Source organism: Nyctibius grandis, chromosome 6 (assembly GCF_013368605.1).
Source record: "Nyctibius grandis isolate bNycGra1 chromosome 6, bNycGra1.pri, whole genome shotgun sequence".
Classification (NCBI taxonomy): Eukaryota; Metazoa; Chordata; class Aves; order Nyctibiiformes; family Nyctibiidae; genus Nyctibius; species Nyctibius grandis.
The window spans coordinates 10806976-10951154 of record NC_090663.1 but is presented as its reverse complement, the minus strand read 5'-3'; the positions used below and the strand labels follow the sequence as shown (position 1 = coordinate 10951154).

General features: G+C 40.6%; 3 protein-coding genes across 6 annotated transcripts; 2 read left to right on the top strand and 1 right to left on the bottom strand.

Moving 5' to 3' along the window:
* Positions 1–37777: 37777 nt before the first annotated feature.
* LOC137664711 (G2/M phase-specific E3 ubiquitin-protein ligase-like) lies at positions 37778–39450 on the top strand. The gene is given in 12 exon segments (XM_068403092.1): positions 37778–37843; positions 37845–37874; positions 37876–37915; positions 38085–38142; positions 38144–38156; positions 38244–38350; positions 38642–38679; positions 38682–38751; positions 38834–38902; positions 38904–38994; positions 39104–39210; positions 39336–39450. Coding segments are annotated over 12 exon segments (804 nt in total).
* A 4485-nt stretch (positions 39451–43935) lies between these two features.
* On the top strand, positions 43936–57244 carry LRPAP1 (LDL receptor related protein associated protein 1). The gene is made up of 8 exons (XM_068404252.1): positions 43936–44123; positions 49693–49837; positions 50185–50309; positions 51894–52014; positions 52960–53118; positions 53648–53730; positions 56019–56195; positions 56509–57244. The coding sequence occupies exons 1-8, from the start codon at positions 43944–43946 to the stop codon at positions 56572–56574; spliced, it is 1056 nt and encodes a 351-aa protein (XP_068260353.1). The 5' UTR covers positions 43936–43943; the 3' UTR covers positions 56575–57244.
* A 2671-nt stretch (positions 57245–59915) lies between these two features.
* Positions 59916–140859, bottom strand: DOK7 (docking protein 7). 4 transcript variants are annotated; one of them, XM_068404249.1, is made up of 12 exons: positions 140583–140859; positions 137914–138144; positions 133872–134072; positions 120688–120807; positions 113012–113119; positions 109416–110290; positions 86710–86752; positions 75792–75857; positions 74675–74746; positions 71499–71651; positions 69850–70023; positions 59916–61513 (listed from the first exon to the last, which is right to left on the bottom strand). In XM_068404249.1, exons 1-11 carry the CDS (start codon positions 140803–140805, stop codon positions 69887–69889), a joined length of 2229 nt encoding a protein of 742 aa, XP_068260350.1. In that variant the 5' UTR covers positions 140806–140859; the 3' UTR covers positions 59916–61513; positions 69850–69886. The 4 variants fall into 4 exon arrangements, with proteins under 4 accessions (XP_068260350.1, XP_068260351.1, XP_068260349.1 ...); XM_068404250.1 differs by lacking the exon at positions 59916–61513 and having other exon boundaries at positions 68003–70023; positions 137914–138159; positions 140583–140628; positions 140752–140859; XM_068404251.1 differs by lacking the exon at positions 59916–61513 and having other exon boundaries at positions 68004–70023; positions 140583–140628; positions 140752–140859.
* Positions 140860–144179: the final 3320 nt, after the last annotated feature.

The window sequence follows — 144179 nt, the reverse complement described above, 5'->3', positions numbered from 1 at the left end:
AAGGGCTGTTAGAGCAAAATAAAGTTAAGCTTCTAATTAAGTTTCCCCATATGTAGCACCATATCTATCTCCTACAATAAAACCATTAACAGGGCAGCAATGTCAACTCTCTGAAAATCATTTCCAGAATCAACGCCATTCTCTGCCCTAAACCTTTCACTTTTGACTAGTGTCTTGTGAGTCTCTTTCAACAGGTCTAATTCAAAACATCAATGAGACAGTATCAGCATGGTATGGTCACAGCAATTTCATTTTCTGAAAACTGTTATTCCTAGAATAATGTTTCTGGGCTTTTGGGAGAAAGCGTAAAACCTCAAAGTTCAAATATGATAAATCAAAATATTACTCTAGTTAAGTCTTTCTCTGTGACAGTTATTATTCTGTATGTTTGTTCTGTGCATTTGGGATAATCTGACTGACATTGTGCTGTACCTTTAGTTTGCATTATCTTCTCAGAAATTTTAACATCCTGGAAGGCTTCTCTGTTCCATTGTTTGCTTCCAGGAAATTTTATTGTGGCTGAAGCTCCTGGAATGATGTTCCCATTTATCGACGTCAATGAGAAAGTTGCCATTGTCTTCAACAAGCCCAGAATTTCATATTCATCTCCTCTGAAGAAGAAATACTGGTTGCACCTGGCAAAAATGCAGTGCACTGGTCTGACTACAGGAAGAAAGGTAGTATTGGGTGACATCAAAGGTCCATGTGGCCTAATATTCTGTCTCCACAAACCGCTAGCACCAAATTCAGTACAAGGATGTTTTACCCTGACTTCTCACCTTCTAGCTATCTCCTTTTCATGGGATTCCTGGGTTATATGTGCTTTTCTGTGTATTTAGTTACCCTCAGTTAAGCTCTCTTCCATGAAATTGTCTAATCTCCCTCTGAGCCCATGGCAAATTCCTTTGAATCCAGCAGCCACAACATCCTGGATAAGGGCGTTCACAAGTCTACAACCAACCATAACATGAACTGCTTCCTCCTGTCTGATTAGAACATGATTCCCATTATTTTTCATAGAATCATAGAATGGTTTGGATTGGAAGGGACCTTAAAGATCATCTAGTTCCAATCCCCCTGCCACAGGCAGGGACACCTTTCCACTAGACCAGGTTGCTCAAAGCCCCATCCAACCTGGCCTTAAACACTGCCGAGGCAGGGTGAGGGGGGGGCATTTTCATTCAATACTCCTTTTATATAAAAAGACAGAGAACAGTCCCCATCTATTTCTCCAAGCCTGCTGTAATTTTGTGGCTCACACCCCAGCTGTCTTTTTTCCAGTCAGAAGATTCCCAATTTATACAACTGTTCCTTGTCCATGACTTTGATCCTTAATTGCCTTCCCTGAACTTGATCATGCCAAATCCTCACCTTCCCACCAAGTGGTAATGCCAATTTGGAGCCCATTAAGTGAAGTTCGCATAACTTTTGCCTATGTTCATCAATTTATCTACGTTGAATCCTACCTGACATTCTGTTGACTGGTCATTCAGACCTGTTTTTTCCACCATTTCTCACAGTCACCTGTCGCTTTTACTACCATGAATAACTTACTACCTCTGCATACTTTGTGACCATATTGTTCATGTCCTTTTCCAGGTGACAAGAATAAGAAACCTCACTAGCAATGTGATGGGAACTCATAAAGGATAAAGTTTGGTTTGGCCATGGGTTTTAATATACCATGAACCTCAAAAGGCAACTGGTAAGATTTCTCCTAGTAATTCCATGCACCTAACTTTGTTTGCCTACTGCCACCATATAAGCAAACACGACGTTGTGAAAATGTCATATCATATAAAGAAAAGTGTTGTACATAAGGTGTAAAAAAGAAAACCTGAAAGGATTGGGCTGGTTGTGCATAGAGAAGACAAGAGTAAGGAAACTTAATGATCTTCTAGGTTGTTAAAGACTGCAACAAAAACGAAGACAGCAAACCGTTATTCATGCCCACTGAGGATAGGACAGAGAGTAATGAACTTAAATTGCTGCAAAGGAGAAAATGCTGTATCATTCAGGATAATTAAAAACTGGAAAACACTGCCTGGTAAACTGGACTTGACATCACTGGAGGCTCTTAAAAAAAGCTTAAACACGTATCTGCTAGGAAACGGTGTAGCTGCATTTTTCATCTCAACTTGGGGCTGTGGATGGAATGGGGTTAAACAAGCAGGCTTATCTGAACTCACTGTCTTCCCAGTGAGGAAACACGGCAGAAGTGTTCCAGTTTCCTTGGTTAACAGAAGGACTTAGGCCCTCTGTAAACACGATCTGGTTTTCAGAGGAGCTGAACTCATTCAGCTTTCACTAGCTTACAAACAACATGTAGCTATTCAGTCTTTCACATTCTGGACTTGTTCTCCTGCTTCGAGGGCTACCTAAACCTGATTCTACCTTCAGCTACACAGGAATTAATTATTTCTTCTCTAATAATGATGGTAAAGCTGTGGATGTGGTCTATCTCGATTTCAGTAAAGCGTTTGACACGGTCTCCCACAGCATCCTCGCAGCTAAACTGGGGAAGTGTGGTCTGGATGATCGGGTAGTGAGGTGGATTGTAAACTGGCTGAAGGAAAGAAGCCAGAGAGTGGTGGTCAATGGGACAGAGTCCAGTTGGAGGTCTGTGTCTAGCGGAGTTCCGCAAGGGTCGGTTCTGGGACCAGTTCTATTCAATATATTCATTAATGACTTGGATGAGGGATTAGAGTGCACTGTCAGCAAGTTCGCTGATGACACAAAACTGGGAGGAGTGGCTGAGATGCCGGAAGGCTGCGCAGCCATTCAGAGAGACCTGGACAGGCTGGAGAGTTGGGCGGGGAGAAATTTAATGAAATATAACAAGGGCAAGTGTAGAGTCCTGCATCTGGGCAAGAACAACCCCATGTACCAGTACAAGTTGGGGACAGACCTGTTGGAGACCAGCGTAGGGGAAAGGGACCTGGGGGTCCTAGTGGACAGCAGGATGACCATGAGCCAGCAGTGTGCCCTTGTGGCCAAGAAGGCCAATGGCATCCTGGGCTGTATTAGAAGGGGTGTGGTCAGCAGGTCGAGAGAGGTTCTCCTCCCCCTCTACTCTGCCCTGGTGAGGCCGCATCTGGAGTATTGTGTCCAGTTCTGGGCCCCTCAGTTCAAGAAGGATAGGGAACTGCTAGAGAGAGTCCAGCGCAGAGCCACGAAGATGATTAAGGGAGTGGAACATCTCCCTTATGAGGAGAGGCTGAGGGAGCTGGGTCTCTTTAGCTTAGAGAAGAGGAGACTGAGGGGTGACCTCATTAATGTTTATAAATATGTAAAGGGCAAGTGTCAAGAGGATGGAGCCAGGCTCTTCTCAGTGACATCCATTGACAGGACAAGGGGCAATGGGTGCAAGCTGGAGCACAGGAGGTTCCACTTAAATTTGAGGAAAAACTTCTTTACGGTGAGGGTGACTGAACACTGGAACAGGCTGCCCAGAGAGGTTGTGGAGTCTCCTTCTCTGGAGACATTCAAAACCCGCCTGGACGCGTTCCTGTGTGATATGGTCTAGGCAATCCTGCCCCGGCAGGGGGATTGGACTAGATGATCTTTCGAGGTCCCTTCCAATCCCTAACATTCTGTGATTCTGTGATTCTGTGATTCTGTAATAATGTTCAAATAGGCAACTCATTTTACCTGTGAGATGAGGACACAGAAACATTTCAACCTTTGGCTGATGTGGTGTTTGGGGTTAGGCAGGAAAGGGTGTTTTCCATGGTTTAGCTCCTGAGACAGAAGGGGGTTTGATGAGTCTTCTCTCTCTCTCTTTGTTTTGTAGAGATGTTTTTGTTACTTTTTTCATCCTGTTTGAAATCTAGAGCACAAAGTCTCCTACAAAGAGAAGGTAGCCTTCTTTTTTTTTAATCAGTAGTTTCCATGGTGTGGGGCAGCAGACAGAAAGGATATATCTGCTTTTGTGGGTGTATTACATAAATAACGCTAAATGGAAAACATGTAGATTGTGCTGAATGCTAACTGAACAAGGACTGAAAATCTCTGTACCTCCCAAGCACTTGTCAGTACAAAGGCAGGAAAATACAATTACTTCTGTTCTGAATATCCCAGATAAATGCAGACACTCAACCTGGATATTTGTATGTTTATATGATAACGATGAGTAAAAAAATACCTGTAAATCTTACACATTGCCATAAACAAAATGCAGCAGAGTATCTCTGCATTACACCTAGGATACCACAAGATGCAGTAAATTCCTCTCAGAGATTAGGATTCAGAGCAAGGAAGCAAATAGCTGAATGTTTGTAATAGCTACATTTGAACATCTGCAGTTTCAAGGGTGGGGGGGAAATCTTTTAGATGAGGGGTTTAGAAGAGGGGGAAATAAAAAAAAAGTGCAATCAGAAGCAGAGTCAAATATCCCGACAGTGCAAACTGGAACAATGCTACTGAAGTCAATCAAGCTCTGACAACTTGCAAAAAGCCAAAGTGCTGCTCTAGAATATTGTCTGAACACAAATCTTTTGTATTGTGCTGCCTCCCTTTATCAAAGCAGAAATTGCTCAGAGTCAGAAAATTTATTAGCTCTGAAACAGAAGCACTTCCATCAGCTTTGGGAAGATTTTGGACAAGTGCATGCCCTACCACTCTGAGAATCCAGCAGGCTGTTTCTGAATCAGGACTTTTTCTGGTAAATTAAAACTTCTGACAGGTATTAATGACAGTCTGCAACATTCCTCTGCCTCAGCTAGCAAGCTGGATGGTCCTATAGCTGTGATACAATTAAAGTATGTGAAATGAAACCTAACTTCCAGTTCATCCATCAGTTACTGAAGCAGCGTAAAAAAAGGTCTAAGCTCCTGAAATGAACATGCCATGGATATAGCTATGCAAATGAAAGTCTACCTTTGTGGAAGGACAGGTTAATCCTTCAGTTGACTTCACGCATTAAACTGAAATGCTATCTTGAATTTTTTTTCTCTTCACTGAAGCTAGAAGCTGTGAATCTCATAGAAGGCAGGGTCTCTGACAAGATTTCAATATCTCTGATAAAAGTAATTGTGTTGACATAAAATGTTCAGATCCCTGCAAAGCATTTCACTTAATGCCATATCACAGTTTGATTTGAAAAATTTGGCACTACCTAAAAATTAATGTTGTCTTTATTGAACTGATTGAAAACATTCAAATTATGGTTAATGGAGTCACCAGCACATAAGGATGTTTGCAGGAGAAAGACAAAAAAAAAGAATCCTGGATGGTGTTATTACTCATTGTCACAAACTGTTACAAAAGGAAAATTAGTTATAAGTTTGAAAGTGGCAGAGTTTATTGGACACTAAGCCAAAGCAATTAACACTGTGAACAATCACTTCATTACTGATGCAGAAATGGTTTTGCTTTTAATGATAACAAAAAGGTGCTCCTACTCTGGGAGACCAGAAAGGACCTTTGTGAAATCAACTTTAACTTTCTGCATAAGGCAGACTAACAAACTTCCCTGATTTTAATCATGCCTGAAGCAGAGCACACACTCTAGAAAATCTGCATTCTCGACTTACAATTGCCAGTGATGGAGACTCCACCAAACACTTCATAAATTGCTCTGTTGACTAGTTGTCCTCATTTGTTTTAGTAAAAACAAGCATGTACTCACTCAAAATACAGCAATGATCCTCATATCTAGCCTAAATGGAATTATGTTCAAACCTCCAGGCTTCCAGTCTGTCAGCATTATTTGCCTGCTCAACAGAAGAATCCTGGCTAGAGTCGATGGTGTTTGAGCAGAAGTGATAGAGTAAGTGCGAGGTAAGTGATAGAATAAGTACAAGGTAAGTGATAGAGTAAGTATGAGGTAATGCACAGCAGCCTCTGTGACTTTCAGAACAGGAGTCCCTTGGACTCTTGCTGCCTTCTGCAAGACAAAATAAAATAGGAATGGATGAGTCCTATGCTGTGGAGCTAGAGCACATTGCTTCTTGAGAGGCCAGAGTCACACCATAGAAAAAAACCTTCACTTTGCCTTCCCTTGGTGCCAGAACCCAGCACACATTGCCAGGAGCACAGAAATCTCATGCGATAAGAATTGGTTCTGGCACCTGCATAGACTTGCTCTTTTCTTTGCTTGCTATATAGGCAGATGTCCTGGTTTGGCCTAAACCAGGACAATTTTCCTTTCAGTGATTCTTACTTTCAGCTAAGTCTCTTCTAAGTAACTGCATTTTCTGAAACTAACTGCATGTTTTGCAGACAGTGGCTGCTTCTAGGACTGATAACGCTCAAAGTTTGTAGTTATCGCTGAGGCACCGGTAGGGATGTTATGCAGAAAGGCTCTTGCTGTACTTATTCTTAGAGAAACCAAGGTCACTGCTGAATTCCTCACTGCTTATGAGTGAAGAGCCGAAGGGGGGTCGCACCTGCAGGGAGGAGCAGACAGGGCAGGTGACCCAAAATTGACCAACGAAGGTATTCCATCCCATACACGTCATTCTCAGTATAAAGCGGGGGAATCACGAGGGTCTCAGCCCTCCTGTCGTTTTTTGGGGGCCTCTGACTGCTTGGGCTGCTTTTGCTGCTTCGGGCTGCTTCTGCAGCTTGAACCTTTGGCCAGTGTCCAAAGAGGACTCTGTCTGTTTTCCTGCTGCCCCCGATCCCGATCCGTGCATCCCTGAATCCAGTTCTCGACCGTCACTGGGCCCAGCCTGGGCCTTCCTGGAGCCTGCCTTGCAGTGCCGGTGGTGACGTGGCCGACATCGGGGGAGCTCGATCTTGGTTTTGTATATATTTGTATATATTTGATTAATCCAATGTTATTATTATACTCTTTTTCATTATTATAGTTTATTAAAATTGTTTTAACTTTCCAACCCGTAAGTCTCTCTCCCTTTTCCCTTTCCCTTCCCTTTCGAGGGGGGGGGGAGGGTTAACAGAGAGCGTCTGCCACAGGTTTAATAGCCAGCCCAGCTTTAAACCGTGACAGCAGAAGAACTAAAGGATTGAGTATATAAGAGTCAAAATATATGCCGCCTCTTAATAGAGAAACATGTGCCAAAATAGTGTAAACTTTTTAACTGCTCTAAATTATATGAATACTTCTTCTAAAAGCATTGTGTAATCCACTAAAATCCAAAATCTATACACGCAGACAAGAAATGTACTGTTGTAAGCTATCGTTTTTAGATAAGGAAATAACAAATATCTGATAATTAAATACATTAACAGCATAGCAATGCTCACTGGGAACTTATTGACTGAGTCTCAAGATGGCAAAAACAGCATACCAAAGCGAGAGGCTCAAAAGCCTAGGAGAAAGAGTAAACAGAATTACGTTAATAAGTATTGACAGGGGTGAAGAGTTTTATATTGCACAGAGATTTTCTAATTTGTTAACTTGGCCTGGCAAAACTGACAAAAATTATGTTACTAGACAGCATTATCTCATGAAATGTCTGTCTGTGTCACTTTGAACCTTCCACATTTGACTTTTCCATTCTACCTAATGACAAAGAAGATATATATTTAAAGCTCCAAATAAAATTTTGATCTTTGGATCTTTAAATAAAAAGAAGAAATAAATTACTTTTTTGTAAACTATCATATTTGCATAGTTATTAATGGACATACGTAAGCACTCTGCATTTTTTTAATTGGTTAAAAGCAACTATAAAACAATGTACGTATTTTAAGCATTAAAGCATATTCCTGCAAATTACATTTAACACTTCAATCATAAAAAGACCTTTCACTCGATGCAGAATAGCTAGTGTGATCTAATGTGCTATCATTGTGACTTTTCTCTTTTGAAATCTGTAAACATTCCCAGAGGTCAAAATCTTTGGTGTAAATAATGAGTACATTTGCTTTTACACTGATCTTCAGTAAAGCCTGTTACCTACAAGAGAGTAGAGTCCAAAGCCTTATGAAGAGTTCAGATATACCAGAGACCTCATTTATTGGCTGGTTAAATAGAAATAAAATAAATTGTAATGACTGTTGCCTTTCTCAAATTGTGGTGTACTTAGACTTGTATAGGTTGCTTTCCAAAGCTCTTTTGAATTTAATAGGCCCCATTTCTGTGAGTTATAAACTTCTGTCTGAGATGATTTTTGGTGTATTGTTCTGAAATAGTAATAATTTAGCTGGGACAAAATACAAACAATGGTAAAATGGATGACTTACCAGGAGGGCAATTTCTCATAACAGATTAATGGACACGCTTAATATTTCTGTAATGTTAATATCTCTTAATGCACACAAAGTGTCAGTAACCTATTTTTGCCACACACTTTTGCTCTGAAACCCACTATGGAAGTGGATTCAGCCTTGCTGCTGAAAATTCTCTTGTAAGAGTAGGGGATATTAACACATACACCTGAATCTTTCCTCAAGGGTCTAGGTTTAGACATAGAAAGGCAGAGCTGATACAAGAGAAGACAGCATAATGTGCCATGAAATGGTTGCAATTGCCCATTTGATCAGTAGCTTATAAAGCCATCTGGCACTATCCTGAAACCTTTAAGATTTTTTATATGTGTTGTTTCATACATCTGCCAAATAGCCTTTTTAAAGATCATCTGACAGAGACATAGACCTGACAAGAAGCAAAATGATTGCAGGTTTGTTCCAGTCAAGAGGTTGAAAATTGTATTTTTGAAGCATCAGAGGAAAAGCAAGACATTCACATATCTCATTTTCAACACAGTTGAATCCTTTTTAAAAAGTCAATATAGTGTTCTAAAGGCTGTCTTTATGGCATTTCTCCCTTCTTGAAGGAAGCCTCCCTACACAGTTTCATGATATCAGTATGTCTTCTGGTCCTCCCCACCAAATTCAGGAAGGTCACTTACCTAGACAGAAAGGAGCTTTTGATTGGATTTGCTGTGTTTGATTAAGGAACCACCTTCTTCTCTCAAAACTGCCACTGTGGCCGCCCTTCAAATCTTCGAAAGGTATTCTCAAAATTCTGTGGCACAGAGAACAATCACTTTTGTGTGCTGACCACTCTGATGTAATGCCTCTTACTAATAAATAGCCTGCTCTGATGTAAATTGAAGTGAACACATAGTCTGCAAGGAAATAAAAAAAATAATTTCTCAAAAATCAGAATTGTTGATGGGTTTCAGTCAAACTCTTTATTCCAGCATTTCCTATAACAATCTGAGTATTCACACTGGTGTATTTTCTCTGACGGCATTCACTTTGAAGTAAGGGCATTTGTAGTACGGGGAAAACCGGGGGAGGCGCGCTCGCGGGTGCTGGGGAACGGTCTGGAGTAAACTTCACGATCTCAATGTGAGTATGGAAGCTTCTCGTTTATTAACAAAGAAAGCAGTAGTTATATAGACTATGCATATGTTAATCGCGCGCCCCGATCGCACTTGTGATTGGTCCATAGGTTTACATATTCAGAGCCGTGACCGCCCCCTCCCCTCCCGGATGTAGTTTTGCTTCCCGCGAAGCAGGCACCATGAGGTTCTTTGTTCTGCTCTGTGCAAGGGGAGTGCAAGGTCGCTAGCTCTGGGCTTAACCCTTGCTCAAAGCCTGGGTTGCTCAGACTGCTCAGTGACTGACACAGGATCGTGCCCCTTCTCACTCAACCAAACCTCTACAATTCCCCCTTCTTGTTTGTGAGCAAGCCAGGCCTGATTCACAAGTTTCATTAACGCTTTCTGCAAACAAGAAAATAAACATGGTAACATTAACAATATAACTGCAATCACAAGAACTCCTGTAAGAACCATTTTTACCAGTTCCATCACCCATCCGATTTCTCGGGGAGGTGTGGTTTTACTGATCGGCTCGGCACCCAAAGTGGTCCCTAGTCGGTGGCCACGCACATATATCCCCGGCCACTAAGGATCACTGGCACCGGTCCTATCCACTCCCCTGTAGCAGGTTCCCGATAAATCACCTGTAACTGAGGTATAATGGTGTTGTTATTAAATTTCAACTGCTGGTGATGTACAACAACCGGTGGTTCTTCTCGGTCCCCTGTTAAACACAGAAAATTCAAAGTAAACAACACTTTATGCAACTGCGATGTTGGATCAGTATCTACCTCCTCTGTCTCCTTAAATATTCCTTTATGGTTCTATGGGTGCGTTCGATGATCCCTTGACCTGTCGGGGAGTGTGGTATACTAGTAACATGTTTCACTCCCCAGCGTGTTAAAAATACACGAAACTTTTGGCTGGTGTATGCTGGCCCATTATCTGTTTTGATCTGTTCTGGCACCCCCATAACGGCAAAACACGCCAACAAATGTTTACAAACCTGTTGCGCCTTTTCTCCGGACATTGCAGATGCCCAGATTAACCTCGAGAAGGTATCTACTGTGACATGTACATATTTTTGTCTCCCAAACTCTGGAATATGTGTTACATCCATTTGCCATAGCTCAAGTGCTGCCAAGCCCTTCGGGTTTACACCAATACCAATGCCTGGTCCCTGAGCCCCACACCTTGGACATGCCTGAACAACAGATTTTACCTCATTTTCTGCTATTCCAACACCCAAAAAGCTTCATCTTTATCGTGGCATTTGTAGTGGCATTGGTTGTAGCCCTGGGGGAGTTCCCCCTTTTTGTTTTGCCACTGACAAATGACACCACAAACCATATTTTCACTGTTAATTACAAGCAGAGACACAGGTAGTTCACGAATGCGTCGTGATGACCATGCAGTTTGTAATTTGGCGATGACTGACCGCAACGCGTTTTGTTGAGTCTCAGACAGCTGTATGGTGTCAGCAGGGTGTGATCGTCGCAGCAGTTCGGTGAGGGGGGCAATCTCGGTGTTCGAGATACCGACACAGTTACGGACCCACTGAATATCTCCGAGAAGTGTTTGTACATCCTTCAGGTTCTTCAAATCTGTATGTAGCTCCACCTTTTGAGGTCGGATTTGAGCATCCGAAATTGTCCATCCTAAGTATTTCCAGGGATCAGTTCGTTGAATCTTTTCTGGTGCAATCATGAGACCTTTCTCCGCCAACGTTGTTGTTAGTTTGTGGAGACTTTCTCCTGAAAAAGGATCAGCCTGACATAACAAAATATCATCCATATAATGATAGATGATAGTCTGTGGCCATAGCTGGCGCAATGGTTTCAGTGCCCATGCCACATAAAGCTGACATAACGTAGGTGAATTTTTCATGCCCTGCGGCAGAACTACTCATTCATACCTTTGAGCTGGTTCCGCTTTGTTGATAACAGGAACAGAAAAGGCAAACCTCATGGTGTCCTGAGGATGTAAAGATATGGTGAAAAAACAGTCCTTCAGGTCTACAATCAATATATGCCATCCTGCTGGTAACATGTTAGGTGACGGAATACCTGGTTGCAATGCTCCCATTGCTTGCATTTGCTTATTAATTTTCCGTAAATCATGTAATAATCTCCACTTTCCACTTTTCTTAGGGATGACAAAAATGGGTGTATTCCAAGGACTAACTGAGGGTTTGATATGTCCTGCTTTTAACTGTTCCTCCACCAGTCCCTTAGTAATCTGCAGTCGCTCTTCAGTCATAGGCCACCTCAAAGCAGTTGTAACATTAGGTTGGTCAATTTAAATACTGTGTCTCCCTGTTGGATATACACACTCTTTACACCCAAACATTAATGCATACAAAGCAACAAGGCATTGTTGCATAAATCAGCAACAAGTTAATTACTGCAACTTAGGCCCTATAACCAATTACACATGACTAAAATTACTTCCCACATTCACATCCACAGTACTCCTCCACCATTTAACATCTCAACCAAAACCTTACACACGTAAAACATTCACTAACAGGCAAAAAAAGTACTAAACCTGTATATTTGGTATTGCTACAGCGTCTGATTTTACTCCATACTGTGTAGCTGCAGCTTTTGTTTGTTAAAGAATTTTCCAATCACGTGATTCCCATGCCGGGAATCGAACCCGGGCCGCCGGGGTGAAAACCGAAAAAGCTAGCGGCTAAACCACTTTCGCAACGGTGCTCGGCGATCTTGATTGACAGGGTGAAGGCGGGAGGGGCGGGTACTCCGGCGGCGCGGAGGGGAGGGGCCGGCCCCCCCTCTCCGGACGCAGGCTGAGCAGGGTGAGCGGCTGACCACCCCTCCCCCTCCTGTTTCCGCTCCCTTTGCCATGCGGTCCCAGGAGCGCCGCGTGGTTCTTTGTTCGCAACCTCCTCCTCTAAATTCTTGCTGCGCCATTTCTCCCGGGAGTTCGCCGCTTCTACCGCCGTACGAACCTCAGCCATGGATGGCTTTATGTTTGCCGACATGCCCTTAACCGCCGGTAACCCGAAGAAACGAGCCAGAACCCCAGGTTTTTCTGTTTTAGCGGGGGGGTTGGGCTCCGGCGGCGCCGGCCGCATCTCAGCAGCCGCGCGGGCGACCTCTCCTTCTGCCCTCATATTTTTTAAAGTCTCTATCACGTTTTGCCAGAGTTCACGCACCTCCTTAATTTCTTCTTCCTCGGGGTCCCTCTCAACAGTCTTTTCCCACATAATGTCTCCCACTTCTTTCCATTCCTCCACAGAAAATACAAGCGCTGTGTCTTTAAAATGTCCCCAGCGCTGGCCCAACTTTATCAGCTTAATTAGCTGTTTCTCCGCTGTCTTGCTCCTTCTCTTAGAGAAGATATATGCAATCAGCACGACTGCAGCCTCTATTTCCATGGCTGCCCTTTTTCCAGTGTCTGCTCTGCCCTTTTGACCTGAACAGCACCTGAACTCTGGGAGCTGGGTGGCCAACCCTTCCAGTGTCTGTTCTGCCCTATTTGACCCGAACATCACCGCTCCCAGCCGTCTTTTTCCCAACACCTCCTTTTCGCTGCTTACCGCAGTCTCGGAGAGAGCACGCCGAAGGGAACCATCCTCTGCTACCAGTTGTAGTACGGGGAAAACCGGGGGAGGCGCGCTCGCAGGTGCTGGGGAACGGTCTGGAGTAAACTTCACGATCTCAATGTGAGTATGGAAGCTTCTCGTTTATTAACAAAGAAAGCAGTAGTTATATAGACTATGCATATGTTAATCGCGCGCCCCGATCGCACTTGTGATTGGTCCATAGGTTTACATATTCAGAGCCGTGACCGCCCCCTCCCCTCCCGGATGTAGTTTTGCTTCCCGCGAAGCAGGCACCATGAGGTTCTTTGTTCTGCTCTGTGCAAGGGGAGTGCAAGGTCGCTAGCTCTGGGCTTAACCCTTGCTCAAAGCCTGGGTTGCTCAGACTGCTCAGTGACTGACACAGGATCGTGCCCCTTCTCACTCAACCAAACCTCTACAGGCATTGAAATGTGTTGCTTTTGTATAAAGGATGATTGCTGTAAAGAGGCATTCACATAAACAGGTGGGAGAAGAAATAGGACAGCACTTAGATTTGTTGTGTACTAGTATACAAGAAGTAGTGAAGTATTGCTATTAAAGCAATCTTAAAATTGGAGCCTCCAAATCATGCTACGTTTGTGTTTATCAGCTTGTACTCATTTAGGGTGATCTTGACAATACTAATCCTTTTGGAGATGTTTATTGAAAGAAGAGACCAAGCAAATGTATTCATTTCAACTTCAAGACTGACCAGGTGGACCACAAAGCACACCTGCTACAAAGACATGTGAAGCAAGCACTATGTGATGGGCAGCACAGGGTTAGGATTTGGGGTATCTAAGTATCTTCCCAGCTTGGACAGAAGGAGACAAGACACTGGGCACATGAGCTCTCCCTTGGGATAGTCTTCAGACAAACAGGCTACAATCCCTCATATTGTGAGCATTCAACTGGTAATATTTATAAAAAGCTTTGAGATTGTTAAACAACAGAGGAAATTGAAATGCAGCTCAGGGGCTAACCTTCTTCTATGCTTTCTTTGTGAGGATCCGGAAGTGTTACTTAAGTACCCACGAGTTATTACTCATCAACATTTATGAAAAGAATTAAGTATTAGGCCATTTTTGAAGATGAGGAAAAGACAAAGGTTAGGCTTGGTTTATATTTCACTAATACCAGTGTATAATGAGTTTAATAGGAATACAATGCCCTTCATATAACCAGGATAGCTCTCTATCAATGTTGTTATGCAAGTACATTTTCAGATTAAATCAAGAGCACAGTGGAAACAACAAAACATTTAGTTAAAATTCATTTTGTAATACATGCAAGCAAAAATTTGCTTTTTCTTTGTATCTGAGGCTGAAAAATCTGGATTCATCTATATTTTAATTGTGACATGTGACCAACCCGCTACAGTCACTATTCTTGTTTTTTATTTTTAATTCTATCTCAACATGCTTATGCTTTCTCCCTTGTTCTGTTGCCTTCTCTGGCTTAGATTCTTTTCTTTATTACACAGAAAGAAGCTTGGTTTTTAGAAAAGAGGAGACATTTCTAGCTGTACCCATCATCTCACATAGTAAAGACCCTAAATCCACTGCTGGAACAGTTCCAGCTGGCCAAGCAGTTGAAACTAAGTGACGTATCCTAACCAACTCTCTCATCACAAAAACGTAAAACTATATGATACTGATATAGGACAAGACTGATATCAATGTAAAACAATTATTGGTACACTCCACTATCACTTTGTCCAAAGAATAATCACACAGGTTTCTTATGGACAGAATATGCATATTTTGTGACCTGCTCAACTAGATAAACTGCACCATTTGCTATGAGAATTCATTAAAGCTACAGTTTCAGATTTTTCCAACTGGGGTTGACTGAGAAAAGTAAAAAGCAGACTTTTGCTATCAGGCTTGCACAGCTGTGGGACAATATCTGAAAACTAGAGGAGAAACAAATTCAGAACTAGTGAAGCCCTGGGGATTTCAAAAACATTGCCCATCATCTCAGCTGGAGCCTTTTCTTAGAGAAGTATTATTACCAAACTGGGTATAAACTGATGCGAATCATTCTATGAAACTACTTGCAAGACACGAACTATCAGATGTGGCTGTAAAATCTGCAATTGCAATTTAGGTTGAAGGGTTCTTTGATTGTAATCTAATTCCAAGACAGGAAAGGCGAATTGTCATGTTCTCCACGTGGTATTTAATTTTCAGATGCTGTTCCTTCACCTTTTTCCTCTGGAGGCAAGACTCTGGAGTACAAACTATTAGAAAAGAGCTATAATTTTGGATCTGACACAAAAAAAAAACATGGGTGACTCATAGACACTAGGCATCTGTTATCATAACCCTAAACACATGATTATCTGGTAAATTGAACTTACAGCTTCTAGAAGAGAAAGCTGCAGTTTCTCCTTTGGAAAACATTTTAACTTTAATAAATAATCACAGGCAGACTTTTTCAGCTTATGACTACAATCAAGGTAAAGCATAATGCACTTGGTAAGTGGCAGGTGTCTTCTAAAGTATAAAGATGATCTGGGGTTGACAGCTAAGACCTAGGAATTTCACAATAAGATATAAAATAGATCTAGTCTTTCAGTTAAGCACTGAATATGGTGTAAAGCCCATAGTACTGTCTTTAAAATTGAGACTTAGAAATTGAGGCAAAAATTCTAAGATAAGTAAGGATTTGGAGAAAGTCTAAGCATTGACAGGGATGGCAGGACTCTACTTTTTGGAGTTTTGAAAGAATCAGTCTTGGAACTCATGTTAGCTAATGTTTTCACAAGTGACATCAGTAAAAAGAAATGTATGCCAATGAAGTTTCCTGGTGACACAAAATTTAGATGCAATACATGAGCACATCATATGCAAAGAATAGTGAGCGCTTGAGGAACTAAGCAAAATACAAATTTCAGACAAAATACAAATTTAATTCCACAGAGTAAGATTTTATGGACAATGACAAAAATTTCCAAAATTTTCTGAACTGCACACAGTATAAAAGGAAATTGACAGTTTGAAACCAGTTAAGATATGTATCTGATATGTACTTGTGGAAGTAAAACCAGTTTTTAGTACTCTAGTAATTATTATTGATATAATTTAATAGTTTTATGCTGTGAACCAGTAACAGAGCTTCAGACATATGCATTGATTAGTGTTTTTATCTAGTTTTGTAACAGCAAATTGTAACTTCAACATTCTTAATCACACTTCATGTCTATTTTTTGACTGATTTCCTTTGGAAATAATACCTATGCGATATCATCTTAGTGGCTGCCCTAATGAACTGCAGCACTATTGGTCATTTTTCTATTCAAGATGAAAGAGCTGACATTTCAAAGATTATGCTCTTACAGTCATCACGAAAAATAGGTGGTCAGAAGGAGAACAGAGTTTCTTGAAGGATGAACCCATGATCTCACACAGAAAATCTGCAAGACAGAAAGACCTCATAAATTCTCCAGCTGTAGGAAAAGTTTCATGCAGCACTTGCTACCAAAGGACCTAAGACTCCAGCCCTGGAGAAATATCATTCATGTTGCAAAAGATATGGTAGGTATGTTAAAACACAAGAAGATCTTCTATGGATTCAGTGTATCAGCCATGAAAATTTGCCACCAACAGGTGAGTGCTGGTGCTCATTGCTGATTAAAAGGACAGCTTGTGAAGCTCATGGCTGTGAGATACGTTTAGGAAATTATGATTTGATCCTCACTTGGAAGAGGGCATTTCAATGTTTGAGTGTCTTCCAGGTAAACAGTAACAGCAGAATGAACTATGTGTATCGTATATCATCATGTCCACTGCTGCATCTATTTGTATTTTGTGTGTTTACCTGCTTTGCACGCTTCTTTCTCCTAACCATAGAAATTTAGAGACCTGCCTGGGACTCTTCTTTTTGTCCCACTGTTTTTCCAGGGCACTGGAAACAAAACATGGAAGGGAAGAGAAGAGGCTGCTTAAACTTCTTGTTATCTAATCTAATATTTACATTGTTGTCTTACAGTGTTTTTATAAGAAAAACCAGTACTGTAAATTACACAATGCTGTGGAATTGATTTTTTAATTATGTTTAATTTGTTAATGGTGCAAAGCTAAGAAAGGAGGTTTTGTAAAGTATGTTCTGATATCTGAATAGGGAGGACAGTTAAAGACACAGTTTAATATACATCTTAATTTCAAAGTGAAAAGGGTGGACAGGGAGGGTTAGTACTGGCTTCTACAGCCCAGAAAATACCAAAAATATCCAGCCAAGTTAATACCTGAATACTTTCTAAGCATCCAAACAGCCTTCAAAGTTACAGTACAAGTGACTACTCAAATCAGAGACTAGCAGTCTCTGCGGAACACTTAAAAAGAGTGGTGAAGGTCCCATCGCTAGCACTACTACAGCTAGGTGAGACAAAATACTGTGATTTGCATTTAAATGCTATGAAAGGAAGGTGGCACAATGGTTATGGTACAAGGCTGAAGTTAGGGACCCGTGCAGCAAATCATAGATTTGTGACAGATTCCCGATGTTTGCTTTGGGACTGCATCTATAAAAAGGCTGAGATGCCTTCTTCCAAAATTTGGCCCCTCAGAACTCCTGCTCAGCTTCCATCTAATCCTGAGGGTGCTTAAAATGGCTGGGACTGCCTACGTCTTGATGAAGACATGAAGGAAAGTACCTATCCCAGCTCTTAGCCCCATTCAACCCACAATACAGTGCAGGCCCTTTGCCATCTCACTTGCAGTATGGCTGATACTCTCAAATAAAACCAGTTAAATAACAAAACTAAGCCAGAGGAGGATGCAGTCTCTGTTAACTCACTGGTCTGACTGTCAGAGTATTCACCTAAGCTATAGGTAATCTGTCTTCCTTCCCCACTCCTGTATGAAGACACTTAACACACAGCTCATTTACAATTTCTTTAGAAAATACGGGCTTCTTCAGACCTTCTTACTAAACCTTACTCTTTCAAAGGAATTATTTAGAATTCTGTTGGGAAAAGACACCCTTACCCAGCACATATTCCCAGTATTTTCTATTAGGTGCTCAGAGATTGGAGCCCAGCACTGACCTCTCTCAGGGAAACACCATAGCTACTAGGCTATAAAATCATTCTCACACTTATTTGCCACGGTCTAGTAAGCACTTCATTATTTTAAATATGGTGGAAGTGTGACAGAAGGAATCAAGAGCTATGCCCTGTGCTTGGGTCAGGGCAGCTCTGCAAGGCGAGGGCTTCTGCTCTTCTCACGAACTGCCTTTTCTCAGGTACTACAGCTTAAAGTAGACTGCCCAGCACAGAGCAGCTAGCTGCAGTAAAGGCACACAATCCTCTGCGCAGATGGCCAATGACTCCAGCTGACTTTGCTGGGACAGGACTGAGACATAGGTGAACGTTCCTATATTTGCTGCCTCTACTAGCAATACAAACACACGATAGGTGTTGTCAGACTCCACTGTGTGGCTGCATTCATTATAAGAATCACACTTTCCACCAAAAATTTTTGGCTGGCGAAAGAAGTAAACTCCTTAGTTCAGACTTGATACATTCCCTGAAGGATTCATGGTCGTTATTTTTTTGTTCCAGTTGCTTCCTTGTCCAGCACAAATGCAATGAATAGGCACCAGGCTGCCAAAAAACCTTCATTGCCTTCAGTAATTGAGCGCTATCTCTGAGGCACCTCAGCACCCATCACCTTGGGATTAACATTTAGCACACAATAAAAGTAGCTGAACTTTAATTCCCTTGCTCATATGAATAAAACCCATGAGTCCATGATTAAGTCAACCTGCTTGACAAACACTAAGGAGCTGTGAAGCACGTTTTGTAACACCAGCTAAGCAAACTACGTGAGGGTTTAATTTTCGGTTAAAGCCTCTGCAGTGTGGTGGTTTTTTTCATGGGGAAGACTGAATTGGTAGCTATCCCATCTTTACTTGCCAGTGTCAAACAATACTTTCTTTGGTTTAGAAATAACTGCACCTCTATACAAATTTGGCAAATCTGAACATCCCATGTGTGTCTCCCAGACTAGAGCTAATTAAACATTTCCTTTTTCTCTAATAAAATACATCTATTAAAAAATATAATCCTGATGTTTCAAACCTACTGAGAGATTTTTCTGTACTTTGGGTGGATTCATGATCAGGCATTTTCTTGCAAAATAATACTGCTTCACTAGATGTGTCTTTGTACTTCATAAGGATCTGTACAAGCTGTAATTTCTGACAAACCAGAAATACAAAATTGTAACTTGACATATACGGAGTTATTTGTGTCTGTAAACATCTTCCACAGTGAATGTTTTCAGTTTAAGATGATCCAAAAGTCCATTTATCAAGAAAACTACATCTGTACTTCTTTAAATAAGTAATTCTTTTAACTAGAGAATTTGGTGAAACTGCTACTTTCACAATACAAAATTAGAGGATTTTTTCAGATATTAAACTATACCCTTGGTTTCTGGTCTTTGCATCAATACCTCAACGCAATAATTCTGGTGTCAATAAAGCCAAACATGATAATTGGAGACAATGTAGACCCCTTCCTAAACTGTTTGTGCTGGGAGGACTTTGTGTTTTCCCCACATACTCAACCCTCACACTTCTAAACCTTCTGCTTGTTTCCATGTTCTCGGAGATCCTGCGGCATGTTTAATTGGTGAAATACATATTTATATTATATTCCACTGAAGACCTAACTTTGTCCCTTTTTGCTTATTTTCAGTAAGGTAAAATGAGTAACTTCTACTCTTTGTGCACAGATACACCATATGCAACACAGGCAGAAAGCAAACAACAGAGAGCAAGAATAGGAATTTCTTGTCTATACCATAGCACAGATATAATAAGTAAGTGAATTTTACCGGTAATCTCGTACAAGGAACTTCACTAATGTCTTTGGCTTTTCATTATTCGTTCATGTTCTGAAACTGTTCTTTGCAAAATGCTAATGTCAGCTGAATAGTTATTTCACTTCATGGAAAAAATACTCTGTGTTTCTCTACTGTTTTAACTACACTGTAAATTTCTACTACAGACAAATCTTTCTAGGGGACCAATAAAGTGCAAGCCAATTAATTGGCTTCATTAGCCTGGACATCATTCCCGCACCTTGTTGTTTCTTTTTTTGTTCACAGGGAACACACAAAGTATCTTTCTGTGTACCTGCATCTCCACCGTCCCAAACTAATTGGGCAATGCCTCACAAATTGCCTAATTGGCTGAACATTCCTAGCCTTCTGATTTTAATCAGGGACACATGGTGCTTATCAATAGCGTTCTTCATTACATCTGAAGAAGATGCAGGCTACTGTCCATTTTCAACTAAATTGTATTTAAAAAGAACAGCAACTTGACCTTTTGGAATAATGCATAATAGGTTTAAAAGCTTGACCAGCTTTTTTTTTTTTTTCCCAGAATAACTAACAAATAGATATAAGCACCCCTTATGGCAGTATATTGCCAAGGAGCAGCCTTTGACACGGCATTGGATCCATTAGCTACATCTTGTGATGATAGTAACACCTGAAAAGAAATCAATTGCAAAAGAGTAACGAGTTGTGTGTCTCTACAGCCTTGGAGCTTACTGTTAGCGTTTACTTTACAGAAGGATCTAGAAGCCACAAGAAAAGAGTGGGCCTGACCAAACTGCGTAACACAAGAGGGCTCCAATCCCAAAAGGCTCACCCTTTAAACTGACAACTGTAGGCAAGAGAAAAAATGATGAAAGGCCTTGCTACATGTAAAGAGCAGGTCAGGGACAGAGCTGGCAACAGAACACGCATCTTTTAATTTCTACAATGCCAATTCAAATGGTCAGTTCCAATTATTTCTCCTTAATTCTGACTCTGACTGAAGAATCTATTATTCTAAGACTCTTATGACATCCCTGAAAGGCCATGAAACAGCCAAGAAGATTTCACTAACAGCACAATTTTCCTCCACCTCAGATTACAAGGTTTCTTTTTGTCTACCCATGGCAACAGCAGTTGTCAGCCAGTGTAGTTCTGTGCATGAACCAAAAGGAGAACTGAACTAGGAGCAATACATTAGCTAACCAAAGACATCACTGCTCAGAAACTTTTAGATGCTACATGAGATTCAATAAGCATCCTGTTAACAACTGAACAGAAGACATGAGAAGTTTTTACTGTAAAATATCAGCAGTTCTGAGAAGGCTGAGAGAAAAAGAAAAATCATGCCCCTTCAGTATGTGCTGGCCATGTTGTTGGAAACCTCTCTGGTCTCTTAAGTTGATGTGTTGTGTTGAACAGCTGACTAAAGTACACTCTTCTTTGTAACAATAAAACTCTGTAATTCATGTCCCCCGATGTTTAGGAATAATATTTTTCTCTAGACTGAATGTCACTGTGGCTTGTGTAAGTGCAAAGTGACAAAGCGCTATCATATTTCTAGAGCTCAGGAACAGTCCCACACACAGTGTGCTTTTTCATCACCGAATGAGATGAAAGCATAAAACAAAAACAAACATGTCAACAAAACTCTGAAAAAAAGATAAAACTACTCACTGAGAACAATAGCCTTAACAAAGGGTACACAGCATCTCCCCAGACTGAGGTCAGAGGTGATTTCAGTTTATGTAATTGAATATTAGAGGCTTTAAATGTCCTTGACCTATATCAATACAATTATTCTCTCACCAACAAGAGTGAACAACCACCTACCACTCTCCAGCTAGGAATGCATCTGGCAGAGGCAAGAAAACTACTCTTAATTCAGGTTTAAATAATTTTTTAATTGACAGATTCTTCAATGAAAGTCAATTCATTCTTTCTGGAAGTACATTTCCTTCAAACAGTGCCCCATATATAGCCAAAGGGCTACTAAAGAAAGAGGGAACAAAATTAAAACTCTCAGAAAAGAAATGTACAATGGGGACCCTACGGCATATTTATAGAGAGTCCTCTGGGGTCCTGAGTAATCAGAAGTCTAACTTTAAATATTCTAACTTGAGTGCCTGGAAGCACCACTCTATTTTCACTGCTGACAGAGGGACACTTGGACTCTTTTGGTTAAAGTTAGCCTTTGTGAATGCTAATTCTTCTGTCCCGCCTACCTTCAAAACACAGACCTTCAAAATGCTGGTGTAGATAGTTAGGTGTGTTTTTTCTGAGCTTAGACCAAAAATATTTGTGGATTGTTCAGCTAGACTGCTAAAGGCATCAGGGTCCAGTAGCAACAAGACAAGTTATCCTTTGTTGTTCTTCTCAGGTACTCTCTCCTGAGCAACTAACCAGACGCATTCAGATCCCATCGCAGCCAGTTGATGCTAAGTACATCCAGGCTAGATAGAAGATGCAACTTTTAAGTGAAGTCTGTTGTCACTGAAAGTCTTGATACAAAATGCAGTGTCTTTCTAAAAGCCATGTTTTCCATCTCAAGAAGAATTTACGCTGAGATTATGGAGTTCAGTTCTCTGGTCTGGCTTGTACAAGAGGTCAAATGAGCCAATCCTAACAGTCTCTTCTACCCTCTAAATCAGTGAATTTAGAAAGTGAATAAAGAAAGAGCAAATATTTCCATGCTTAGCCAGAAAAATAGGTTGATTATATTAAAGAAAAAGAACAAAAAGAATGAAAAAAGTTGGGTTTGCCTACTAATATTCAGAAGTGGGACAGAAATAAGCATTTGAAGTAATAATCATTGTGAATTATTTAAAAAGCAGAAGAAAACTATAAACATCAATAAAGCAGAAAAGTTCTACCAATGCTTGGCCATCTTCTTCATCGCCATGCAGGGCATTACTTTCTGTGGATTTTATTGTTTTGTCTGATTTGTTCTAAAGGTCACAAAGTAAGTTTATCTTGTGTTCTGCATGAGGATATTGGACACCTTAATAGATTTTATTATCAGGGCCATTTCTCTGACATTCAGTTGACATTTGACTGCTCATGACTTCTGCTGAGCAACTTCTTTTGACAGAAAATATGTGCGGATCTATCTAGGAATACACTACATGTGTGGCAGAGAGTAGAAAAAAATCTCAGGAAGAAGTAACACCAGAATCATCTTTAATATGACCATTTTCACACATTTTCAGTGTTAGAAAACTGACACTCAAAGACTCAAAGAAGCACTAATCTAATTCTTCAATATTTAACGATAAGATTTCAAAGTCAAGTATGGGATTTTTAAGGTACTGGTTCAAGTGAAAAGTGACTATGGAATAAAGTGAGAAAGGGATATATCTAAGTACATACAAAAGTGCACAACAGACTTGGGTGACTGGCTCCACTTGTTTTATCTTCACTATACATACAAATTAAGTGATGTGTAAAATTAAACAAAAGGAGTCTTACCTAAGTCTCTAATTGCAAAATGTAGATCTCCCCCACAAAAAAACTCACTCAGCAGGGAAAACTTCATCACATCATGATTTGTATCATCACTGCCCGCCCTTTGCCAAAGAGACATTGATTGTCACTCACCAGAAGGAATTCCTCTCCTTTTCTGAGCACTTGAGGATACCAGCTCCCAAAATGTCTCCAGTGGTTTGGAAGGTGATAATTGCCAGCTTGGGTTACACGCACCGAAAAGGACTTGACATTTTCCTTGGGTTCCTCACCTCCTTGCCAATGCAAGTGCCTCGAAACTGTCAGATTCGTTTCAGTTCCCCTTAGACAAGTTTAAAAATAAAAGCAATAAAACTTATTCTTGCAAAACAAAAGACTACGTTCTGGATTTTGAAACTGAAAACAGACTGTAAAAAGTAAAGCATAAAATAAATAAACTGACATTTAAGAAATACCTGACACGAACGCTCTTTTTTCCCTTACATACATTCAGTGGAAATATAGCAACTTCTAAAGAGAAGCTAAAGACAAAGATCTCAGCTTTTGCAGGCCTACCAGATGTTGTGTGCAAACTAGAGACTGAAAAACACCACTCAGAAGAATTGTCTTTCAGAAGGGGACCTCTTTGAGCTTTTATTCAGAAATAGAAGCTAAAAGGGCATCAGCTCAGGAGCATTAATTCTCTGAAACGTCTTCATTTCCAGTTGATCTAAAAGGTTAGCTTGGAAGCTAGCAATCTATCCTTCATAAATATGCCTTTCTAACTTTTCTTGAAGACCATTCCTGGCATCTAATAACACAGATGAGAGAGTTGCCCCTTAGAAAGGTTCCTGTTCTTTTCTACTAGTTTGCAGAGTTCAGCTGTCTCCAAACTCAAGAGATACCCACACTCCACAAATTACTTTCATATTAATGTCTAAGTACTTGAAGTATGTTAAGTGATGTATTAAGTACTCAAATGAACTCACATTTCCAACTATGCCATTCTCACACTAAATTCTCAGTCTGTGTAAACCAAGTATTCCCCTCCCTTTAAAGGTTAAATCCACTAGTCTCAAAGCACTCCTAGCAGATTAATCGTCATAGACAACACAGTGAAGTTTCCATTTTCTTTCATAAGACCCAACAGCAGTATCTCCTATTCATCTAAGAGCCACAGAAGGCATGCTCAACTCTCTCATCTGCTTTGGGGATTTAAAACCCACAACACTTGCTTCTCTGAAGAATCTTCTAACTAATAAGCCTAGAGGGCTTTACAGGAAAGATTTATCTGACCAGCTAAGAGCGAGGGCATGAATCAATAACCTAATAAGTTAAGAGTCCTGCTCCTATGCCTGGTTCCTAGTAAAGAACATGCCCTCAGCCACTGGGAAAAACACAGAAACTTTCTTAAGGAAGAAAAGAAAAATAAGATCCACCCTTCCCAGCTAAATACTTCTACCAGTATTAGTGAGAGTCACACACTCTCAGACTCTCACCATTTTCAGTTAACTCTCCTTACTTCAGTTTGAAACAGCTGCAGGACAAGGGACAAAGAACCTTCCACCAGCACCATGAGGGGCTGCCATACTCACTATTGCATTGCTTGTGACACCTCCTGGTTCTGGCCTCCAGAGCGTGGAAGGAAGGAGGGCAGAAACCAGTATCAATCTGCACCAAGGATGGAGAAGCAGTAGTTCCTTAGATCTCATCACAGCTCTCAGTTTCTGTGCTGCAATTCGCTCTTCTGAAAAGGGGGATGATATTCACAGCAGTGTTGGGAGGACTAGCTGGTCAACACCTGAAAACATGGCTAAAGGCATAAATGCACTGTCTGATCAATATGACTTTGATGACTGTTAAACATGATCAATCCCGTTACCCCCTCGGGTACCTGTTTGCAAACTAGATTTTCAGTGAATAAAGCGTGTCAAATTTATTGTAGAACAGTATTGCCCTCGTGTGGCCAAAGAATATTCTGAAGAAACGAATCTTAGGAGGGTTCTTCTTTATTTATTTATTTGCTTGTTTCTCATGCACAACCTCAGATACACTGGGCAACCTTCCTGAAAGGAACTCAGAACTGGGAGACTCCCCTCCAAATCCCTCCAAAACGTATAACCAAAGGTGGTTTTGGCATATTATGGCATAGTAGCTGAACAGAAAGAGTAAGCAGTAGCCATGACGCCAGTTCTTCTGGCTCCTTACATTTCTCCTGATGATGTTATTCACAGCAGAAATTATGATTACCTGCATTCATCTTTAGTGGTCATGTTTAATAGTGACAGCACTTCTTTCTGTGCATCATCAATTAATCAGTCCTCTTCTATCTTGGATCTACTGCTTTTTTATTAATCTAAAAGTAGAACCATATCCTTCCTACTTTCAGAGTAAGAGACAATCCTCTATCCCTTCACTTGCAGCACGCCTTCCAGACCTTACCCAAAACCCATGTAAGTGAACAGATTCTCTCTGACTTAAATGTCTTTTGAATCAGGTCCTTAGTGACTTAGGCAGACATAATGTAAGAGTTCGCAGACACACACAGCAATAACAGAGACTGCAATGCAAGTCAGGGACTGACACAAAGTTCCCCATGGGAAAACCAAGGTCCCCCAGGCTGATGTACAAAGCAGAAGAGAATATCCCACCCCTGAATACGTAAAGTACTCTTCAATCCCCATAACTTAGCCAAACAGTATAGCTCAACCAACACAATTACAACTTTTTCATGGGCAAAAAACTTGGAGATAATAAAAACTTCTTAAATATTGGTTCAGCCACACACCTGAGAGAAAATCATTGCAATAAAGGATTTATCTATATAAATGACAGGATGAATGTAGCTTAAAGCAGTCTAAATTCTTCACCGTTATGTCAAAGTGCTGTTGAAAATCAAGTTACAGTTCCTGTGAAGATTAATTGCACTTGACATATTCCATGGAATGTGCTTGACCTGATCGATTTTACCTGCCAATAGTCAGTTAATATGACTCAGCTTTTCTGTCCGGCTGTCCAAGCTGGAGAAATAAGGATAAGCATCTCTTTCTTTCTTTTATGATTGCCAGCTATGCAGTGTGAGAATGACTTACCTTTTCCATCTCACAGATGGTGTTTTTCTGACAGACATTGTCAGTGGTGCAACAAATTTAAACAGAGTATTAAAAGTAATTATGGTGATGGAATTTTAAACTTTTGACCAGGACTACGCATGTCCAACCCTCATGGCTCTTCTGAGGCATGGAACAGAAATAAACCCGTGTGATTAATATCCCTGATAAAGCAAAAGAAAAAGAGTCAAATCTTATCACTAACTCTAATTTTAAAAAATGTGGCAAAGACCCATTTTCTAGAACTGATTTACGTCATCTTTAGGGTGTGGTGATAGGGAGGAAGACCCCTATGAACTTTAATAGGTCAGAATCAACTCCAAGACAACATGTGTGGCTTTAAACAAGTCTGACTTCAATTTATACGTATGTTTCAGATTTCCTACACTGGGATTTTTGTGTTCTCCATTCAAGCTGGAGAACCCACTTAGAAATAAACCATACAGCCAGAGAAAGTTATTGAATACATACGTATTCATTAACTCAAAATACTCAAAAGTATTTTAAGTTGTTTCTGGAAAACATACAGCCCAGAACAGAGGATGAATAGGAATCCTGGGCCACAACTAACTTACTCGGCCATAGTCGTAGTTTTTCAGTGCACTGGAATGCACTTAACAATGCACACTCCATAACAAAATTTTGTTCTGATTAAAATAAAATCAACTTTTCTTTCAGGTAGGTATTGACAGCAAATTTTCCTTGCCGCTCAATATTTATTTCTGATCAATGAATTTTAGTGATCATCTCAAGAGAAACAGTATCTGCTTAGCATTAGGTTCCAGAAGGGTCTATAGAATGAGGACGACATACCCAGCTGGGTACATATAGAGGGAGGGCAGGATAAGGAATAACTCTTATTCTCTTGGAAATATCTGAAAAGGATTTTTACCTATGCTTCCCTTCCAAGAACGTTTTGTGCAGACCAAGCATACAGAACTGCAGCCTGGAAGGAAGCAGAAAGTTTGAAAAGGTTTTATCAACAAGGTCACAGTGAACACTGCTCACTTGTTTATTAATTCTGTGTAATAAATGCTTATAGATACGTGCCAGGTAAGATGACACTAGCAAAATCAGGCTTGCTAGCATTTGATTTAAGTGGGCAGATCACCAGTGTCTTTTGAATGGAGGTATAGAAACAACAGCATTTTTCCAGCTCAAGATCCATTGCTGTGTTACAGCAAGTATGTTCACCAGCCACATCTTTCAGCAACATGTCTTTTAGCACAGGTGAAGACAGACAGACATTCAGATTTCCTCTGGGAACCCTGAAGACATCCTCCATTTCCTTTTGTGTACCTTCTTGCTAACCCTGTGGCAGCGAACAGCCACATTTGGATCTTCCTACTCGCTCCCAAGTGCAACAGATTTTTGATTGTTCACTTTATTTTTCCATCTTTCCTGATGGAATTACGAATCAATCCTGATTGTTCACTTTATTTTTCCATCTTTCCAGTTTTCATTTTGGATGCTATCTAGGAAAAACAAATAGAAACGATTAAGTGGCTTGCATTTAGATTTCCATTTATATTTTTGGCTGGTAGATTTGTCATCTGCAGTGCTCGATATTAGTTATGCTACATTTAACACTATCCAGAACCATTCTTTTCATTTAACCACTTTTCCCCAGAAAATAATTTTCTTGACAACTACACTGATTTCTCTTTTGTTGGTAGTCCATCTTGCAGAAGCAACAGAATCCAGCTGAAACCACTGGGTACAACAGCAGGATGCCATCAGCTAGTGCAGTTTTGTCTGCCTCTCTTCTTGCTTGACCCAGACTATGGCAAAGAAAGTCACTTCATCATCCCTCCCGTAGCTCACACTCACCATTTATGTTATATTTGTAAGCTCAGTACATCTTACTCTGTTGTATAACCCTACCTGCACTCCTTCTTCACGGCATATCTCTCCTTCGATAGTGTGTATTTCAGGCAAGGAGCAAGTCTTTTCTTCTGGCTCATAAGTTATGTTTCAGGCTGTCGGAATGCTGCAAGCTAACAAAACAATAAGAATTGCTCTCATTCCCGAGACTGGTGTGACCTCATCTCCCTGTTATTGTCCTTTTGGGTTCATTCCTCCTGAGCAGATGTTCAGCCACTGCTACTTAGACTTTTTACATTTGAATGCCTCATAGCCAATAAGGATAACAAAATACCCTGAAATCAGTGTTTGGCTGGTGAAGTCCCTCTATCTCAACTGCAGTCTCTCCCTCGTTCAGGAATTTCTCTGTGACACCCACTGGGAAGCACTAAGATCTCAGACATAGCAGGTGAGGTAGATTTTTTTCTAGCTCTGAAATCCTCTCTTTGACCCTTCCACAGGAAGAGTAGTTCTTTCAGCTGGACTAGAAGATCCCATCTGTTTATTTGGGTCAGTTCTCTACAGCTCCCATGACCCTTCTTCTGCCTAAACAGCTGAAACTTCAGGAACAGTGATTAGAAAGAAAACTACTCCTTTTATACTCGAGTGTCCATGCCAGAGCTTGTAACACTCTAAAACACCAAGCCACCTTTGAAGGCTGATCACCAAAAATTCAATCCCCTATGTAACTTGAAAAATATTGCTGCTTCTCTTCAAGAGTTCTGATAACAAATACACCAGAAAATAAAATGTTGCCTGTATGTCTCAACAGGTATAAAAAAGATACTGAGCCACATCTGAATAATGCAGAACTGTGACATACAACTCTTCCTTGCACATCTAGGAAAAGAGTGTGGGTAGTTCAAACCAGTTTGAAAGGCATAGGTATTGCTTGGTAAAGTTTGAAAGCTGTATATGCAATGAAGGAGGAATGGGAGGAAAACAAAGGGGTGCAAGCATGTATTATGCATGTATACTTAGAAAGCTGTGATGTGAACACTACAGGAGGAAAGGAAGGAAATTCCTGAAGGTATGTAAACAAGGAATGACATAGCCAAAGTTAGATGGGAAGAGGAAGAAGAGTCAGAAATGATTCAAGGGGGCAGCACAGCCAAACATGAACACACACGTACACTTGCTCAAAGGCCTCCTATTGTCACATCTCACAGTGACAATCAGCAGTCTAGAAGCCATCAGGATGGCTGGCCCACATTCTTGTGGGAAAAACAGGGATCAAGTTAAACTGCAACAATACTTTTAAGGAGTACTTAACTAAAGTCCTGACAAATAAAAAAAAAAGACACAGATACTCTGACAGAAAACTGATGTAAAGGAGCACATCTGTCAGGTTTGTTTCTGCCCTGCACTGCTGAATTCCAGAAAGGATCATTCAAGAGGAACAGAGTTGCAACTAACTATTTGTAATAGTTTTATGAGAGAAAAATACAGCACTTAAATATACGGTGTTCAAAGACATGGTACTTGGCATTTCTCAGAATCCTTTTTGTTATTTCATGCTCTGTTCCATTAAACTACTCTTGCATTTTTTATTGAACTAGACCCAACCATGATTTGCACTGATGGGCTTAATCTCAGAGAGGAGCTACATTTAACTGACAGGTGAGATACCTGTTAGCAATTCATTTGTTTATTTTATACTAATAATTTACAGCCCAAATTCTATTAAAAAAATACCTACATACTTAATATTAAAAACACAAGTAGTCTCACAACAGTAAAGTCCATACTGGTACCAGAATTATAAAACAAAGGTGGTTTCTGGGATTCTGAGTGCTTGAGAAACCACCTCTCATTTCAAATCTTGAGCTTATTCAGTACCTAAACTCTGTTTCATTGAAACAAGTCAAGATTCCACCTACAAAATCCTTATTATTCCCTCCACACTTACGAAGAAAGAAAGAGCTGATAAAAACATGTGTTGGGATTTGGATAAACAGGAAAGCTAGATTCACCACAGCAGGCAGAAGTCATCTAGAGCTTTAGTCAGGAGCACTAAAAGTCAAGAATGACAGCGAGTACTTTGTTTCTTCTCAAAACAAGTCAAGGTTCACTTTAATCAGCCGCAAAGATCATTTCTAGAGGGGCAGAATTCATAAGCTGGTTTTCATATACTTATCTTTAGCATCAGCCCTAAACAGTTTAGCTAAGGAAGTGATTTCAATAAGATAATGGCAATAGAAAGCTGTTATCACTCATGAGAATTAACTACTCTAGAGAGATGTTTTGCAATAATATTATACCAACACTTGCTTTTTTCTTTCAATAAAATTAAGTGCATAGAAGAAAAGATCCACTTTATGAGAATACAGATTTAAAAATAAATTCCAAGCTGGTTAGTTCTCTCTGATGTTCCAGTAATTCACACTAAGGTCATAGCTAAAAAGTTAATGTAATAACAAACGTTTCCCCAGTTCATCTTTTCAGCATGTTATGCAATTCATTCTCTTCAGTTTGACATTGTTTAACTTTCTGCTTGAATGCACAGAATTAAATCCATGGAAAATGTGAAGCTATTACAGAAAAAGAAAACAGTTACATAGCTTAACTTAATTTAAATGGACAAAATGATAAAAAAAAAAAACCAACAGTGCCAGCCACACTACAACAGAGTAGTTTTTCTATGATTCAGACTTGGAACAAAGCAGATCTAAAACTTGAAGTGTTGGAAAAAGACACATTATCTGGGTTTGCTCGGACAGGGAACTGAGAATCACCCATGCAGAGAATCACAGAGACAGATGTTGTGATGAGGACTGCTTCTCCGAGCTGAAAATGGAGTTTGCACAGAGGAGGAAGGTTTACGACAATGTAAGTCTCTGGGCCGTCTGAGGAATGAGTGCACAAAGTGCTTTTAAGACAACTGTGACTTCCATCACAGTGAGCTATCACAGACTCCTTAAGGGAATATCAGAGGAATCTGGCTCCTGTTAGCCCTGCTGAAGTAGTCAAAATTGATGTCTAAAAGCTGACTCTGACCTTAGTCTGAGATTTACAGAACAGCACACAGTGAAGGAAGAGGCTTAATGCCTTGACAAACAAGACACTGTCTTTTATGAGAGATTTCAGCTCAGTTAGTCCAGATACGTATCTCTGACTGTTCTGTCCTGGAAAACCTAAAGCACCTGAATAAATGCTCTTAAATTTAAAGTGAATTAGAATATAAGGAACTATATAACTCTGTAAAAATGAATGTATAAGATCTAGAACGATGCTTCCTCTTCTGTTATTAAAAGAAAGTAGAAGAAGAGATAGGATCCCTCCATGTTTACAAAACCATACTGTGAGGCAGACACCAGAACCGGAGAATATTTTGTCACCAACAGAGCAAAGACAACCAGCATCTCCAAAGCCATCTTGATTTGGAAGGTTCCTCTGCTATCAACTCCTGACATTAAGCCAAGAGTGTTTTACCAGCATGGACCTGGATCTTTAGAGGGCCAAAAAGATTTTAAACTATTAAGACGTAAGCCAAAATATAAATAAAATCCTGCACAGACAAGCAGAGCAGTAGGATTATACATAAAGTACATTTGTGGCTCTCTTCGCAAGATCAGGCTGTAGCTAACTGCTGTAATATGTACCACAGGGAGCTTTGGTTTTCTGCCACCATTAAAATGGGATAGATAAATGCTTTCCAGCCAGTTTTGCCTTCCCATCACATTTCTTACACTTCCTTGGGACCGAATCTTGTCATTTAGGGAGCCTGTATACTCTCTTGGAGAACAAGACAGCTGATTTTAATCCATGGATGGAGGATCTCCAGTTATCTTAGATAAACCTTGACTACACTCTATTATTTAACATATAAAACCAAGGGAAAAAGTCGAGATGCTCAGGAGGGTGAAATCTAGTGTGGTTACCACCAAAATGATACTATTTACCCACTATCAAAAACTGGCAACATACCACGACTCACCTCGGTATGCAAAGGTACTGCAATATCTCAGATGAAGCTAAAGGCAAACCTTGACTATTTGGACACCCATTTATATATTCCTATATTTCTATTCTGTAATATTGAATAATCACAATGTTGTGAGGTTTTTATAGATATAAGGCAGGCTGCTTAAAAACAAAACCCAAACCAACCAAACAAAAAAAACAAACCAGAAAGTAGAAAATGCTAGGCTTCATAGATGAGAGGAACTCTACACAAATCTCTAACTGGGGGGACTTTTGAGTTAGACAGCACTTGAGCTTTTTTTTCGTGTTTGCTGCTACATTCTTTAGAAAGGTGTTATACTATTGTATCTCTTCCAAATGGATAAGGAAGGAAAAGTTAGTCTTTGACTGAGCACTTACTTGTCCAAGATATCTGCTATGATGTGGCTAATTTACTAAAGCACTAAATAGTGTTGGGATCTAGATTAATCTTCTTCTTGTAAATGAGGAAAAGCATGGTTATAGCACAGATATAATATTGCTTTTATAGTTTGGACACACTTGTCCAATTTAGATAAGACAAAGGATCTATTTATTATATTATCTCAATGAAGATAAAAGGTCAGTTAGAGGATAGTTCCTATCTTAACTAAAAGGGAGCATGACCTCAAAAGAAGCCTACAAACAAACAAACAAAAAAAATCCAGATAATGTAGTTTCAAAAATATTTGCCTTCCCTACATAAAAATGTCCTAAATTTATTTAAATTAGAACCAAAAGACAAGTGTACACACCCTTCTTTTTACCAGGACAGACAAGAAAGGGAGTGTTTAAGGAGATGGTTAGTGGTGCTTTACAATTAGTGTTAGGTTAAAGAGGAGTAGTAGGGCATAATTTGTTGCTGTTGGATATTTTCAGCAGAGACAAAGGTGTATTATATTAAAGTAATTAAATCAATTTTAGAACAGTTGTGGGTCACCTAGCTCAGGCTTCAGCTTGTGCTGTTGTCTAGTTAAACATGTAGGAAAATATGAATTTATTATTTGGATATGTTGTTGGGATACTGCAGGCAAATCCAAGGATAAAATCAAGGTCTGCAGATACTAATAGCTATATTCATATTTTGGTCTTTATAACATTACCAAGATTATGTTTAAAGTTCTATTAAATATGTGTAAGACCTTTCCATGCTTTTAAATATAGAGAAGTAGGTAGAAAGTTAGCAGAATTCAAGTTACTCGGACCACAACACAGAGTGGAGCGTCGATGTAAAAATATACTAATGGAATATCTTTTCAAATAGGTACGTTTGCCATAGTACAAGTTAGGACTTTCTTATAGAATATATTCTACTTTGGGAAGCTAAACATTGGTAATTTAATTTCACTGGTGGATTATGCGTATCTGCAAAACTAAAGATCAGTGAGGAGGGAAAAAGGATATGTTGAGTTTGTATTTAATGCTACAGCTGGGGTTAGCTTTAAGAACAGGAGCAGCAACAAAGGGATCTGGGAAAGCAGAATTCACATTATTTGTGTATCTTCTAACCCTCAGAAACAGAGAGGAGTGACGAAAAGAGCTGATAGTTATATTAAAATTTGATAAAAGTATAAATCATGTAATTCAGGCTTGGGCTAGGAGCAAAGGGGGAAATTAAAACTCTATGACCTTAAACTGATGGAAGTTGCACACCTCAAAAACCTAAGAGAGTGATGGAATTGTGCATTTACAACTGTTTTTCAGAGTTTTCAGCTACAAACTGAATTGCAACTGGTGTTGCAATCGTATCCTGGGCTACCACAAGAGAAGCACGGCCACCAGGTCGAGGGGGGTGATTCTCCCCTCTACTCCACTCTCATGAGACCCTACCTGCAGTACTGCGTCCAGCTCTGGGGCCCCCAACATCAGAAAGACATGGTCCTGCTCAAGCAGGGACAGAGGAGGGCCATGAAGATGATCAGAGGGCTGCAACAGCTGCCTTGTGAAGACAGGCTGAGAGAGTTGGGGTTATTAAGCCTGGAGAAGAGAAGGCTCTGGGGAGACCTTCTAGAAGCCTTCCAGTACCTGAAGGGGGCCTACAGAAAAGCAGGAGAGGGACTTTTTACAAGGGCATGTAGTGATAGGACAAGGTGGAACTGTTTCTAACTGAAAGAGGGGAGATTTAGATTAGATATTAGGAAGAAATTCTTTACTGTGAGGGTGGTGAGACACTGGAACAGGTTGCCCAGAGAAGTTGTGGGTGCCCCCTCCCTGGCAGCGTTTAAGGCCAGGTTGGATGGGGCTTTGAGCAACCTGGTCTAGTGGAAGGTGTCCCTGCCTGTGGCAGGGGGGTTGGGACTAGATGATCTTTAAGGTCCAATCCGAACCATTCTAGGATTCTGTGATTCTATGATTGGGCTCTGTTGCCCTGCTCCAGGGCTGGAGCAGTGGTTTCAGGCTGCAGCCTGGCCTCCCTGTCCCCAGGGTGAACAGAGGATTTACATCTCTCTGTATAAGGATTTTAGCTTTGGCTGTGGTCTGCAGCCTCTTGACAGTCAAGTTGTTGCAATTACTGCTTGCCCACTTCTTCCCAAGCAGGATAACTTCATCCAATTTAGGCTCTCTCTACTGGCTTAGCCCAAAAAGAGCAAATATACCAGTGTCAGGGAAGAGACAGGGCATTACGAGTAGGAGCTGGAGAGAGGAGAGGATTCTGCTGGCACCCACTGAGATCAGCTCATTGCAGCCTTGCAGATGAAACCTCAAGGAGATCATAGCGTGACTGAAAAGGGCAGTATTTGCAATCCCAGAGGGTAATTCCCAGACAACCCTGCCAGTGCACACTCAGAAAGAAAGCTGCAAAACTTGCTACTTCCTCCTTTTTTTTTTTCCTCTTTCTGGTTTTGCTACGATTTTCCTCAGGGCTCTGGTTAGAGCTTCATGCCCCAGCCTGGCTGTTGGCCGGTGGGGTCATTGCAGCAGTGGCAGGGTTGATGTCGCAGGTATTTGGGCTCTGGCCAGTCCCTGCTGAGCACCCAAATGGAATCTGAAAGTCGCAGCCCTGTGGCTGGCGCTTCCCCTTCTATGGTTTCCTGCCTCAGCTCAGCAAAACTGGGTGATCCTGGCATAATTCCCTTGGTATGATGCACTGTCTCCACTTAGCCCCCACCCAGGACTAAACAATAAGCAGTTGTTCTATCACCCAATGTCCCCTCCCTGACCAAGAAAGGGGATTGGGAAAAATAGGGAGACTCGTGGGTTGAAATTTAAACAGACTTAATAAAATAAGGAAATCAATATCAATACTAATACAAAAGACACAAAGTTATACTTAGCCCATAGAGTGGTGGCAAGTCCCTCCAGGGATCACAACCATTACAAAGAGAGGAGAAGGAGGGAGAGAAGAGCAGAGCAAAGAAACACCCCCTTCCCAGCAGCTTTCCCATTTATAGTGAACGTGACGTTAATGTTACAGAATACACCTGTGGGACAGCCTGGGGCAGCGGCCCTGGCTTTGACTGCTGATGGCCTTGATCTCCATACCATGGCTGGCCAGAAACTGAAACAAAACGTAACAGAAAATTGATTCTATAAATTTTATCCCTGACAAACCAAGACATGCACTCGTTTTCTTTCCTTGAAACTCTAGGGGAATAAAAGGAGGGCAGCGGCAGCAGGGGCCAAGCATCTTGCAAAGGAGAGCCCTGCAGCCATCCCAGCTCCAGCCCCGCTCATGGTTCCCTTGGCCCCTGCAGCACCGTGAATGTCATAGCATACAATCATAGAATCGTGTAGGTTGGTAAAGATCGTTAAGACCATCCAGTCCAACCGTTAACCCAGCACTGCCAAGTCCACCACTAAACCATGTCCCTAAGCACCACATCTTTTAAATACCTCCAGGGATGGCGACTCCACCACTTCCCTGGGCAGCCTGTTCCAATGCTTGATAACCCTTTCGGTGAAGAAATTTTTCCTGATATCCAATCTAAACCTCCCCTGGCATAACTTGAGGCTGTTTCCTCTCATCCTATCACTTGTTACTTGGGAGAAGAGACTGACCCCCACCTTGCTACAACCTCCTTTCAGGTAGTTGTAGACAGCAATGTCTCCCCTCAGCCTCCTTTTCTCCAGACTAAACAACTCCAGTTCCCTCAGCCGCTCCTCAGAACACTTGTTCTCTCTTGCATCTGAAATTCAGAGCCCCATGGCTGGTGCTTCCCCTTCTGTGGTTTCCTTGCCTTCCACGGCTCAGCAAAACTGTGCGATCCTGACATAATTTCCCCAGTATGATGCACGCATTTTCTTTCCTTGAAACCCTGTGCCCACCCAGCGGACAGGGGATAAAAGGAGGGCAGCAGCAGCAGGGGCCAAGCATCGTGCAGAGGAGAGCCCCACAGCCACTCCATCTCCAGCCCCGCTCGTGGTTCCCTCGGCCTCTGCAGCACCATGAAGGTTCCTGCAGCCGCTCTGGCCACTCTGCTCCTCGTGGCCATCTGCTCCCTGGCCAAGGCCCATCTCGATGACTCCAGCGTTACTGCATCCTCCCAGATGCCAGGTTTGCAGTCCCTCCCTGGGAGAGAGCCCCATCCCCATTGATGAGACCCTCATGTCCATGGGGAGGGCTGGGAGCAAGTGGTCACCATCAGTGCTGGGACTCAGCCCTGGGGATGGAGGTTTCCAGGGAGGGTCCCCGGGGGATACAGCACAGGTGATGGTGAATCCCCTGGGAGCCCCAGGCAGAGCCTCTGCCACAGCATGGGTTCTCACTGGGGCTGTCTCTCTGTTCCCACAGACAACGTCCCCATCCTCTGCTGCTTCAGAACATGCACGTCCCCATCCCACGCCGCCTCATCACCTCTGCCTACCTCACCAGCAGCAGATGCAGCCTGCCAGCAGTGATGTGAGTACCCAAGGCTGCCAGGGGTCTGGGTGTGACAGCCAGGGCACCGCCTCAAGCATGTCTGAGGGTGGCCGGGAGAGGGAAGGCGGCATGGCCAGGGACACCCAGGGTGCTGTCAGAGGGACCTGGCACCGGCACCCCGCTACCCCGGCTGAATGATCCAACGTTGGTTTTCTCCTGGCAGCCTGGTCACTCGTAAGGGGACGAAGGTGTGCGCGGACCCCCAGGCGCCCTGGGTGCAGAGGCACCTGAAGCACTTCCAGATGCTGCAGCACTGACCCTTCCCCGCTGCCGCCCCAGTTCAGCAGGCTCGGCCCCTGGCATCAGACATGCAACAGAGTGCTTGAGCTGCATCCTTCTTCAGTGGGAAAATTTACTCTAATTGACATATATTTGTTAAACTAAATTTTTTTTGCTAAGAAAGTGAAAATATAAAAGCAATTTAAAAGGTATTGACATACCTGTTAATGAGGAGTCAGGAATTTTGATGCCTAAATAAAGTGTTTGGATTATTAAACCTTTTGGGTGTCTCTGAAGTCCCTACTGGAGCCTTGACACGAGAGAAGGGACCCATGGGGACCCCCTTGCCCTCCCACACCCTGGTTTCCTTGCCCACCCTGGGCAGGGCAGCCTCGGCCCCATGACAGCTCCCGCAGAGCTTTCCCCTCCCCAGCCTGGGCTCAGCTCCTGCCCCCCAGCATGACCCAGACATCCCCATGGGGTGACACCAGCATCTCACCCAGGGGTTGCCATTTCTCGGGGCCCTCCCCGCACAGCATGTGTGGAGCTGAGTCACAAACCTCTGGGCCAGGCAGCCCCCCTGGGCATCTGCCGCCAGCTCAGTGATGTGTTTGCCCCAAACACTGGAGGATCAGAACGGTCCCATGCCAAGCCATCACCTTCACTTACAGCCCCTTGCGGTGATGGAGTGGAGGTCCCAGCGCTGCAGGGTGCTGCAGCTCCCCCCGCCACTGTCCCCCAGCGCTGCTGGAGGAGCAGGCAGGACCCTCCTCTGCGCCTCTCTCCCACCAAAATGAAGGGTCAGGTTCCCAAGGAAGAAGGTGAGTGCAGAGCATCCCCCCGGGCACCCGCCAGAGGGGATTTTGGCCGGTGCCCAGCTGTGCAAGCAGAGGCCCCCACACTGTGTGAAGGTGCTCTGGCCCCTCCCCCATTCTGCTCCCGGCATTACCCCCACTGGCACCCCAGCACGGTGCTGCTGTCCCCTGGCAGTGTGCAGGCTTTGCCAGCGGGCTGACTGCAACCCAGAGCAGCTGGGCTCTCTCTCACGATGAGAACTGCTCGGCAAGTCCCCAGGGCTCAACACCTGCCGCTCCCTGGCCCCGCACCGGGGACAGCCCCCAGCACACATCCTTTTTTCCGCTCTTGCAGTACCACGTCAGCGGGCTGAGCCAGAGAGGGGCTGATGAAGAGGGCTTCTACGGCCTCCTCTTCCCTGACATCCAGCAGGAGCTGAAGTGGGTAGCACGGAAGGTGAGGCCAGGGGGAAAGTATCCCCACCATAGTCCCCATGCCCCATGTCTGGCGCTGCACAGGTCAGCAACCCCTCAGGGATGCTCTGGCAGCCAGCTGCAAGCAACACACCAGATCCTCATTTATCCAAAAAGGCCCATTTCTGCAGAAACTGAGGATTTTGAGAGGGTACGTGGCTTTATCAGTGGTCCACTGTCTCTGGCCAGGCAGTCCACCAGGTGTGCTGGGCAAGGGCTAACCAAGCTCCCCGAGGGCACATAGGGCTGACACCGGCTGCCCCTGAGCCATCCCCTGAGGTGCTGCATCTGCTGGCTGCGAGGTGACTCAGTCACCTGCTGGGACAAAGATTCCACCTCCCCTGGGGCAGCGAGCAATGCTGCATCTCCCAGTTTTTCAGGGAGCTCAAGTGAGTGCAGCAGCCCCACAGGGCCAGAGTCGGGGCCGGGGCAGATGAGGCCTGGGGCTGAGCCGTCACCTCCATCCCCCAGGGCCTTCTGCTGGAAGCACCGGCCAGTGCAGTGGATGCGGGCAGTGCAGCAGGACCAGACCCCCTGCCTCATGCCAGGAGGCGGTAGCGGGGCATCCCTGCTATGACACCTTGGTCTGTCCCATCTGTGCCAGCACCTGGTTCCACTGCCACTGCATCCAGGTAGGCAGCATTGCCTCCAGCCCCTGACATCACTCCCGTTGTCACCTCATTACCCAGCTCCAGGGGAGTGAGCGGGACCCCTCTGCCGCTGATGCCAGCTCTGACAGAGGGCCAGGCACTGCGCTCTGCCCTGCACCACTTCTGCTACCTGTTCTGCCAGGACACACACACCTTCCAGGCAGAGATGTTTCACCTCAGCATCAAAATCCACAACAGGTCGGCGCCCTCCTCGCTGCCCCCCTCCCGCTCCGCGCTGCTCTGGCCGGTCCCCTCCTGCCTCCGCGGGTGCCAGCGGGGACTCCCGCTCGCCCCCCGGGCTGAGTGCTCCCCAGCTCCTGCAGGGATGCTGCCTGGGAGGAGGACACGGCCTTCAATGACCATTACTGGTGGCACAGCTCCTGCAACATCGCCCAGTGCTTGTGCCCAGCAGGATGGGAGCAGTCAGAGAAGGGGTGAGTGCTGGTGGTCCTGGATGCCGCAGCCCCAGTGAGGACCTTATAGCAGCCTTCCAGTACTTAAACTGGGCCTAGAGGAAAGACAGAGAGGGACTCTTGATCAGGGAGTGCAGTGATAGGATGAGGGGTAACAGTTTTAAACTGAGGGTAGATTTAGATTAGATATGAGGAAGAAGTTCTTTACTGTGAGGATGATGAGACACTGGAACAGGTTGCCCAGAGAAGCTGTGGATGCCCCCTCCCTGGCAGTGTTCAAGGCCAGATTGGATGGGGCTCTGAGCAACCTGGTCTAGTGGAAAGGTGTCCCTGCCCGTGGCAGGGGGGTTGGGACTAGATGATCTTTAAGGTCCCTTCCAACCCAACCCATTCTGTGATTCAATGTTCAGTACCACTTAGAAACTCTTAAGTGTTGGCTTTGGAGAAGTAGAGTGAGAAACACAGATGAGAAATTACGTTGTTGAGGTTTTTTATTTTTGCAAAATACAGCTACAGTCTGTTTCTGTATAGTGTCATCATTATGGTCAGGTTTACACTTCTGGAAGTAGAGTCATAAAGAATATTTACTGCAGGCTGCACAGACAAGTAGAATGAGGGAGTTAGTTGGAAACAGCATGGGTTTTGTTTTAATATAGATAAACCTGTCTTGAGTTATATTCTGGCTGGAAGGACAATTAGGACTAGGGTTTGGAGAATGAGGACTTTCTCCAAATAAAGAGTTCGGTAGGTCAGTTTATTACTGATCAAATTGGGCTTTTAAAGATGAAATGCAGTGTGACAAAGGTGTAGAAGTACTTTGGCAGAGGTATGTATGTCTCCCATTGACCTGGATATTATCAAAGTTAAGATTTGGGCTAGATTTTGGAGAATGAAAAGTTGAAGTGCATTTGTTACAGGACAATGAGCCATACGGAGGAAATGTGAAAGAACTGGATGGGAAGAGCGAGCAGCTCTCCTAAAACTCTGATACAGATTTGATTCCCTTGAGTGCTGCTCCTGGGACAGCTAGAATGAGGACCAGGATTTGAAAAATAAAAGGTAGAAAAGGTTAGCCCACTGCCTGTAGGACTGTTTTTTCACACATGGGATGAGAATTGTGGTTGGGAAGAGGTGATAGGTTTGGTGGGAGTTTTACCAATGCTCAATTATTAAGAAAATCACTCATTACAGAGAGGACAGAAGGTCATAAAATCAAGATTTATATTTCACCTTGTCAGTCTTACAAAAAAAATATGCAATGGTGTTGTTCTTTGCTAAACTTTTGGATGTCTAGGAGTGGGACATTGGAAAAGAAAAGTCCTAAAACTTGTACGGCCCATGTCACTACACGGAGATATCTGTGGTCTCCCAGAGGGAAGGGAAAGGCATCCTGGCAAACATCTCACACATGACTTTCCATCTGGGGCAGACTTTTGGCAAAGGTTACTGTTTGCCAAAGGTTCACAGACATCACTTCAGTACACCCTCCGTAGGGTCCAGGGCAGGCCGAGTGAGGGCATATTTGGAAACAGCCAGCAGCACCCTTACAAACCCACCACACTTATCCTACTCTCCCTGCATCCTGGCTAGCTAGGCTCAGCCTGCAGACCGTATTGCTAGGATAGAAGATGGAAATGAGAAAGGCCACAACTGCTCTCATTTCCAGAGCTCTGCAACACAGTATTTGAAACACTGGGCAGTTTCTATCACTTGCACAAATTTTTAGATATACATAGAATATGTGAAGGGACAAATTGAATGGCGAGCTGGTTTTGGTAAAACTGAAGCCAGAAGCAGCTGGTCCAGCTCTTACACTGAATCTTAAAGGAAAAAAATCTCCTGACACCATACTCAGAAGAACATAATTTAAATCACATGCAAGCCTCTGAACATAAACTTCAAAGTCCTCCTCTCTTTTATTCTACCAGGAACCCTGCACTATTCCGTAAGTGCCATCAGACTTTCTTCTGTCTTTCTTTTAACTAAGACTTTCTCTGATCTTTTCACTGACTTTTACAATGTCATCCTCACGCCAATTTTCTCTAATTTTGTTTTTCAAGTGAGCAGAGGGCAGAAGACAAACTTCTGAATGTGGTCTACATCATGTTTTGTTAATGTTTCTTTTTTAATAAGAATAAAGAATGAATACACAAAAAGCAATGGTCTATCAACTCAGCTACAGCCCTCTGGAAGAATGTGAACAATAGAGTCCACAACAGCTTAAGACTTCCATTGCTTATATCAGTTTTGGCACAGTCCCAGGGATTCAGCTGAGCTGCTTTTCAACTCTGCTAGGGAAAAATGGTGAATTTGACTTGAAGTGCACAGGAAAGGGAAACGATGGAGCTGATTTCCCATTACCTCCCACTGCACGTTTGTTATTTACACTAAGGTGCACTCTATGATGAGTTTGGCCTCATCAACAGCAATGTAAATCCAAAGTCTCTATACAGAAGTCCATAGAGTTATTTTGGCTTTTTACTTCTGGGAGTGAAGCACTTGGGCCAGGACATACTGAACAATACCAAGTGGTGATACTGAATACACACTGGACACAGATGTAAGGGCACTGGAGAGTGAGATCCAACAAGCCAGCATAAGCAAACTAATGGTGCTGCATTCCCTACCTATTTCTAAAAATTTTCCCAGTGTAGCCCAAAAAACTCAAGCAAACAAATGCATAAAGCTATGCACAAATACGCTCAACACAAGAAAAAGAGTGGGAACCTGTAAGAGTTTACATAGCATGGGAGTCTATATAGCATGTAGGTCTAATTTATTTGCAGAGAGCCTGAAAACTCAATCAACACTTCAAATGACAGACAATACATATATATACTGTAATAATGAGACTAAAACAAGATCTAAATCCTAAAATTGACATGGAGAGCTCTGCAAGATTTGGGTAAGGCTGATGGGCTTCTTTTGCCATGATAATTTCACTATATTTCAATGCTTCAATGTATACTTCAATGCTCACTTCAACTGCTCTTCAGTGCAATGTATACCGTAATACTTTTGCCCACTTCTGCAATTTAGTCTTACAGCAACAACTTCTAGGTTCATATGACCGAGAATCTCTGCGTTGACTTGGGAAAATGTGGAAGAGAAAAGACAAGACATTTATATTGTTCACAAGGCAAAAATGAGAGTTCAGTAAAAATCCTCCCCAGGGCATGGTTTTCAGAAATCTCGTTATAGTTTAGGCAATCTATTTGTTTTCATAGGACTGATTTATAACGTGTGAGGGTTTGGTGTTGAGAGTACTATAGAGCCATGCTTTAATTTGCTTAAGGTCACACATGAGATCTAAGGTGAATTTATGAAGTGAACCTTTCCCTCCACCACCAGCTAGGCTCGGGAAAGTAACCTCACCACTACCTTGCTAAACAAACCCGACACATAAATGCCAAAGACCCCATACCACATAAGCTTTGCAGTGTGCAGAAGAGGATTTATCAAGACAAGAGAAGGAACAGCTTTCTCACCGCCTTCCCCTCAGAAACACCCACATGGAGCATGCTTTGCATCTCCTGCACTTCTTTCATAGTAGCACTCAATTTTAGCAGATTTTTTTTTTAAACCGGGGAGGATATATACCAACTCTGGATTAAATATTAGGCATTTTCACAGCATCATGTTTTTTTTTCTTAATACAGCTTGACTTAATCCCCTCCAAAGACTTCCCGTTGCCTACTGCACTGCTTGACTGTCTACTTGACGAGGAAGCACTGTGAAGGGAGGTTGGCACCATGTAGGACTGGGCACTCCTGCCCAAGAGCTACACTCTCAGCACACACCACCAACCTCAGGGCCATTCCCACAGTTCACCCCTCAATAACAACCCAATTTACTCATTATTACTTTTCTCACAATCCTCTTTCTCCCCACACCATCAAACCCTATGTGCTGCCCTGGGTAGAGGTGTCCTCCACTACCACCTCCAAGGGAGGACAGAGTCCTCCTTCCCCTCATAGGGACTACTGAGGAACTGCTCCCCGTTCAGGCCTTCCACCCTTCCTGAGCTGCCTTTTCTTTTCATGTATGTTCTTGAACGTTGTGCTAACATCTGAAAACTTTGTTCGATCAAAGGGGTGGTGTTTAAACCCATCGTGTCCCCTTTTCCTCACACTGCTGATAGAAACACCTCGCTGAGGGACACACAGGATGCAGGAGAGCCTGTGCTGTAGTTACTACAGGCTGCAAAAATACAAACCACCCACAAAAACTGCCACATTCAGCATATTTCCATATTTTGTGAAGCAAACACTCAGGAGAATGACATGAGGCCGCTTGAAGAGAAACAGCCCAAACCTAATTCTTCTCACGCTACCCAGACCCCAAACTAGACACTATATTTTCGACCCAAACTGGATTTTCAGCCTGTTTCGGCACACAAACACGCCGCTCCCCCGCCGAGGACGCCGCGCAGCTCCCGCTTCAGCACCGCCCGCCCGGGCCCTGAGGGCGGGAACCCGCCCGGCATCTCGGGACTTGTAGTTCCCCGCCCAGCGCGACATGGCGGCGCCGCGGGCTCTGGTGGCTCTAGGTGCCTCGCTCCTCCTCGCCGCTGGCCTCCAGGCCAGCAAGTACTCTCGGGAGGCCAACGAGGGGTTGGCGGCCGCCGGCGCCAAGCGGCGAGAGATCGGGGAGTTCCGGGTTGTGAGGCTGAACCAGGTCTGGGAGAAGGCGCAGCGGGTCAGTGAGGCGGCGCGGGAGGAGCGGGGCCCGTGGCGGAGCTGCGAGGGGGTGCTCGGGCAGAGCTCTGAGGGGGACCGAGGGTCGGGCTTGGCCGCTTCGGACACTCATGCCCTGTCAGCCGCCTCAGGAGATGGGGTGCGGCGGGAGAAGCGGCGCGGGCGACGAGTGGAGGGGGGGACTTGTGTGTGAGGAGGAACCCAGGCTGTCCGGCCCGGCGTCGCCTCGACAGGCCCCGGCTTGGCGTTGGGCCTCCGGGCTGCCGTGGGTTTTGTTTGGTTTTCAGGCCTGGCTGTCCCTGACGGGCGGCTCCCGCACAGCCCGGCTCCCTCGGGACTGTCCCAGACGGCTGGGAGCAGCGGTGCTGTGTCAGGTCTTCCTTCAGGAGGTGTCTCCTTCCCCTCCCCTGCCGTATGTGTCTGTGTCATGGGAAGTGTTGATCTTCCCATGTTTAAATCCATCAGTTAAACCACATGCCCAGGAAGTGGAAGAGAGGGTGAAGTCCATTTGGTACCCGGGAGGATCTGAGACTGGCTCCTGTACTCACTGGTTGAATGCTTTAGCCCTTTTGTTAAGGGGTGTGATGCTCTCATCTGTCTGAAGGTGATGGCCTTAGCTCCGACTTTGCACAGGACAGGAGCTCGCAGCACAGGACAGGAGCTCGCAGCACAGGAAAATAAGAAGCCCTCCACCTTGGTGGTTATGCCACCATCATTTATACCAAGTGATGTAGTCGCATGCGGGAGGACCAACAAATGGGTACCACTGTTCACAGATGAGAGTCTTAATTTTGACAGTGATACTTGAGTTTCTCTCACTCTGAGCTAAAAAAAAAAATTAATTAAAGTGAAAATACAATAAAATATTTAATTACAGTGGAAATATTTAATTACAGCTAGGCAGAACAGCTCCAACAGAAGGGAAGGAGCGCACTGCACACCCATATTCATCCCCTGAATATTGTGGAGCATGGAAGTTAGGGTCATGGCTGGTAAAGGTTCAGTTCTTTCAGGCAAAGGAATATAGTTAATATTAATTCTGGGTTTCCTGTATCCTGGATAGATATTCCCCAGCCTGAGCTATTGAATTAGAGGCACGACATCCCTGGGTTTAGTCAAAAAATAGAACCCCTGCCATAATGCTGCCTCGCAACGTGCTGAAAGGTGTCAAAATACTCCTTCCCTGAATGGGAGAAGGATGGGATGGGGGATAGGGTAGTGTGTGATAATGAAACTCCAGCTGTGAACTGCCAGGTGAAGAAGAAAACATGGAGACTAGAAATAAACTATAATGATAGTATTGTCAGTTTCCTCTTTTCCAATTACAGTCTTTTTTCATTTTCATACCTGGACCTTCTGGAATTCAGGTTTGAGATGCTTTACGTCATCTACGTTAAGATGCTAAAATGTAAAATGAAGTTAACTCTGTCAGACTAAAGAACTAAGCTTTAGTAAATTATGTATTTGTGAGCCAGATTTTGGAGAGGCAACACCCACTTGAACTAAATTTGCCACCATCTAAATTTCACTTTTGAGTACAACTGACACCCAGCCTGTGTTTTAGGAAGTGGTTTTTCAGGATGGCTGGGCAAAGTCTGAAAGAAGAGAAAAAATGTGCCTGTGTGTTAGACCTGCTTTGAGGTATTTGTGTGTGCCAATGCTGAACTCTCTTTCCTTCATTTTGGTAGTGGTGAAGATAGTACTGCAAATAAAGAACTCCTTTGTTTTGGCATAAAAGATAGATATTGCAATTCAGCATTGCAACACACAGCTGGATGAGCAGTCCTTCAGAAAGCCTCAAAACATTAGTGGGAACCAGGAACTGGCAAGCCAGAATTCCTTCCTGTTTCCCTGAGGGAGGGAGCGAGGATTTGATCTTTCTCCAGCATCTCTTTTCATAGGTATATGTTTTATGTAAAAACTTTAAAAGTTTTTTAATACCAGAGTTGTTCTTAGTCACCCTAAGTCTATAGTTATTTGAGCCAATGATGAACATTATGTAGGTTTCATGAGAGATGTGGTTTGGCCTGCTAGTCTCTAAGAATCCACTGTGCTGTGGTTGTTGCCGTTGGTGTAGTTCTAGCATCTCTTGTTATCGGAGTTCCCTGGCCATCCCCAAGCAGCAGTGCGCTCCAGAATCTAGGGCATACTAAATAAATTGTGGTAAAGAACCCTTTCCTCTCAGAAGTAAGGGTGTAGGTGATGATATTGCAGGTAATGATTGTAGCCAGGCAAACAGCAAACAACTTAATTGTTGTAATGTTTCACGGATTTCCAGCACTCGTTCCCAGAATTGCCAGGTACCTGTCTTGGATGTTAATGTCCAGGCAACATAAGGAATGAGGAATAAGGAAAGAGCATAAGGAACTTGGTGCTTTGTTTTTTAATCATTACACTTAGTTTTTCACCTCTGCTTCTAGTTAGTTATTCCAGCATATGACTGATGTTAGTAAAGTGATGTGGAGTCTTACCTGTTGACATTTTTAACCTGGTGTCATTCAGGGTCCTACACTGAGATGATCTTGAAGGAAGCAGTTCTTGAACTATATACTTTAAATTAGCCTATGTATTCACTTCTGTGTTATATAAATGGGACAGGCAAGGGGCTTCCAATAGGTTTCAAAGGATTTATCAAGTTTAAAAGGACAGTTACTTGAGTTTCTTACTAAATTATAATGAGAATTGGAAAAATATTATTGGAATTGGGAGAAATTTGAATAGAATCTTTCTTTTTTTTTCCCTTAAGGAGCAATGGGCTTAATGTAGTTCCTTAATTTTTATTAAGAGTTTAAAATGTTTGATTTATGATGTCTCCAAACATTATGTTTAGAAGTTCCGGTATTCTTCTCTGGAACTTTTAGAAAACACAAAACTGTATGTGTTTATGAGATTGCACTAACTGCAGAGACTATCTAACGTAAACTGCATTGTGTGATCTTTTATACAATAGTGTGTCTCTGATGATAAAGTCATACATTTAAAAGATTGTGTTCTCCTATTTTTGCAGTACTTAGGAGCTGAATTAATTGGTTATTGCTGGTGATTTTTTTTCCTGGATTTCCTCAGCCTAACTACACATTAAGTCCATGCTACTTGAATGCCGACATTAAAGTACAGAACTACTGAGATGATCGGTCATTTCCTTCACAATTTATAGCAAACTTTTCACTCGTTCTTCCTCCTGAAGCATCAGGGCACAATTCTTGCTGAGCAAAGTATTGTTATTTGGTGCCATTGCAGCAGTGACACTCTGGCTGTCCAGGTCGTTCTGCTCCAGAAAAGCAAATAAGTACATGATTAAGTTTTTATGACTCTAGCACATACTAAAAATCATTCCTTCTAAGTGCTTAGCTTTTATTAAGCAGTTCCCCAAAAGTATATGGTAAAGAAGACAACAGAGATGCGCCTTTGCTTTAGTATTAGAGGGATCATAAGTTTTAATGTGTTCTATACATTTTCTATTTACCTGTGATTCTAACTACTCTAGATTTTAGTGAATTATTTCAGTAAACCAAGTGCAAGATACAGGAAGAAAACTTAGTTTAAAAATTCAAATAATTATATTCAGTAGCACTAGACTAATCAGTATAATAATTATATTCAGTAGCACTAGCCACGAAGATGATTAAGGGGGTGGAACATCTCCCTTATGAGGAGAGGCTGAGGGAGCTGGGTCTCTTTAGCTTAGAGAAGAGGAGACTGAGGGGTGACCTCATTAATGTTTATAAATATGTAAAGGGCAAGTGTCATGAGGATGGAGCCAGGCTCTTCTCAGTGACATCCCTTGACAGGACAAGGGGCAATGGGTGCAAGCTGAAACACGGGAGGTTCCGCATAAATATGAGGAAAAACTTCTTTACAGTGAGGGTGACCGAACACTGGAACAGGCTGCCCAGAGAGGTTGTGGAGTCTCCTTCTCTGGAGACATTCAAAACCCGCCTGGACGCGTTCCTGTGTGATATGGTCTAGGCAATCCTGCTCCGGCAGGGGGATTGGACTAGATGATCTTTCGAGGTCCCTTCCAATCCCTAACATTCTGTGATTCTGTGATTCTGTGTAATTAATAGGACTGCCTAAGCTGAAAGCAGAAACAGTAATGTGCATAGGTTCCTGAATTCCTGTCAATAGGAATTTAGTGCATTAGCTCAAAATAATGAAGTTTTTCCTAGTTACTTTCAAATAACCTGCTGACACTCAAATGAATGGCTGAATCTTTTCAGTATCATTCTGATGTTTAAAAATAATACTGAGTTCTGAGTCTTGTGTTTATTAAACGTATGGCTTCCTCACTGAAAATGAGAATTTTTATAATCTGTAATCTGATTTTAATGACAAAATAAAAACCCTCCAGTAAATAAGCTTGTCCTAGGACAGATGAGCCCAGGTGGTTCAGAGCTGGATCTGAGCTCCCAGGAGCTGGCTGCTCAGTGGTCGGAGGTAGGAGGACTCAGACAGCTCAGGCAGAACTGTATTGGAAGTCACAGTGCTTATGGGTTTTTATCTCCTCTCTTCTCTGGGGTTTTCCTTACTTCACCTTCTTGTTATTAACAGGCATAAACACACCCAAAAGAAGTTCTGAAGCATTAATATGATTTGTTACATTTCTTTGTTTTAAACTGAATAAATAAAGTGTCTAAAATCTGGAAGTTCAGAAGTTCAGGCTCAACTTACAGGAGTGCTGCTTAGCCAACTGCATATTAGTCATTGTCTCTGTTCCTGTTTTCTCTTTATTTCACAAAATTTCAAGATGACCTATCATTCATTTAAATCTTTTTTTTTTTTTCCATAGCTTCAGCCTCAATATCTTATCTTTTTGTTCTATTATGTGGGACAGGAATACCTTTAGGTTTTGTATGTTTTTAATGCACATAAACCATATTAAGAAGTGATCTTGGGAAATTTTGCACTTTGATCATAGTAAAAATCATTGACTAAATGGCTCTTTGACCTGCGAGGCAATCCTTAGTGTCCTGGTAGTCTGCAAAATCATATTGGCAAAATTTACTGGCTCACTGTAACTATATGGTTAGAAGGTGGTCCACAAGAAAGCACATGTGGTGCTATGGCATATTTGAGAAATTTGGTCATTACTGCCTTTTGTGAATTAGTGAAACTGAATTGATTTAATAAATTTTTTTTCTCATTCTTTGTTATTGGTACTGGACATTTTTAAGGTAGAATCATTTTTAGAAGGCAGTCCTGTTAAAAGTGGGGGGAAAATCACATTTAAATATTACTTGAAAGAACACCAAAGAAGGACACAAATTTTTAACCCTTGTGTCATTTTGCAGTTGTCCAAGTAGCTGAAGAGCTGAGAGAGAAGGCTACATGATTGCTCTGTTAACACTAGTACGCTGGGGGGAACATAGCCATGTTCACAGGCAAGAGATGTTATGTGTGCAGTGGCTCATACCTTGAGGCCCTTAAATTCAGATGCATACATAGCATTAGAGTAAAAGGAAAAAATGCTGTCTTATACTGGCTACGCATCTATACTGGCTTCTGAGGAAACACTGCAGCAAGAGGTGACTCCACATAACTGAATACAAACCTTTCTCTGTTCTTGTTAGCTTCATCTCTCTGCTGTGAAACTGGCGGAGTTGCACAGTGATCTAAAAATACAAGAAAAGGATGAGCTAAGCTGGAAAAAACTGAAGGCTGAAGGGCTAGATGAAGATGGAGAGAAAGAAGCCAAACTCAGACGCAACTTAAATGGTAAGGTATATCTTTGCAGAAGGAGGTTAAACTTTGCATCAGACACATGCATGGTTAGATACCTGTGTTTGTGTTTGAACCATTAAATAACAGGTTGTCTTTCCAGACACTGAGCACACATGGGTTCTTTGGAGATCAGTAGGTAGCTGCAGGAGGCTAACAGATTCCTTTGCTCCTAATGTTTTCTGAGGAGGTCATTAAAGCTGGGACCTCTGTGGCTTAAACTGTTAGCTTGTCCACTGTGAGCTGCAAAATACAGCTCTGCGAGTCAAGGATGTAGGCAATCTCTCATCTTCCATACATCCATAGTTGGTTCTAATGTTTCCGTATCTTCTATTCCCTTGCAGTCATTATGACTAAATATGGAATGAATGGAAAGAAGGACTCTCAACTAGTTGATACCAACTACGTTAAAGATGGTACAGAAAGTGATACACTAGATGATCCAAGACTGGAAAAATTATGGAGCAAGGTGAGAAAGGTTTCCAGGAACTGGGGTGTAGGAAATCAGTGTTTCTTCATTGAACTCTGTGTCTTCTGAGAGCCCCTAGACTTGGAATTGAATAGCTTTACTACTCTGCTTTTATGTACTGGCCAAGCTGCTGTGCTCTGTAACTCAATTTGAGTTTTTTGCTGCTAAACTACTCCTGTTCTGCATGGAAAATTCTGGGGGAAGAAAAAACCTAAAAGTAGCACACAGAAAGGGTTGTAGTGGGCAGGAAAGTGCAGCAATGACATGGAAGAAAAAGCTTGTTTGGCCCATTAGCATCATCAGGACCCTGAAAATTTACACTGCTTATTCCTCTCTTGAAACGGTCAGTTCAGCATCCCATCTTTGTGCCCTGAGGGCATCCCACCTGCATCCAGGTCACCAGGAGCGGCAGGTTTTCTTTGCCAAAGTAAACATCCACATCAGTCTGCACAGAGGATAAGATCCTGGGTCTACTGAGGACAAATAGAGTTTTTCCTCAAATTTCACTGTTTTGTGACTATTACACTGTGTGGTAGTACCCCTGTGGTGTTTTTCCTGTTTTTCTTGTAGTTGCTTCTGGGCATTTTTAAAAAGATGCATTTAAAATAGAACCATTTCATACACTGTTTAAAAGTGAAATGTATAGTGGGGGGGTGTTAAATAAGGACTTTCCCAAGCTGGTATTCAAGTGAAAGTTTCCAGGATTTGCATTAATGCATAAAAAATAAAAAATATACTGTCAGTCTGGGCAGTTAAAACAGGCGAAGTCACAATCTTCAAAAATTAAATAATTGAAGTTTTAAGAAACAAGTGGTCAGGGAAACTAAAGAATTCTTACACCAGTCTAGTGCAGTGGTCGTAAAGCAGAGAAAAAGATTTGCTGGGTTTTAAAATGTTACTGTAACCAGATACAGCTCTGGCAAGGGACATGATGTCATGTGCTTTGGAGAACAGTAAAGTGCACTAGATAGAAATATTCCCTAAGCAAAAAGAAAGGGTTGGGGCTAAATAGGTATCAAAAACATTCACTTTTGATCATTCATTGCAACAAATAAGTCACCAGATTTGTGGGTAGTGCTCCAGCTGTCTGACGGGTGCTTCACTAATTGCTAAAAAGTAGCCCAGTGAGGAAAAAATCACTGCGGAGCAAATGCACGGCAGTGATAAAATCTTCTCTTGCCAGTAAAGTGAGATTAAGTAAAGACTGTGCTTACTATCTGGCTGCATCCCTCATACAAACAGTCCCCTTACAGTTGCCTATGGAGCTCCATGGCCCTTATTTCTGTATTAAATTGTTTCCCATGGAATAGAAATGGCAGACCCTTTTCACTGGGTAGTCCATAGCAAGTCTAGCTTTATAAGTCTGAAGCAGACTTCCTTTTGACATGATTAAAGCCACCATATCCATCGATGCCTAAATCCTGACCCCATACTAGTATAAAGGGATTTAAACCAAAAGATCTTAAGGAAAAGCTGGACTGAATAATTTTCTAAATGTGCTGGGAAGTGGGAAGAAATTTTGGCAGTTGAGTGCACTTAAAAGCACTTGGCCTGGAAAGCATAATGAGCTCATGTTTCTTTCAGGCCAAGACCTCTGGGAAGTTCTCTGATGAGGAGTTGGATAAGCTTTGGCGGGAATTTAAGCATCACAAAGAAAAGATTCGTGAATACAATATTCTGCTGGAGACCGTGAGCAGAACAGAAGGTGCCTGAACATTTCTCTGACGTTTTGAGATCAGTACAACTCTTTTTTTCTGCCCATTGCCTCCATTGTTTTCAAGTTTCTTTGAAACTCCTGAAGTCTGACATTTCTGTCAGAACTGCTTGCAGATGCTGACATTTCCAGATACTTGCTGTGTTTAGTTCTGCATTAGCTGCCAAAAATCTTGCCAGCTAATGAAAATCTTGGCATTTCAGTTTTCTGATTCTGCCTGCATTTCAAGCAGGGAAGATACCATCAGATTAGCAGTGATGGCCATAATAGTTTGCTGGAAATTATGCAGCAAGCATAGATCCACTGCTGCAAAATGTGGTCCTAAAGTCTGCAGAACATGCATGTTTTATCTCACTAGCTGGGAGCCCAAGAGGATATACTTGAATATCTTAGGCACTGAGCCTAAGGTGTATTAAAGTATCGAGGATCTGAATCCAGCTTGCTGGACTAATCGTAGCTAAAATTGTTAGAGCCAAAGTATTCTAAAGCTTATAGGCAGTTTGATATTTGCATTGTAGAGTGTCAGCTGGAAGCTGCTGGAAGTCATTTCAACATCAGATGTCCTGATTGGTTCATGAAATGCCCAGGGAAGACGGCAGAGGACTCATCAACCATCCCTATCCCATTTCCTTGAGATATTACTAACCTAGGAAAATAATACTTCCTTACTAAAATCTTGGCTGGTGGCCAGTAGGAGTTAAAAGGCATTTCTGTAATACCACCCTCCAGAGCAGTAAGAGGCATTGATCTTAATATTGACCTGCAAAAGGAATTACTGCTTCTTAAAAGTGTGGTGTGGTGTTGATGCTTTATTTACACTCAGCTCAAATGCTGGAAACTTACCATCTTTTACTCACTTCAGATTTGGGGGATTTCTGGAGCTTTTGACCTAACAGGATTTGGCCCACAATCAATAACACTTTTCTTCTTCAACAGATATCCACAAAAATGTTATCAACCCATCTGAAGAGAACCTGGTGAAAGAGGAAATCTTGCACAACAAACACAGAGAACTCAAAGACAAGCTAAGAAGCATCAATCAGGGGTTTGAGCGTTTGCGTAAAGTCAGTCACCAGGGATATGACGCAACCAGTGGTATGATACCATGGGTTTTATGCTTATTTGGGATTAATTTCATTTTAAAAAATTAAAAATCAGTGAGCAAGTAATAAGATGTAGTCACAGTATCACAGTACATGGTGTGACCACAGTCGGCTGAAGAGATACTGGCAGCCTGTTCTATTTAGAAGCCAACACCAGAAGCCTAATGAAAGGATAGGGACAACCTGTAGAGAGGATAGTTCTGTCTTCCATGCCTACATGAGAAGGTATCTTACGCCTTCCGCCCCGGGAAGGCAGGTAAGTGAGACAACATGCAGGGCAAGCAATGCCATTATTCAGTTCATAGGTTTTTTTTTTCTTTTTAGAAAAAATACTTGCTACAGCAATACTGTAGTTCTAAGTACTTGGATTTTTCTCCCTTTTCGTCTAAATAGACCTATTAGTAATGCAGTGCTTAATATATCTGTGTGTATGTATGTGAGAAAGCATGTTCATCTTTCACAGAAGCTAGGCATAAAAGCATTGTGTCCAGATTTTTATTTATTGCTATGTGTTTGTTTAGAATTTGAAGAACCAAGAGTGATTGATTTGTGGGACATGGCCAAATCAGCCAATTTCACTGAGAAAGAACTTGAATCTTTCCGGGTAAGTAGAATTCCAGTTAGATCTCTTATGGATATTTTCCCACATAAAGAAACACTTGATGTTACTCTGAGTGCAGCCCCTTCTGTATTGCTCTTCAGACACCATAAAAAAGAGTCATGCTGCTTTCTTAATATTTCAAATATATAAACATGCATGTAATTAGTCATATGCATGGTTCTGTTATAGACAGCAAAATGAAAATTCTGAATCCTGTGAAAGCAAGTGTTGCATATTTTAAATCTTTGAAAGATCAGGCCCTGATTGTTTCTTTCCAATGCACCCGATTTCCCTCTCTTACACAATGTCTTAATGCAGTTACTTCTTTGGGCAGCAGTGTACTCTGCATACTCAACAATTTCCCTCTCATGCCCACCTCTTGCACTGCTAACTTCCTGTGTTGGAGCTGTGTTGAACTGACCGAGTACCATGATAAAAACTGCTTTTCAGGGAAATATTCTAGAAGTTAATTCCTGTGGGGTTCATACTGGTTGTATTTATTTCAAGTTGCATTAAGAAAATGTTTTTTTTTTTTTCTTCTGACTCTGCCTGTTTATCAGAATAGATTTTGATTGATAGCCTGGAGAAGTAACTCTTCAGGGCAATTTCATGGAGTTGCATGTACTTATGATGTTGTCTTACCCTCCAAGACACGGTTAGGGACACCTTGAGCTTCTTTTCCAGATAAGGTAATGAGAGAGTTTTAACTGCCTGGGACAGGGATTGAAATCTGTCTCTCTTAGATATCAAAGATCCATCTTACTTCTTTAAATCACATGCAGCCCAATTCTCTTATGAAACAAACGTTTTAATTACACTGATTGCAGTGGCCCTGCTTTTAGGAGTGTCAGAGGAGAGCCTGCTGAAGGCTGCAACAAGGCTTCTGCTGACCCCAGTGGGACATTTTGGTCAGGACTGTACAATTGCATGAGCGGTAAATTTGGCCTTCATATCTGCCTCAGTGAAAAAGAAAAACCCAATTCCATAAGCAAGAAAATATATTAAATGCTTATTAATTTTCCTGTTTTAGTAGAAATCTTTATTCGTGCAAGCCTTCTTCACCAGATCCAACCTGTCTTGTTACTGTGAATGTTGGGACGTCCTAACAAAAGTGAGACAGTAAGAATCACAGTGAAACATCTGCCTATTTAAAAAGTCCATGAAAGCAGAATTAAAGGAACCACATGCTGATTCCATTCAGCCTTGTTTGAGCAGCTGAAGTGTTTTCTCCTGACTGGCCACACCACCAGCCTTCATAAGGGTTTCATAATGAAAGATGCAAGTGCTGATTTATCAGAGCAGTAAAACCCCAAACTGAGGTCCTGAACAGAGTACGTAAAACAGACTGGAATGTTCTACAGCAAAAGGAAACTATTTTCTTGTCAGAAATGTTGAAAACAAAACTCCTTGGCTTTAAAAACTGAAAAACTATTAGGATGATGGATTTTTATGTTTTTTTTTAAAATTGTCTTGAAATAAGAGGAATTTTTTGAGCCACCAGGACTGAAACACACCAGTGACCAAAATTAAGTGGGCTCTGTCAAACAGGGGGATTCCACTGTAGGGTTTGTCCGAGTTTTTCTGGATGTAATGCGTAGAACTGCTGCCACAAGTGGCTAAACAGTTTGAACTGTTCATATCCTATTCACAGAGGATGTGTCCTAAGACACAGAGAAACTGAATTTACTGCCTTTGAAGTAGCAAACGAGCATGCTTTGGTGGGTAGAGACATTACTCATTCTTTGCTCCCCCTTGCAGTGTACCAGGTTATCTGAGGACCGTCTCTGATAATGTCCCTGAACACCACAGTTAGTCTGGCCACTGTCTTTGGGGCAAACTAAGAGGGCTTTTTGTTTGTTAATTAAGGTCATTCTATTTCCGATTCATCATGGCAGAAAACATTTTAAGTCTGAGCAGAAAACAGCAAATCCAGGACCTGATTTTGAAAAGAGGCTTCTCTGAAAAATTGTCTGTCTCCCTCCTCCCCAGTCCACTATTCTTATGTATAAACTTTTATTTGGTATTCACTGCTATCATCTCCCAGCACCTCAGCCATCAGCAGTCTCCATTTGAGGACTCTGCAGTGGGACATTTTCAGCACTTGCCTTCAAAATTGGATGTCTGGGTGGTGATGATATAATATATTGTCCAGACATTCTTAAGAAGCAGAGAACTGAAAAAGCTTTCTGTGCTTGACTTAGTAAAATAGCATTTGGAATGTCTTGGCAAGAAAAGAGAGAGGAAGCCTTGGAAAGAAAATCCTGTGAACCTGTGTGTGTTTGTTGTCTTAGGAGGAGCTTAAACACTTTGAAGCAAAAATTGAAAAACACCATCATTATCAGAAACAATTAGAGATTTCCCACCAGAAACTGAAGCATATAGAGGGAACTGGAGATAAGGATCATCTGAACAGAAACAAAGAGAAATATGCCATGCTGGAGGAAAAGACAAAAGAGCTAGGATATAAGGTCTGTATAAATCCAGTGTACATACACACTGAAAGTTTAACTTAGTACTAGGGGGTGTGTAGATTATCCAATGCTGATTTTTTCACGCAAGTTGAATGACTTCCGGAGGGGAAGTTTAAGGCACACCTGTGCTCCATGTTTAGTACGGGATATCCATAACTGGTTTTTATAGATCTAATTCTAAAATGCCTGAAATGTCCCTGGTCTCTGCTCTTCCTGTTGTCACATATACTGATAGCAAAATCTGAATAGATGATACTGAGAATTCATTGTCTTACTAAAATTTCTTTGATGTGTTTTGTTTTCTTGCTAGGTAAAGAAGCACTTGCAAGACTTATCCAGCAGAATCTCTCAAGGTCTTCAACACAATGAATTATAAATTTTTTTTTCTCCTTCTTGGGATCAATCTGTTAACACAAAAGAGATAATGTGGTTTTTGAACAGGATTTACCAAGGATTCCTTCTGAAATAGTAAGGATTGAACAGGGTTGTCCTGTAAGAAAATGTTTTTTGGTCCACTTAATTGCCACTTTTGTATTTGCACCATCAAATTAAATGATTAGATTATAAATTTAAGTTGCACATCTTGGATCATGTAAATCTTGCATCTGAATCAAGTAACAGTCTTTGAAATAAGCAGTCAGGTCAAAAGGAAAAACCTGTGAATCTCAGAGGATTCCTGCTTGTAAAAAAAAATACTAATCTGCTAGTCAGGAAAGGTATTCGGTTCAATGAAAGCAAGCACTGGGGTACAGGAAGTTAAAACAGAGGCCAGAAAAGTCTTTCATTTCAGTGCCTGGCCTCATACATTTCCTACTGAAGGTAACGAAAATATTTCTACTGACTTTGAGCAGTGGCTCAGAGCTGCACTGTATATGAATGTTTCATGTGAGGCAGGGTGAAGAGTAAGTAGGGAACAAGCATTGAGGTCAGTTCACACAATTTAGTTATAGACTAACACAGCTGAAGTTACTGAATGTATGTGTACAGTTACCTTGTTCATGGTTACTTGGTTTTGTTACAACTGGTTATTAAAAAGATCAAAACAAGATACAGGTGAGGCTTTTTTTTTTCCTTCCCTCTCATTTAGTGAGAAGTAACCAGACCTGGTTTTGGAGTATGTTGTTTATTCTTTTAAACTAAAAGCTCACTCACACGTTAGTTTTTAAGACAGGAGGGGTAGTTTTGCACCACAAGAATGTGTTTCTAAGTTCTGAATAGGCAGAAGGCTCTCTGAAGCACCTTCTCTCTGAGCATGTATTCCAGTATGATCCCCAGTAAAGATTATTATCCCTTTCCCTTTCGAGACCACATTTTTCTGCTGTAGGCTAGAACTTCGGCAAACATTAGCTGTCTGGGTTGAAATTTTCTGTAGTAATAATGCTGACTCTGTATTTCTAAAGACTGTTTCACATGAAGCTGTTCCAGGAACAAGGTTAAGGCAAAGGTCCAGTGTAGGTAAGTCATTACCGCTGCTTGGTTAAGAAGATCTGTCACTCACAGATTGCAGCGCTGTAGTGTGCTGCATGAGGTAGCTGTCCTCAAATCTCGCTTGCCATACCTATTCCATGAGAAATATTGAAGAGATCCATTCAGTCAGAATCAGCCACTTGATATATCCAGTTCCTGGGTCTGTGGTGGGTTAAAAGCAGTATGATTCTGTACGTAAAGACTATTTCGTAATGTGCCAGTGATCTGAACCAAAATGGTGGTAGCAGTCTTACTTTGAGATTCTGAGTATCTTACTTAGAAGCAGTAAGCTTTTTGTTTTTAACTATTTTATTTTAGTGTAAGCTAACAGTTAGTTATATTCCAGAGAATCGTTGGACATCATGAGAAACATAGGCTACCATTAATATTAGCAGTCACCTTAGAGATGGTTCAGTTCACGTAGTTTATGGTGTATGTCCCCTTTGGTTGGTAAGCTAAAAAAAGTAAACCCAAAAATAGCTAAAACCCATTTATGAGAAAATGGGTTGGTTTGTTTTCCTAGATGCTACACACCATTTCTTCCCCAGACTATCACTTTAAGGGCTGTTCAGCCTTCTTTAATACAGCAGTAGCTGTGTCTTACAGGTTTATCTTCATCATTATTCTTTTCAATATTTCAAGGTGAATACAGTATAGAAATGTATTCTGTGCTGTGTGCAGAAGGTGCAGACTTCACTCTGACCTTCAGTTTTCCCTTTGGTAAGTAAGAAATAAATCCATGTACCACAGGCCAGTTTGGTGTTTGGTGGCTGTAGCTTTGTTTTGTAACAGATGTGGAGAGGCCCACACCACTGACTCCTGGGTGAAGAATTTGCACACATGCACTAAATACCTCAGCAGAGGAAAGGAACTAAGCAAAGCACTGAAATCTGAGCGGCTCCTGCTCAGCAATCCTCACTGGGTTGTAGAATGGAAAAGCTTTTACTGAGCATGTTCAGATACTGCTGCTGGGGGAAATCTGCTCAACAAGGGAAAACAAACAACGTATCTCAGCTTACAATGGAGGGCAGAGTAGCTGTATGCTCTGCACAAGAGGGCACAGCAGAAAGCTGGGTTTCAGGTGTGTACCCGAAATAGAATATGCTTATTGAAGAATGTCTGAAGAATTTTGGAATAGCACAGGGTGCTGGATTCACGGAACACATAACCAGGGTCAGATCAGCAGTGGTAATGGTTGTCTCCAAGTGCAGAGTGGCTTCAGTGCAGGCTGTAAACAGAGGTGATGGCTGTACCGTGCGGTGGTGGCAGTACCATGTCTGTACCCACCACGCCATGGCAGTAATTGGGCTCAAAGGGCAGGTAGGCTCCAGCAGAGAGAATGCTTGGAAAGCACTTCAAAGTACAAGAGGCTGACAAAATATTTACATCTCACGGTAATTTCAAATTAGGAACGCGTCACAGATCATCAGTGGCAAAGGTTGGAGACTGGAGCCAGCACAGTCACGTCACATTAATTATTTAACATGGCTGTTAATGAGTCATCAGGTCCAAAGATTGTTCACACAAACCTAGAGGAGAAATTAAACAGCAGTTGTCGCTTCCCCTGGATCCAACTTCTGCCTGAAATAGTCTGTAGCTGAGTTAGAGTCTTCAACAGCATAGACAGGACGTTAGGAATAGTCTCCATTCCTGTCAAGGCTCTTTGGGGCTTTCCCTACGTTTTGAGATCTGGGATCAGTGCACAGGCTTGTGAGTCTTAAAGTCTGATTTCACTCGTTTCTAGAGTCTGCACCTCACACACATCAATCCATGTACAAGTCAGTTAACTACTGCAGTTTTTAAGCCTCCAAAGACAATTCATACAGCCAAAATAACAAGAGTGGGTAGTCTTTGAGACATTAAAGATTAAAAAAGTAGCGTGAGTCACCACCCTTGTGTTTCTGTAAATAGCAACAAAAATTCAAACCCACGAAAAAAGGTATAAATGAAATATGCCTACAGAGGTGAAAAGTGAATCATGGAGTTCATAGGTGAGACTGCATGGAAAAGGCATCTGAATAGGAAAGAACAGTTTCTAAGCAATGATTGAACCTTCTCCTCTTCCTTAACTGGTATTTTATCTATCTGATCCTTTTTGTAATTATTCAAATTACCAAGTTTTTCAAAGCACTCTGAGAAACAATTTGAAATAAAAGAGTGGGAGCAGAAGAAGGAGGAAAGAACTGCATTTCTTGGGGGTTGGGGGAAGAACATTCTATGTTTTATACAGTCTGTCAAATTCTGCCCTGAAAAAGAACCTCCGTTTAAATAAACGTGTCAGTGATTTCACATAGGGCAGATTTTTATTTATTAAACAGGTTGGGGATGGAAATGAGAGGGAAATAAATACATAAGGCATTAAATACAACAAAAATAACCGTCTTAAAATAAACACTATGTCCTACATGCTGGTGGAGTAGCTCAGATCGCATCATTCTACCAAGACGAGTAAGGAACAGCCATTATGGCAGATCTATTGCTGTAACCATTTCCCCTCTCCCCTCCCAAGGGATTCTGATACTTCATAGATCAGGCAATAGCCGGAGTATTTAAATTCATCAAGTAGAGATCATTTACATTTTGGAAGCTGAGGTGCCATCTGAGTTCCTTGGTAGGGCTCTCCTCCTGCTTGCTGTGTGTCAGGCTCCCTCTAGCCTGGGTAACAGGACATTTGCACAGAAGGTGACAGCAAAAGACAGAGACACCAGCTTGGCTTCCAGGATGTGGCTGCCTCAACAGCTGATCTCAGCTGAGCATTTAGAAGGGCCTCACACCCTGACCGGGGAGCAGAAGGCAGCTCCCAGCTCAGGAACACGAAGCACACCTGTGTGTATGCTGCCTAGATCCCAGCACACAGGGTCTGCAGCTCTGCCAGAGCAGGCATCTCACCCCACTAAAGGGAGCTGGTAGGGGGACCCAAACTCACCATATTTTCTGTTCCGCCATTTATTCAATACATCAGTTTACGTGAATTGGTGCAGTTGCACTCCATAAAGAATGGAGGCCCCCAGCCAGGATCCAGCACGCCACAGTGTCCAGAAACCAGAGCATCACACTGGGAGCCAGGCTGCTGAGAGCTCGTCTGCAGGCCCTACCCCAGGATCACAAGTCAAAAGCCCAAGTACAGCGTTCAGCTCAGCACTAACCCAGGCAGAGGTAACACACACTTCACACGCTTGGTTCACAACATGCTCATCAGCAACAGACCTTCCCTGTCATCATTTGGCACTACTTCAGAGAGGTATTTGGGTTTACGTTTATTTGTTTAAAAAGGTGCCATTTCACATATAAAAATGCAGTTCTGAAATAATTTTTAAATATAATTTTTCTTTCCATAGCATTTAATTAGAATAGAAGAAATAAATAAAAAAGTCATTAAATGTAAGTCAATAAATAGAATAGACTGTTGCTTTCAGTACAGACAGACCTACCCTCGTAACAGAGAATAGGGAGCTATGAAAGATGAAGGCTGCTTTTTCCGTATATGCTATGTTACCTTCCAAATACCAGAATCAACATTAACATTTCCAAATACAACACACACGTAACGTATTTCAGGCCGTTCACATAGCACCTGTTGGGAAGCAGGTTGTTATTTACAGAAAAAAAAAAGACTGTATGGATTTCTTTTACTAGTATCCACAGTCATAAAATGGAGGCGTTCATAAATCTGTCCACTTGAGCCAAAATAAATTGATAAGCTCTCATCGACAGTAAATATATCAAGTTGAGCTATATTTGGTATAGCAGTGATGTTAACCCAAATGCTTTTATCAATAGCCCTTAATGCACTTACATATCCAAGTCTTCGTGTATATTATCCCAGCACTCAACAGAAGTGCACTCTCCTAAATCAAAAAGAAAATAGTACATAGATATTAATGCTTAATGTGTGAACATAAAAACAATGGATGCATTAATATGGCATGTAGATATTTTGTTCCTTCACTGATGTGTTAATTTATCAGAAAGATGCACACATCCATTTTAATAAAACTAATCATTTTCAGTCTCAAAGGTTGCCTGTCAAGAATTGGTCTACTGTAACTTAAACTTGCTGATTTCTGTAGGGCAAGTGAGTGTTGAATCACTTTGAAATAAGCCTCTTACTAAAACACAATGTTATTTAGTGTTCTGCAGTTATAATTCTCCAGGCAGCTTACTTTAAAGGGGGAAGGGAGCTACATTATTTTAAGAATAAACACACTGAGAACTTGAAACCTGCACATAAAACCCGACAATTTGCAATGTTTGGCATCAGATCTGGGAGCCTAACCTCAAAATTCAAATCACAGTTTCTAATTCAAGAAGACATCAGAACCAGAACCATTAACTAAACCATCCTTCAACGGCGAAAGTGTCTGTTCCACAACCTCAGTTCAGATCCAAGTTCTGGAATCCCGTTTACAAGTCAGAATATGCCCCGCCACAGTGTAAAGAGCCTTCATTCATACCAGCTCCTGGGGCCACTGATGATCTCGTATTTGCTCCGTTTTGAAGTTCAAGAAGACAAAAGATTGTACACTCAGCAAATTTGCTGATGACACAAAACTGGGAGGGGTGGCTGGTACACCAGAAGGCTGTGCTGCCATTCAGCGAGACCTGGACAGGCTGGAGAGCTGGGCGGAGAGGAACCTCATGAAGTTCAACGAAGGCAAGTGTAGAGTCCTGCACCTTGGGAGGAATAACACCATGCACTGGTACAGGTTGGGGGCTGATCTACTGGAGAGCAGCTCTGCAGAGAAGGACCTGGGTGTTCTGGTGGACAAGTTCACTATGAGCCAGCAATGTGCCCTTGTGGCCAGGAAGGCCAATGGTATCCTGGGGTGTATTAGGAAGAGTGTGGCCAACAGGTCAAGGGAGGTTATCCTGCCCCTCTACACGGCCCTGGTGAGGCCACATCTGGAGTACTGTGTGCAGTTCTGGGCCCCCCAGTTCAAGAAAGATAAGGAATTACTGGACAGAGTCCAGCGAAGGGCTACAAAGATGATCAGAGCACTGGAGCATCTCCCTTATGAGGAGAGGCTGAGAGAGCTGGGTCTGTTCAGCTTGGAGAAGACTGAGAGGGGATCTTATCAACACTTACAAATACCTTAGGGGTGGGTGTCAAGAGGAGGGGACCAGACTTTTCTCAGTGGTGCCCAGTGACAGGACAAGGAGCAATGGGCACAAGCTGAAACATGGGAAGTTCCATCTGAACATGAGGAGGAACTTCTTTACTTTGAGGGTGGCAGAACACTGGAACAGGCTGCCCAGGGAGGTTGTGGAGTCTCCTTCTCTGGAGATATTCAAAACCCACCTGGACACAACCCTGTGCAATGTGCTCTAGGGGAACCTGCTTTGGCAGGGTGTTGGACCAGATGACCTCCAGAGGTCCCTTCCAACCCTAACCAGTCTGTGATTCTGTGAAAAGGGGAGTGAGAAGAACTATGTGGAAAAAGTGACATCTCCAAAAGAAGAGACTTCCATAGCAAGAGCTTAGGAATCCAGGGTTACTGCTCATTTCAGTTCAACAGCAGACTGCTGGCAGTGGGAAATGCAGTCATTTTCTCCCAAATTTAGTAAGGAAGTTTTCAGGTTATACCTTGTTCCTAATCTGTACCGAACTGACACAGATTCTTACAATAAAAAAAACATTCCAACAGTCTGAGCACCTTCCACCCAGGTAAATGTGACCTGAAACACTTCAGTTACCCTTCTCCAAACCCTACTTCAAGCCGCTAATAATGATGATCATACGGGATGCGTATGTCTTAGACAATGCTCGTATTAGCCTCACTTTGCTGGTGTTGCTAAACCCTTACCACTGATCGATTGTTTCAGGTCTTTTGCAAACTGACCCTCATTCCCCTGCAGAGAAATGAGCTTTGCAGAACTGGAAAACAAAGGTTTCATTCATGAGTAGTTATTAATTCAGGATAAGATCATGATTTTCCAGAGATATTCTTAGGAATTGTTTTCCTTCTCATTTTATTGCCATCTGTATAAACAGCTATGCTGGAATTTTTGAAAGAAAAAAACAGCCAGTGTACCCACATTGAGCAATCGGAAGACCAAAACAAAGTACTGCTGCAGTACATGTCTAGAATCACAGAAGAAGCAGGAGTGAGCATATTTAGCCACAAGCATACAGTGAGAATAAACATGAATTCTCTTCAGCTCCTTCAAACCAAGGAACAGAGCAACTCGTCCTATTCAGCTTTGGCCACTTACAGCTTTCCAGTGATGCACAGGAGTCACAGGTAGGTAGTTCAGCATTTTCACATTGACAACCTTGCTGCTTGGCCACCAGGTTTTGTTTTACGCAGTTGTTTCTGGCTCTTCCTGCACTGCTCAGGGCAAGCACCATGCTGATATACAGAGAGGCAGGGTTCCCGTCACAGTCCAAACTGAAGATGTGGCCAGCTGCAGGCTGTAACTTGCACCTTGACAGTTCCCCGACAACATGGACAGCAATGAGAAGGTCTAAGCATGCTAAATGTTGTCAGTGTAAAGAAGGGCTTGGCCAGAGATACACACACTGGAAGGAGTATCTAGTGTCAGCAAGTCTCAACAGCAGCCCACCAGGGACTTCAAGTCCAGTCACCACAGGAAATGCATTCTCACAGCTATCGCTTGTGGTTACTAGTTTTATGTATGCACCATAAAAAGAACAGAGGTGGCAAAATTCATCTAAGACCAGTTCCTGGGCTTTCAATAGACCTGATCCATCTCTAGCAAATCGCCCAGCTGAACACAGAATTAGGTGTACTTTCATGGCAAGTCAGGGTGCTCTCTGTGTCATAGCAGGGCCCAGCTCCCATGATCCCTCACCCAATGTACCTACTAAGCTTTCATATACTTTCCACAGAGGAGAAAACCCAGACACAGAGGATAATTCTATCCAAAGTCTAGACCGCACACAGTACAAACGTGAACCATTTGCATGACTTGATGCAAGGACAATGAGACACACTCTGTCACAGATACAGCATGACAGTCTGGTTCTCCAGAGTGGACATCAGCATTAACCATGCCACAGTTTCCACTCCATTCCTGCTAGAGGTGGTGCTGGCACATCTTCTGTCGGACTGAGGACACAACCGCAACCCCAACCTGTTCCAGGAAACTCCACTCCCTTGCTACAACCACACTGTACAAAAAGCAACAATCCAGCTGACAGTCTCCAGCACTGGCCCAAACTACATTTTACAGACTTGAATAGCCTTCTGTCACCCTGTCACTGCCCTTCTTCTGTTAAGTACAGTAGCTGGCAAAGGACAACTGCTGCTTTCCAGCTCTCTGCTGACACCTCCCTACTTCTCCATCAAACTCCCAACATGATTTTTTCCCGTGGTTCCCAATTTGTGTCCAGCACTTCTGACTGTTGGTGGTAACACGATGAAGAGCGTTACCGCAGCTAAAGGCAGGCCATGGGGTACATCTTCCAACTGTAGCAGAGACATCAATGTGTGACGAATCTGAGCAATTAATTACATAAGAAAACTTTGGTATCCAAAGGCCAGATTCCCTTCCAAGCATGCAATCTGCTCTATTTTCTGTATATGAACTATCCATAAATTGCCAGCTCAGCCCACAGATTACTAAAATTTAACTTATACAATAGCAGATGCTAGGGCTTTTTTTAATTTTTTTTTTTTAGGGATTTCACAACAGTATAATGTAATGTAGAGACAAATTAATGTCATGCTACATCTGCTTTCTGATCCCACCCCCCACCCCCACCACTGCACATTCCTCAAATAAGTTGACACTTATTTCAGTGAAACAGTGATGTTACATACGCCTCTATGTACACAGTAGGATAATAAATTTGGGTTATTTCTAGATGCTCTGATGCAGAAAAATGTTTGAAAGTTAACTTTCACTTGCCCTAAAGTTTTTACTAAACTCAGTTTACTCGGCAGTTGCACTTTCCTAAACCTGCCCACAGCCTTATAAAGCTACTTATTGTATCAGAATCCAGGACGTGAATTACATGTATTTTCCTGTCATTTACATTCCAGCCTTTCAACCAAAGTCCATAGGAGAGTTAGTTTTAATCTGCAACCAACCGATCATCGCTGTCCTAAGCCTCAAAATGAGGCTAACCTGAAGCCTGTCATCTTTCAGAAAAAGCATAAAACTGAACTCATCAGAACTCATCCAAATTTTTTAAAATGGCACTTTTCCTTAATTCTACTCACCTACACTGAAAAGACATGTTTACAGAGCTACTCCTTACAAATATCCATTTTAAAACCTCTAATTCTTCCGTCTCTACTCTGTTTGTTCTTATTGCTGTCTGATGTTAAATTAACATTTCTTTTCAACCTAGGTTGCAAAACAATGTTTGTATGACTGGCCAAAGGAGAGCTGAGCATCTTCCCAGATAAAAGGTGACATAAAAATATAGCACAACACTGTCATCTGAAAAAATGCATGATTTTAACAGAAACGAGTGCCTAGTAACCCATAAAATTCTGTCTTCTTCCTGTTGTCGCTTTAGCAAGAATGTGTGTGTTATCCCAGACAAACTAGAGAAGGTACTTACTGAAGGGTGTATGTTTCAGCACCTCATAAAAAAATGTCATCACCTGTAACTCAAATTTGAGTACAGTTTTTGAAGCTGCAGCAATTAAAACTGTTTTGTTTACAGTAGAGAGGAAAACGAGGAATTTTTCCAAGCTATTTGCTAAAAACAACTCTTGGGGCAGATTTTCACACACATTTACGTGCCTAAAGACACCTACTGGCATTTTTCACAGTTCGGTGCCAGAGTGCTATTAAAACCCAGACAACTATTCGCATTGTTGGGCAATTAAATGCCTCGAAACTCCAGCCCTCCATCCTGCAGCACTTGGAGAAATTCCATCACCCAAATACTTGCATATATATATGCTCCATAACAGCTCCTGAACAACACCATAAAACCCACTGAAGTAGTAGTGACATTTGGCAGTAACCTCCTGAGTAGGACTATCAGAAAGAAAAAGGTATGTACACAACACACTAATGGTTATGCCCAAACACTGCGCTTGCTATCAGCATGTTTTCTCATCACTGAGAGCACTCCTGCCATGTTAAGGTCCTTCAAGAACATCTCACAGAAGCATCAATCAGCCACATCACATTGTTTTGTTCTTCTGATAATTAATTCGTCATACTCTGGTGAGGGCAGGAGGAGATCTGACTGGTAGAATGCTAAACTGAAAATGATCAAAGCCTTCGTTCATACCAGCAGAAGTTACGAATCATTTATCTCCAAAAACGTGGGGGATCTTTTCTTTTTTTTTCAAAGAGCTCTGAATCTGGACTCATCACAAACTGTATTTTAGGTCACTTATGCACAAGTTTTATGCAAGGCATGTGAATAAACCTGTAACTATTCCTACGTTAACAGCGGTACTAGAGTTAACCCACGGAAGCTACATGGTGAGCACAAGCCTGCTCATAGGATTGTGGTTTGACTTCTATTTTCCCCGGGTTCATCACTGGAAATTGAAGGCACATTATTTTATTTATTTAGGAAAAAGGTTTTCCATTTCTGTGAGTTTCTATTGTTCAAATGAGAAACCTTTAGTTTCTTCAACAGAAAGGTCAAGCCTGTAACTTGACAAGGAGTCCTGCAAGGTACTGTAAAAACAACCACCAACCAGTTTTTAATAGACTAACAGTAAGGTTTGGCCTCCTGCTTCAGCTTCCTAAACATAATTTAGTGCCTGAGAATATGAAGTGAATTTAAAAAATAAGAGAAAGTCACCTGTTCTATTTGTCTTGTTCAAGCTAAGTACAAAAAGAGAAATAGAAGTCTAAAAAGTTAATTACTTCATTTGTGGAAAGTCTTATAGGATATTTATGTTAATATTAACAAAGGCTCTAAGTATAAATTTATATCCAGCCATCTAGCTGATCCTAGCTGAAGTTACTATGACACACACAAATACATGTACACAGAGAACTGTGTGTATGTAGAGATTCACAGCCCTGTTCAACCTGAAAAACATATTTTTAAAATTGTGACTCCTCCTGTAAGGCCAGCAGCAATCTGATGACCTTTACTGTCGTGTCAAATCTTTACCCATGCTGCAAGTCCAGGATTCAATGCAAGCAATTTTGAGCAATGTACAGAAAGGCAGTCTTTGTAGAGCACCTGGGTAATATATTTTCCTGGTAAATAGATTTTTATGATAGAAATATTGCAGCTTCATTATGTATCATGATGGAAAACACTGCATTTCAGTGCATCAGGCAAGCAATGCTCATTTTAAATATTAAATAGAAATAGCCACATAGCAAGAGATTTAACCCTGCAAGTCCTCCAGTGGAGGATGCTTAATTGAACAGCAGTTCAGTTAGACAAATCTGGTCCCAGGGAGCTCTAAGTCCAGGCCATTACAGTTGTACTGAATATGTGTTTACAAAGCAGGTCACCACTGCCCATTTGCCAAATAAGAAAAATCTTTTAAACTGGGAATCTCATAAGAAATATTTCTTTTCCCTTAAGAAATATGCTAGTCTGATAAACAGGAAAGTACATATTAGCACAGGACAGATGACAATGGCAACTGTCAGCTCTACAATACTTTTTTTTTTAATTTGAGAGAGTTACATTACTATTGAGGCTACACTCAAATAAATTTGTAGGCTGAATTCTGTCTCAAAAACAAACACCTACCTCTCCTTCCAATCACTTAGTGAAACCCTCACTGGTACAAAACATTCACTCAGCAATAGGAATTATAATGTGTATCTGAAAAACAGAATGGGGCTGTGATAGTTTACCTTAAGAAAACAGAGTCAAAAAATCATGATACCCAAGATATCACTCCCGATAACTTCTGGAAGCCAAAGCTGTTATGTTATTGCAGGCCAAAATTTTGATTTTTTTCGTAAGTACACTGCTTGTTAGTGTAGTGTCACTGCCATAACATTTTATTTAAATAACATTTTGTATCAGGGCAAATACATAGAACACAAGAATAGACAATGCAACACAAGAAACTAAGTCAAGTTTTGAATCATACAATCTCACTGTCCAAAAGCAAGATGTCAAAGACTTGTGGGTAAACCTATATTACACCAGAACATCCTGTTGTCCCTCAATTCTGTAGCATCTCTGAAGACGTCATGCTCTTAACACAGAACTGGTTTTATGCTGTTTAGGGACAGCAGAGAATTATTCAATTAAAGTTTTAGCCTCAAGGTGGATATTCTGCTGTTGATGCTGGTTTATGTTAGGCATAGTTTTGGAGATATAAATAAAGGACTCAATTTTCAAAAGTTAATGTTTCTTTTGAGTACCCTGGTTTTAAGGTATTCTGTATGAGAAACCTGAGACCTGATTTTCAAAGAAGTGATATCTATGTTCAACTCCAGGAAAATTGCTAAGAATTACAGGTACTCAGCTACTATGAAATCAAAGCTTATGGTGTCTAAACCAGACTTTTTAAGAACAGAAGCACCTAAAATGTCTCTTCAAATTACTTTGGTTTATAGGCATACTTAAATCATTTGTTTGTGTGTGCTCTTGTCTGTATGCATACACATATGCATCCCTGACACTGCAGCTTTTAAGTCTGAGCAACTTTAGCTGAAGCTACAGAACTCTTGGTGAGGTATAAAACTGAATTACTCATAGGTAAAATTAAGCACGTCCATAAATAAGCATATAAATTGCACAAAACTGTGCCTGCAAAAAATCAGGCACCGAATTTTCTTGCTTTTGTAAGAGCCATTAATATATTAATAGAGGTTTTACATATTTTATACTCTCAGATATATACATATATTTTATCAGTAATGTGTGCTTACATACAAACATACATGTGCACACGCAAACATATGTGTACACATACCACACACACACACTCGCATTCCCTTATCTGCACACATTCAAGTTCCTTATTTTTGAAGAAAATGCCACCATTTAATAAACACTGGAATTCATTCCAGGTTTCTTCCAGGACTTTAGAATCATAGAAAAAGTTAACTTACATCTGTCATTGCATATGAAAAAAAAATCTGGACTTTGCAACCAAATTAAAATAAAAAGAAAGACCACACACCCCCCTCATGCTACCAGCTTTCCAATTAGGAATCAAGATATTGGAATGAATCTGGTATAAATGCAATAAGCAAAGGCAGCTTTTGTATGAGTATTTTTTTACAATAAATGTGAATCCTTTGGAAGATAAATTAGTACCAATTTATGGTGAGCAAAAAGTTCTTTCCTAGACAGGTCACTGCTGAGCCCCTTTCTTCTTCTGCTCTAGCTCCTGCAAGCGTTCCTCCCGGCACTGAGCATGCTGCGTCCCCACTTTGTGGGCTGTCTCAGTGGCCGCAATGTCAATCTGTGCATATCGGGATGATCCACTCCCTGAAATACCAAATGAAATCATGTAAAAGACTATAGCCCTCATATATTCCTGGGTAAAACTGACCCAGGGTTAAGCTATTGAGACACTTCCACACATTTCCTAGATGATTTTTGTTTGGTCTTAAAACAAGCTCTGTAAAGGGAGTAAGATGATAATTACAACTAAAAAAAACCTCAAAAGCTTCGTTATCTACATATTTTAGCTATCTGGTTTTCTTCAAATAATCAAATGAACCATTTGTATTTCTGCCCTAGGTTTGAATCTCCACTCCTACTCCTCCCAGAAGGCAAAATTGAACTCAGCTCTGCCACTTCTGGGAGGCTTCATCAGCAGACTACTAGTCAGTAAATGAACAACATCTGGCATTTAAAAAGAAAACATCATTGATAGAGCAGTTGGCAGGGATTCTTCTTCATCTGGATTAGGCACTCTGTGAACGTTTACCGGATCAACCACCTTCAGCTTTTGACAGACCGACAATTTAGTCCAATAATTGGCAACAAGGGAGAAAAAAGCTGCTCAGTCTGTTCAGGAGCAGAACAGCTCTGTATGGGTGCAGAAATACAACTCCGGAGGCTGGGAAAACTTTAGTATGAAAAAATAAAACATTTATGGTCATTAGAGGAAACTTCAAAGTTATACAAGTTGAGCATGGGTTGGTGGTTGACATTTAAGAAAGCCTATGTCACTTTATGGTATTCGGCCCTTCATTCTTAATGCCTTTGTGCTAGAATTTCAAAGTTAATAAACTTACTGAAATTAAAAGTATAAAAATTAAAATCTCAATAGCTGAAAACTATACATGGAAAACCCATCAATACCAAATGTGAGCAATTAAATGCCAGATCCTGATTAGGGGCTTTCTGTAAGGAGGAATGCATCTCTAAATGACAATACATGGTAGGTATAATGCGTGTTTTTGTGCTAATCATCCAAGTTAAGCATTAGAAGTAAAATACCAGATCCAGATAAACGTATTTAAAAGAAAAATTTTAAAATCAAATACTTGGGCTGGCTTCCTCTCTGTAGCACTTTCACACACCCTCATGGAGAGCTGATAGAAAAACACTGTTCTATGCTTAAGCATTTGCTGCATGGCTCCAGAGTATCGTCAGGAGCACCTACACCCAAAGCCCTATTTCTGAAGCCAAGCAAGAAGAATTAAGTGTAGTCCTACTATGTGCGATGAAAATCTTGAGAACACGAAGCAAATTACTGTCTGTCAAACTCCACAGACACAGAAATGTTCACTTTAGTACATATACAATGCACCTGTCAGAGGGATGCAACATCTTATAGAACCTCATTACTTAAAAATCTTTTCCAAAAGAGTTGGCAATTACAAGAACTGCGTCACAAATGTACCAGAGTTCCACTCCTCTGTTAGCAAGAGCCTATGGGTAGATGAGAAATTAAGATCCCCAATACAGTCTGCATGACTTTGCTGTTTAAATATTATTGTAGACTTCCTTACCTCTTATGCTTGTGCTAGGTTCTTGAAGTTCCAGTTCCATGTAATGAAGTTGTTTTTTGGAAGTCGGGCTGACAGGAATATTAACATAGGTGGCTGTCTCACTGTGGGGTCGATCTGATGCAGGGACATCAGCTGAATAACCCACTGCCCCTTCTAAAATAAGTAACACATTATTATAGACACTGTTTGCAATGGCCAATGATGCATTTCATAAAACCGCAATGCTCCATCAAACGTTCTGAAAGCAAACATTTAGCAGCAACAACTCGGCTTGCCAAACAGTGCATTCCTCAGTTGTGGATGGGACATGAGAAGATTAAGGTTTCTACAGAGGAGACCCTCAGAGACTGATCAAGTCAGGATCTGTGCAGAAGACCGCAGACCACAGCCAGTGATCTCACTATATTGTGACAGAAAGCAAACATTATGCAGAAATTTGCAAGCAGAAGCAATGTATGCCACACTACCTCACAAGGCTTTCAGCTCTAACTCAGGCTAGTAAAGCCTTCTATGAAGCAACCTGTTCTAGGAAGAATGTGGAATATTATATCATCCGCAAGAGAGCAACCAAAATCACTAGAAGTTCAGAAAGTATGTCCCAAAAACAGGGACTGAAGAACAGTTTAAAGCAAAGGGAAGGCAAGCTTGAGGAGACAACATTGACAGCTTCCCTGTACTGAGTTGAAAAAGACAGGAAAGATGCCAAGTGGGGACAGACCAAGTAATAAAAGACTTCAATTGCAGGAAAAAAGTAGAAGATTAGACAGTGGGAAAACGTTTCTAGTAGTAAAGATCACAAGAACACTGGAGGAAATCCCACAGAGGCTGCAGAATTTCTGCATCTAGAAACTTCTAAAAAAGAGATAGACTAACACCTACTAGGAAATAGTTTTCTATAAAGTGATTCTGACTTAAAGACAACCTTTTTTCTACTGGATGAATTCTTAAGACCTCTTCTAGCCCTACTTTCAATTATTCTAATCTTCTCAGAAGCGAAACTAAGAGAGACGGTAGAAGGTTCCATTCACTGGCCAACCAGGCGTTTCAGCCTTCAACCCTTCAACTGACATCAGGCACCTACATCTAGTTTTTCAACCATAAATACCAAGAAACTTCCCAGAATTACCTGGGCTACAGGAGACCCAAATACAAACCTGTATTCCCGCTGTGCTTGGGCAAGGCTTTGAGTCACTTTCTCATTGTCCCACTCAGCAGGCTAGTAATCACCTGCCTGTCCAGTCCAGTTGAAGTTCTTACCCTTAAACACTTTCCGCTGTTAAGTCAATTTGAGACAGAGGAGTGCAGAGGAAAAGTGGTATCACTTTCAGGTTCTCCCTTTCCCTGAAGTTCTCCCATTAAGCCTTTCCTTGTCCCCACAGAAAACTCGTATCAAAACTTTTATTTGTCCAAATCACTGCTTTTCTTTTCTGCCCGTTCAGACACTGATGAGATGTGAATGGAGAGGCAGTAGGTGATCAAGGCTTTTTAGAGCTCAGGAGCGAATGACTTCTCATATCCAACCAACAGCAGCTGTGAATAACTGTTAAGGGGAATTTTTTCTTCTTGGACTATATTATAAATAGCAGAGAGAGCTCATACAAAGTCAGGCAATAGTAAAAGTTGTCAGAGATTACAGCAGGTTCCAGGATGATGGAATCTCTCCAAGATTAAGCTATTTAAATCAAAGGAGTCCACTATGCAGTCCAAAATTTTAAAAGCCTGGAAAGTTGCCCAATTTTCTGACAGATTTTCATAAAGAAAACATAGGAACATCCACGAAGTAACCAAACATTTTTCTGATGGTCAGACTTCAAGTTGTTGTTCCAAAGCCAGGTGTTAGGAACAAAATTAAAAGGAAAAAGAAATATCAAAGAGAATAAATTTCTATATCTTCATCAAACATCATTCTCAGAAATTATTCTCAATTATTCTGTCTAAAGTATTTCAAAGGAATTTGGCCTGACTGTGACAAAAGGGATTCCGCAGAACCATAGCATTGAAAACCTGCATCCCAAATAGTTGAAGTTGTAAGCAAATGACAATCTTAAGGACTGATACAGAGTCATGAACAGTCAGTCATGAAGGAAAAGATAATTTTTCAAGTCTTTCTATACGCTGTGAAAGTGATGTAGCAGGAGTTTAAGTGAAGTGTCCTCAAAGCTAGATAGCACGAAAACTAGCAAACTTCTCTATAGAGCTAAATAGGTGAAAGGTTTCTGGAAGCTGAATGTCATATCTGGTGCAGACAAGCCATGTGATTTTCCTGAGTACTAAAAAAACACACATACAGAAAAATATATTAATTGGTAGGGCTTTGTGCAAGAAAAGCAAAAGAAAAACACAGAACAAAGAAACCCCTGGCAACAATCAAATATTCTATTCAAAGGAAAAAAAAAAAAAAACAAAGAACAAAGCTGGGCAAACTTGAATGGAAGGAAAGGAAAAATCTTCTGTTGTTTAGTCTGTGCTATCTTAATAGAAACTGTGCTTTCTTTGTAAACATAGAAATACTTGGCTTTTCATTTTTCCTTCAAATAAAAAAACCCCACTCATTAGACACTAAAAACTGGCTTATATTTGTTTGAAGAGAAGGGTTTATTTGAAAAGCACAAGACAGTCAAAAGACAACAAGGCACACACAGAGCGCCATGGGCAAAGACAGTGCTTTCAGCAGTCCGTTCTGGGTGGACAGGGGTAGAAGATGCTTACAAGAGAGGTCAGAGGACCAGTATTTGAGATCATTATGGAAGGAGAATTTGAAAGAAAAACAGGCCAAAATGCATGGTTACAACATTCTGAAAGAAATGGTAGAATATCATGGTTGCTTGAAGAGAAAGTGGGAAAAGGTAGGAAGAAAAAAAGATAGTTAAGCAAATAACAAGAGAAAAGTAAAAGTATAATTGGGTGGGGGAGAAGACAATTATATTTCAAACTGGGGTTTTAGCCCTTCTTTCAGCAAGTGTTAGTTATTCGTATTTTCTACCCTGTGTAGGCGTCATTCTCAGAAATGTGCAATAAATAACACAGAAAGAAAACCACCATCATAAACACAGCCTCGAGATGTGTGTGTGTGTGTTAAAAATTTAGAAGAGATCACAGAAAAAAAAGGAAATAGAAAAAGAAATAGGAGATGTTAGTGTCCTCTAATGCAACTGGCTGCAAAGATCTTTACTCACCAGGTTCCTCAGAGCTAGTAGGAGTTCCTGGTTCTGCAGGAAGTGTCAGCATCTCATAACCACCTTTAGGACCTAGAATACAGGGACACTGTCAACGGCTTTGAATTTAGGAATTTGCACAATGAAAACAAAGTATATGATTTTCTGGTTTTGACTTGTAACCTTCTAATCTGAATAACAATACTGAAAAATCTCAGAAAGTATAAACAGTGGCTGGTGTTGTCTTTTCTGCAGTGGTGATACCAGCATTCTCTAATGAGTGCAACAGCAAGGAAATAAACATTAGGCCACTGAAGTCAACAGTGTATTTTGCTGTACATCGATGAGGGAGCAAAGCTGTCTTGAATGCATGAATCAGGGAGAAGCGTGTGGGTGATCTTGGGTGCATCTGGAAGACTCTTGTTAAAATTCCACCTCCAACATGATGGATAACTTCTTGATTTCTGACAAAGCTCTGTAGAAAATGCTTAAACTAGCCCTTCCAAAGATAACTTTGCTTTCCAAGTGCTAATCATCATCTTTGCAAGAAGCCAGTTTGCACAACATCCCAGTGCTTCCAGAGCACTAAGCTGAAAAAAGATGCCCAGGTTCCCTCATGATCTCAGACTCCACCCCAGTTCAAACAAGGCAAGCTAAAAAGCTATGCCCATAGAACTAAGATGTTGGGAATAATTTTGAATGACAAACACTCATAATTTTATCTGCTGTTGTTTTTTTTTTCTCCATTATCGTGAAGAAGTGTCTTTAAATGTGATGGGTTTTTTTTTTTCCCACCACATCATTGTTAGGGTATAGGATTTCTCATGGCCCAAGGTGGTTTTTTTTCGTGGGTGCTCTTTGTTAAAGTGCTGGCAGCATTTTACTGCTGTGAATAAGATTATTGCCTGTGCTCTGACACTTATCTCATCTGTCATTGCCTCTTCTAAACTTATCCCATCTGTCAATGCCTTTCTAACAAAAACCCTGCAAAGTAAAATACCCAAAGAAATACACAAGTCTTACAATAGGGAATCAAGTCATACACTACCTTTAACTTTTTCTGAAGTTTAAAGTAATTTAAGTTTAAATTAGTTTAAATTTACATGCACACACATTCCTCACAACCACTTATACTTACCAGCTTGGAGACTGTGCCCTCTATGTACTTTCAAAGACCCAGAAGCTGCCATGACAGAAGCACCACCTGTTTTCGAAGAGAGATTCACATTAAATCTAAATACCTGTTGCTATTATTAGATATCTGCTCCGCATCAGCATTTTTAGCAGACGTTCCTGAAACATCAAGAAAAAATTTAGTAAGAATTATAAGTTATTGTTCTTCATTTAAGCAATGGGTTTTTTCCTTTTTTTTTTCGTTAAATTCTTTATCCTGAGGTTGTGGCACTATAATCTAATTTTGTTGTTTTCTTTCTTTAGAAAGAAAGGGTGCCTTCTATAAAACTTCAGGATACTCACCTCCCTGTTTGTGGTGAGTACTACCTTAACTCACAGAGATAGTCATCTTGAACTGAGAAGTAAAATGCCAATGAAAACAGTGGGGAGCTGCCTTTGCAATCCATAGCATAGCTTTGGCAACCACAAAGTTTAAAATGTTCATTCAAATCTCATCAGACTGGATCCAAAAACCTATTAAAGTTATTGGGAAGAACTGTACCACCCTCAGTAGTCCACCATCCAGTTTTAGACATGCATAAACCGGGGCAGGGTGAAGGGTAGGCAAAGGGTCTGGCTTCCATGGGGTTTGAATCCAGGTCATAGCTGGTTCTTGCAAAATACCGTTCCAAGTGTTACAGCCAGGAAAGCTTTACCGAGGGCACGTCAGATGGCACAGTCAGTCTCCTTTCCCCAGCCCTGTTCAGATCACCAGGAAGCTGTTCCAGGTACAGTATCAGGTATGGAAGTTTGAGGAAACAAGAGCTAGCAACTCGGCAACCTACAGAGTGATAGGTGTGTAGTGTGGTTTGTCCACGTACATGTATCCCTTCTTTATTTAACCAGTGAACTAATCAGCATTACACCGACCTGTTCAGTTAGCATTATCCCTATCCAGCCATGAACATCTTGTCTCTACTGTTGTCACTCTGGGCACCTTAATCAAAATGAGTGGCATTTACTTCCTCACATTAATAATTTCGAGGGAACTTCTTGTGACAGTAAATGGTACTTAACAGAAATAAGGTAGGAGGTGGTGTTTATGAGTAACCCTGCCACTGGTGACAGGGCAGCTGTGCCGTGAGCTGCTGGGTGATGGGGATCAGGTATAAAATTAACACTCTCTTCTAAACTGATGAATAGTGTCTGAGCAGGTGAGACACTTCTCTGCACATGAGTTTTAAAATAGCATCCAAAACTTACCGTCATTCTTATGCAACATGAAGAAAATCTATAAGATAAATAGCAGTCTCAAATACCTAAGAAATCTGCCTGACCTAGGAACCTAAAGAAAATGGTAATTTCTTGATTTTTTCCCCTGCATAAAGTATACATTCATACAATTTTTTTCTAAATCTAATAATTTCCAAGCTTATAAAATTATCCCTACACTCTTATAAAATAAATCTAAGTAAAACCCACAGATTATTTCACTTAGTGAGGACAATGGATTAAAAAAAATAAAACACCTATTTCAGAAGTGCACAACTGAACTAAAACCTTTAGTTTTGCAGTCTTTGTGTACACAAAAGCATGTATAGGGTAATCCAAGGCTACAACAACAATTTTCAAGCATACCATACTGAGAAAGTGATTTTGTATTTTAACAAATTAGATCAGATTGTAGAACCTTTGCATACTGTGGTGAGGACTTAACCATTAAAAACATTATTTGAAATTTTGTTTTTAACAAGACTGCTGATAAAAATAAATGCAAAAATAGGACAGCCCTGGACTGGCTGATTTACTTATACTTTCACTGTAACCAACTTTCCTTTTTCTCACCTCAGATCATCCTGTCTCTGCATTATTAAGAATACACTTGATGCAACTGAAAGCCTTACCTTACTTTGAAGAAAGACTACAGCTTTATGCTAATTGCGGCTTCATCACAAAACTAGTGTGTTTTTTCTTTCCTCCCTCAAAAACTTAATGTAATGCGGTAGAAATCATTCCAGAGGAAACGTGGATTTTTAAGCAACATTTTTAGGATTTGTGAAAAGCACACAGGACGGGAAAGGAGATTTTAAACAGTAAGATATTCCAGTCCATTTATGGTCAAGTTGAAGTTTTCCCATTTGGAGCTCGTTTAAAAGAACTACGTTAATGCTTCGGGATTTGACCTGTTGTGTTTTCCTCATTTTCAAATCTGGCAACTAACAAATATTTACATAGTCAAATCTCTCATGGAATTTTTCTGAAGCTTTGAACTGCGTCGTATAAACACATGTCAACAGTGATCAACCTAGATATTTTCTTCCTTCTTCCTTACAGCTACCATATAAACTGGTTTGTTTCTCATTTATAAATCCTAGGATAACATTTTCAGGAATGGAAAAAAGCAAGTTAGCAAGAGATATTTCTGAACAGATAAAGCGTCTAGCAGAAGAGACATGCTCCCTTCCACCCCATCATTCTTTTCATCTTACAAGGGGTTGTTAAGAATCATTTTTTCAGTTTCCCCTGCCATCCAGTTCTGTGTGGCTGACTCACTCAAGTCTTTGCTAAAACTGAGTAGCTCATCAAGAGAGTTGTTTCTGTTCTACTTCCCTCGATGTGTAAGACGAAGAAGATATTCAAAATGTGACAAAATGAAAATATGCTGCAGAATATTTTGCATTCCTACATACGATTAGACTCAAATGTCTGACGTAGCTCAATGAAGACAACCGCTACTTGAAACATTTTTCTAACTTCATAGTCATTTCTTTATGCCCACTCTTCAAAAATAAGCACAGTTTACAGCACATGTGCTACAAGAAAGAGCCATGAAAAAAAATAACAAATGAGAGGGAAGCTGGAATACATGCTATAAACTGAGCGTAGACAGTTTACATTTTCAAATCCCATCACCTATCACTACGTGGCCAGTGAGCAGACACATGCAACACTACACTGTGTTTACCAGGTGGTCACTTCTCACTGCCCAGCCTCTACTTTGCCTTCATGGAGTAGGTCACAAACTCTGCAGATCTAGGCTATTAAATTTGCTGACAAGGAGTCAGGACAAAAGAAAACACTATGCTCTGTGATAAATTATTGCTTCTTATTGAATTAAAACTACCTTTATCCCATGGGACAGGGTACTAGAAGGTAAGGGGGCCCAAGATAGTTGGTTAGCATTCAAGGACTGCTTCTTCCGAGCTCAAGATCAGAGCATCCCAACAGGTAGGAAGTCAAGGAAGAGTACCAGGAGACCTGCATGGTTAAACAGGGAACTGCTGGGCAAACTCAAGTGGAAGAAGAGCGTGTACAGATCATGGAAGGAGGGGCTGGCCACTTGGGAGGAATATAAGTCTGTTGTCAGAGGATGTAGGGAGGCAACTAGGAAAGCTAAGGCCTCCTTGGAATTAAACCTTGCAAGAGAGGTCAAGGACAACAGAAAGGGCTTCTTCAAATACATTGCAAGTAAAACCAACACTAGAGGCAATGTAGGCCCACTGATGAATGAGGTGGGGGCCCTGGAGACAGAGGATAAAAAGAAGGCGGAGTTACTGAATGCCTTCTTTGCCTCTGTCTATACTGCTGGAGGTTTTCCTGAGGAGCCCCGGACCCCTGAGGCCTCAGAAGAAGTCAGGATAGAGGAGGAATCTGTCTTGGTTGATGAGGGCTGGGTCAGGGACCAATTAAGCAACCTGGACGTCCATAAATCCATGGGCCTGATGGGATGCACCCGCGGTGCTGAGGGAGCTGGCGGAAGTCATTGCTAGGCCACTCTCCATCATCTTTGCTAAGTCGTGGGCAATGGGAGAGGTGCCTGAGGACTGGAGGAAAGCGAATGTCACTCCAGTCTTCAAAAAGGGCAAGAAGGAGGACCCTGGTTAACTATAGACCGGTCAGCCTCACCTCCATCCCCGGAAAGGTAATGGAACAACTTGTTCTTGGTGCTGTCTCTAGGCACATCAAGGATAGGGGGATCATTAGGGGCACTCAACATGGCTTCACCAAGGGGAAGTCATGCTTAACCAACCTGATAGCCTTTTATGAGGACATAACCCGGTGGACAGATGATGGTAAAGCTGTGGATGTGGTCTATCTTGATTTCAGTAAAGCATTTGACACTGTCTCCCACAGCATCCTCGCAGCTAAACTGAGGAAGTGTGGTCTGGATGATCGGGTAGTGAGGTGGATTGTGAACTGGCTGAAGGAAAGAAGCCAGAGAGTGGTGGTCAATGGGACAGAGTCCAGTTGGAGGCCTGTGTCTAGCGGAGTCCCTCAAGGGTCGGTACTGGGACCAGTTCTATTCAATATATTCATTAATGACTTGGATGAGGGATTAGAGTGCACTGTCAGCAAGTTGGCTGATGACACAAAACTGGGAGGAGTGGCTGACGCACCGGAAGGCTGCGCAGCCATTCAGAGGGACCTGGACAGGCTGGAGAGTTGGGAGGGGAGAAACTTAATGAAATATAACAAGGGCAAGTGTAGAGTCCTGCATCTGGGCAAGAACAACCCCATGTACCAGTACAAGTTGGGGACAGAGCTGTTGGAGAGCAGCGTAGGGGAAAGGGACCTGGGGGGTCCTAGTGGACAGCAGGATGACCATGAGCCAGCGGTGTGCCCTTGTGGCCAAGAAGGCCAATGGCATCCTGGGGTGTATTAGAAGGGGTGTGGTCAGCAGGTCAAGAGAGGTTCTCCTCCCCCTCTACTCTGCCCTGGTGAGGCCACATCTGGAATATTGTGTCCAGTTCTGGGCCCCTCAGTTCAAGAAGGACAGGGAACTGCTAGAGAGAGTCCAGCGCAGAGCCACGAAGATGATTAAGGGGGTGGAACATCTCCCTTATGAGGAGAGGCTGAGGGAGCTGGGTCTCTTAGCTTAGAGAAAGAGGAGACTGAGGGGTGACCTCATTAATGTTTATAAATATGTAAAGGGCAAGTGTCATGAGGATGGAGCCCAGGCTCTTCTCAGGACATCCCTTGACAGGACAAGGGGCAATGGGTGCAAGCTGGAACACAGGAGGTTCCGCATAAATATGAGGAAAAAACTTCTTTACGGTGAGGGTGACCGAACACTGGAACAGGCTGCCCAGAGAAGTTGTGGAGTCTCCTTCTCTGGAGACATTCAAAACCCGCCTGGATGCGTTCCTGTGTGATATGATCTAGGTAATCCTGCTCCGGCAGGGGGATTGGACTAGATGATCTTTCAAGGTCCCTTCCAATCCCTAACATTCTGTGATTCTGTGATTCTGTGATTTGTTATTAAGTACTTTGATCCACTCAGCCAAGCAACATTTCCATCTCTTCCTTTGAAAACATACTTTGCTTAAAGGAGCATCCAGAGCCTAGAGCTACTGATTGACAGGAGAAATACTGCAAGTACGCCAGAAGTTTTTTTCACACAAATGTAATAAAAGACTTCCTGGTGATGTATAATTGCCCTATAAAACTTCCCAAAATCTGTTCTTCAGTTTTCAAAGTAATTAGTGTTGTCCAAAAGAACCACAGAGGATCTAACTACCTCTAGCTATTACTCATCTTCCCATGCTGTAGGGCCACTCCAGCCCAGCCTCCCATCCTTAAAAATGCAAAAGTGTTAAGCTAGAATCATTACCATTTTCCTGTACCAGGAAACTCAGTGTTTGTTTTTTGAAAAATATACCTTCAAAGATGCTTTATATACATTTGCTTCAAAAATCTTGATGCATCTGAAGATCAGGATCTACACTGGCCAAGAATGAAGGTCACGTAACATGTTTCCTTAATATAAAAAAGGAAAAGCTGAAATAATCACTATGTTTGCAAATAAGGTTCCTCACCTTTGTGTTCTAGAAGGCTGGGATATTTAATTTCCCCAGATTTCAGTATCAGAGAAGGCACGGGGAAGCAAATCAGGAATACAGAAAAGGCAGGACTAGAGGGTCACTGTGGCATGGATTTACCACCTTCTGTCACCCCCAAAACTGGAAACAGGAACCTGCTGGACCTACTCAGCCCAGAGGATGAAGCAGCAGCATTTGGATCATTCACTTGCATTATGGTTTCACCACAGTGGCTTTTTTTTCCCCTCCTGTCAGGCCCCTAGTAATTCAGAGAGTCACTAAGGCCAAGGTTTAGCTTGTAAATGCAATCCGTTCTTTAAACAGCTTACTTAGACCACTTTTTTTTGAGCTACTATTTTTCTTCCCCTATGAAATTCTTTTGAGTGCACTCATAAAATAAAGCACAATCAAGAAAGAGCATGTCATATTATGGCAGGGTTGTATTAATCAGTTTCTCATTATAATAATGCTCTTCTGTTACAGTGTTTAGCCCTATGAGGTATGACATACTTCTAGTGGACACTGTTCAGCACACAGTCCTTTATTGGCTCAATAGAAGTGTCATAATGTACCTTGCCTTCCTACATCTGAAGAGCTGACAACACATTTCCTGAAAAAAAAATGTGAATTATAAATTATTTTCAACCTAAGCAACAACAATCATCACAGTATGGCCCAGATTCTTCTTTCTCACTGCTCTCGATTAATTCCTTGAAAGCTTACTCCTAAACTCGGAATAGAAGTATCAGGTTGCATAGGTTTGCAATAAAAATTTTTAAAATGCATGAAAGAAACTGTATTTTTCCATCATAAAAGCTAAGCTGTCAGAGAGCTAAGTTCACTTTCAGCACCCATCACCTATTATGTCCTTGATTTTATTCTTTCTTTTTATGTCCCTACCTTGACTCCTTATCTACCTAAGAACAATTTAATAGATACAATGTTCATAATCAGCATTCAGCTGACATTTCAGCTGAATTCCAATCCACAGCATTGTTTCATGTTTATTCTTTAATTCACCCTCTCAGAACACTTCCCATCAAGCATTGTGTAGGTTTGGTATTACAAGCAAAGAGGCTGTCAGATAGCAAGGGTGTCTGCTGCAATGCTGATGAATTTGCTCCTGCAGAAAAAATAGAACTGCACAGACAAAAAAAAAGAAAAGAGAATTTAAGACTTGCAAAACTTAACAATATTAAAGTACGTTGCTTCCATGGGAGGGTATTTATTAACTTATTTTCCCATTCAGCTATTGATTTTTGTAATGCCAGAGCCTGCAGCACAGAAGTACAGGGAAATCAGACCTCCCACTATAGAAGTTTAATTTGAGTGTTGAAATGCCCAAGGTTGGGTCTGGCTCCTGGGAATGCCAAGGCAATCAGCTTCCCTGTAGCTAATGGGAAGGGACAAAAGGTTCTGAAATATGGTGCACAGAATCTGCATTAAATGCCTTCTCCAGGGATTGCAGAGGGTCCCTCAGCACTCTGCAAACCCATTCCAGCTCTCAACTTAGCTTCTCTAAACAGCAGTCTTGGGATTCAGACTGCTCAGTTCACTTGGAAGGGTTGGCACCTAAGGACAGAAATAGTGGCATTTCCACCCCCTACAAAACAACCTCATGGTTTAATAAGCGTCATTCATAAAACAGGAGAGCTGTGACGGCATTCTACTCAACCAAGAAAATCCAGATATTTTGGAGGAGAGCATGAAGACATCATAAGTAAGAGCTGGAGGTTCCTATCTAAGCTGTTGCAACGAACTAGAAAGGAGCACAAGATTTAAATAACAGGCCTAAATCGCAGTGAGACACGCCACGACTTTTAGGAAATACATTCTAAATGTAAGAACAGCAAAGGACTTTGGATGATTTAAGGTGGATTCAGGATTCTCGTTGAAGAACATGCTAAACAAACACCTGTCAGACATACACATATAAGTACATCCTAACCTCAGGGCAAGGGCTTGAGCTAGACAGCACCTTCAGCCCTGTTTTTCCTACAGTACTTTGATTTATAGTACCACAAAGATAATCAAGATAATGACGAGCTCTTCAGCTCACCATTCTGTGAAGGAATGTGCTGTCGTTTGGTTCCACCTCTCAACGCTGAATATGCATCTCATTCATGATCCCTTAATTCAAAACACATAAGCAGCTCCTGAGAAAAGGACCTACATACATATCTCTGAAATTGCATCCACTAGATCATGCTACAGAATTTATTAAGCATTCATGAGAAACTCTGTATAGGTCCCATGAGAACTTCTTAGACCAAAGGTAGTAAACCTTGGGGCCTCCAGAATCCAGCAGTCTCAGAAATGAGGAAATCTGAATCACATTTTTGAACCTCTATCCTGTCAGGGTATCTTAAGGTCCATAATAACCATAAATGCAGTCTATTATACTTAAGAGCAGGCATTCCCACATCATACAACTCCAAAGAATCCCTTACCTTCATCTGTAGTACAAAGCTATGATAACAATGGGAACACTTTCCTCCTACAAATGCAAGCAATCCAATTCAGTCTCTCTTTCTAATCAATCTTTACAAAGTTATTTATAACAAAGGCAAACAAATTATTTAAATCAGAATTAAATGATTCACCCCAACTTGTTTTTTTCCATCTAGCAATACAGTTCAGAATTGTTGCTGCATTTATGAACACTTTTCAGCTTGCTATTAGAATTAGACACATTTCTCCAAAGTTGCTGAGTCTATTGCTCAGCATATATAACTAACAGTAGAAAGAGAATATCATTACCCACATTCACTACCAATAAACTAAAAAAATATTTAAACAATTGATCCTGACTCTTTAGCTCTGTTTCTTGCTACAGAACTGAGGCATTCAAGAGCAAAAATGCTGTATAGAACATGTGGGTACCGCTAGCACTGGAAGAAGTGGGTTTGCATTTGTACAGTGTATTTGAATGAAAATACAATACAATCCTTTCTGTGATAAAAAAGAAATGTGTTTATGACTAAGTGGACTGCTACACTAGCAAACACTGTAACTGTGTATTGGGTCATTGTACAATCATTCCTGCTAGTAGAGGTATCTTGCCATGTACGTGCGCAAGACAGGTTTCAAAAGTAATTACCTCAAATTAGTGTGCCCTTATGTTATCCTCCAACAAGTCGGTTAAAAAATCATAATAGAGAAAACACAGAAAAGTTCTAATGCTGTTCCTTTAATCCAACAGAACTGTTTGAATAGTCGACTGCTCAGCACCCAGGGACCTTCAGTTAACGGCTTGGATTAAAGGTGGTGGAAGCAAAACATTCAAAGGCTACAGTATTATTTTGAAAGCTTTGCAACACCAGGTTTAATTATACTTGAAATGTTCACATATATAAAAGACAATACTTTAAAATGAAATTTCTGAAGATAATAAAAATGCAACAATGAGACAGAGAAAACATGGGTTTCTTTTGTATTCTGAAAAAGAGTGTATTATTGAAGAATAAAGTTCTACAGGTATATAATGAGAGTATTTGAGAGATGAAGCTCCACTAAGATAGCTGAAAACTTCAGTCACTGGCTTTATATGCTGCATTTGCCTAAAGCATTTATACTTATTCCAACAAGTATTCAGTTCTTTTCTTAAACAATATTTTCCTAGTGTACCAGCCATGAAAACCCACCCACTCAAATTTCTTCAGTCTTGTATCTTCCCTTTCAGTTGATCTAAAAATCTATCCTGTATTTCTACACTTCCAATTTGCTTAATGATAGGTTTTATCAAAACAGCTAACTCCTTCATCTGCATGAATAGTCTGAGGTTAAGTTTTTGTCAGATACTGTTTGCATCCACAATTAATTTGCCACTGAAATTAATGAAGAAATAATATTGTGCCCACCACACACAGCTGTAGACCCAAGTTCCCCTGTATTTACACACACACTTTAATCACAAGTGCTCTGGTTTCCTTGGGTTGATTAGAGGACCAGAAGCCTAAGTACCAGAAGGAAAGATAAAATTAGAGTTAATGATCAAATTTGTGCTTCTACTTACACCTCTATAAATCAAGAGTAATTCCACTGACTCGAGTGGAATAACTAGGAACAAGATCTGTTAAATGCTTCTGGATTTTCTCCTGCTCAGACAGACAAAGGAATAGGGTTACTTATGGCCTCCTCCAGAGACACCTCCTGATCCTAGGCATCTTACTGGATTTGCTCACACAAGTATCAATCAGCTGTACTTCTTTACATATTTGCCAAGGTTTTTAAAAGTAATGAAGAAACCCAAGCACAAAGAGCTGTTCTATGTCGACTGGAAGCAGGCAACCTGAGAAATTTAATGGATCTGCTGAATTATCAGGTAAACAGTTTAAGGAATATAAAGAAGTTTAAGATACTAAACAACCTGCACAGACCTCTCAAAGGAATAAGATAGAGACAGTACACAAAACCAAAGGCTCACTAAATGTTATCTTTGAAGGAAAATGATGATACAAAAGGTGCCAGACCAGTCTGGCTACATCAAACACAGAACTCCAGGTGACCAACATATTCTACTGACAGGCAGATTTACAATGCAAAGATAGTCAGCGTGCTACCTTTGCCTAAATAATCCTTCCAGGCCAGATACTCAGCTTCCTCCCTTTAGTGAATTTGTTGGTTGATCAGTAGTTCCACTGACATGAGAGAGGCATCTCCATGTTGCCTCTGGTAAGGATCCATTCCTGTATTTTTGTGCTATTTAGAAAACTGGCTGTACACACTGAACATAAAAATCAGGTTTCCCCATTGTATTAATATAGCCTAAAAAGAACCTTTTCTTCACTTTCTTCAACTATGTAAGTAGAAAAATCACTAAACAACTTTATATGGAAATTGACAACTTTGAACCTCTATAGATTACAAAAGGAAGGGGAAAACAAATACATTAATCTTTGAAATCAAAGACACTACAGATTGAAATGTATTTCATAATTGTCAGACAGATTGAAATGTATTTCATAATTGTCAGTCATCAATTGCAGCAGCAAAACCAACCACAAATAGGATACCTCTCAATATAGTCTTTAGTTCTGCTTCCATAAATCTTCTGTTTCTCTCATCACAATCTGGGACATAAACATTATTCTTTAACAAAGCAAATAACTAAATGGCTCCTACCTGGTATAGCTGGTAAGACTCCAGACTGTAATATTGCTGTTCCCTAAAGAAAACAGAAAATTTTAGAATGAAAAATCTTTACAAGAAATAAGAACTTTACAAAATATAGGAAGAATATCACAGAAATCACTTCACCATCACAAAAGCTTAACACGTGGTTTTAAAATCCAGAACAGATGTAAAGGTGGTCAGATGTGAAGGTGTTCAAAGCACACATAAGTTGCAAAACCTTTGTGTACCTTAGTAAAGTTTAAACAACCTGTCTTTGGGTGCTTTGCAACAACTGTAGCAGGCAGGGTGAAGCTTAGCACTATTGAATCAGTCCTGAATTAAACAGCAAAAGCAAGAAAATTTGATATTCAGAGGAAGATGATATCGAGTTGGAGTAACAGGATTAACATATGTAAATTAAGGCCATGCCTATCTTTGCTTAAACGGTAGGTGCTGCGAACAGACTGAAGCCTGGTTGTGCTTCTGACTCAGCTCCATAAAACCAACGTATTTTATCTTAGAGCTTAAATTGACTTCAGGCTGCTTACAAATACCACCTGTGACATCAGGGTCTTTCTAGAAAAGCTTTTTACCATCTCAGATGTTTCACATTGTTTGTACCATGGTGGTCCAATGGCAGCCAGGACACGTCAAAGCAGTCAGGCATAGAGTACCAGCACCCATTCACACTTAAGAGTAAGCGTGTTCCAGAACATTCTTCCAGGCCAGGTTTCTCCCCAGCTATACTATCAATGTCATTCAAAGCTGATCTGGAGGACCCTCTGGCACTTCCATCTCTAGATGCTATCAAGGCTGCTCCTGCACAGCAGCATCAAGGTAGGCTGTGAAGTCAGTCTGGTCTGTGCTACTGACCACCACTCTGCCAAAGAGATGTCTCTTATTCCCATGATCTTGGTGAGAAGAAGAATTCATCATCATGATCCATTCTTTTTGATAAATAAATGTGTCTTCTGGACTTTGAAGTGGAAGAACACTATATACTTACAGGAGTTGAGCAATAACACTGCTTAATTCTAAAGCAATAAAATTCCATTTTATATTGACACCTGACAGTTTTCTTCACCTAAATACATGGACTTGTGACCTGTGATAACTCTCCATTTCCTATGCTTTCTTACAAAGTGGTGGCTTTTCAGATGCACTTAGGACTTTACATATACATTCCCCCTATACAGGCACTGTGTTGACTTCCCAAAATGTCTCGATAGAAAACAAAATAGATTGTTTACTTCTTATCCATGTAGAACTTCAAGTTATACTAATTCCTGCACAACATTTTCTTAAGGCAAACATGTCAAGACGTAAAGCTTATTATCATCACGAAAAACTGTCAGAGCTAGCAACTAGATCCAACTTCAGTTAAAGCAGGTGGAAAGGCTTTTTTTTTTGATGGACCTTGCAATGAGCCAGGAAAAGATTAGAAAAGACTACACTGATTCTGTTTCAGCCAATAAAAAACATACTAAAAGAGCTTAATTGGACCAGTTTGGGGGGGGAGGGGGATAAGTTTTTTTAAAATACAGTTTTGAAATCTGCAACACAACAACTTTGAACAGTGGAATAACATATCACATACAGGATGTTTCTGCCTGATCCTATTGCAAACATGGGATCTACAGCTTCAGTATTTACTTGAGCTTTTATGCTAGTTGTATATTTTAATACATGAGACACTGAATTTGAGCAACTGTTTAGAGCAGAAGTAGAAGGGAAGGGGAGGAAATCAGAAACATGGCCAAGATTTCATTTCTGAAACAGAAATAACATCCCACAGCATTTCAGAAAAAGAGTATTTTGTTAATTTAACCATAGTGGATGTTATTTGTTTCTATAGTTACTGTGTGCCACCACAGAAGATGCTGCTTTCATTTGATGAATATGCAGAAGTATGCCCACAGATAAAGGACAAAGGACTTTAGAGGCTATTATGAGCAATATTCTGTATATTTAGATAACAGTGTTTCTCCATTACAATAGAATTTATATCAAATTTTTATTGCTATTATTTATAGCAGACTTGAAAAATGTTTTTTTCCTGCCCACAGTAATTTATTAGGGATTTACTAATACAGAATATAAAAAAATAATTTCCCTGACTATGGTTATGTCTGTGGATGTAAAGCAGATTATGCCGCCTCTGAAGGTAGCATCTGCTAGCTTACTTAACGGAACAGAAAGTGGCAGACTGCAGTGCTGAAATGCACAAAAGTCACACCTTGCTAATGAGAAAGGATCTCGCAACTTTCCAGCAACTTTTTTGCTTTTAAAAACAAAGCTTTTTTTTTTGGTAACTTGTGGGGTATGGGAGGAGCCTGTATGTTACTTAGTTCACAAATTCAATCAAAAATAGTTCTGTGAGGAGAAAAAGAAAATCTTTGTCTTCCTCACCTTTACCTCTAGATTCATTAATCTGCACAGCCTTGCTGTCATTCAGAGCATGGGCTTGATGCATGAAACTAGATAGTGAGTCAGAAAAATATTTTAAACTCTCTTTCCCTAAATGCATTACACATCAGAATATCCTAGATTATGCCGAAAGCATGGATAGAAATAAAGTATAGAAAGCAGAAAACCTGAAAGGAGATTGAAAGCTCTTTGAAGAAAGAATGGCATTTTGGTTCTTTGTTTATGTATAATCTCCCAGAGAGGAGTCCTCTCTCATCGTTACAGATGTTACAAGGAACAGTAATGCAAAGAAACAAAGAATAAACTGAGTATATTTGTAGTGATTGGTTTTCTTCTCACCTTATAGCAAAGTTGTTATTTGCAAAATAGCATACACTCCTACTTGCTCAACAGTTCTGCTCCCCCTGTAAATTCAACTTATAACTACTTGATTTACTTGCAAATTAAGTTTTGCTGTTTTTCCTTACTCTCAGTGTTGCACAAGCATAGCACTTGTGCAAGAATGAGGATTAAAAAGTCAGCAATGCCAAACTGTTAAAAACATTTCAGTTGCAGAAACTTTTTTTTGGTGATGTGCTGCTTAATGCAAGTTAAAATCAATCAGCAGGGTTTTCTGACCTCTAAATGTGAGTGAGAATTCAACCCATCATTTGCCTTTTATTCTGCACATCATATATGACATGGAAAATAACTGAAAAATTAAAGAGAGATCATTTTGTTACCATAGGTACAGTTTGTTCAACAATGGAGTCTTATTTCATGCCTGGAACTCCTAGGCAGTCTTATAAAATAAATTCTGAAAAGTTTTTCATAAAAATGTACAAATTAGGCAAGAAGAGAAAATTGATAAATGCTAGACAGAGAATATCAAATAAATATACTTTCAAAGTCATTATTAGAAGATTAGATTATACTTGACAAAGAAAGATGCAAAAAGGCAAACAGAAGTTAGACGTGTGAAATTACATCAGATGTGGGACACTGACAAAATATCATTGAAATTATAGTGAATAGATGAAAGACAATAACTAACTAAAAGACTCAGATGTTATTAGATAAATCAGTGTGAGATAATAACAAAAATAAAACCAGTCTTCTGTTATCAAGTTATTTTTCCAGACTATAATACTGTTGTCTTCATTTCCATTTCAATATATCATATTCTATTATTTCTGCAACTCTGAGGCCTCCTGCTGCAATGCTTTGTAAGAGAGAGACTTCACTAACTTACAGTGGCTACCACTAAGGCAACTCAGTAGAAAGAATGGTATCAGAGAGATAAGTGTTATCTTTTTTAATTCTACAAAACTCAGACAAAACTTGGTTTTGTCTGTAGGAGAAACTTTTAAATTATTATGGCATAATGTACAAATGTAAATACATGGGTTTCAAATGCAAAGTGTAATACATATCTCAACCTACCATACGATTACACCAAAGAGGAAAAGGGGTAAGCGACCTCACTCTAATAATATGCTTTTGTTATGCCTGCTATGATATTCAGACAATAACTAACAAAGTGATTATCTAAATCCTGCATATCTCATAATATTACACAGAATCACAGAATCACAGAATGTTAGGGATTGGAAGGGACCTCGAAAGATCATCTAGTCCAATCCCCCTGCCGGGGCAGGATTGCCTAGACCATATCACACAGGAACGCGTCCAGGCGGGTTTTGAATGTCTCCAGAGAAGGAGACTCCACAACCTCTCTGGGCAGCCTGTTCCAGTGTTCAGTCACCCTTACAGTAAAGAAGTTTTTCCTCAAATTTAAGTGGAACCTCCTGTGCTCCAGCTTGCACCCATTGCCCCTTGTCCTGTCAAGGGATGTCACTGAGAAGAGCCTGGCTCCATCCTCATGACACTTGCCCTTTACATATTTATAAACATTAATGAGGTCACCCCTCAGTCTCCTCTTCTCTAAGCTAAAGAGACCCAGCTCCTCAGCCTCTCCTCATAAGGGAGATGTTCCACCCCCTTAATCATCTTCGTGGCTCTGCGCTGGACTCTCTCTAGCAGTTCCCTGTCCTTCTTGAACTGAGGGGCCCAGAACTGGACACAATACTCCAGATGCGAGTATTTTATTACTCATAAATATAAGTTAAATATCTTTCTAATGTGGATTCTTTTATCTGTGACCCAAGAGCTGAGTGCTGAAGTATGTGATGCATGGTTGTTAGTTCAAACCACCTCACCACTACACCACCCACAGTAAATGGATATGTACCGCTTGTATATCACACATCATGAACTACATGTCCAGGGCTATTTTAACTCTGGTAGTGATCTGGCTGCTGCCAGATGACATTCATTTTTATGTTCTGCTTCCAAATATCTTGGGTAGGGTTCAATGATAGACATTAGGAGAACCCACTAGTCTGATATGCTGGATCATTATTCATAGATTAGCTCTGTTGCCCTAAACAGCTAAACAGAACCTAAGCCTTGGCATTTATTTCTCTGTGTGCAAATAACCATCATAGTACATAATCCTTTTTGCAGTCAAAATGGGTTTATTTCCCCCCGCTCTGCCCCATGTAGATCTTTGTCTTTCTCTCCCCTTTTTTTTCTTTTATAAAGAAAGAAAAGAAATTAATTCTTCTCATTCACTTTATATTTCATGAAATATATGATTTACCAGATCAGTTCTCATTTTAAAAAATTACCAGACACAAATACTCTCTCATATAAAGAGCAGCATGCCTACCTTTCTCTGTATACTCAAATCACTTTCCATGGACTACATACCCAATTCTGCTCCACTGCTGCTAATGGGAGTTTTAGTCTTTGGACACAAGATCAGCCCCAAAGTCCAGATCTTCCAGTACAAGCTCCAAAGTAAGGATTAAAAATTACTGTACTGCACGATTTCCTATTGTTGGAAGAAGTTGGCCAGATTCATAGTGGCAAGAGCCATCACAACTACTTTGCAAGCCCATCGCCATGGTGTAAAAAAGGAGCCAGGATCTTACAAGTCAGATGGTCAAAAAAAAATGAAGGAAAATATTGTCTTAGCACTAATCCCTCCCATTGCTGGCTCTAAGGTTAGGAAGTCATAGATAGTGTTCCATATAAAACATGTATTCTCAAAGAACCCAAACATTTTTGTTTTGTATTTTTCCTCCTAATAAGGAGGAAATCACACTTCCAAGGAAAATGTAGATCAGCTTCTGTAGATTGTAATGCTGAGCTGGGCTCCATCATTGGCAAGAGGAATGAAATGCCATTTGCCTGATAACCGTCAACATGTCAACACCTCATCAGTCACAGCTTTTGTTATCCCCTTTGTGTATCTTTAGAAATTAAGCTTTTCTTTCAGCTCATCTAAGTTTGGCAGCTTTTTATAGCTCCATTATTCTAAACCTAGTAAGAGTTAGAGTTCTCAGTACAGGAAAGACATGGACCTGTTGGAGCGAGTCCAAAGGAGGGCCACAAAAATGATCAAAGGGGTGGAATACCCTGTGAGGAAAGGCTGATGGAGCTCGGGGTTTTTCAGCCTGGTGAAGAGAAGGCTCCAGGGAGACCTTACAGCAGCCTTCCAGTACTTAAAGGAGGCTTGTAAGAAAGATGGGGACAGACTTTTTAGTAGGGCCTGTTGCAATAGGACAAGGGGCAATGGTTTTAAGCTAAAAGAGGGTAGATTCAGACTAGATATAAGGAAGAAATTTTTTACAACGAGGGTGGTAAAACACTGGCACAGGTTGCGCAGAGAGGCTGTAGATGCCCCATCCCTGGAAACATTCAAGGTCAGGCTGGACGGGGCTCTGAGCAACCTGATCTAGTTGAAGATGTCCCTGTTCATTGCACGGGCTTTGACTAGATGACGTTTAAAGGTCCCTTCCAACCCAAACTATTCTATGATTCTTTGATTCTATGATTTGTAGGTGTTATTTACTTTAGTCTAAGCACATGTATGACGTTTCGCTCCAATCTGGGTCCTCAGACTGGAAGAAGAAAGGCTCAACATAAATGAGTGTCTCCCAGATTCTTCTCATTACAAAAGAGGAATTTATACTCAACAGTAATAGAAGGAACTATTTGCACTGTGAGATTTTTATTCAGCACATACCAAAAATGCACTCATAAACAGACAGGATGGATTGCAACATTGGTCGTCTGCTTAATTTTCACAGAGAATATGATCTAGATTTTTTTCTCCTCTCCCTTCCTTTATTTTAAAGCTATCATGCAGTATCAAGACCATGCAAAACATCCAGTTTTGCAAGAGAAAACCATCAAAATCGTGACTCAAAATCCAGAGGATAGTCCCTGAAAAGCGAAAACTGTGAAGCAGAAGTCTAATAATGAACAAACACTCCCATGCCTGCTGTATATAGCTGGTGGCCCTTCATCACAATCCCTCTGACTGCTTCACGTAACTTGTATATAGAGGGTGGCAGCAGATTACAGTTACATTATATAGTTTATGACAATAGTATCTTGAACTGTCAGCAACTTCACAAAGGAGCAAAGGACACAACGAGAAATTCTGAATGAAGATTTTGAAATTAGCATCACAAAAATAGAAAAGTGTCAATTGCTTTTAGAAAATGGAAAAGAAAAAGGTCTTGAACATTTCTGAAGTTCTGCAAAGCTCAGATATTTCAACAAAAAGAAACCACTCCCTAATGAAATTGACAGTTAAGGTACTTGCCTTATGAGGATTAAAAGACTATGAATTACTTTTGGAGCAAATCACCAGAAAATTTTAAAGCTGGAATGCCTCTGCTGCCACAGGAAAAAAAATGTTCCCAGGAAAGATCAATAAATACAGACACATGGAGCAACATTTAAAGGTCATCTGCTTCAATGACCTGTTTCACAATGCCCAGCAGTTGATCAGGTTCTGAACAAAAGATACAAAATTATTAAACTCTACGATCCTTCATTACAACTCCAACTGAAACAGAAACTCCTGACCATGGCATGCTTCAGGTGCAGGGCTCCAATTTCAGCCACAAAATTCTGATTACTCAGCTTCATCTGCCACAAGCCAACTGTCGGCTTACAGAAAGACTGCTGAAGTCAGTTCAGAAACATCTCAGTTTGCTCAGCCAAGCCCAAACATCAGTTATTTTCTAAAGCATGAAGCTGGCGATTTCAGTGGCACTGGCAAGCCATGCTCTGTGTCACTTTAAAATACGCCTCCTAAAACTGGTGGGATAATCACAGCTGAACTCCTCTACAAGTTACAGGTGTTTAAACAACAAGAGATGAGAAAGAATGAAAATTATTGTTTAGTTCTAGTCCAGATTTGTGTACCTATCTTCTCTCTCTCATGTTTTTACAGAGGAACTCTTCAGTTGTGGTTTTGATACACTTGTGTTGAGAGGGGTCTTCTGCTTCTTGCTGTGGGCTTCCCAGCTGCCCGCAGCCACAAGCCATTTGTCACCCAATCCAGAACACGACATTTGGCATCAGAATAGCTCCGAAAATGACACGCCTTCCCTTTAGCATACTCTAAAAATGTCCACTCGAGAGAGACAGAAAAGCTGGGCTGAGTCCTCTACCACAGCTACCACAAAAGCCAGTACCTGGATCCAGCTGCCCAGCCTCCACCCCGAGATAAAAGCCATCTCCAGCTGCCAGCTAGCAGCAAGAGCCCTGAAGTTCAGACAGTAGAAGTCTCGGCTGCAATGTTGAAGGCTTAAATTTCAAGCTCTGCTACTAATAATATATATGGGCATGGGGAAGCTGACACAGCAACAAGGGTCATGATTTGCTCTTGTCTTTTGCTTTGCAAAACCAGACTCGAATCACTACATACCAAAGAGTCACACTAGGAGTGTGCTGGACAACTGGACTGTAATGCAATTACATGGTCACATATCATTTTTTCCATGGGACATCTGCCTCATTCACTGCACAAGAGGGTCACATGTGTGGGTAAAATCAAGATGGCATAAGCAGCTGTAAATCTGTCAATTCCTTAACAGTGAGGGGCTTAACTTTTCAACCTAAATAACATCCTTTTAACATCACATACATATCTCATTATGTACAAAAGTATTCAGACAGAATTCTAGAGGAAACAGCTATGCAATACCATCTGATGCATGTAAAATAACTGGTGTAAACAAACACATCAGTGAAGTTTGTGTCTGTTTCCAGGCACTACTACAAGTCAACCTTGCATACTTGCTAGACAGAAAACAAAGTCAAGAGCATGTACAGCTGGCCCAAAGCAATAACACTCACTCCAACTAGACAGCAAAGTCTGAAGGCACACAACACCAAACCATCACAAACTGTCCTAACACCAATATCAGCTAGGCAGCTTGTGGTTACAGAGAAATGCCCAAAACAACAACTTAAGAAACATAAATAGAATACAGACACTCTGCCACCCCCCTCAAACACAGATTTTGGTTTTTGATTTTTACAATAAACTAGTTTCATAAGGTTTGAGTTTCTCGTGGTTCTTCAAAAAATTGGTATGATGGTCCCAGATCAAAAAAGATTACTAAATACTTCTGTGAATTTGAGAGTCTGTCCTACTTAACCACAGGTAAAAATCAGAAGCACTGGTTTCTATACATGTAGAAGCGCTTTGTTACTTCATGGAGGTTTTGTAAGGACAGATACAGTGACAAGCTGCAGAGAGATACTGCAGTAGCAAAACCTCTAGGCAGATCTGTATGAGAAGCTCAAACGAAAAGGGGGACACTAATGATTATGAATATTGCTGAACAGATGATCTCATCTAAGCTTCCTGACAGACCTCACAGCACAAAGACACTGGAGCATGATCAGAACCCATTTTTCTCCCAGTTCATGATACAGGAGGATTTTCATAGCAGGAGCAAGGACTAGGCTGAGGAATTCAGCCAGCCAGAAGAAATGGCTAAGCCAGACATAGCAAATTGCCTCTGAGACTGATTTTAATTCAATGTACTGTGATTCTGTGATTCTGTGATTCTGTATTTGATAAACATGGCCAGAATTGGTGCAGGAGTTAGCAGGCAGGAACTAAAAACAATTCTTCATGAAAAATAAAAACACCATATGCAAATGTCATAGGGTATATTCATCAAACATGACAACTGGGTTGTAGCATCTCCTGATTTCAGAGCACAGAACCCTGAATAAATACACCTGTGGATTGATGCTAGATACATAATAAACCATATTAATATCAGCCTTCACTGCCTCATCTTTCACCAGATGTATCTTATAACAATCATTCTGCCATTCAGGATGTGAAAGACTCCAAGACTCCTTACACAATTGCCATTAAAATAAACCATCAAATACACTGAGCTTGGAAATGATAACTTCTTTTCCTCCAACTATGAGATTCCTCTTCAGAAATATTCAGGTCTAAGATACAGGGCAGATACCCCTGATACAATCTTAAGTTCAGCGTATCATATATTCCTAGGGCCAAAATATAGATGGCCAGTTCCTCCAGGTAATAAAAACCAGGTACATTGCCTTCCCCCTGACTTCTCAGTCGAGCTATCATGATTCACAGGAGCAGAAGTTCTGCTATGGAACGTTATGAAAATGAACAATTTTTAATTTAAGCGTAAGACACGCAGCAGATTTTCTAATTCAAGATAGTCTTGTCAACTTTTTAGACATGTTTTCATAGCAACATTACATTCCCTTTTCCCCTTTTCAGAGCCTTGTTCAGCTAGGCTTTTGTTAGTTAAACCATGCCTCCAAAGGTACATACAGAAACTCCAGCTGTGGTGCTTAAGCAAAAGAGTTCAAACACACATTTGTCCTGAGTATTGAAGGTTCAGCAGTGCACCCACAGCGTTGCTTTAACTATTCACATTTTCACAGGTTAACACAAGTGCTGTTATTCATAATGCAGCTGAATAATAGTGCACACAGTAGCTTTAGCCATGCAGCAAGACAGGATGTGTTTCTCTTTTAGAAGTGATAAGGTCTTTATGAATAGACAGATATCTATGAACAATAAAAATCAGTTAACTATAATGTTTATATTTGTATCCTTATGGAAAGACAGTAAAATTGCAGGCATCTCTGCCTACAGCTGTATTTTAACATGAAAATAGGATTATTTTAAACTGAATTAAGTTCTGATAACTGGGGGGAAAACATCTTTTCTATTTATGCCAAAAAATTTTTTTCCTTTTCTTTTCCTTTTTTTTTTTTAATAGAGACGGGCACTTCTAAAGTCCTATCAAGTGCAATGGAAACAAAGTCATGTACACAAAGTCATAGGTTTCAATTCCATGTATTCCATCTGGTTTATATTCCATATATTCCAATTTCCAACAGAGGGTAGCATTACACTACTACAAGAAAATTTGATATTTAAAATACACTCAGTTTCCCCACATTTGCTAGTCTGAGCTTCCTTATACAATAGATCTGTTAATTTCCACTCATTCTGCACCAAGTGAAAAAGCACTCAAGGCAGAGACTCCAGCAAAACTACTGTACCACTGAAAACAAGGCTCAGATGGGGCCCAAACAGGAATGAGTAACAGCAGACTTGACTCTACTGTGCAGACAATAAGCGGTGTGGTGTTCTCATCTCATCCTTCTTGCTCAGCATGTAAAAGAAACAGAAGAGATAAGGTGTGCATAGACTGGATGCCACACCTCACGTGATCCATTTCTTTCGTATTTTAAAGTTCACAAGACTAACTGTGCCACCACTGAGCATCTCGGTACTGCAGAAATACCTGCGAAATTAGGAGGGCTTGACTAATGGGAAGTGTGGTTCTACATTTTCTTAGAATAGCACATCTCAGTAGAAACAACAGAGTTCTGCTGCAATAGGAGCATTAGCCCATTTCAAGGTTTTAAAAGTCAATACAAGAGTACTGTTTAGCAGGAAGCTTGGAGAGACTGAGAGTAAACGAAAAGGACAATCATTAACATATACACATATGTAGTCACAAAAGGATTCACACATCCTTGCTCTCCTGATTAGCAAAGGAGCCATTTATGGCAAATTTACACCAGAAGAGACATGTAGGACAAAAGGCCCAATAATCCATTCATTTCTTGACACTGAGACCTTCCTTCTTTGATGAGAAAAGGGAATGAGCTTCAACCAACATACATAAGAGACATTATACACTTTTCAGTGAAAAATAGCTCTTATGCCACTGTACTGAGGAGTATCCCATTTATCACAACTATTCTTGTCAAAAAGTTTCTGATTACAGAAAATTAATTCCACCAATTGTACAAAATTGCATAAAGTATCCCTTTTACTGAAGTTTTCTGCTTGCAACAAGACTTTAAATCCAAGTCATCTTTTCAGGAAGAAAAGGGAATTTTTTTTCAAATAGAACATTTAACTACAACCCATAGCTACAGTGACAAACAGTAAATACAGAAGGGTTTAAATGTGGAAATATTTCAAAAGCTGGCAAAGTGGAATCTCAGATGTTAGAGACAAATTAAACCTACCTCTGCAGATTCTTAGAGATGGAGAAAGTTTATGTTAAGGTGTAATTACCATTTTGAAATGTTCACCTCAGGACTACCCTAAGAAAAGTCTGTTCCTTCTTCTACTTCCCCCAAAGAGCGTTGTCCCTCAGTGAGAGCTTAGCCTGTGCTTGCACTAAAAATACACTTGGGCCTGTTTTGTAGCTGATGGAGCTATGCCAGTTTACATTAGACTAGTTATTTGATTCCTTCCTTCCAGCCCATTCCACATAAAGACTTGAAGAAAAGAATCCTTGTTATAACCTGTGCATCCTGCTCCACACAAAGAGAGAACTAGAGTGGGCTTAATTTTAAGCCCATGAAGGATAAAATTCAAAGCCTTGCAATATCATCTTCACATTCATTTTCCATCTTTTTCAACCTCACATTTACAGCTAAGGTTAGTCAACTTCTCCTAGAAAAAAATTATTAACAAGATAATCAACAATCATCATTAGAAAGAAATGGATGGAACTAGAAGGACAAATAAGGGAGAGAAACCTCAAAAGAGTAAAATTAAGACAAGTGTTTTCCTTTATTCCCGGCCCATCACTGAAATTACGGTTTGTCAAAGGTAACGAAACTATAATTAAGCTGCACAGCTTCAAAGGATACAGATACTTAACTATGCATGGGGGCTGCTCACAGGCTTCTATATCAGAAAGCACTGCTATAAATTATTAGGTATAATTATTTCTGTAGTTTTCCAAAGCTTTCTATAGCAGTTATCTCCATAGCACATGTATTCTGCTTGACTTTGTGTCTCAAGGAATGAGATGAATTGGCAAACTTCATCTGGAAATGTTTTCCTAGTGCTACAGAGGATTCAAGTATACTGTTGCTAGCCCTGATATAGCCCACTTCACACTTCTCTGTCCTTGTAATAAACCAGATCTGGAAAAGGTTTATATTTCCTTTATATTTTCCAGGCTCAAATTTCTTATACATTCAAAATTGCTTCCAATCAGCATTGAATTAGGAGAGGATTCCACAGAATCCAGACTACTGCAGAGGATGCGGCTAGGGGAGAGGGAACACAGCCAGAGTTCATGTCCCACTGATTCCCAGCTGTTGAAACAGTCATTTCAGTTGATTGACAGCTGGCTGCTGCAGTTTATACTGCGAATAGCCCAATATCCTCATGTGACAAGACTTAGGAGCACAAAGTCAGATTTAAAGCCTCTTTTCCATCTACCCTTTGGACTTGTGTAGGATCGAATTGCTTCAGAGAAAGTCTCGAGGACTGCTTCCTTTCATCTGGCCTGCTTTAGGAAAGGAAACATGGAAATACATAAAAGGAAGACATGCCAAGGAAGACATACAAGCAGAGCTTGTATGCAGTAAAGGCACTTTACTGCAGCCTAGAATCTGTATGTAAGACTCTGGTATTCACTCTCCCCATCCTGGCTGTCATTTATCACATGGATCACATTATCAGTCACTTGTTTTGATCTTAACATCCCCATCCCACCTGAGGAAGCTCAGTCTACCTTCTACACACACACACAAAAATTACATGTTGTTAGAGACATATTGAAGCACCAAACTTCACTGGAGCTGAAGCAAAGGGAATGGAAAAACAACAGTAACTCCGCATAACATTTTTCCCCACACATCGGCCCCACACCCATGGGTTGAATTACTCCCTGAAGCAAGTTAGAGCTTTTCAAGAGACCCTTCAACAGTCAGTATGTTACTAAGCTATCAAGGATGGCCAGAATGCAGGGAGGTCCTTCCCTCCACAATGTCAGCTAGGAATAGAACAGAAAAGGATGCAAGTTGTAAAAAGTGGGGTAAACAGCATTTTTCACACCATAAAAACAGATCTGCTCAGTTGCTCAGGCACAGTAAATTTAAGGTTTCATTGTGATACCGTGGTTCTGACCCAGAGTTCCTACACTTGGAGTTGAGTCTAGCCAGCACCAAAGAAACTCAACAGTAAGTATCAATGGGGCAACTGACTAGCTGAAATACTTAACTGCAGATCCTCAGACAGCTTGAACTGCTCCAGAAGTTCCCTGTGGTCATCTGCTTTCATGCCTCCTACTGGGGAAGAGCTCGGAGTTTTACGTAATCTCTATTCAGGCAAAATGGCTTTTGACCTCAACAAAAAAAAAATCATTGCATCAAAAAAATTTGTAAAATTAGATTTGATGCTATGTGCCTCTCCATAAGAATTTAAGAAAAGAATACATGAAGAAAACATAATGCAATTATGTTTTTCTTTTCTTCCTCTGTTGTTACAACTTGACTTGAATTTCAGTCATGTCCTCAGGCATGCTCTTGATATCTTGGTCATTTCTAAATGCTAAAAAATTGCTCAACCCTCCAGCTAATTCCATGATTAGAAAGAACTGTTTTTCAACTGCCATGTCCTCAGTTGTAGACTTTCTGAACCCATTGAGTGTAAAGGTTGCTGCATTAATAACTTCTTTCCAGTAACTCTGCAGTTCTTGAAAGACACCATTCTTCAAGCTCAATTTCACAAAAAAAACATTCTGTTGAAATAATGTATTCAGTGCCACTGCTCTGTGATCTTTTATTAAATAGAAAATGGCTTTGAACTATTTGTTGAAGTTATAAAAATTAGTGATAGACTTCCCAGCATTTAAAAAAAAATAATCATAGTGCAGCTGCTCCATTGTGGCAGGTTGATTTTCTTCTTTAGTAACTCTTATTAACAGAGTTCCTTTTCTGTCCACAGTTCACTTGAAAGGCAAACACTTTCTGTTTCTCTCAGTGCAGCCTGGTAAACATCACATTTAATATAATCTTTAGCACTTGGATAGAATTGTCCATATCCAAAGTACTGTAGAAACACCGTCCCATCAATCCTGACAACAGCCTTGGGAAGTAAACATTATCCAGATACAGATATTATACAACTAGGTAGACAGAGGTAAGCTGGTCAGAGCCACTATAATAAAACCATGACACAAAATTCCTAGATCAGTCCAAATCCCACACCCTGGGATTCCCCTCATATTGAAAGTGAGACAGTGTCCAAAACACCATCATCTGCGCTTTGCCATCACAGATTCCTGCCAGGAGTCTGCATTAGACAAGTATCTTGATAGCACAGCATGCAGGTTTGTAAAATGCATCAACACTAAGCAGGCAGGGCAAGAACATCAAAGTTTAGTATGGATTTCTTCTGTATTTCCTGAGGTCCAGAGCAATCAGCCCCCCTTTTCTAGTCTCTGTTATGTGGACTTCTGCGGAATTTCTTTTCTTCTCTAGATATGTTCCCTAGGATTTCAGCAGAAGCATTCATAACTATGCATAATAAAGCAATACATAAAATCACAAGGCAACTTTAAAACAGTCCATTCTGAAAACGGTTTGGCAGGCATTTCTATACCAGAATGGCTTACCCACATTTTCTAAACCGCCTGCCTATGGGAAGTATTCATTCTGCTCTGAACATATAAATATTCTTCAGTGATTCATTCCTCAGATTGGTTTCAGTGTATTTTTTTGTGGAGCAGGTAATAAACAATTTTCTATTCAGTGCATTTGTTGCCACACTTGCCATTTTCTTGCTAACAAATGCCAGAATCGTATTACCCGCATGTAGATGTTGTTACTGTATTATTAAACTTTACTAAGCCAATATTAGAAAAAAATATTTGCTCTTTATGAACTAAGCAATACAACGCGGTGTAGGGTTGCACAGTTATATTAGAAACAGTAAGAATTCGCCTACATCACAACCTCTACACGACTGATACTTTAAGGATCTAATCTGATTACAAGTCCATATGGGATATTATCAGCCAGACTAAAAGTATTTCCATAGATATCTTGAAGTAATAAGTATATTGGGCATCTTGAATTACGAAAACTAATTCCACTCATATGTCGTCATGGGTTGTGGACAAATTTTAGCACAGTTTGCGTAATTTTGTTGGAACACATTTCACCCTTCTAACTTGCATACTTCCAGTTTTAAGTGGCTCTGTCAAAAAGAGTTGGTAGGAAAGGTCGCACCCCTGCTGAGCATCTATTTTCAATCCTCTCACCTACTCAACCCTCCAGATTGACAACCAGCCTGTCAACCCTCCAGACATCTCATCCAAATGATTGCTATCCTACTGACACTCACCAATTCCTTCTGACCCACGCAATTACTTTGATATCAGTAACTGTTAATCAAAACAGAGTATTTTCTGCATAGCCTTCTTTAATCCAAGATCATAAAAATATAATGTTGGTAGACGCTACAAACATTTTGCAGAAATGAAAGTCAAGGAATTTAGGGTTTTATAAACTAACTTTGTTTATGATCTTGTAGAAGGAGATTAACCACATGGGAACCAAACCTAGGAATCTTAATCCAGGGCTGCCACTGGAGTCATTTGCTTCCCTCTGAATTCAGCTCAATGTGATCCGTGCTTTCCTAATCTCTTTTTGTGGTTTCTTCCTCTGCAGGTGAATTCTACTTTCTCCCTTTCAGAAAATTAAGATAGAAAGTGCCTGCTAACACTTCATAGGATTCTGTAGAATTTTTCCAAAGAGAAATTAATTTCTATTTAGAACAAAAGAAGACAGAAAGACAGGAAAAAAAGCCTTCCATTTTCCCATTTTGGCCATGTTCCAAGCGATCTGATGAGTCTCTTTACAACTGAATCAAAAACAAAAACTCCACAAATCCTACATTGCAAAGGGAGTAATTTTCTCCAGCTTTTATTGTCAGACTCCTCCTCCTTCAAAACATTTCTTTCTCTCTCTTCAGAAAAGCTATTGCTCCCAACAGAGGAAGAAGTAGCCGTCTGCTGTAGTAATAATAAAAGCTATTATCCAGTTTGATTGTATTTAGGGGAGGAAGTAGATTTTCCCATTTGTTCATTCTGATGGGTATAAAAGGTCAATACCATGGTTTATCAATATCTTCACTGGTTCTCTGACAGAAAAGCGATCCAGCAACATTTCTGTTTAGTACAGAAGAATTAATTCTGCTGAACTACATTGTCTACATTCCCTCATGCAGGAAAGATACTCTCTCCTCTTGACATTATTATCATTTCACTTACCAGTGCTTCTGTGGCAGACACTTCTTTTCCCATTACAGACCATGGGCTATCTGTTCCATTTAGTGGCCGATCCCAAGAAGTGCTGGGAGCTTAATTCTCATTATTCTGAATTCAGATTAAAACTTTTAGTCTTAGCACAAACACTGTAGGGATACTTCCACAACAGACAGAGACTATCTTCAGTATTATTTTTTAGATAAGAGGTAAGACAGCCTCCTACAGTGCTGAAAGCAAGTCAGATCTGCACAGCTCTGGTAGGGTTGGCATGTCTTGTATTTTACCATGATGTCTCAAATCCAAAGTCATATCCATTAAGTGACCTCCTCCAAGCAAAGCTTTGGAAAAGCCAGGTCACTGACATGAGCCCTTACCAGAAACAGCAAAGTAAAAGGAAGCTGCGTCCCTTCTTGATTATTTGGGAGTGAAGACTATTGCCAAGAAGCATTATAATATTGTACAAAATAACAGTGGTATATTGAGAAAAAAAAATCTTCCTTCCCCTGTGAACTGCTGATAAGCAACATCTCAACACAGTGCAAAAGCAGATCCAACAGCACCTTAGTAAGAGGATGGAAGTTAACTCTGTGATAGACTTGGGGTCCTGGGGTCCTGGCCAAAACTACAAAAAAGGAAAAGAAAACAAATCAAGCTCTAAGGCTGACATTACATCCACCTCTTTGATGCCCCTTTCCTCTGCTGCTTTCAACTGGAGAACATACATCTGCTCCGATCTGTGATTTGGACAGTGCTGTGTGCTTTTGTCTGCACAACGAGCTCCAGAAATGACTGCATTTCATTGTCAAGGACAGCAATGATGATAGATTTCTTTTATTTCAGAAAGATGTTGTGGGGAAATTGTTTTTAAAGATGCCTTTGAATCTGTGAAAAGCCAAAAATAAACCCCGCTACTTTAGCGTAAAAATTTCAGAGCCTTTTACAATAACTGTAATGTAAGTAAAATGCCAGATTGACAAATCATTGTCCAGTGCAGTCACCTCATTTAGTGGTGATACATGTAAAGGAAGATACACCTCACTGCAGATTAATGTATCACAGTCAGGACAAAGAAAAACAATTGGAATTAAAGAAGAGAGCACAAAGGCAAGTTTTCTAGTTCATGCCAAAAGCCAATAGTACCGGGAATCCATGGTCATCAAAGCATACAAGAGCCTCACAAACACGCTGTCACTCAGGTCAATAATACTGACAACTGACTTCCAGATTCCTCTGGGGTGCAAACTGTTCGTGTTACAGTTTTGACAGTGTGTGTGTTGCCTGACTGCCCAAGTCTCTGAGATTACAGCAGAAATACAAGTAGAAACAACGCTATAGATGACAAATGCATCCTTCACAACTGAGAATCTAGACAGCCTGTAGTTTTTTGAAGGTGGGAGGAAGCACAAAATGTTACAGCATCACACATCTATAATGTAAAAAAAAAAAAATCTCTGAAAAGAGATGTGAAAGATGTGTAATTACTAATAATTATGTTCCTATACTTTCAGAGAAAGCAGGGAAATAAGCACACTACAAGATAAACACATAGGGTGTTCAGTCTCATGGGGAAAGAGGTAATGGACTCAACAGAAACAAAATAGCTACATTAAAGTTGTATATAACAATATATTGTGATTTCTTTAGTATCTATTTTAATACTATATTAGAAAAGTACCTGATTAAAAGCCAAAAAAATGAAAACATTCTCAGTTACATGGAAGTGGCAATGTAGTCTGCAGCTGCTATTTCTCAAGTCTCACTGCACAAGTTTACACCTTATAGGCCTTTTCTTTTACCACTCTCAAAAGCAGTGTCTACAATGAAAGGAGACACAACAGTTAAACCCAGGGTTAAGGGTTTTGTGCAGGATTTGGAGGACCAAGGCTATATTCCCAACCCAGTTACAGGCTGTTCATGACCTTGGTTAAGTCAGTCCAGGCAAGACAACAAAACAGACCTCAGTGCAAGGTGTTCTTAAGAGTTCAAGTCCCTTCTCTGCCTGAGGACACATCAGCCTTGCTTCTTCCTAGGCTTCATCTCTCCCTGGTCTACAACGCACAATGGAAACGCAGATACTCATAGTAGCTTTAGATCTACGCAGAGACTCTGCACTCACAAAAGGTTGCACATGATTAACAAGCCCTGCAGGGACATGGTGCTCCACGATTAAATATACTGAGTAAAGTGCCTGCTCAAGGATCACAGTACAGACATGCACATGACTTCTCTTAAAGTTGTAATGCAAAACAAAGCAGTTGCTACAGAACAGACTAAAAGAGGTAAATTTCCTATCAGCTAATCAAAGCAACTCCCCACTTAAACAGAGATCCACATCCCCTCGAGGCAGGTACCAACTCTCCCTATACGGTTCTCAGCTGCTCAGCGCTGTGGATCCTGCTACCTGACAAAAACCCTAAACTCTTTTGTGCATTGTGACCACAGCATTCCCGTATTTCCACTTACTACAGATATGTTGGGAGATTCCAAGTTGGAGGCACACAGTTACTGTGGTAGCAGGAACTATATAAATACCTCACAGCGGATTTGGGTAAAGTGGCTCCTAATTTGGGACCATTGTCTCCAAGGAGGTTTTGGTATTTTCAAATGATCAGCTAAAATCAGTGGCTGAATACCAATACAGGATTGATGATAACAGTCACACACAAACTGACACTTTCTTTTCTCCTCTATCATGGCAAGTTAACTACCAAAGCGGTAATCAAGTCGATATGTCTACATACATAAGAACTCCCACTGACATAAATATGAGTTTAGGGTGAGCTAGACATATATAAAAGTTATTCCTACTAACAGGCACATTTCGGGCTGTCAACGGTGATTTGAGTATAACACTAAGTAGTGTGAAGAGACAGCCATAATCATTCCATATTAATTCAACTTGCAAGAAGATGAAGGTCAGGGGACAAAAAGCAAAGCAAAACTAAAACCAGTACTTGTCAGATGGAAAAGGACAAAACCAGTTGGAAAATAATTTTATTTTTCAGACTTCTAAGAAAATTTACAAACAATGGTGGTGTAAAAAAAAAAAAAAAAAAGACACCCTATAAAAAAGGTTGACATCATTTCTCAAACTACACCATCAAATGAAGTTACAGAGCAACAAGCATACAGTGGAATCCTATTTGTCAAATTAGTATTAGCTAAGTAGTTGAAAATGTAGTAAGTAAAGTCTAATAATAAATCTCTACAGCTTACTCAGAAATCCCATAACAATCCAACATTCTGAGCTTAAAACATACTTACAATACACAAAGAATTCATCTCTGCAATCATCTATAGCACTGAAATCACCTAGGCAAAAATTACATGGCAAAGGCACACCTTGTGAAGCTTATAAAGAAGGACATCTTGAGCACACCACAGTAACATACAACAGAAAGCAAAACACTCTGCATGCTTGCTTATTAATCCCCAATGTCTAACATGAAATACAATATAGAAATAATAGAAGCAATATTCAGTGACTTTCTTCAGGCTGGTTCTATTCTTCATCCAGAGCGAAACAGAAAGGCTTCCTTGCCCTACTTTCTGTTTGAACCTTGGCACTTCCCCAGGGTGTGTTCTCCCTATGTTCATCATCATCCTTGTCATTAGTGGAGCAGGTGGTTCTTAACCAAGTCAATCCCAATCACGAATGCCACCATGCTTTCCACACATGCATGTCTTCATCCTGTAACCTGTCTCCAACTCTTCATATGCTGAACTCCAACACACATAGACAATGTGTCCAAATCTAACCTCGATTTGCCAAAGTTTACATACAGGGCAGAAAACAAGCAAATATTTATATCCTTTATTACTGCTGTAGACTTTCCTCTATTCAGTTCGCTCACCCACTTTAAATAGCAGGCATTTAAAACCATCAACACTATTTAACAGCTTAACTTGAAATTGCAAAGGAACTCCAAACACTGGTACACTAAAGCCTTTTGAACATGAATTTGAATAAACGTCAAAACCTGGTGTCTTCATTAATCAATAAATCAACTCCTCCTGGCCCTAACTGCATCTTAAACATACTCTGTTCAGAGCACAAGGAATAAGAATTATTTTTTAGTTACACCATATGGATTTGTGCTTTCACTGTATTCATCATGAGAAAAGCCAAAGACTGTCCATTAAATACTGCTGAAATAACTCACCTTGACGTTTCAGGACAATGTATCAAAAGGTTATTTTTTCTTTCAAAAGTAAAATCAAACCCATGAATCATTCCATTTAATGAGGCTTCATTTCTGAATGCTTGCAAATGGGTAGGAAAAAAAAAGATAAGAAGCAGATGTGCATATCTCATGCTAAAATACGGGTTAGTAAGAATGTTGCACCAGTGTTTCTCTCATTAAATTTGTTTAAATATTGACAATTCCTGAAATTCTTGCTAACTGATATTATTAGGGCAACTAGAAACACCATGAAACCTGACAGCACTTTGCAATAAAAGATGTGGGTGTGTATGTTATTGGGGTCAACAGGCAGTTAAAAAAGGAGTGACATAATTTAGCCTTTAATGACTTTGAAGATATACAATGGAATACTCACTTTCAGCTTCCTGTCTGCCACAGATGTCCAGGGTAAACTTTGATAAATTCATGTCTAAACTGACAATTCAGATCACCCAGAAACATTTAGACCATGTGAGCTAACTGTACCTTAACTAATTCTTTCCTTTTAATTTTCCTTTTAATTTCCTTTAAAAATTTTAATTTTTCTTTCATAACTTACTACACACTCAAGCCCTTTCCCACATGCTCAATCAAAATGTACACACTTCAGTGGCAATACTTAATTCCTCAAACAAAAGTCTCTCTTGCTCAATCCCTACTTCACAGATTCCTTAATCCGAGCACTCCCTCTAAGCTTCCCAGCCTTTCAACAGCTCACCAACACAGTTTTACCTTCTTTTAGTTTAGTAAACATATTCACCAAAAAGGTCTTCTCCAGAATAGGTAAAAACAGAAATATTTTCTCCATGCAATGTACAACTAATGTATAAAGCTTACTGCCATAAAAAGCCAAGAATTTAGCAGTGTTCAAAAAGAACTTAGGGGAATATCAGTCATAGTAACAGATATTGGCAAATGTGTTTAAAAAGGCATATGAATCTCCATGCTTCAAGTTTTAAATCTTTATGTGACTGCTGATCAAAAATATTTTTTCCTGCAAATACACTGTCCCAGTAGTACACCACTAATGAGTTTTTGTACACCTCTTCTAAAGTATCTGTCACTGGCCAGTTATAATACTGGATTAGTTGATCTGCTATGGATTGCCATGCTAACTTGACTATCTTCTCTTTCCCTAGTGAGAAGCTTCGCTAATCTGGCCTCTTGTGCAAGACACGCTCAAACTACAATGATAAAGAAAAGAAAAACATCAATAAAATTAAAAATACGTACTGTGGTCACCTAAAGAGCAGCACGTACTATTTGGCCTCTCTTCTTTCTTTTGAAATACCAGCAGTAAGACAGATAAATGTCCTACATGCTAAATTACTACTATACGACAAATTCAGCCCTCTCATGTGCCTGTAAACCTTCTGTCACTGTAAGCCACTCACATACACCCAAAAGCAAAATTGGCCAATTTAAAAGTAATGATTGATGCCCTATATTGTTCAGTGTTTTCTCGATCAGGCACAGATTTAGAGGAAACTGTGTGCTAAGCCTCTCAACTTGAGCATAAATAACACAAAGGTTATTACCAATTCAAATCATGAAGGAAATAATAGTATTTATAACTTGCAACTTAAGTCAATTTAAATGAATCATGCTATATTAAGTAAGGCTTGTTAGCATCTGCTCAGTGTTAGGTATTTACCTTTAGTCCACCACAGATTGGACAAGCTGAAAAAAGAGCTCTTGTCATCCCAAGGTGGGGGCTACATGTGTCACAGGGGTCAGCAGAGGCCCCACTAGGTGGTGACAACTCACTACTTTTGGAGTCTGACACCTGTCCTTGTGGTTTTGTGTCTGACCACCTTGAAACAACATCCACATATGTCTCATCACTTGAGTCCTTGCTGCTTTCTGCGAGTAAGGATGAAGGCCTCCCTCTGTCCTGGCTGTGCTCAGGTACCCTGCATGCTTCCAAGTGTGGTAGTAGCAGTTTTGGGTCACTAGCACCTTGAGGTGACAGGGCCTGGTCCTTGGGTAGCATGGAATCTGCACTCTTCAGTTGCACGTCTTTAGAAGCTGCCTGTAACAAACTCCTGGGTATATCATAAGTATGTCTGAGAGAGCTGGGAACCTGATACTCTGATCCCGCACCTCTCTGGGGCTCACTGTGAGGACAAGTACATAAACTCTGATCCGAAGGGAAGTTCAACGGCAAGCTTAGCAATGATCCAAACTCATCACTACGGCAAATGTCCAAGCTCCCAGCATAGGAAGAGAAGCTTCCAGAGTAAGAAGAGTGACTACCAGTAGCTATTCCACTGTCAGAAGAACTCTGACGACCAATTTCCTGTAGCTGCCTGGATCGGAGGGGCTTTGGGGGCAGCTTTGTGGTGCCACGTGCCCCTTCTGGAAGGGTCTTTTCTTCCCCAAGATGAATGCCCTTTGCAGCTGCCAGTCCGTGACTCTCTTGAGAAGTGCTGGCTGAAGACTGTTCAGGCCAAATTGTCAATCTGCTCCCAACACTAACATCTGAGTGGCTGGTATCTGAAGAAGAGCTTGAAAGACTTCTGTCGTCTCCTAGAAAAGAAGAAAACATATCAACCTATGTTTAAAACACAATCAACAGACTGAAGCATGCCAAGTATGTACAGGAAGGACCTTGAGATTCCATCTGGTTTTTTGCAAGGGGAACTTCTGTCAGAAAGCCAGAATTCCTACAATAATTCCTATCCCCATGGGAAAAATAAAACGCAAATAGCATGTTACCTTGCCATAACCCAACCACATTATGGAACATATTGCATTCAGGGCTAAATTTTTAGAGTTTATGCACCAAGTTCTCCCCTTTTCAACCATATTTTACTTCCGTACAGTTAATTGGTTTTATTTTAGATACTCCTATCTTATATCACAGGGAATAGCCACAAAGTCCCATGCTCAGAATAGCTGAGGATGCTCTGAGGAAAAACCTTGTTACTGTAACCCAAAGCCATATAAGACATTTCCACGTTTCTATTTGATCTGAATCAACCAAATTATTACCTTATTTGTGCTTTTTTCTCTATTTAAATCTTATCCGAATGACATCAAAGTCAATGTTAAAGAGACTGCAAAAATAAAAACCAGCTTAAGACCATCCTCTTCTCTCCTGAGCTCTTCTACACTGTACTTCTCCATAATATCCATACCAAAATGCAACCATACATCACGTACATACATAGATTTTGTTTTGTAATAAACAAAAATGAGAATACTAGTATAAAAATGTTTACATATCTATATACAAAAAGGTCTTCCATGATTAATTAATGCACATATTGCAAGAATTTTTTTTTCTCGCTGATACTTGCAAGAAGGACACTTGCAGGTAACTATTGCTATCCAAGACAGAAAGTGGAAAAAAAAATTAAACATTGGCATGAAAGGGCATAAGAACAAAACACAAATGTCATACAAACACATACACAAAAACAAACAACAAAAAAAGAAAAACTTTCTTGTAGTGGCACACACAGTCCACAATGATATTTCCTTCCTTCTTAATAAAACCAATGTGAAAACAAAGGTTGACAGTAGGATCGTTTTGTAGATATTAATTTTAATTAATTAATTTTACTAATTTTAAACCTTGGGCAATAAGTTGCCAGATGGGGTAGAAAGAGGAAGGGTCCACTGCAAATTGTGAGCTAAGCTTCTGGTGTTACTAGGCTATTTCTATTCTCAGGTTTTGAGGGAAAAGTTTAGACAATTCTCTTGCTCTTCATGGAGCATTCTTGATATACACGATCACAAAATAGCAATGTTTATCCCATGAAATCTAATCCTTTCTTTTCCCCCAGTGCCCACTGCACGACACCGGCTTGTGACCCCTGCATAAGTGTAACTCCTGAGATTAATATTGTTGTAATTCGTGTTTTCCCTCTAGACAGATGTATAATTTAGTGTAGTTCTCGGAAACATGCCTAGAAGAAGAAATATACTTGTCAAATAAAAGTTATTCTGCTTACAAAAACATATATTTTTATTGAAAAAATAAGATTGTTGGATTTATTTGAAATCATTTCTCTTAGACTAATATTTTAGGCACTTTAAAACTCTGGAAGGGAAGCCCTCCCACAGTCTTGAAGAAAATGCTCTAACTATGTAGAGCTACATGTTCTCCAAGGCAGTGGAAGAACCTAGATCTCCAGATTCAGGCAAATGTTCTCCCACCAAACCTACAGGGACAGGCTTGTTGTTATAATATTTCCCATAAACACAAATATTTAATTTTCCCATGCAAAACTCAAATAACAGCATATTAAAATCTTAATCTAGGATTCCTCATTCTCTGAGGAGTACAACATTCTTAGGAGAATCAGGTCATAAATTCAAGTAATCTCAAGCAGAGAATATATACAAAGTTGAGCCACATGTTTTCTAACCAGAGTGACAGGATTAAAAAAAACAGGCATACTTTTCTATCAAGTCTCATTTGTTTTGCACTAATCTAGTCAAGTCTAGTAGTTATATGCTAACTAAGAAAAATCTCAGGAAGTCTCAGTGGAATGTAGTCACAAACCACATTACTCAGCAGTGTCAAGACTAAAGTAACCATGGACATGTATAGAAGCACATAATTAAGCTCTTGAAGACTTTCACAGGGCCATTTTTAGGCTTGTAGGCTTTAGAGTCAAGAGCAAAGCAGATGTTTTGAAGATCTAACTTCTGCTATTAAGCAATTCAAATGGCAGTTCAGGGCACAGGCCCTTTTACAAATCCAGTGCTAGACATCATTTCTACTTTGACACATAAACAACTCCAGAAGGGACATGTACAGATATCACCACAAAGAGCAAGAATAATAACACTTAGAACCAAAGCAGAGGAGTCCTAGGTTTTACTACAAAAATCCACTGTAAGCCTGATATGTCAACTATACAAGTCAGTTCATCTCTCAGGCTGGAGTGAGTCAAGTACCTAAGCAGATCTCAAACTTGACGCAGACCGTTCTTTTGAAGTTGCACATGTACAAACTCAGTAGGATTCAGCATACTAAAGGATTTTCCTGTGTTAATAGTGTTTGATGCAAAAGTCATTCTGCTCAGCTGAAAAACTCCAATCCATGTCAATGGACTTTAGACAATGCTGTCAAAGAACTGTCCCACAAGCAACAGCAGCCAAATCAAATACCTTGACTACTCCTCTGTTATTTTTCTTTTAACCTCAGCATCTTATAAATATATACATATTCACATTTCTAAAGCCTGGGAAGGAAGGAACACTAGTTATTTTTATTTGATTAAAGATATTTCTTACCTCCACTGCCCTGGCGACTCGTATGGGACAGCAAGCTCAAGCGCTTTTCTAATTGCAAAGCTTCGTGAGTCAATCTTTCTTCTGAATAGGCTGGATTTGCACTTGGATCTTTAAAAAGGAACAGAAAATAAATAAATAAGAAGAAGAAACATGGAAAATATATAAAAAGGGGGGAAAAAGACATAGTCTTATGTTAGATACTCTGTTCTTATGTTTGATCTTCTACTACAAGAGAGGAAAAAAGCTGATTGGAAAATGTATGGGACAATCTGCCTTCAAGCACATCCTGGAGAAATGTTACTTGATAAGTTATAAATTTAAGTGTCAAAATCTTTCAGAGATTGTACTCAGTATCTGTAACAATCTGTACTCAATATCTGTAAATCCCTGTAATCAAGGACAGAACCCTGAAGAGCACAGCACCAAAGGCAATAGCTACAGAGATAATTAGCATCCAGCAGGTCTAGAGGAGTTGAAATCTAACATGTGACCTGTAAAATATGTCCTGACTTCACTGAACTCACTGGGAATTTTATCATCGAGAAAGACCAGATTTTTCATCCTACAAATTTACAAATCTACATCATAGAGTCACAGTGATTAAACTATCTGATGCCTTCCAATCCTGATCACCTATTTACAAAGACATCGCTTTCAAGTTTGATGTTCAGAAGGTCATTAAGTTCAGAATTCAGAGGTGAAATAAGCAACCTGGTGGCTCTCCATGTTTAATACAAGACAAGTTAGAATGGTAAAAACCACTACTAAAATACACTTTAGAGGATTTTCCCCATATATTTTAGTGAGTTTGCCATTCCAGCTGAAATTACTTCACTGAAGAAGGCTCCTTCCATTCGAATAGACAGAAAGACCAAAATTTATACAGATTGTGGAAGAACTTTCCAGTTCCTCTAAACCATTTTGTTTCCAACAAAGCGCAACAATAAAACCAGATATTGGAAGTAATCATAACCATTATCCCAAGGGAAATCTTACAGATCTCTTCAGACAGCACTGACAAGTGTGTCATGTTCAGCAGTTGCAAAAGATATGGTCTGCTAACTTGTTCATCATCGGAAGTTTCAGTAGCTCTTACTATTCATGTAGGGAAAGGAATTAATGACAGATAAAACAGATTAGCTTCCTCACAACTGCTGCTCTTCTGTATCTGATCAGCTGGGTAGCAGTAGCACACCACAAAAACATTTAATCACTGAATCATTTAATAAGAGGAAAAAAGGGATTAAAAGAGCTACACATTGCTGTGGTTGATCTAGTAAAATAAAAAACAGTTGAGATGATGAAAGAAATGTTTCATTTTCATCCCAGGTCTTTCAGTTTTAAAAGACTTCGGTTTGATGTTGTCAACACAGCGGTCAAGTAAGCTCACAATCAGGGGAAGGTGCATTTCCAGGTGAGCTGAAGTTCCATGGGACTCTGTACGTTATTAACTACCTGAGAAGCCAGCTGCCACATCTCTCCTCCATAACTGCATTCACTTTCTGACCTGCCCTGGATAGATCCAAGTGTGCCACAGGAGCAGAAGTGACAATGCTGCACTAACTTTCCCATGTAGAGGGGGTTTCCGTCTTTAGCAGTCTGTAATCTGGATGAGATTAGCAGAACAAACCAGACACACACGGAGTCCTTCTGTGACACCTTATGTTGGAAATCAAAGATGTTCTAATAGGAACAAGGCAACAATGCCTGTGACAAACAGGGTCTGTGACCTCTGTGTCTCCCAGCTCAAACAGTGCTTGATGTCAGTGTCTGATACCTTTCAAACTGAACTTTACGAACAAAAAAGAGGACTGTTTGATATGGATTATTTTGTTAGGTCTCCATTCCTATTTGTCCTGCAATACAACTCATATTAAGCATTGACTAGTTCAAACCTGTGTGACTGCTTACCCAAATGAAACACCTAGTGCTTCCATATGGACTTCTGCCAAAGGAAAATACAAGATTTGGCCACCAGCACCTATGGTGCAACCCAGACAGGTCTATGCAAGGATCTGCTCAGTGGCATACAGTGTTACAGGCTGCTGCCTGAATCTATTTTTGAATGTCCTCTGCTCCAGTTACTCTGCTGTATCTAGTTAAATGCCCTTACGTCCAAAAAGGTTCAACAAAGATGTTCTACCAGCACTTTGAGTATAAAGTTGGCATAACAGATCAGCAAATTAGTCAAACCAAGATGCAACAGACACTAACCCTTCCCACAGCAAAGAACTGTCAGTAGGAAAGATCTTTCCACTTTCCTCGGAATATGATTACTTGATAAATACAGATTTTCAGAATGTTACTAGGGCACATACACAACTATTAGTTTTTTAGTAACTGATATCCCTCTTACAGACAGCAAAAGATATAATTTTAAAAAAAATGGTCAAGCAACTGATCTTGCAAAAATGGCCTATAATAAAATACAAGATGGGGTGGTAGGAGGGAAGTTGAAGAAAATCCTTTCTCAGCAAGTACTAGGAAATATCTAGAGAACCAACTTCAAAACCTGCCAAATATATATAGACTTAAAGTCTTAGGCAGATATTAAAAATAATTGTCCATCAATCTTACTGAAGTCTTTGTTTTGCCTTTAATCTTCTCTGCTAATAAGCAAGACTTCTATGGAAAACACATACAATACTACTCTTCAGAAGCTGCAGATTCTTATACCAGTATTTTTGGTTACAGATGACCAAGCACTGATCAGGAGGTTTTGCTACAAGATCAGACTAAGGACTGAAGTCACTGGCAGCCACCTTTGAGAGACCAGTCCTCACTGAAGGGTGTAACCTATGACCTCCTGACATATGAGTGTAGAAATATGGCCTAAAAAAAATAGTAAAAACAAGTGTTTTTTCAACAAGAAAGTTAGATTTTTTGTCATCATCCTGTATCTTGTGCATGCACAATACAAAGGCTCTAAATAACTGTATAGTCATTTGCCATGTTATTAACTCAGGAGGACAGAAGCAGTATGATCGGTACTGAGACAGCTGCCCAAGGAAGTTCAGGCTGCTTCTGCCCACACAACATCCTGCAGTAGCTCCTACAACTCTAAGAGCAATTAGTACCTTCATTTCCCAAACTCTAAGCAAATGTATCCTATAACATGATTTACTCTCATGGAATCTAGGCAGTTAGATTCACTCAGGTCCTTCAGTTAAGGAAGTGTTTTATCATTTTCGATGGATCCTTTGCTATGAAGAAAAATCTTTTGAGGCAATCATCGAAATCTTCTTAAATGCTGCTTTGGGGCAAAAGGGAAGAATTACATCAAATTTGGCTGGACTAAAAATGCCTCTGATGGATATTTTATTTTTATATTACGTTGGTGGATATTCATTAAAGCCACATCAGCTGCTTATCGTGGGAGATTTTGAATACTTTAGTAACACATGAATAAAGTGTCACAGTAATTCAAAGCTCCAGGGTTGTTCAGTAAGCACCTGTCAGGAAAAAATGTATTGTATCAAGTTAAGTCAGTAGCTACCTAAGATATGCTTGATTATATGCATCTTTAAAATGCAACATTGGTTGATTACTTCATTAAACAAAGTTAAATAAGTTAGGCTGAACATCTCTCCTTTCTTTCTTCCTTTGTAAGTGTAGGCACATTTGCAAATCAGGCCTGGACCCTCACCTTCATGCTAACATCTCCACACCTTGTAAGATGTCTGGAGGAATGAAAAGATGTCCTAAAAGTCTGAGGAGGATCCACTTGGTACAGATACTGCAGAAGGCAGCCACAGAGCTGTCTTGCAATGGCCAAAGGTGTATCAAGCTTCAACAAAAAGAAAAAGCATCAGATAGATCCTCAGCAAGCAGCACTGCACACTCTCCAGTCAGTCACAGAGCAGCCTGAAAAATCTTCCGAAATTAAAAGAGAGCATCAAGACTATCAACATTACACTTGGGGTCTTTCCAGCCTGCATGACTAGACTGTCCCGTAGCCTTAGTCAGATTTAGAGAGTACTGATCTGCCCACTGATCAAAGATATCTCTGATCGGCTGTTGGACCTTTGCTGCGTTCATGTTTGGCATTCAAGATGAATTTTGCTAGTGAAAAGGAGGAATTCAGCACACATCTGATAAACAAACATTTCTGAAATAACAAGCATACAAATTCAGTATAGATTACAAACCATGCAATCAGTGATTCATTACTTTGTCAATACCTAGACTTCGGTCAAGACAAGAACATAAAATTCTCCGGTCTGTTTTCTAAATATCTTCTCAAGAAAAAAAGTTGTAAGTTGCAAGTAGCCAATTACAGCAATTATCTTCCAGCTAACAGCTGGGGAAAACAAGCCATCTAAAGACATCCTGACACTCATTTGAGTCCTTTATTTAAAACACTACACTGCCTAAAAAAATCTACAGAAACCTAAGCTATCTTTGCATTCCCATGCAATGCCATATGTCTTGAATTTGAGACCTGATCATGCAGCCTTTAACAAATCAAAACCTCCAGTCTGCTAATGGAGCTACCAATGGGAGTATTTTGGTACAATTTTGCAGAATTAATAGACTCCCAAAATAAGTACCACACAGTAGTACACTGTAAAACATCCAATGTTCTTTTCTTTTCCTTTTTCATTTTATTTGTACACATAACAGAATTATTTTTATCATGAGAATATTCACATTCATTTGATACCCATTTCCAAAAAGTCACAGAATAATTCAGGTTGGAAGGGATCTCAGGAGTTCTCTAGTCTAACCTGCTGCTCAAAAGCAGGTCAGCTATGAGAGATTAGACCAGATTTTGATACTTTGCAATGGTCAGTCAAGTTTACAAGTTCCACTGCACAGCTTTTTCATTACATATTTTACAGATGACATAATAAAATACATACAGTAATCATATATCTATGTTATAAGAACACCAAGCTTTTAAGGAAGTAAGGTATATTTTTTAAACTACAATTCTGAAAAGAAGACGTAAATATTGTACTTGAGCAAATATGCCTTGCACATGCAGTTTACAAACTCCTTTTGGATACTAGGCAGTTTCCATTTGTTTAAAGAATCAGTATGGGAAGTAGAAGTAAGAAAACGAGTCATTTCCCAGTCATCTTCAAACCAGTCGCTATGATTTCCTATTAATTTTGTGCTAACACTTAAGTATTTCAGCACTCCATTTAACCATACGGGTGAGCTGTTTGTACATGAAGCCACTAGCTTCATTGATTACCCTTTTTCCAAAGACAGACTAAGCAAGTGTTGACTGCATTAACATCTCTAGACATATATTATATTATATTATATTATATTATATTATATTATATTATATTACATTATTATATCATATTATTAATTATATTATATTCCATGGGCATTGGTGTCCAGGAACACCGTCAACGTGGCTTTTTTTTCACCACATGACATTCTTTTCTCTGTACAGCTGCCCTTTCTGTGTTTTCCTTTCTTGAAAATACCTAAGAGTTATTCAAGCATATTTCATGTTTAAGTTGGAAAGGTTCAGGCAACAGCAAGAAGTCAAATTCAAATAGCAAACTGTGGAGAGAAGGCTGCTTCCTATATATAAATCATATATATAAATATGTTCATATATAAAGCACAGTTGAGGCTACGTAACATTCTGCACTGCAATAAACATGAATAACATTGACTAGATGTTTCTTGGTAGAATCTCCAATCTGGAAGTTTTGATCTAGTTACCTGAGGTGTGCAGATCATTAATCTATTTAATAACTAACCCTTTCAAAATGTCGGGGGAATTTCAATACTCTTGCCAGACACAGTATGCAGCTGGTAGAGACTTGACCTTTTCAACCAATAGAGTACATTCTGTGTAACAGCATATCTGATATGGAAAATTAGTTTATGGATGAATCACTAGTATTGTACACGTGCCTGTGCCTTAATCAGGTCTGTGCAAGCTTCTGCATGGGATAATAAATGAAGGAGAACACAAAAAATAAAAATTTTCTATGAAGGGACATGTACATAGGGAGTGACAACAAACTGGAAGAGACAAGGGTAAAGATACAGGGAAATATAAGTTAGAGGGGTCAAAGTAGTTTGGAAAAGGGCTGCAGAGGAGTCTGCAAGAGTATGAGCACAGTTCCGTATAGAACACTGCGCTCCTGTCCAGGGAAACAAGGTGAAATTGAGTGGCTGAGTACATCTTCACCTCATTTTAGTGGCAAGTCCATCAAGTACAGAAGACAAATGAAAAAGACCTCAGAAAATAGGTCTTCCCTTACAAAAATCACCAAATCATACCCAGAATATTCCACACTCACTTTATGTGCTTCAGTAAGGTCAGAGCTCTTGAAGGAGGGAAGGGAACATGTTATGTGGCTATGTATAACAATCCACAAATGCCAGAGTTGATAACTAAGATGTGAAAGCGGATTTACTTGCCTCTAAAAAAAGATTTTTCAAAGAATGTGCCAGCTAAAATTAAAGTTTAAAAAATAGTAATTAAAAAAAAAAAAAGACAACAGAATAGTTGCTTGGAGGCTTAATTTTTCTGGACATAAATTTTTGTTAAATTAAAGACTTAGGAGTTGTATATGTGTAATACCATTTTAGATATGCAGAAAAATACGCGTTCAATAGTAAAGCTTTAAGTATCGGGTTTTGGGTTTCTGTTGTTGGGTTTTCATTGTTCGCTTTTTTTTAACATTCCGCTTAGTTGAATGCACAGATCATCATATAAGAAGAATGAGGTTTTATTGCCCACAGCTCTGCCTGATTATTTTATTTACTTCAGTGTTATAGCTATGGGAAAGAAGAGATGAACTGAGCCTTGTGTCTATTGCATAATTTATTTTCACAAGTTTTGCATCCAGTTCTAATCTTTTCCATCACGTTTCCTTCCTGCAATTATCTTAATCTTATAACAGCAATAAAACCCTGTCAAACACCTATTAACTGACTAACATGTAAACAGAAACTCTAAGAATTTCCCACAAATCCCTCCTCCTCCACCATTCTTGCAGCCTATTCCCACCATATCCCACTATCAATTCACAGATATTTTTCTACAATCTCATTTTCATACTTTTGCCCTGTTTGACACAGTCATTCCAACTCAATATTATATTTCTTCATCTGCTAAAGTCAAAAGGCAACAGGGCTTACAATGATGCCATCTAATTTCCTCTCTGAACATTACAGTGCATGCAGCATTTACCATGAAATAGGAAAAGGAACTTAATCCTTGCACATCAGAAAAGAAGCTCAAGCTGCAAAACTGAAATGTGATGTGGAGGCCTGACAAAGTTTTCTAAGGTTGGCAAGACTTAGTTCTAAGTGTTTTAGATGAACTCAAAATGCCCTAGAAGTTAGTTTTCCATTAAACTATCAAAATATTAATGCAGACGTGGATCCAAGTTGAACTGTGTAAGTTTAAAACTAAAGGTTAGGGTTCCTTTCAATTCAAATCGCCATATTTTAGTACTGTTAAATAAGAGAAGGTTAAAGTTAGCAATATCACCAGAAATATGAATGAGGGAGAGCAGCAGGGGGAAACTGGGTATATTCAACTGATAAATCTGTACTGTGACATTTCAGAATGAAAACCACTTTGCACTTTCTACACCCTTAGTGTCTGCAAGCTGTTCTTCCAATCACAGCAATAAGTGCTAGACATAGCAAGTTCCTGCTTTGCTCGGTTACTCTATACTTCCTATATTAACCTGGTAGGACTGGACGCAAACCAAAAGGGCCTTTCGTCGGGGAGATGCCACGGACGATACAGTCGAACAGAAAGCTGATCTGCTCTCCTTCAGCACAAGAAAGGAAAAAAACACCAGCCCCTGCAAGAAAGCACAACATAAATATGTGTTTTTCACCTGGGTGAATTAGAAGTATATTTAGCTGATGCTATTTATAATTTAGCAATCAAAAGAATATTAAGTGCAAGGCATGAAAAGAAATCAACAAGACATGTTCTCCATAGAAAAGAAATAAAAAAGCAAAAATTCAGGTCAGCACACACACACTATATCACAAACACACACATAAATTCAATAGCTACCTAATAATTTATGCTAATTTTCTGAAATTCAGGCAATTAGAGCAATGCCAAAATACAAGCCATATGCTCAACAGCTGTCTGGGTCTTTTATTCTTATTTACCCCTAAAATTTTGTAGATCAAATCTTAGCTATGCAAGTGTCAGGGATACTTAAAGTTTCTTCATCAAAATGAACCAAGTTAATTCTACTTTTACCCAATTTTAACCAAGAGCAGCTTTTTATATCCCAATGAATTAGGATTTGGTTATATTGCTGGATTATATTATACATTTTCCTAGACTAAGTCCTATGTGTCTATTATTAACAGAATGTAGCACGACTCCACAGGTAGTCATCAGATCTTTACCCTTTTCTCTATTCTGATATTTTGCTTTCCATTCATTAAGAACAGCCCCAAGCAAAATTAGAATGAGAATCACTAAATAAACAAGTTCTGAGCTGCATCATCTACACAGCCATCTACACAGCCAATACACAAGAGTAGAAGTGCTCCACAGAATATTTTATTTGAGATTTGTCAGTCCAAATATTACTCACATCAGGAAGAAAAAACAAAAGTCTAGTTGACCTTTTTGATGATCTTAAAACATCAAGCAAAAGACCACTCCAGTAACCAGTGACTTCAGGAAAAAAAATACAATAACCAGATACAAAAGGAAATGAAATTAGTACACAGGCCTTGAAGAAGTGCTGCCAGTTCACCAGAGCCATGCACATTAGAAAACCTCAATACCAAATCTTACACCTGCAGTAGAGTTTTGCATAATACTTTCCTAGGGACTTGGGCCCCTAATCTGGACATAAATTTGACTTCTGAATGTCTCTAGGCAATTCTGAGTTGCATACGTATTTCAATTTTACTTAAAGCAGCAGAGCTGCTCTTGACCAGAATGCCTGCATTCCCATCACTTTCCAGACATATGCCGTCCTATCCAACAAGATATTCACATTTCACTTAAGCAATGGATACAATTTTGACTGCTTGACAAAGGGCTATAGGATTCAAACAAAGGGGATAATAAAGAGTGGACCACAAACCAAATTAACTATTTTAGTAAATTAGATATAGCCAGCAAGCAGTAAACTGACCACTCTAGGAAAAGCATATTCTGGTCCACACTCTTTTGCCATTCTCAATTTATGTCACATATAAGTCTCTGCCTGCTCTGCTTCAATCTATTCATGACAACATTGTTAGCCGCATCTTCGTAACTTGATTTGTCCCTCCACCACATTTGTTCCTCTTCAGATCTTACTGATCAAAACTTCTCCAGCCAAAGAAACAGAAAACCTTTTCCTGGCACAGTTTATTTCATTTGGTGAACAGCTACATATTCAAATGCAATGAGAATTTGCTCGCTGGTAGAAGTTAAATTTCTATTTAAGGGCTGGCTTGCCAATCATTTCTAGAGACAAGGTCTCAAATATATTACTTGAGACTGAGAATGGACAAATATTAAAATAATAAGCTATGTTTAAGCAACTGAAAAGATGAACACACACTAGCTCATGAAACGTAAACCAGAGTAAAGCCTACTTAACTCCGCACTTCTGTGGTATAGTTTTTTATTATTGTTTTTAAAAACAAGTTTGTCCCACTTTTCCTCGTGGCACATATGCACACTCTGGCTTCAGGATCAAAGATCATCTAGGCGATCACAGTACTAATCATGCAGTCTGACAGGTATGAAAGTTTCTGGTGGTGACTCACTCAGTCTTGTCCCATTTCCCCTCCCCAAGGGATGCCAAAGAGTCAGAGAACTCTGTATTAGAAAGAGCTGGGTGCATAGTATGTATTCAGGAATGATTTGAAATTCAGCTCTTCCTTTGAGCTGCCTTCTCCTGCCCCCCACAGAGTGAAGGGAGCCTAGGGAAATCAGTTTGCCTGATCTTAGATGGTATGACTCTTCCCTCATGAATCACACTGATGCCAGGAGACATGCCTTTGAGGGAGCACAGCAGCACAAGGCTTTGCTGGACTCTGAACACGACCTTCCCATCCCATGCACAATAAGCAAGCAGGATACAGAGACAACACAACAGAGGACATTCATATCTCAAGCAGAGTGACACACTATGTGGCTTGATAATTCAGCAGAATCCTACACACCCATGTTGCCATTCAGGAAAATAAGATTCCTCAAATATTTCTGTACATAAAGAGTACATCTTACTCAAACTCCTAATAGGCTCAACAAGCCTCTTAGCTCCTCAGCTAATGGAAACAAAAAAGTAAATCTGTGCATGTGAGTTGGCTGCTTAACTCAAGGGATTATTTCTGCAAAGAACTATCACGCATTTGGAAATCACAAAAACAAATGTGATGGCCTTTATATAACTAGTGCAAACATGTGCACATGGATACAAATCCAGTAGACACATATGCGTAAAATATTTATTTGTAGATTCTGTTATTCATGTGAACACCATAATTGCTGATTGACTCTCACAGGAAACATTTTCTTCTTGTTTTGCTAGGTAGAACTAGATTGCAAGGGAAGGACGAAGTCTGGGGGTCCTTACAAAAGACATCAGGTGAGATGAATGAATAAGTTAGGCTTAACTAAGTTATGTTTTAAAAGCATACATAAAAGCCAGCAATTACATTTCTTTTCTGCTTTCTTGAGAAAGCTGAGAAATTCACTACTAGAAATTACACATCTCAGTCATGTGTTGGAACAGTTTTGTTGCACAAGCATTTGGAAGCTGAGGAATATGTGGTATGCATCACTGTAATACCATGCAGCTGTTTACTAGATTGAAATACTCACTCGCTCACTCTCTTCATGGGGTAAGAGACTTGGTGAAAAGCAGCCTGCAACCACTTGCACAAGACTGAAACACTAAGCCAGTCCTCTGTGGCAGTTAGCAGTCAAAAATTGTGCAGTCTCCCAGACGTTCAAGAGAAGTTGCCAATTTCATAGAACTTCCAAGTATTATTAGATCTTGCTAATGTTTGGTTTCAATTCATTGTATTAAAAAAGCAAACCCATGGGCAAACACATCCTGAAAATGCACAATAACCAAAAATTACTTAAATCTCTGTACTGTGTGTGAAAACAGGGAGGAAGAATCAGTCCCTTCCCATGAGTTATTACTCCTAATAGGTCCAGACAATGCTAGAGCCTGAAGTGTTTTAGCTGTAGGACACGTACATGGCAGTTCAGTTCATGGCAATCATCATGTTGTCCAATCAGTATGTCTCAGTCCTGGCCTTGAGCAACCCCCTTTAGAAGGTATCTCAGGCTGCATGGCTCAGGCTGCTCTTCTCTCTGGTGAAAATGGCAATGGGTGTTCCTATTATTGCCAACTAAGACATAGGCATGACTACTAAAAACAAGAATGTTTGTTGTCTGTGGTATGCCTAAATAGGAGACAGCAAGAGAACAGTATCTGCACCTAAACAGAAATTCTAATCTACACAACCCAGAATCTTTCAAGAAATTCCAGATGTTGCCTCAGTTCAACTGCCTCTACTGCTTCTAATTTTCAAATAAATTTCCATTTGTTACAGGGCTCCTCCTCTTCTCCTTTGGCCCTTCCATATATGCTGGTAGCCACTTCCACTATTTCAGAATTATTTTAAGAGCCACTTGCAGAAGTCTTAGAAAGAAAGAAAGAAAGGAAGAAGAGACTAATTTCACCAAAACATCAAAAAGATCACAGAAATACTCCTGCTTATCCTGGAACTAGCAGCAGCAGTAGTATCATTTGTTCTTTCAAAGGGCACCAAGGGTCCTACAAGTTTTCCCTTCTAGAAGATGCTGTTAGAAAACATGAGGCAGCTTCAAACTAAGCTCTGGAAGCTAATCCTGAAGTACTTCAATATTGGAGAGCCTGAATTCTCACAGCATTAACATACCCTTTTATTACCCTACTTGAATTTTTTCCCACTGACCTCCAAGTCAAGATTCTTCTGCCAACTGGTTATTTTAAACAGTGCTCACTAATTGAGCTAGCAACTTAGGAAAGTGAGAGGGTCCTTTATTCCAGCTTGTTCCTCTAAGTAAACCTCTCAATTGACTCCTAGGCCCAGATGCCTTTTTTTGCAAATGGTATGTGTGATTGAGCTTCAGCTACAGAAAGGCTGGGGAAGCCAAATTTTGCCCCAGAGATGAACTTCTTCACGGCTGTCAGAAGCAGAAGAAAGGATTTTCTAATCTCCAGCAGTACAATTGTGATGTTAAGAGCAAGTTCAAAATGTAAATGCTTTTTCCTTTTTAAGAATAAAGTAGTGTTATCCCTCTTGAAAATGCACCTAGATTTAATGTTTGAAATCTCAGGTTTATCTCAGATGGTTTCCTTCTACCTGGGTTGAGCACCAAAGCCTTCAGAGTAGAACAAAACCTGTACTGAGCAACTAATTCAAAAACATAATTAAGTATTTTATATTTATGAAAAATGTTATGAGGAAGCAAGCAAAAGAAAGCTAAAAGAGATTCAGATCCTTTTAGACCTCAGTTCTACCACAGAAATACCCAAAATAAGCTCTGCTTCTGTTTGGGGGTTCCTTTTTTTTTTTATGGCTCTAACCACAAGATCATCAGTTCCTTTTAGTAAGGTATTTATTACAGTGGTATTTAAAACTTTAATTCACTAATCTTCTGCATTCAGAGCTTCACAGAAAGAATGGGAGCAAAGATAAGGTTTAACCTATAGGAAAGTAACATTAATAATAGACTCTGCATAATATCATATGATGTTTCTATGGCAGGGTAATGGAGAGTACTTTTGTTTAGGAATTAAAGCAGCTGCTGTAATAACATATTAGGCTTTTTTCCTAGACACTACTTGTTTGTCCTACTCCTCAAGGATTTCAGAGGAATGAGGTGAAAGAGTCAGATACCTGAAGAAAGATGGTCTTTCCCTTTACCAACACTTTTCTGTTATGAATAACCAAAGTTATATTTTTATTTAGGTCCTATTTACAAAAAGCATTTCCTTCTAGTGGCAGCATTAAATCAAATATTTAGACTAAACACATATTTAAACGTTGTTATACTTGAAGATGTGTCTAAGTGCTCGGTTAAGGGCATCAGCTCCTTTAACAAGATAAGCTTGAACTCGATATGTAAAGAGTTTCCAACTGTGGCAGGCTATTTTGTACCAAAACGAATATGCTCTTCTTCCCTTTGAATGCACACGTGCAGGGGAAGAGGGAAAAACACCCTTCCATGGCAACTGAAGGTTCTCAGCTATCAAGACAGACATTTCTTAAGAAAAAAGAAACATCAATATAATGCTCAGCAGTGTAGGGGGACCCTTTCCAAAGTTCTTGCCTGTAATTCTGGTCTCCTGTAACCAAAAAAGATTAGTTCATACTTAAAAAACAGGTACACAGGAGAGATACTGATGAGTTCCTGTATCTTACAGGGAAGATAAACAGCTGAGTTTGTTTAATGTAGCAAAAGTGACAGAGAGCATAAATAAATGCTCAATAAATATTTAGGGAGGTAAGCATCATGAAGAGAGAAAGAGAACATTATTTATACTCAAGGACAATGCTGGTACTACGACAATATTTTAAAAAATATTTAAAAGATCATAGATATAAAAAGATCTACAAAACTCAAGACCACATTTTAAGTCTAATTCACACTTTGATTCTTTTTAAAAGATTAGAGTCATGACAACACCAGTGTTCAAAACAGTGTTAGACCTTCAGAAACAGTTGACAGTCATTCAGAAGTCAGATTCTTTATTTGTGTATGCCTCACCACAACTTCAAAGACCGTTTTAATTAATGGTATACCAAGAAATGCAGATTATCTTCCTGGAACCAGAAAAGTTCCCCTTCAAAGATAAGGGATCATATTTGTTCCTTTTTACACCCCTATCATTTTGCACCAGAAATTAGTGTAAGCTTAAGGGCAGCGGGGGGAAAACATAACGTAGGTAATTCAGGTGCTTCAAGCTCCATCACCTACAGTTTCACATTTGTATCATCCATCCACATTTCGTACTACATGTTCCTTACGCATCTGGCACCCTGGCCTATGGATTGAACCATTTATGTTTTCTGCAATGTGGAGATAAGATACAGCAACACTCAATAAGCCCAAATCAGTTTAAAATCTTGGAGCACAGCAATTGCATCAGATCTAGAACAAGTTACAGAAGAAATGCCATAATTTAACTAAAGAACATAAATGAAGAGCTATTTGTATACTCCATTATTTCTGGTCTTTCTTATAGAAATAAGATGTAAGTTTGGGAACTAAGCATTTAAGCTTAGGAGCAGTGAACAGAATCTAGGATCTGTCCCTGCAGTTGTGTTCCCAGTCTTGAGGCCACAGACACATAGTCAGTCTTTCTCTTCTGATCCCAGTGACATCTGCATGCCTGGTTACACAGTGAGGCAACTTCTAGGCCTTGTAGTGGGCTATTCTTCCAGTGGGCACCAACCACTCCTCAGGAGGAAAACAAAGATTTGAAGCCCTGCAGGGTGAAGGAGGTCAGGAACCCAGGTTTCTCACTCCGTAGAAGTATGGCAACCAGAAAAGACATGCAGAGCAACACTACCACCACTTCACCTTTTCTAGTGATGTTTTAGAGTGTCCTCTCCAGTTAGACAACATACTTGGAAAAAGATTCCAGTTTTGTGTTTTTAACTGCTTACCTAGGGACCCATAACATCTTCACTCCCACTTCCTAGGATCAGTCTGCAGGAGCAGACTTTGGCCTGTTCAGGAATATACTTGGAAGAATCCCATGTGATACAATCTTGGTGAGAAGTGGGATCCAGGAGAGCTGACCTCCTGCCAGTTCAAGCCAAGCAAATGTGGCAGAAAAGCCTGTATAGATGAACATGGAACTCCACATAAGACTCAAACATAAAAAGAAAGCATACACAGGGTAGAAGTAGGGTGACCAAGATGATGCAGGAGGAATACAGACACACTCTACAAGCACACAGGAATGGGGTTAGGAAAGCCTAACTCTACCTGGAACTGGAGAGGGATGTGAAAGGCAACAAGGGCTTCTGCAAGTATATCAGCAGCAAAAGGAAAACTAGGGAAAACTTCAGCCTGCTGCTGAATGGATGACATCGTTGGTGAATGGGATGGTGGATGTGGTTACAAAGGACATGAAAAAGGCTGAGGTACTCAAGGTCTTCTTCACCTTGGTCTTTACTGACAAGATCCAGTTCCCCCATCAGGAATCCCAGGCCCTTGAGAATTGTGGGAAAATCTAGAAAAACAACTGTCCCTTGGTGGAAGATGTCCAGGTTAAGGAACATTTAAACAAATTGAACATACTCAAGCCCATAGGGCTTATGGGATGCATTCACAGGTGCTGAGGGAGTTGGTTAGAATCATTGCAAGGACACCATTATCTTTGAAATGTCAATGAGACTGGGAGGTGGAATGGCGTGCCTGAGGGCTGTGGGGGGAAAAAAAAAAAAAAGCAGACATCACTTCTATCTTCAAGAAGGAGGATTCAGGGAACCACAGACCAGGAAAAGTGATAGTGCAAATAATCCTAGAAGCAATTTCTAAGATACTGACTGGGAGTAGTCAGTATAGATTTACAGAAGGGAAGTAATGCCTAACTAATCTCATAGTCTTTGATAAAATGACTAGCTTTGAGGATGAAGCAGTAGATAGTGTTTGCTTTGACTTTAGCAATCAGCTCTCAGAAATAGTGTGGCCAGCAGGGCTAGGGAAGCGATCATCCTCCTGTACTCAGCACTGGTGAGGCCGCACCTCAACTGCTGTGTTCAGTTTTGGGCCTCTCACTACAAGAAAGACATTGAGGTGCTGGAGTGTGTCCAAAAAAGGGCAACAAAGCTGGTGAAGGATCTAGAGCACAAGTCTTATGAGGAGCGGCTGCGGGAACGGGGGTTGTTTAGCCTGGAAAAAAGGAGGCTGAGGGGAGACCTTATCGCTGTCTACAAGTACCTGAAAGGAGGTTGTAGCAAGGTGGGGACCTGTCTCTTCTCCAAGTAACAAGCGATAGGATGAGAGGAAATGGCCTCAAGTTGCACCAGGGGAGATTTAGATTGGATATTAGGAAAAATTTCTTCACTGAAAGGTTTGTCAAACATTGGAATAGGCTGCCCAGGGAAGTGGTGGAGTCACCATCTCTAGAGGTATTTAAAAAGACATGTAGACATGGTGCTTCGGGACATGGCTGATGCTGTTTAACATCTTCATTAATGATCTGGATGATGGGACAGAGTGCACCCTCAGCAAGTTTGCAAAAGATAGAAAATCGGGAAGAGCAGCTGACAGACCAGAATATGGGAATAAGTTGCTCACAGAGGTCGTGGAGTGCCCATCCTTGGACATACGCAAAACCTGATTGGATACGGTCCTGGGCAAACTGCTCTAGCTGACTGTGCTTTGAGCAGGGGAGTTAAACAAGGTAACCTCCAGAAGTCCCTCCCACCCTCAAGCATTCTGTATCATTTAGGCATTTGTGACATCCAAACTGGAAGTTTCTTTTTGATCTCTTGAGCAAAAAAAAATTAGCTACTTACTATATTTTAGAAACTTAATAATTAGCATTCTATAATGCTGCTGCATAACCAGATCAGCAGTGTCTCATCAACACTTTAATAACACAACTGTTATGGCAAATTCTCTGTACTAAAGCACCACTAATCTTTCAAAATAAATTATAGCATTCATTTGTATTATCAAACAACTAAGCAAAAATTGACAGAAAGTTATTTCAGATTAATATTTTGTTCATTTACTTACTAGCCTTCAAAATTCAAGCATTAGTGTGAACTGGTGATATTCTATGTATTAAAGCATAAAATTTTCTTTTAAATCACTTAACAGTAAATGAAAGTTTCTAGTATATTAGTAATGTTATAACACGTTAGCATTTACTATAAAACCTAATTAAGAATAAAAAGACTGAAACTGTTATTCCCTAAACACTGCAATGAAAGTGAAATGCACAAACTGAGGTGGTCTATATTCACCATATAGGCTACTGAATATTTTTTATATCACATAAAACCAGTTCCTATTACTTACTGGTCTGATTTTACTTGGGGAAATACACATCTTTACCAACATAACATGACCAATACATAGAACTGTAGGGCAATATACTAGTAATCTAATATATTCCATTCCAATCATAAATACAGATCATAACACTACATGGTCATTAATATAGACCCATTTCATTACAAAAGCAAATGAAGAGAACGTAGAGATTTTATTAGACACAATAATTTAGGACTGAGTATGTTAGCTAGATCCTACTGAAACATACTTTCATTCTTCACGCTTACATCTTACGTGCCTTGTTGCTGAATGTTTGGAAGTTAGGTGACCTCAAGAGTGCCTGTAGAGATGCTATGTTCAGATTTCTGGATACAGGCAATCCTCTAACAGCAAATATTAAACGGATGAACACAAAATTTAGACAAGCCATACAACTGAGGAACATATATTGCATGCCTCAAAGCAAGGCTCTACAAGGCCTCCTAGGAAGTTGTGGTGGAGATGCCTTCAAGCAGACAAGAAACCAGCAGGAAGGAGACTGGCTCAGCCATAAAATTTCTTGCTACTTACCTCCTGCAGACCATCTTCTTTGCTCATCTGCAGAGCTCGTAAGGCCACACAGATTACTAGATTAATATCAGTGGTCCCTACATCCCTGCAGAATCTTTCCAGGGAACAAGGTCTTGTACCAAACACTAGAGACACTTCTTTATTCATCATCCATCATTCCTGACAGCACTGTGTTTAGAAATCCAGCCTCATCCTATGCACCTCCTTGCATCCATGTTATACATTGAGGTGGTTGGACTATAACAGTAACAACCATAGCAGAAATTTACTGGATAGTTGCAAGTTATCTACAACTAGCTGAAAGAAGGTTGTAGCGAGGTGTGTGACAGTCTTTTCTCCAGAGTAACAAGTGATAGGACAAGAGAAAATGGTCTCAAGTTGCACCAGGGGAGGTTTAGATTGGATATTACGAAAAATTTCTTCACAGAAAGTGTTATCAAGCATTGGAACAGGCTGCCCAGGGAAGTGGTTGAGTCACCATCCCTGGAGGGATTTAAAAGATGTGTAGACGTGATGCTTGGGGACATGGTTTATTGCTGGACTTGGTAGTGTTAAGTTTACAGATGGACTGGATGATCTTAAAGGTCTTTTCCAACCTAAATGATTCTATTTAGACAATCAGCACAAATAAGCAGGTGAAGTACTCAGTTCTAGTAGTGAACCACTCATTTTCTAAATTCTGTAGTTCAGACAGCCGCTAAAGAAAGATCCTTACACACAGAATGGGTGATAAATAAGTCAGCACATTTCATCTTGATCTGCAAATACCCCTTACTTTTATGCTTTCAAGAATGAAAACCAGAACTGAAGTCATATCCATTCATCAACATTATCATAAAAAATTCCATACACTAAGGAGTCTTAAGTATCTGTTCTTTATACCCTATCACAACGTCCCTCTCAAAACTGCAGTACATCTAAGAAATAGACTCTCCAGACAATGTGTTGCAAATGCTTTGTCAGTCAGTGCTGAACAGTCCTTCTGGAAAAAGCATGAAAGAAAAAAACAATTGTTTTTTATGTTCCTTTTTTTAAAAAAAAGGGGAACGTAAGTCCTGACATCCATCATTATTTTCTGCTAGTCATTTCCAGTTTTGGATAGGCCTCAGAACATTCTTTTGTCTCCTTCCATATTCTAATGAAAGTCTGCATAAAACACTTGCTTGGAATTCACAGGTACTCCTTTTGCAATCAACTATATATTCCAAAAATCAAGCCATTATTTGAAGCCCTTATTAGTAAGAAATTACTGTCTTCTTCCTTTGAGGCACCTGCATTAAGATTCAAAGGAAAAACCAAATCCAACATATTACAGTGCTGCTGTACCTCTTACTTGATAAAAATTATAGAGGCTCTGCCTCCCTAGAGAGCCTCAGGGCTACCAATTACTCAAACAGTTAAGTCTCATATTCTCTCATTTGAGGAATTACATTCATAATTTATATAATACACATCTAAGCTATCTTCCTGATCACTGCTAATCTTACTTAAAGATTGCTTAGCATTTCTACTTCAGCTCCCTATACTTTTTTTAAATACAAGTTTTCCATAGTTAAATTATTTCAGATTTCATTAGTTCAAAAACTAGCACTCTAAACAAGTTTTTCAGAAAGAGCAGCAGCTTTTTAAAAGAGAAAAACACACTGTGCTTCAACTTTGGGAAATTTTCTCCCTGTAAGCATTATGAAGTGTTTAGTTCAAAATTAAGTTTTCTGTTTACAGTTAATAATTCAAAAAGTGGATCCAAATTATGTCAGCATAGCAGTGCACACATTTATTAGAAGTTCAGCTTGCATTTAAAGTGGTACTTGCATACAGAGACAGGAATGAACAATTGCTTTATTCTGCGTGGAAAAAAACCTGTTCAAACCAAAACTGCAGGTGTTGGCAGACCTACACTAACCTGCAAATTCAAGTTTAGCCTGTGTCAATTGCACTACCTAGAAGAGAGGGGGAAAGGGTGACTGTGTTGACCCCCCTTTATAACCAGTTATCTGTCTCACCGTCTAAACCACACCACTAGGAAACAAGACACTCGCGTTGCAGTTTTTAACTGAAACACAATAACCTTAAAAGAAAATGAGTTTGTTTCCTCACAGGCTATATGTATAACCCATTCCTTCAGACGCTGGAAACCCTTCTTTAACCCCAATCTCTGAATTAGGCAGGGAAAGATATAAACCAGAACCTTCCACACTGAAAACAAGTGTCTTAAATGAGGAATCAGGATGTAACAAGTGAGTCCATACTTAGCATCTTTGTAACTCAGCTCTGTACTTTTCAATAGACAAAACAAAAACCCCTCACTAGAGTAAAACAGTCAAATTCTTTCCCCTTCCTCCCCAAATTTTGCCAAAAGTCCCAAGGGAGAATATCTCTGGATTTGGATCCACTCTGATAACTGAAGAAATCCATTATTTTCACATTTCTGTACACAAGTCAAACAACTTCCCATCCAAACTGGTGATGTGCATACCCACTTGCACTCACAGATCATCAATTCAGCATGGCTTCAAACTCTGCTTTTGAAATTAAAACCTTATGTTTTCCTATGATGTATATGATATTATACCAGTGCATTAATTATCTTTCCTTTTCAGCTCTTGCATAGGAGCTTTGCATTTTATCTGAAGTGAGAATGTGAGAAGTCCTAAACTGGACATTGGAACAAGAGATTTCTCTTCATCTAAAGGTGTATCTTAGCTACTAGGCTACAGAAAGTAGCTTCAGCTGGCTTGCTTGCTTTCATTTTGACCCCACAAATCTCATGGTTCCATAAAGTGACAAAGCTACTAACAGGGAAGCGAATAGATAGAAGTTCCTAACTTTTAGGAGCCAGAAGTCCTCTACAGGATTTAGACATTAGCATTTACACAATGAGAGCCTTGACGCCACCTGTAACATCAAAGCTCCGTATCATTTTCCCTCCACAAACAACAAAATAATTAATCATAATTTAATAATCTGAACATTAAACCATTTTGTCTTATGTCTTCCATGACACAAGCGATAAAATTTCATTACCTTATTTTTGCTCTGTGTCCAATAGGAACAGATGACTAAACATCTTCTGGAGAGCCACAAGGCAATGTTCAGTCAGGACTCCACATAGTCACTTTTTTACTGAACACCAGGGCTGAAGCCTGCAGAAATCTACTCAGTAGAACAGACCCTCTGAAATGATGCTGCCTGTGTGACAAAGCAGCACAGCTGGTTCTGCAAACTCCACTTTGAATGAGACTAGCATTTACATTTCTACAAAAGGTTTCAAACAACTTTTAGAATACAGGTTCCATTTGTACTTACAGAAGCCGCACCTGGTACCCCCTTCAAAGATGAATCCGTTTGGGACAGCTCCATACCGACGCAGATCTGAGAGCTTCCATTGCCCCATGACACTAGGAGGAAGGTCTTTTACAAGGACGAGAATGTCATTGCAGAAATGCAGGGTAGCAGGCCCACTCTCTAGTTTAGTGCCAGGTGCTACAAAAACTTGAAATCTATGAACTATCAGATAAGGAAGAAAAATAAATTACTATAGAAAACAGAAGTAAGGTACCATGACTTATGTTACATAAGTCATTCTGTTCTGCTATGGTATGTGGACCGATCCCTGCCAACACCATGAGGGCTCTAGCATAAAGAATATAAGTAGAGCCCAGACAGCCCCATGTGAGTAGCTATAAGCTCATTACTGTCTATTATGCCAGTTTAGGATTGGACAAAAACATATCTTGGCTTAATGTTACAAATGATTAAGTTGCAATGTTACATTAATTTATCATAAGTTTTTCAGGCTTCTCCCTATCTCAAATTAGTCAGTTATCCAGCCCACACTTCAGTCATACCTCTTCCATCCCTGCATCACCACATGGGTTTCTGTCCATCTCCTCCTCTAAACAGCCTGTGTCTCTCCTTTCCTATGTGCATGCACACACACAATACAGTGCCCAAGAAGCCCAAAATCCAAGGCTCAAAGCAGTAGGCAAGTTCTAACCAGAGCTCTGTCGCTGACTCGTTTACAGTCTTTGATAAACTGCTGCGCTCCTTCCCTAGCAGTAAAATGGGGAAAACGATATTTTCCCACTTCTGTGAATCTTTTGGGAGTTTGGTGATGGTAGATGCCCAGACATTTAAAATGACTAGGAAATTAAGTGATTCATAGGTAAACACTCTCAGATGTCAGTTAATTCTTCGTATTTCACAGCCTAAACTTCAAAATAGTAGGGGAAAAAAAGGAAGCACTCATCTCATTCAAGTTTACAAAATTCAGGTTCCAATCCCAACTCCAGTATCCCCTGTATTGCAAGGGTCCTTACCTAAAGTAGCAGCTGTTCTAGGCTGGTCTCCTATCTTCTCCTCAGAGCTGTTGCATTCTGAATAATGAGCTATTGGGAGCACTTCAAGGGCTCAAATCTCATGGTGTTTCAAAGGGAGCAATTTAAGTGAGCAAGCACCTAATTCTCAAACGACAGTTTTGACCTCCACTACTCCTCTGGTTTCTTTCATCTCGTGATTAGACAAAGGAAAAAAAATATTTGACTGTGCAGAGAAGCATCAGGACTGTTACATTTCCAGTCAGAGGTTTTCGGTGGAGCATTTATCGAAAAACACATATATTTAGCTTTTGGTTATCCATCAAAGATCATACAAACAGCTACCTGCCTATGAAATCTACGGGGTGACTTCCAGCTAGTCTCACTTCTTACAACCACTATTCCCTGTCTCCTGCCTGTGCTTCTTCAAGCATCATGATTTTCAGGTAGGTCTCAGTCTTGCTTCTCATCTAAATACTTGCTATATTCTTAGTTACCATCTTAGCTGTAAGTCAACTCCTCATCTGTGACGTGCATTTGTTAAGTTCCCTAAGGCTCCAGCAGAATTAGCCACAAAGTCATTCGAGTGAAATGTGCAAGGAGACAGAGATAGATCTAACTAACCACAGCTCTACTTACAGCTTTGCCAGTAGTGCTGCTAGGGAGCAAATCAATAGTCACACGATGTCCCCTTTTGGGCACACAGTTGTTACACAACCTGCTTAAACATGAACTATGAAAAGATACCAAAAACATCTTGATGAATAATGTTCAGCAAGGAATCTTTAATATCATTTGGACCCCTCTGCCCAGTTAACTCTGCTCAGTACTTCGCTGGCAATTAAACCATGGGAGCAGAAGCATCAGGGTTCTTTCTGCCTCATAAATGAGGAATGGAGCACACTCTTCACACAATCAGTTGCAAGATACAACAGCTGCTGAAAAAAAAAAGAGCTGTGGCTCAGATTCTAGGCCACTGTTAAAAAAAAAACAGCCTATCCAAATCTGAACAAAGACAAAGTAGAGGAAAAACCAGATCTGGACATGAAGTTTTTGCCATATGCTGCTTTCTTGGTAAATTGTAAATTTTTTTTTTCACAAATGCCTCCCAAGCCACCTACTTCTCCTACTCTGAAAAAAAATTAAGCTGAATACACCCACGAACAAAAGCTACTATTTAAATTCCTCATTTCCTTTAGCTTATCTTTTCCTCTTCACAGCTATTCACTGACCTGCGGTCTGCTAACTTCCTCAGAATGAGCTGTGGGCTCACGCACTCCTCACGCCAGACTTATACTCCAACTCACTTAATTCCACTGTTTTCTCTAATCCTGGTTCTTTTATTCCAGGAATCTCATCCATCTCATCTGCTAAAAACGGAGAGAAAACACTAGGAACTCCAGTGCAAATGCCTCCATTCTGTAGTCCTCATTCAAGGACAGCATCAAATTCTTTCACTTTTTTTTTTTCCTTCCCAGACTCTGAGGTCATCTGTGCTTAGTCTATTTTTGTCATCCAGCCACCTTGCTTCCAAGGCACACAAAGACATCCTTACTACGCTTTAAGAAAAAACACCAGTCTCCATCCTCTCTTCATGTAAGTCTCTACTCTTTTCTATTTCCATCTAGTCAAATTAGATCCACTTTAATTTGGTTTCTTTCTCCTAGCTGAACTTGCACTGAAAGATAAAATGCTGAACAAGTGTTCTGTACTCTAGTCTATCCTCCTCCCCCTGACCTTTTTTTCACAATTAATTATTGTCAGTTTAACCAAATACACTTGTTCTCTCACTTCTTACTTCTCTTACTTCTTCATTTCTTCACCTCCACACACACTCTCTCCCACTCCATCTTTACTCCATGGCTGCATACATCTTCATCCTATAGGCTCTATTCCTACCTCAATCACACCTTTCCTTTAAAAAACTCTTTGCTGCTTCTGCATATCCTCCTATCACGACCATAACCCTGACACCCAGACTGAGATTAAATAATCTCTCCATCCCAGCACTGCACCAGTGCAAGATCATGAAAACCAGACCCAACCTGTCAAATTCAAATTCTCTTTCAGGTTTTAGGACAAGTCCATGCTGTACATAGAATCCAAGAAATAGAACCAGAACACAATACAGCTACATCAAAGTGTACCAACTACTCCAGCTACTCATGCCTGTATTGTTCAGAAACCCCCTCTAACCTTTCCCCTTATGCAAGGCTTCATATTTGATAGCTCCAAGTGGTACATCCATACATCTCTCTTCTGATACTTCTACATTTTATTACTGTAAAATTCCCAGGCCATCTTTATATGTATGTACTGCAAAGGAACAAGTCCACAAATGCAACAGATGGCAAAGCATATGTAACAAATGATTAAGATGGCTAATGTGTGTCTCCTGCACACCTGCCCTCCTTCCCTAGTTATGACTAAACAAACATAAGACAGATACTATGGATTACCAATATTATCACTCCTTGTTCATCACTGCACATTTTAGAGCTGCTAACTAAGAAAATAAAATAAAAGGACGTATAGGAGTGAAGTTAGCTGGAAAGACTATGTCTGATGACATTTCTTATTGCAAGATGTCTCTTCCTGAAAGGGGACACTAGCAGCAATAAGCATTATCAATGCAACACCTAGTAGGCAGCTCAGAAAACTGGGATTGAACTAGCCAAGGTCTACTCAGGACTCTGCATCTCTTAATTCAGGGTCACTCTGAATCCTGTTGTCAAAATCCCCAAGTAACTCGCAGGACCAGAAGTAGAAGTCTGGTCACTTTGCTTCAAAGCTACACACTTTCAGTGCTAAAACCAAAAACTAAGTTAAGAGTTCTCAACGTTAGCCCTACGTACTGGGCAGCACTGTAATCAAAACCTATCATAAGGGACATCTGCTTTAAGATGTAAGGGTCCACTCTCAAATGAGTGACAATCTTTTCCTTAACTGTACTTTGTTATTTGCATTTTACCTATGCTTTTCTTTGCCTTTTTCCCCCCTAAAAAAAAAAAGTGTGAGAAGACAAAGGTTACCTTCCCCCAAACTGTAGCGGATTCGTACATCCCACGCATACATTGTTTCCTTGTTCTCAAATCCCAGCATCACAACTTGAGAGAGACAGATGATTGCAAGCGTATGATTCAAGCCCTCGTAGGAGAGCCCAGGATCCAAGCCACAGATGTCTTCTAAGGTCACACTGCTCCTCTCCTTATGCCCTTTTGCTCGTTCAGATTTATCCTTGTACACCAGCATGAGCAAACAGTCTAAAAGAAGCAAAACTGTCAGAGATGATGAGGCAGAACAGAACACAACACAACAACACGTTTTTCAGTATTCTGCTGCAATACAAAGGTGCTTTAGACAGCTGGAAGATCAGTCTTACCAAGTCAATCTAAAAAATCCAGTTTCCTTTTCCCACCTCACCCCCAGGTAGTTTGCAGTCCTTGTTTTCAGGGATTCAACACTGAAGGCATGTTTCAAGGGTAATCTGCAGGCTCAGAAATAAGGAGGCGAGTAAAAAGTCTTCCCTATTTTACTTTTCAAAAATCCAGTGTTTTTTTCAGATACTCTCCTGAGCCTGGAAGGGACTGACTCATTAATTCTGAACTTTAGGAGTTACACTATGATAGCTGTTCTCATTACAAACGCTACAGACTGAGAGGCTATTGTCATCTATATTTCCATTAGAACATACTGAACCACAAATGAAATTCTTACAGTCGTTCACAGATTACTCAACTACTAAATGGCGAGCAGGCTGCACAGCCAGATTGTTAGTGTCAGCTCAGGTTTCCTACTTAAATGTTACACAGTAGCCATTGCTAAATAATCATTATGTGCCACTCCTTTTTTTTTTTCCCTAAATATTTGATTGTGTCACCATTTGTTTTTAACCCCTTCCTAGCGGTGTTTATTACACAGTAACTATGCAATGGAAGAAAGCAATCCAACTGCCACGGTCCCATGTGAAAAGCCCATTTCACAAGCAAACCCAAAAGACAAGAAAAAGGGGAGAGACCTCTCACACCTTTTGCGTTTATAACAAGAGCACTCAGTAGGTTCCCTTCCTATCACATCGCACTCAGTTGGAAATTAAATTAATGGTCAACATCAAAGCTGCAACATCCACAGCTTCGGCTGACCTACATACCACAAAGGAGAGAGCCCCCTATGCACTATTTTATGAATGTTGGGGTGTGGTGCTCCGAGCCCTGGCAAGGTGCCCTGCGGCTCTCAGCTGGGCAAAGGACTGGCAAACCTCCAAAGACGTGAAAAATGACTAAAACACTGAACTGTCTGCTAACTCAAGTGGAGCTTTGCATGGAGTCCCAATTGGTTTTGTCCACCTGTTAGCAAAAGCAGCTGCAACTACGATATTTAAGCATTCTGCAATACAGTTGTGCGTCTGAAGAAAGAACAACTATGGTTTACAGACCAACAAAAGGAAACCAGTGGGGGCTTTTTCTGGTAAACCTGGCTAATTTTGCTAGAATAAAAATACTATTTTTTGTGGAATAAACTACATTATTGGTCAGTAAGTTTTCAAAGCAAGCTCCCTCATCTTCCCCCTTCAAACTTGGCTTACTCGTGTTAGAAATCCAGGCCCATATTCACATGTCTAGATACTAGCTCTGGTATCAACAGATGCCCATTTATGCAGAGAAGTTTAACAGATTAAGCCTAGATACAGGCATTTAAGACACTAACACATAACTGTAACAACTCAAGTAACAAAGAGTTAGGTCTGAAGAGCTTCAATTACCAAGAAACCTTCAGTCTACCAGCAACAACCTAGGAAAGGTGCCATAATCCGTTCTGCAGCAGTGCAGATTCACATTTGCTAAGTGTAGGCAACATCTAGCCCTGGAAAGATACACTTTTGGACCCAAATGTTTTCCCTGTTAGGAAACGATGGGGAAACCTGAAACCTACTTTTCCCTCTCCACCAGTAAAACATCAGCTCTGAATAACGTTTTCAGTTTCCCCTTCAGAAGCATGGAAATGATTTTTTTTTTTAATTCAAAATGTCATTTTATTTTTAAATTGAAGTGATATTTTATGTCAAAACACTGATCAAAAATAACTACCGAGCTTACAACACCAGCTTTTTTTACAGCCACCAATCACCCTGAAGAAATAATAATAATTTTCAAAAAAAAAAAAAAAGAAAGAAAGAAAGAAATTGCATCTTAAACGGGAGCCAAAACCACATAGCTGTGCCTTGAAAAGTCACCTTTCCCCACGGCTTTAGTCAGAACCTGATATTAAGCTTCTTAAAGCCCTCGCTCCCACACAACGCCCGGGCACTGGCTGCCCGGTCTCGGCGTTCCAGCCCCGGCTGCCGCCGGCCCTCGAGGGGCTGCGGGCCACCGGCCGCCCCCGCCAGCCGCCCGCGGCCTGCGCTGACGAAAAAGCGCTCCCGAGCCGCCCAGGGCCGCCAGCCCGGGGACCTGAGGAGACGCGCAACCCCGCAGCTCCTCTCCGCGCTCCCCCCTCGCCCCCGCGGTCATTACGCTGCGGGGGGCTCCGGCAACAGCCGCCTCCGCCTTTCGGCCGCCTGGTCCGTTGCCCGCCGGCCCAGCTAACCCCGAGGGGAGCCCCGTACACCCCCTCCCCCCACCACCGGGCGGAGGAGGGAGGGACGCCCTGCGCCTGCACCCCCCCCACCCCCCGGACGGGGTCCCCTGCGCCCCGCTCTTACCTGCCACCGGGGAGGGCTTGCGCAGCACCAGCCACCTACTCTTCCACTGCAAAGGCAAAAGGAGAGGGTTAGCCAGGGCCGGAGAAGGGAAGAGCGGCCTCTCTCCCCTGCCGGGGAAGGGGGTGTCGGTCGGGGACCGCCGGGCCGAAGGGGCGCCGGGAGCGGGGACCTTTTTTCCATCTCTCAACTTGACGTGACCCTCCACCACCACGGAATCCGTCATCTTCAGTCATGATTCCGGACAGCTGCGCCCGGCTCGCTGCTCCCTCCCCGCGCTCTGGCCGAGGGGTCACTTTCAAAATAGCTTTATTAGGGCCCCGCACAGGCACAGGCAGCGACGCGGGCGGGCGAGCGGCCAGCGCGGCCCGGCCCTCCCCGGCGCCCCCCGCCCCACCGGGCAGGGGGACAGGCAGGGGCCGGGCCGGGCCGGCTCCGGCTGAGGGGAAAGGGGGTCCCGGGAAGCTTTCCCCTGCTTCTTTATTCATGTATTTTATTGTGGTGTTGGGTTTTTTTTTTTAATTATTATTATTATTTTCTCTGCAGGGTTACGGTAGCGGGAGGCGCGAACCGGGGCACCCGGACGGCGACAGCCCCGCGGCGGATCTCCTCCGGGCGCGACCCCCGCCCCGCTCCCGCTCCGGGCTTTGCCGCTGACCGCCGAGGCAGCCCTACGCCCGGGGCGCCGGGAAAGCCCGGACCGGATTCCGTTCGCCCTTTGTCCCCGCGGAGCGGGACCTGGCGCCGACGGGCAGAGACACCCCCTTCCTTCCCCGCGCCCCCGAACCAGCGGCTCCTTCTCATGCCCAAATTTCTCTTTCAAAAAGTGTAATTGCTGCTCCCCTTGGCTCACAGAAGATGTACAGCCAACTACCCCAGAAAAAAAGTACTCTTTGTTTTTTTCCTTTTTCTTTTTTTTTTCTTTTTTTTTTTCCCCCCTCTTCTTTGCAATGCAACTGTCACGGGATAACAGCCCATTTACACCACACCCAGAGCAGCTACAATTAACAGAATAAGATGTGTTAATGATGTCCTCAGATTTATTTCAACGAGCAATGGACTAATTAGAGACCATTATTCTAAAAATACTTCTACTGCATCTTATTTGATGGTAATTAGTTCTTCAGCTTTTTTTTTAAACAGCACCACAGCACATTTTTCTTTCAATAGCATAATAGAAGGGGGTTTTAGATGTTTGCATTTATTTCTTCCCTTTCTATCGGTCAGTTTGCATGGAATAACATATAATTTAATAAAACCATCTTTAAGTGTGTTTCATAATGAATTAGGTACGTGTTTGTTCAACTGGCTTTGCATTCTAATTCCATTTCAAGATAAATGTTAGGAAAAATATCAGATAAAATTTCACTAGTAAATTTAAGTTGGATTTTCATTTTAACCAAAGTGATAAGCACTTAAAGAGAAAAGTGGGGAGGATGAGTTTCGGTGGGGTAATGCTGAAGAGAAAGGCAGAAGGTGCTGGAGTACCCCGTAGGAATGTGACCAATGTCAGGGGTGTGAGAGGTCAGGCAAGGACCTATCGCTTGATCAGTCTGTGAAGGACCTATCGCTTGACCAGTCTGGGTTTGTGGAGTTAATACAGGGCTAGTCACCATACATCAGATGCTCAAATAATGAAATTTAGTTCTACCAAATCAATGCAGTAACAGTGGACAGTTTGCTTTGAAAGACACAAATTAATTTTAATGCATTCAAAGTATGACAGTATCGACTGAAGATTTGTCATTTAGACCTTTGAGGGCATAAAATAGACTGTTTCACTTGTGAACACTCAATAAAATTTTTAAACAAAGTTTTCTTGATTGTATTTGTGTTGCTATATACAGATATGAGCAGCATAGACTTTGAAAACAGGACAGACAAAAAGCTCTACACAGATTGTCAGAAACATCAGTCTAACACCTTCTTCACAGCAAGAGAAGACTGAAAGAATATATATAACACCAAACTACCAGATTAAAAGCATGCACAGTGTGGATGGATATTAATTTCAAAGTGAAACTGAAGTAACAGAACAGATATGGACGTTCAGAATGGCATAAGCTTTGTGTGGAAAGCTGTTCCAAATGAATCCCTTCCAAAGAAGAGTAAATAGTTCCTTCTTGCTGATTTGGTACTTGTCTTTCAGCAGCAGGTACAGGTAGTCTTGTTATACAGTCACATTCATTTCACGGAGTTAAGCAAGCCAGACTCGTACTGCAAATGGCCAGGAAGGCAAAGCCAGACAACAAGAGTCTTCAGCTTGTTTTGGAATCAAGACCCCAGAGGTGGATCTCAATTTTTCAAGCCAGTGTTTAGTGCTTCAGAAAAAACAAACTAAAGACTTTGATCTTAGTATTCACAGTATTCATAGCTGAAAACTGTATCTAAGCTCTTACATCTGTCTACTGGAAATTTTGTGCGACACTTGCATAAAACTGGGAGAACCACCAGCTGAAACTGATCCTTATGCGGAGCTTTTCAGATGCCTTCCAGCACAGAGAAGTTTTATTTCATTTTTCTACCAACTCCCAACCTGCTGAACCACCTACAGAAGGATTCAAAGATTTAATTGTAACTATACAAAACAGACAAAGTCCAAGAAACAGAGGGTAAACATTTTTATTAATCAGTTTATATCATTTATCCAGATTAGCATTGTTATATATTTGTACTTACACAAATTCAGGGTTTGGTTATTTTTCCTTACAAAGTTTCTTTTAATTGCTGAAATCATTCACCGCAACTAAGAAACCCATGAAGACAATGCCAGTACTATAAAACAAAACACATATCTGAGTATCCAGGCACCACTTTAAAATTCTGTATCTTAAAGCATAGCTTTGCTTGAAACACTTAAGAGAATTCAAAAATGTTCACTATCAGAGAAGAAATACATTTCACATCAACACTTCCAAATGTACACATCTGACATGGCTAAAGGTTCCCTGTATTAAAAAAAAAAAAAATTAATTTTCCATTCTTCTTTATATGACTGATATTTTTTGTTGAATCATTTTCTGCCTTTTTTGCTCACACAGCTGAGTATGCAGCCTCTAAACAGCTATATCGTGTAATAATTTCTTTGATTCTTCCCTTAACGATTCCATAGACCATGACAGCAAAGCCCGTGGTTTATGATCTCACCAAACTCCCAAGGAAAACGTCAAGCTGCTCCTCCAGCCATCCAGTCTAAAAATCTGTTAACAGAAAGCTCCTTTCTGAATTATCTAAACAGTTGCACAACTTGTTACTACAAAATCTAAGACATCTTCAAAACACTGTCAAATTTAAGAAACGTTTAGGCAATTATCATGAAGGTGAAGTATTTCCACTGCCATCCTCAGGGTGAGGAGCAGCTCACAGTCTGCAAAAGGTCCTAACTTTGTCGGCCTGAAATCAGATGCTCTGACTTCCAACATTTTTCAACAAGAAACTTTGTGCTCTCAGGAGCTGTTGCATTAATCTTGCTGGAAAATTGCACACCAGATTCAGTAGAGCTCTGAAGCACGTTTCTGTTTTTATGTCAGTGGAACATAAAAATGCTTTTACATGTTTGGTTGAATCAAGACCTAAACCCTCTGCTTTTTTCCCAGAACT

Bases quoted from the DNA above. Each gene is read 5' to 3' on its own strand.
- LRPAP1 (XM_068404252.1), top strand. From the start codon at position 43,944: ATGGCGGCGCCGCGGGCTCTGGTGGCTCTAGGTGCCTCGCTCCTCCTC. The intron at 44,124-49,692 runs GTCAGTGAGGCG...TGTTCTTGTTAG, and splicing joins TCTGGGAGAAGGCGCAGCGG to CTTCATCTCTCTGCTGTGAA. The intron at 52,015-52,959 runs GTGCCTGAACAT...CTTCTTCAACAG, and splicing joins GACCGTGAGCAGAACAGAAG to ATATCCACAAAAATGTTATC.
- DOK7 (XM_068404249.1), bottom strand. From the start codon at position 140,805: ATGACGGATTCCGTGGTGGTGGAGGGTCACGTCAAGTTGAGAGATGGA. The intron at 113,120-120,687 runs GTTAATATAGGA...TCCTTTTTAAAG, and splicing joins TTTGCGTCCAGTCCTACCAG to ATCCAAGTGCAAATCCAGCC. The intron at 75,858-86,709 runs GTAGGAGCCATT...CTTCGAAAACAG, and splicing joins AGTCTTACCAGCTATACCAG to GTGGTGCTTCTGTCATGGCA.